Raw genomic sequence first — 131715 nt, 5'->3', positions numbered from 1 at the left:
CATCCTGCAAGATATGTCAGAAAGCTAAATCATCAACAGTGTCACGTATTCCACCACTGTACCCCATCATACCGGTTAAGTTAGACACATGTCAGCAGTAGATCTTTTCGGTCAAATCCCCAGAACAAGTAAAGGTTATAGTTATATTCTAGTAGTCATAGAACTGACATCCAAATTTGTAACATTTTCTCCACTAAGGAAAGCAACAGCTAGAACAGTATCAAGAGCATTTGTAAGAGATTTTCTATCAGTAGTAGGACATATACAGAAGGTTATTTCAGATAACGGACCGCAGTTTAGGTCAGGCATATGGAAACAGATGTTAGAGAGTAAGAACATAACACCAACACACATATCAAGATATCACAGTTCTTCTAACCCGTCAGAAAGAATAATGAGAGATCGGGAAACTATGTAGAATTTATTGCCACAGAAAGCATACAACATGGGACGAATACATTTCACAGTTTCAGGAAGTAATAAATGCAATACCTAATGAGTCAACGATGCTCTCACCAACTGTAATACTGACGAATATACACCCACTGAATAAACTTACTGAAATGATTACTTTTCCAAAGAAGCGTAGACTTCGTCATTGTAAGATAATAGATATGGCACTAGCGAACACTAAACGAGTTGCAGATCGTCGGAAGAGACAGCAGAGGCAGGTAAGTAGATTACACATAAAGGGAAGAACCGATGCAAAAAATTTGAACTTCTATATGCAGGACCGTACAGAATTCGAAATATTCCGCACGCTAATGTAGTACACATTGAGACACGCAGAACCAAAAAATCGAGAGGAAACCATCATATGTCAAACATGAAGAAATTCTTAAAATAGAAAAACCTTCTTACAGGGATACATATAGACAGAGTACAACAATGAGCTTTTTGACACATTCCAGCAAGCCCGAACACAGTTATTGGCCAAATGTATTAGTATCATTCACGACCTGTGAAGTAATATAACAGTATCTTTATGTAATTATTTATATGAGCACCAGATTGTGATTTATTTGCAGGAAAGTCACAGAAAGTCACAGAAAGTGATATAGTTTGTATAAAGGTACTTGTCTATTTTATTTAAAATGTTGATATCTAAATGTACTACTAAATTCCACTTACAGGAATATTTGTTTATGTTATTGACTGTCACGTAATGCTGTATGTACTGTTGGCTGAATTCACTACAGATTAAAAATGTGTTTTGTATGTAATTGTTTAAAACTATAAACTTTTTGTACAGTCACACAGCGTGAAATATTTTGTCCTTTTAAAAGTAAAATAAGAATACGGTAAAGATAGTTTATATGAGCACAGAGGAAATAGATGATGTAAAATGTGGTAATAACGGTATCAACCACATCCGTGAACCTTTTGACAAAATGCTTATACCTGTACCTTAATTGCTGTGCATCCCCATGATTATGGAGCACAAACAAAGTGAATAGTGAACCTAAGATGTTTTCTATGAGGTGTCGGCATACCAAGATGCGCACCACAGTCATGATGTACGTCAGTAGGTGCCTGCATACCAAGATGCACACCATCACTACTAATGGACAATTGGGGTTGGAACTCGTACCTGATGTAGCTGGGGCAACTCAGGCAATTCGACAGTTAACTTAGTGTTTGGATACACTAAAACTATGGATCAAAGAGACGACAGAATCACATGGCGAAGCCTGGTGTTGTGCTATGTGAGGGAAAGAAACGGACTTTTGAGAGAATTCACAGACAGTTGCCAGTGCTTTGACCATGCTACCCAATTCCTTTTTTTTCCTTCCTTGAATATGGTACTAATAGATGCAAATTTTACCAGTGAAACAAATTTATAATGAAAGATAAACTATGTTCTAATTTTTTGCCATTCATTACTATTAGAGATATAAATAGCTTTTACTACCTGATGGACACTTCCAACTTACTGACTCATATTATTTGTATATTTTGCTGTATTATCTTCTGAATATTCTCAATAATGAAAGATAAACAATGTTCTAATTTTTTGCCATTCATTACTATTAGAGATATAAATAGCTTTTACTACCTGATGGACACTTCCAACTTACTGACTCATATTATTTGTATATTTTGATGTATTATCTTTTGAATATTCTCTTTGTTAGACTTAGGAAAACAAATTCTTAGCACACTATATGTATGTGCTTTACTGAAAGAAATATTCTATCATTAACTTACTTATTACTACACATATTTCTATAATCCAATTTTCCCAAATGTCCATGACTTAACGACGTAGGAAAATTTTAAGGAAACCCAGTGGAGGGTTATGTAAGATGCGTATGTTTCTATTGTCAAACCACAATTTATGAAAGATGTTTATATTTTATTAATATGATTAAGTAGGAATAATTAATATTTGTCATTTTGGAAATAATTGTGGTAGCAGGGAATGTCTGCACCAAAGTATTGTTGGCGGGAGAGACCGCACAATGATATAATTTTGAAAAGGGCGGGAGATACCTCGTATGGATACATTTTCAGAAAAGAGTGGGAAAGACCGCGCATTGATACATTTTGTAATGGTAGCAGGGATTGTCTGCACCAGAAAGTATTGTTGGCGGGAGGGACAGCACTTTAGCGTTCGTAGGAAGTCAGTAGCAAGCGAGATGTGAAGCGAGTCGGTAGCAGGTCTGAAGCGAGAAGTTGAGAGGAGCGGTGTGCCTGCCAGCCACCAGCTATGATTTACAAGAGATTGTAAACGGGTGTATAGAGACATCAGCTAACTATTATCATAAGAGGTACTAATATTACTGATTTTTTTTTTGAGAAATTCAAGACTACTGAAGGTATGTTTGTGCAATACTAGTCGTAAGATTATTGTAAAAAGTAAGTCCTGTTTGAACGTTTGTAAAATCATTTCATTACCAACAGTAAATATTTGAAGAATCGTTTTCAGAATATAATTAATTTTTGCCAGCAATATTGCATTACTGATTATAATCCATCCCAAAAACCATCAACCTAAAACTTTGCAAAATTTTATTGTTGTCAAGAAAAAGTATAACTATGAATTACGTAACTTCAGTCAAACTAATTAAAGAATAACGTCAGCTTTGCTATGAAAGAATAACGTCAGCTTTGGTAATAAATACAGCCACTTATTATGGCAGTGCACCAGCAGCTAGTAGAGTATAGTAAAACACAGTAAATTATATTCATGTCGCAGTTCGATGTAGCAGTCACATGGATATCCAGTAACAGTGAAAAAGGTAAGGAACAGTTTTGGGTTATTGCACGTAACTACTGAGGGCCACGCACGACGACGACACATTCTATGTTTCGTCGAAATAATCAGCAAATCACATTTAATAAGCAGCATTTAAATTTGTATGCGAAGATTGCACTTATTATTATTGAGAAAGAGAATTAATTTCAAAGGGAAGATTTCATTTGTTATTATTAAGGAAGAGATAGAAATTCTAAGGGAAGGTTTCATAGGTTATTGTGGAAGGGAGGTTGCGTATCAAAAGAGATATAGAGGAGACGGGAAGGTTTCAGTATCTCACTAAAACACTGATGTTTCACTAACATTTTCTTTGCTTTGTACTTTTGCGCCAGTTATGGTTTAGGGTGGTTTGCACTTCCAGTCAATGGTGGAAAAAATTTTCATTTCTGCGATGTAATTTTCTTTTATTAACGGGTTCCAACTGAACATTACTTAATTTGTTATAACATCTGTCAACGCCTCTGCCCTGTATGGTGTGACAAATAAGATGTACGTCAAAATTTGTGCACCTTAGAGGAGGGATATAGGTATTTAACTATAATGACAAAATGTTCTCTCGATTACTCTTTTATGTTTAAGCTATATAAGACGTCAGGATATCTTGGAAATGCAGAGCGGAAATCGATTGTATTTCAGCTAGTTGCAGACGGTAAATCAGAGTGATAAGGGAGAACAATTTTGCTAACTGTATTAAGTATCAAACTACCTGTACAAACAGACGAACTCACTATACACATGGACAGAAACAGATGTCACATCTAATGGTGAAGCATTTCAAGGGTAGAAAGTCAACTTCTGAACTCTCAGAGTTTTGTTTGAAAAGTGTGGGTACTCAGACGAAATTTCGCAACAGTAAGTTTTTCGCTGTTGTCTGGCTTAGGTTTAAATCAATGTGACACTACAGATGTACTAACCTCTGGAAGTCTGTAGCGGTGCAGCGTGGTGTCCTCGAGTACCCGTCGACATCCACGTATTGGTAAGACATGACACATTCTCATTGATTCCGTCAGCGCTGCTCTGGTGTAAATCAATTTACAAATGGTTAATGTTTTTTAATTATTTTATTGACATGGATTCACAGTCATCCTTTTTATGCGAATTACATAAGAACATATTACAATGGTTGAGGTCTCACTTCTTTATAAATCACATCCAGCTAAATGATTATTACAGAAGCACACGCTGAAACGTTTTTAGATATAATGAGCGAACAAAAATGTCTCAGACTTCTAAACAATTAAATATTGTAGTGCGCATTCTCCTTTGAGCAATACGCCTGAGAATAATAAACTACAGTCAAAATGATTATTGGTCAGAGCATTGAAACAAAAGATGCTAAAATTGAGGTCGAAATATTCCTATCTTTTTCGTAATTTTGATTTATCGATGAAGATTACACACGGCTTGCATTTCGATCGTCGTAAAGATGCAAAAATGACATAATATATTTCGTATGGCTCTGAGCACTGTGGGACTTAACTTCTGAGGTCATCAGTCCCCTAGAACTTAGAACTACTTAAATCTAACTAACCTAAGGACATCACACACATCCATGCCCGAGGCAGGATTCGAACCTGCGACCGTAGCGGTCGCGCGGTTCCAAACTGTAGCGCCTAGAACCGCTCGGCCACCCCGGTTGGCTATTATATTTCATACTGAAATTTCGGAAGGACTGTCTCCTTTTCCCGTTATAGTCCATTGTAGGCCGCTTAAGCAACAGAGTGCTCCACGAAACCGAAGCAAGAACAACACGCAGGATGCTCCAGTCTTCAGAGGATTTCTCCTTCATGAACTGGTCTACAAGGTAATACGTATCTAGTGCCTGCTTACCTATTCAGTTAATTCTCTACATGGTCCTGCCTAGAGCTAAATGTTTTAGGAAACTTTTTCTTAGTTGCGAATATGAAAAACCAACAACTATATAAAGGAACATCGCCAATGAAAATTTGTGCCGCACCGCGACTCGAACCTGAATTTTCCGCTTTGCACGAAAGGAAATCTTAATCACTTCGGCTATTCGTCCACGACTCAAGACCACACGCAAACCTAGATACGGTGCCACTCTTGTGTCACGACCTATACTCGTACACACATTATGTAATTCTCCTACGCGCGAGGACATTTTAATTGAAAGTCACTGCTTGGTATCAGTGGATAAACACTACAGTGCAATGTTTGTGTTGTTAAGAAGAGGGATGCAATATTCCTTTGGTCATGCATGAATGTCCTCATCTCTACGGGAATCATATAATGTGTGTACGAGTACACATTCTCAGGGAGCCACGATGCCTATGGAGTTTAGGATCTGGCCGTGGATCGCGAACGGATAAGTAAAGCAGTTAAGCTTGCGTAAAACTGGAACTCGTTGTTCAGGTCCCTGTCCGGCACAAATTTTCACTGTCGCCAGTTTCTTATACAGCTGATGGTTGTTCATATTAGCAATTGGGAACACATTCCATATATTTCATGACGCCTATAGTCGCCGCAGCCCCTGCTCCTTCGGATATACATGCAGATCCGAAGGAACATTCAGTTGTTCTTCTTAACAACAAAGGCACTGCAATATATCAAATGTTTCAGTTTCGTCATTGATATATGACGCTACTGCCTCATTAACTAGTTTGCTGAAAACGTGAATCTTTCAGTTTGTTTTAATTGTCCTTTGTACTATGGTAATCATTACAAGTGCAACTGCCCTGCGCTCACTAATAGCAGTTTCAGCGTGCATGCCCTTAAAGAGGTCAAGTCTATTTACTAGCATTAGTTGCAATACATTTCCACCCAACCTTGCAGAACATCAGGGAAGACAACCTCTAAGTACACGACACTTACATACGAGGCTTCATGGCAGACATTCGGTTGCTACATTTGATCTACAGGTCAGAGGTCGCTCGATATTACGCTTCTGAGAGCACGAATTGTCAATGCGCCATAGCCGGCGGAAGCTTGCTTACGTCCAGATCTTGCCATAGCTGGAAGGTATGCATCACTCATGATATCTGTACAATTGCATACGATGTCTGCCTGTTCATGATCACACACATCTGACTCTTCTGACAGATAGACCATCGTCTGGTAACACTATCCACTTAAGCACCGCTGTAATAATCTGCCTATGCATGTTTCATTTCCCTCAAATTCACAACGACTGAAACTAGGAGAAATGAGCCTGAGAAAGTTTCATTACAATAATGGGCATATAAGTATTTCGGCACTTTAACTATAGTATGGAAAAATAGAATTTTTTTAGTAATTGTGTCTCGTAGAGGGTACTTAAAATTAACTAGTTACGATTGAAAACAGAAAATTTTATGCAAACAAAACGATTGTAATGTACTCTGTTCACATTCCAGTATGTGGTGCTCCTAGACCATTTATTTATTATTAATTTTTAAATGCTGCACTCTAGTGCCATTGCCTCATAATTAATAAAAACCTCAACCTCAATTATCTTTATCAATGGACCTGAGCTAAATCCATCACTAAACAGCTGGAACCGACGTGAGTAAATCCTTTCTCTACAAACTATTAAACTGCCTCATAGAGAAACTACACATACGTTAAGCGTAACCTCTTAAGGGCTTTGTCGTTATCTAACACATTTTCATTTATGTTACAATTTTTATTTAGTACGTCTATTGTTTATATCGAAACTTTTCTAGTTACATGTTAAACTCACTGTCGTTGCTAAATGTCTTGTTATTAAGCTTTACTTTGCTATAGTTCCATAATTCAGTTCAGGAGATGTGGTCTCATTTCTTCATCATGCTGACTTTTTGAAGGTCGTGTATTTCTTATGTATGAGGTCACTCTTTTGCGACACACAGGTTAGTTTTGATCGTTCACCAAGTAAATATTTTAATTGCAAGTAAAGATGGTAATAAGAAACAAATGTCAATAAGTCACAGCAATTTTTGTGCTCCCTAAGTGCCTAAGATGAACTATCGAGAAAGATTGATCATGATGATGATGTTTGGTTTGTGGGGCGCTCAACTGCGCTGTCATCAGCACCCGGTCAAGAAATAATGGAATGACTGCAACACATATAAGAATTCTAGTAACAGGTTATGATGGAACAAAATGGGGGGACACGCTATTGGTAACTAAAAACACTAAATTGAAATTATGCATGAAAATAAATTTCTGAGACCGATAATTGTACCACAAAAAATTATGGATGTGGAAACAGATGAAGCCTTTGAAAAATTAATTTTGTAAACAGCCGCTGTTGGCTAGTTAACTGTATAGTTAAAACAAAATATGCACTCTAAGGAGAAAAAAAATAAAATAAAAACAAAACAAAATAGAAAAGAAAAGAACAACGCACCAGAAGGAATTATCATGTTGGGACGGAGATCGGTAGCAGTGGATATACTTGTAAAGACCAACAAATGATTACAGTATCATAAAAATTGGTTGATTAATTCAAGACAAAAAAATCACAAATTGAGCTAGTCAATATCACGCTGGTCCACCTCTGGCCCTTATGTAAGCAATTATTTGGCTTGGCACTGAATGATAAAGTTGATGGATGTCCTCCTGAGGGATATGGTGCCAAATTCTGTCCAATTGGCGCGTTAGATTGTCAAAATTCCGAGCTGGTTAGAGGGCTCTACCAATAATGCTCCAAACCTTCTCAACTGGGGAGAGATCCGGTGACCTTGCTGGCCGAGGCAGGGTTTGACAAGCACCAAGACAAGCAGCAGAAACTCTCGCTGTTCGCGAGTGTACGTTGTTCTGCTGAAAGATAAGCCCAGGATGGTTTGCCATGAATGGCAGCAAAATGGGGTATAGAATATTGTGGACATACCGCTCTGCTGTAATAGAGCCATGGTTGATAACCAAAGAAGTCCTGCTATGAAATGAAATGGCGCGCTAGACTATCACTCCTGGTTGTAGGGCTATGTGGAGGGCGACTGTCACATTGGTATCCCACCGCAGGTCTGGGTGTCTGCAGACTATTTCATTGACTGGATTAGAATTGTATCTCTGACGTCGATCTCTTGTAGAATTTTAGAACATGTTTTTTGCTCGCGTATCATGTCGTTTCTGGAAACCCAGAATCTGCTCTGTAGGAATCAACATGGATTCCGGAAACAGCGATCGTGTTAGACCCAACTCGCTTTATTTGAGACCCAGAAAATATCAGACACAGGCTCCCGGGTAGATGCTATTTTCCTTGACTTCCGGAAGGCGTTCGATACAGTTCCGCACTGTCGCCTGATAAACAAAGTAAGAGCCTACGGAATATCAGACCAGCTTGCGGCTGGATTGAAGAGTTTTTAGCAAACAGAACACAGCATGTTATTCTCAATGGAGAGACGTCTACAGACGTTAAAGTAACCTCTGGCGTGCCACAGGGGAGTGTTATGGGAGCATTGCTTTTCACAATATATCTAAATGACCCAGTAGACAGTGTCGGAAGTTCCATGCGGCTTTTCGTGGATGATGCTGTAGTATACAGAGAAGTTGCAGCATTAAAAGATTGTAGCGAAATGCAGGAAGACCTGCAGCGGATAGGCACTTGGTGCAGGAAGTGGCAACTGACCCTTAACATAGACAAATGTAATGTATTGCGAATACTTAGAATGAAGGATCCTTTATTGTATGATTATATGATAGCGGAACAAACACTGGTAGCAGTTACTTCTGTAAAATATCTGGGAGTATGCGGGGGGAACGATTTGAAGTGGAATGATCATATAAAATTAATTGTTGGTAAAGCGGGTACCAGGTTGAGTTTCATTGGGAGACTCCTTAGAAAATGTAGTCCATCAACAAAGGAGGTGGCTTACAAACAGTCGTTCGACCTATACTTGAGTACTGTTCATCAGTGTGGGATCCGTACCAGATCGGGTTGACGGAGGAGATAGAGAAGATCCAAAGAAGAGTGGCGCGTTTCGTCACAGGGTTATTTGGTAAGCGTGATAGGGTTACGGAGATGTTTAGCAAACTCAAATGGCAGACTCTGCAAGAGAGGCGCTCTGCATCGCAGTGTAGCTTGCTCGCCAGGTTTCGAGAGGGTGCGTTTCTGGATGAGGTATCGAATGTGTTGCTTCCACCCCTCTTATACCTCCCGAGGCGATCACGAACGTAAAATTAGAGAGATTCGAGCGCGCACGGAGGCTTTCCGGCAGTCGTTCTTCCCGCGAACCATACACGACTGCAACAGAAAAGGAAGGTAATGACAGTGGCACGTAAAGTGCCCTCCGCCACACACCGTTGGGTAGCTTGCGGAGTATAAATGTAGATGTAGAATTGTCTTCAGGGACGAGTCCCGCTTCGAACTGAGCCGGGATGACCAGCAAAGAAGTGTCTGGAGAAGCCCCAGACAGCGGTGGGATGCTAACCTGACTGTCGGCCACCGAGGTACGACAACCACGAGTGAGGGTCTGGGCGTGCCGTTTCTTCTCATAGCAGGACCCCTCTGGTTGTCACCCACTGCACCTTTACAGCACAGCGAGGATATTACACATCTCATTTTGTTGCCCTTCACGGAATGTGATCCTGGCTTACATTTCAGCAGAATAATGCCTGTCCGCACACGACGAGAGTTTCTACTGCTTGTCTTCAGGCTTGCCAATCCCTACCTTGGCCAACAAGGTCCACAGATATCCCCCCAATTGAGAATAGTTGGGGCTTTGTTGGCAGGGCCCTCCAACCATCTCGTGTTTTTGGCGATCTAACCTGTCAATTGGACAGAATTCGGAATAATATTCATCAGGAGGACATAAGGGGCAGGGGTGGACCAACGGGATATTGACTTGCTCAATTTGTGATCTATTTCTTTTTTTTTTTAAATTGTCATTTGTTGATCTGTATATGTACTCAAAATGGTTCAAGTGGCTCTGAGTACTATGGGACTTAACTTCTGAGGTCATCAGTCTTCTAGCACTTAGAACTACTTAAACCTAACTAACTTAAGGACATCACACGCATCCATGCAGGGTTCGAACCTGCGACCATAGCGGTCACGCGGTTCCAGACTGTAGCGCCTAGAACCGCTCGGCCACTCCGGCCGGCGAACATATACTCACATCTACTGATTTCTGTCACATTTGGGTAATTCCTCCGCAGGGCATCGTTCCTTTTTTTGTCTTTGAATCAGCGTTAACATTAGTGTCTGGTAAACTGTTTGCAAAAATTAAGATTAGTTAGTTAGCTGTATCACTAAATTACAAACATCATCTAGCTGTCAAGTTTTAACAATTGTCTCCCATAAGTTCACCAGTGTAAAATTGATGTAAGTACCTGTCTTTGTCCTCGAGAGTTGGGAGTCTGTCAGCACCAACTGCTTCTTTTATCTCTTTGTGCACTCGTTCCTGGACATCAGGATGTCGTAACATCATAAGGAATGCAAATCTAAGAGAGTTGCTTGTCGTTTCCGCACCAGCAGTAAACATATCGTAGCACAGCATGAGAAGCTGGCTCTCTAGAAAACAAAGAAAAACACTACAAACGGACAGCGAAAATCTCTTTTTCGCCTATGCATACCCATTAATGTGTGTGAGTTTGGATTCAAGGGAAGCAGGGAGTGAAACAACAACAACACTTATGAAAATAAGCTAAATAATTTTACTGCAAAATAAAATCGGGACGGTAAAAAAAAGTAAAGGGAGACTAGTCGAAAGTGAACATCTTCTTTGCAAATCTGCGAAATCAAAATCTGCTTCTGGGTAGCGCTCAGTGTTGCTTCAGCCAACGCACTGCAACATGCTCTGATCTATTTTGAAACGTTACCCACGAAACGCTCGAGACCAGTGATGAATACAGCCGCTTTCCTCCAGGGGAGAGGGAGGGCAGGGGGGGGGGGGGGGGGGGGGATATTACTCTTGACGGGGGAGGGAGGGGGGAAAGTTTACAGCCTTCAGATTTTATTCATAGCATACTAAAAAACTTACAGTGGTACTATATGTAAAGATTTCCTTAATTTCTGATATTTGTTTAAATCATGTGTGAGCAATAAGCAGGTGTAGCCAAAATTAATTATTTATCTTGTAGAATAAAATAATGGTAATCAATAAAACAACACTAATGCACGCAACAAAGTAGGCCTACATTTACAAATGAATGGATCGTTCTTTACGGTATATCTGATCATGACGTCATCAATGAAAATTTCTGTAGGTTTCTCAACCCCAGTACATTTGCTAACATATACTGATGAACCAAAACATTATGACCACCTACTTAAAAGAACGTTGGTCCATTTCTAGAATGAAATTCAGCAGTGATTCTGCGTGCCTTGGATTCTACAAGAACTTCGTAAGTAGGCTGTTTAGGTTTTAATATTGGTGACGCCACGTAGCGCTCTATATGAAAATCACTGGCTGTGCTGTGTGCAGTCTGTGGCTGGTTTGCATTGTTGTTGGCTATTGTAGTGTTGGGCAGTTGGCTGTTAACAGCGCGTAGCGTTGGGCAGTTATATATATATATATAATGACTTTTGAACACTATTAAGGTAAATACATTGTTTGTTCTCTATCAAAATCTTTCATTTGCTATCTATGCCTGTCAGTAGTTAGTGCCTTCAGTAGTTTGAATCTTTTATTTAGCTGGCAGTAGTGGCGCTCGCTGTATTGCAGTAGCTTGAGTAACGAAGATTTTTGTGAGGTAAGTGATTTGTGAAAGGTATAGGTTAATGTTAGTCAGGGCCATTCTTTTGTAGGGATTATTGAAAGTCAGATTCCGTTGCGCTAAAAATATTGTGTGTCAGCTTAAGCACAGTCATGTATAATTTTTCTAAGGGGATGTTTTATATGTCGACCCTTAGCTGAGGATACCCCACTGAAATCTTCTGATTTTTTCTTGTAGTTTGTATAATTAGTGTAGCTTTTGTTTATTGCTAGCGCGTAATTGTAGAGAGAATCTCCTTTTTAGTTGCAGTATTTCATTGTTGTACAGTAAAACAGTTGTGGCATGCAGGTAGATTTGCACCAAGTATTTCGCAGCTGCACTAGCAATTAACGAGATATTATTTTCAATGCTATTTTAATGTGTTTTCTTATTTTGCTCTTCAAATTGTGCTTTTCTGTGCTGTCGTGTGAAATATTGTGACAATAATGGTGTGTGAAAAACGTAATACTAGGCTCCAAAGTAAACTGAGAAATGACAGTGAAGACGAAAGCTGTGTGTTAGCGCCACCGGGTAATGAATTAACTAATGTTCAAAGTAGTAATTTGGTAGCTGTGCGTAGGGAAATGGAGCGGGCTGCAAATAATGGTGTAGGCAGTGAAACAATTAGTGAACAGGGAAGCATCATCGATCGATCGGTCGGCAACAGCTCGCCTCAGGAATCCGAAATGACAGGACACAATCTTGCAAATACCGTAGATTGAGGTTTTGCGTCCTCACCGTTTTCTCAAATAAGTCAAGACATATTTTCTACTTTTCAAAATGCGAATATTACCGGTTAAAATGCAGTGCCAAATAGCACTGAGGAACATTTTTCAGACACCAGTGCATTGTTATTACAGTTAATGCAACAAATGGGACAAAGGCTACCAAAGTTAGACACGATGGAACAAAATCTTCAAAAGTTAGACACAATGGAACAAAATCTTCAAAAGTTAGACACAATGGAACAAAATCTTCGAAAGTTAGACACAATGGAACAACACCAGAGACAAACACAGCAACACTTAGACGCAATGGAATAAAATCTTCAAAAGTTAGACACCACGCTTGAACAAACACGTGAAGATTTAACTACTGAATTACATAACATCGAATCGAAATGTCAAAAAGTCTGTAATGACGTAAAAACACAAATTTGTGAGCATTTCCAACCTATTTTTTTTGCGGCATGAAAATATATTACAGAATCACGAAGCAGCCATAAAAGAACTGCAAACTATTGTCCATGAAAATCATGAGATCTTGCAAGCTACAACTGACTCAGTTGCATCTACCGATTCGGTTACGCAACTTGCAAAAACTCTGGAAAACTTGAAGGACACATTAGATACGATTTCAACACAAATGGACGATTTCAACACAAATGAAACTTGGTTCAGAAAAACACACTGAGGAAATAAGTTCACTATCGGAGAAAGTAGCCGAACTTTCGAACCAGTTTACTAATTTATCTACAAAGGCGGATGATGATCTGAATGACACAGGACCTGTCGCCTTCACTGACACAGAAGAGTATGAACAAATTAAGAAACTCAAACAAAATCAGAATCAAATTAATACGCAACACAAAAGAGAAATCCGAGAAGTACAAGATCAGTTGGCACAAGTAATATAAAAATTACATATTTCAGAGGACACTCGCGCTCCAACACGGGAAGAGGGACTTAGAAACACGGAAAAGCCACAAAATAATAACACAGGGCATTTCGGAAATTATGAAAGAAATTGGCAAGGTGCACCGAATTTTGAGATGGAACCGCCGACACGACGTAACATTGACCAATATGCGACTCGCTGACACGATGATTTTGACTATAAGCTGTTCATTACTACACGTAAATTCAAAACATTTAAGAATTCTGACTACGACATTCATCCACAAGTGTAGCTTCATCAATTTTCTCATTGTTTTCCTCCCAACTGGTCATTAGAGCACAGATTAGAATTTATGTGTGGCTACTTAGAGAATGAACCAGCTGTAAGAATGCGATCGGTCATTCACGATTGCCACAGTGAAGGAGAATTTTATCATGCCTTCCTCTCAACATATTGGTCTCAAGCCACACAAGACCGAGTAAAACATAGCATCATAATGATGAAACATTTCGAACAATCTGAATTGTCCAGTCTTGTGAAATATTTTGAAGACATGTTGCACAAGAATCAGTACCTGTCAAACCCTTACAGCCCCTCACAACTCATCCACATTTGCTTAATCAAATTGCCTGAACATTTACGACATACTATTTTGGCAGGACGTTGCAAAGACGACATTGAAGCTTTTCAGGGACTGTTACAAGAACTGGAAATTGACACTGACAATCACGGAACGCGAAAACAGGAGCACAACAATTACAGGTCACATCCGTCACAATTCCGCGATCACAGAAATAATAAATGGACATGACAAGGCTATTCTTGCAACGTAAATCGTGACCAAAACAGACACCACCCTTATGACAACCGTTGGCAGAGTAGTAATAATTACAGGGAAAGATCACCTCTCTGTGGTAATGACTATCACAGAGTCAATCAGAGAAACAGACAATATGGGTACCAAAATAATTATTATCAAGGGAGACAGAATAACTTCAGATGGAATGGTCCAGCGCGCAGTTAAGATTCAGGGAGAAATTCTCCACCACGTGACCGACAAGAAAGAAACTATGGAAACTACTGACAAAACGACAGACCTGAATTGCATCAGAACTGGCGGGATTCAAACAGGGCAGGACCCTCTCGACAAGGTGAATTTGTGGAAGTTAGGTCTCCTAATCCCAATAACGACGCACGCCAACAAAGAGACAATAGGCAATGACCCATACCGCTGGCAGCCACAAAAAGTACTTATGAAACTGACGACGCAGCTGCCGTAGCTAGTAATTACGTAAAAATGGTAGACATTAGGGACATCTTACTCCAGGAACACGACGTAAAACATAACATCCTGTGATTCACATTACAGTAAATGACGTAAAATTTATGGCAGTACTTGACGAGGGCTAGTAGAAACCCTTGGGTAACAGAAGAAATATTGAATTTAATTGATGAAAGGAGAAAATATAAAAATGCAGTAAATGAAGCAGGCAAAAAGGAATACAAGCGACTCAAAAATAAGATCGACAGGAAGCGCAAAATGGCTAAGCAGGTATGGCTAGAGGACAGATGTAAGGATGTAGAGGCTTATTTCACTAGGGGTAAGATAGATACTGCTTACAGGAAAATTAGAGAGACCTTTGGAGAAAGGAGAACCACATGCATGAATATCAAGAGCTTTGATGGAAACCCAGTTCTAAGCAAAGAAGGGAAAGCAGAAAGGTGGAAGGAGTATATACAGGTCTGTACAAGGGCGACGTACTTGAGGACAATATTACGGAAATGGAAAAGGAGGTAGATGAAGATGAAATGGGAGATACGATACTGCGTGAAGAGTTTGACAAAGCACTGAAAGACCTGAGTCGAAACAAGGCCCCTGGAGTAGACAACTGACAGCCTTGGGAGAGCCAGTCCTGACAAAACTCTACCATCTGGTGAGCAAGATGTATGAGACAGACGAAATACCCTCAGACTTCAAGAAGAAGATAATAATTCCAATCCCAAAGGAAGCAGGTGTTGACAGATGTGAAAATTACCGAACTATCAGTTTAATAAGTCACGGCTGCCAAATACTAACGCGAATTCTTTACAGACGAATGGAAAATCTGATAGAAGCCGACCTCAGGGAAGATCAGTTTGGATTCCATAGAAATGCTGGAACACGTGAGGCAATGCTAACCCTACGACTTACCTTAGAAGAAAGATTAAGGAAAGGAAAACCTACGTTTCTAGCATTTGCAGACTTGGAGAAAGCCTTTGACAATGTTGATTGGAATACTCTCTTTCAAATTCTGAAGGTGGCAGGGGTAAAATACAGGGAGCGAAAGGCTATTTACAATTTGTACAGAAACCGATGGCAGTTATGAGAGTCGAGGGGATTGAAAGGGAAGCAGTGGTTGGGAAGGGAGTGAGACAGGGTTGTAGCCTATCCCCGATGTTATTCAATCTGTATATTGAGCAAGCAGCGGAGGAAATAAAAGAAAAATTCGGAGTAGGTATTAAAATCCATGGAGCAGAAATAAAAACCTTGAGGTTCGCCGATGACATTGTAGTTCTATCAGAGACAGCACAGGACTTGGAAGAGACGTTGAACGGAATGGACAGTGTCTTGATAGGAGGGTATAAGATGAACATCAACAACAGCAAAACGAGGATAATGGAATGTAGTCGAATTAAGTCGGGTGATACTGAGGGAATTAGATTAGGAAATGAGACACTTAAAGTAGTAGATGTGTTTTGCTATTTGGGGAGGAAAATAACTGATGATGGTAGAAGTAGAGAGGATATAAAATGTAGACTCGCAATGGCAAGGAAAGCGTTTCTGAAGAAGAAAAATTTGTTAACATCGAGTATAGATTTAAATGCCAGGAAGTCGTTTCTGGAAGTATTTGTATGGAGTGTAGCCATGTATGGAAGTGAAACGTGGACAATAAATAGTTTCGACAAGAAGAGAATAGAAGCTTTCGAAATGTGGTGCTACAGAAGAATGCTGAAGATTAGATGGGTAGATCACATAACTAATGAGGAGGTATTGAATAGAATTGGGGAGAAGAGGAGCTTGTGGCATAACTTGACTATAAGAAGGGATCGGTTGGTACGACATGTTCTGAGACATCGAGGGATCACCAATTTAGTATTGGAGGGCAGCGTGGAGGGTAAAAATCGTAGAGGGAGACGAAGAGATGAATACACTAAGCAGATTCAGAAGGATGTAGGCTGCAGTAGGTACTGGGAGATGAAGCTTGCACAGGATAGAGTAGCATGGAGAGCTGCATCAAACCAGTCTCTGGACTGAAGACCACAACAACAACAACAACTTGACTCTGGCAGTCCCAGTTCAGTAATTAATGAAACAGCTTTTAGCAAATGCAACAAATCGAACGATTGCCCCACACTTCTTTTACGTAAGATTAAATTACAAGGTGCAATTTTTGGAAAAAGTGTAGATGTACGCAAACAAGCCAACTTAGAATTCTTTTGTCAAAGCCACAGCTTCTCTATGAACTTTCTTATTGTTCCATTATTGTCGACGGAAATTATATTGGGAGTAGCCTTTTTGAATAAATACTAAGCAATCTTAAACTTTCACGATGCTGAAATAAGTTTAGAGAAAGAAGGTAAGTCAATAGCTTTGAAATTTGGCTCTCAAACCATGACGAGGAAATTAATCGGCTTTACTTTCTGTTAGACAACAGTTCGGAATTTTCTACGGAAATAGACACTAACAATCACTCTGCAAGTACTGACAGGGATGATGTCGACGGCATATTTGATACTAATGAGTTAATTCAGAATGAAATTCAAACAATTGAGAATTGTAATGACACTGATAGGCAGGACCTTTTTGAGATTTTACAAGCACATTCCACAGTATTTAATCACAAAACAGGAACAATCAAGTGACTTCAATACCAATTTAGTGTTCGTGAACATACTAAATTTTGTATTAGACCATACGTAATTCCAGCACTTTATAGGGACCATGTTAGAACAGAAAAACAATCTATGCTTGACGAGGGCATTATTGAGCCTGCAGTAAGCTCATACAACAATCCATCACATGTTGTTGAGAAGAAAAATGGATCGATCAGGCTTGTCTTAGATTCGAGACAAATCAATACTATCATCATTCCTGAAACAGACAAGCCGCAAACGATGGAAGAACTTCTTCAAAATTTTAATGGTGTAAAAGTGTTGTCTTCTATTGACCTCAGATCCAGTTTTTATCTGATCTAACTTCATCCAGAATGTAGAAAATACACAGCTTTTCTTTGTTTCGGCGTTTGTTATCAATTTCGGAAACTTCCTTTTGGTTTGAACATTTGTTTGGCAGCGTTCATTCGCGGGCTAAATTCCATATTACCTGATTTCTTAAAACGTCACATCACCTTATATGTGGATGATATTCTAATAGCAGAAGCCTCATGGGAACAACATAATCGCATCCTCAACAGTTTGTTACGTGTTTTTGCAGAATCTGGAATTACAGTTAACTTCGAAAAGTCTGAATTCGGTAGGTCAAAGGTGAGGTTTTTGGGACATATTATTTCTTCTGAAGGCATTCATCCGGATCCTGAAAAGTTAGAAGCAATCAGTCATTCCAGTTTCATCCACAAAAAAACAAGTCCGCAGTTTTCTAGGTCTCGTAAATTTTTACCGTCGTTTTCTGAATATGCAAATTCTAGTTACACCAAAACTTTGTTCTCTCACTGGAAAAAATACTTTTTGGAACTGGGACGAACAAGCACAGTTGGAATTCAATTCTTTGAAAGAATCGCTACTTAATGCGCCAACACTAACTCATCCAGATCTGTCACAATATTTCTGCCTTAGCACGGATTCTTCTAAAGTCGGTCTTGATGCCCATTTATTTCAAGAAGCCATAGAAAATGACACTACTGTTCAGAAAACCATTGCTTTTGCTAGCCGAATGCTAACAAAATCTGAAAAAAATTATTCCGTTACCGAATTAGAAGCTTTAGCTATCGTTTGGGCATTTAACAAATTCCGTTTATTTCTTTCTGGCAAGCACGTAAAAGTATACAGTGATCATCGTGCATTACAATTTCTTATGTCTTCAAAATTAAATCATGACAGGTTAAAACGTTGGGCATTGTTTCTGCAAGAATTCCACTTCGTAATAGTCTACGTTCCCGGCAAGGAGAACATTGTTGCGGACGCACTGTCACGCGCACCGGCTGGGCTTGAGAAAAGTAACAAAGAAGGCAATCTCGAGAAAAATTTCAGTATTCTTTACATTCAGAAAGTCGCATTTGAAAACTTCATCACCACATCTTTAAAGGACATTGCTCATGAACAAGATAAAGATCCGATTTGGAAAGACATCAAAAGTAAATGGCATGAAAAGACGCACACTCAGATTCGGCATTATTATCTGGTTAGAAACAACATACTCTTCAAACGCTGCACTGATGCTGACAAGCTATGGGTACTTTGCATTCCAGACGATTTTGTTAATAAGCTCATTTGGTACATTCATTTCAGCTACGCACATTTTGGTCCACGAAAATGTTATCTAATTCTTCGAACGATTTGTTATTTTAACAATATGGAAAAGAGAATTCGAAGAGTCTTGTCTATTTTTAAACTTTGTCAAAAGGCGAAACCATCTACTATCTCACATCGTGCTCCGTTGTTTCCTATCATTCCTTCTAAATTAAAAGAATTTGCTGCTGTCGATCTCTTGGGTCAGAACATCGAATGGATTTTCGTACGTTCTAGTCGCTGTTGAACTTACTTCAAAATTTGTTTCTTTCACTCCGTTACGTAAAGCCACTGGACGGTCTGTATCCAACGCCTTTGCTAAAAATTTCTTACGTGAAGTTGGACACGTTAGTAAAGTCATTTCAGATAACGGACCGCAATTCAGATCTGGTGTTTGGTCACACATGCTTCGGAACCATAAAATCAAACCCGTTTTAATTTCATTGCACTAACCACATTGTAACCCATCTGAATGGATTATGAAAGAAATCAATAAGCTTTGCAGCCTTTATTGTCACAGAAAGCATCAGCATTGGGACAGATATTTACATTTATTTCAAAACATGTTGAATGAAATGCCTCATGACTCCACTGCTTTACCACCTATTCTTGTACTGAAGAATGAAGAACCACCGAACAGAATCAGAGAGCTGGTACCTTTTCCGAATATACTTAAACTTCGACACAAAGACATAACTGATTTGGCTATTAAAAATATAAATTCTGAGCAGACAAAAGGAGAAAACTACACGACAAAGCAAATGCAAAGAAATTATATATTGGTCAGAAAGTTCTCATTAAAGCTCATTCATTGTCATATAAGAAGAAACACTTGAGTCACAAATTCTTTCTGATTTACAATGGGCCATACAGAATCCGACGTTTACCACGTGATAATTGCGTTGAAGTTGAAACTCTGCGTACTAGGAAGAGTAAAGGTTTACACCACATTTCACATGTAAAACCGTTTATTGAAAGATAATATGCTTTTTAACTTTGTCTTTGCCATAAAACTTTTCACTTCACGTTTCTAGTACTCTTTGTCACACTTAGAAACTGTTAACATGCAACTATGTTTTAAAATAAAGTATCCAGTCTAGAACCTAGGGAACATATTTAGACAGTAATTACGAATGCATTGTTATGTTGAACAGACGACACAGTGTTATTGTGTGTTTACATTCTTGCTTGTTGGTTGCACGATTACGTAACGACTATAAGGCTTACATACTTAGAACATATACAGGTACTGCTAATTAGATTTTAATGCAACATTTTGGTTTACTTGAAAATACACTCTTTATTTGAAGTACTTTCTGTGGGATTAAAGATGACTTAGCATTTGGTTTCTTTGACAGCTACACGATTATATCACGGCGCTACTAATGTGTGACACAATTTACATTGTTGCTTTGGCAGTGTATCTGTTTTTTTGAATTCTTCTGAAAAGTAAAACACGTTTTAGTAATAACTTTTGTGGTATAGCTACAATGTGACAGCCTTTTTCGTAGCGCAAAAATACGTTACAGTAGAGTACTTTCTTGATCACGGTAATGTACATAATAACTACGATATCTATACGCATAGCATTTCACTTTTGTTTATCATGAGGTAAGTACATTGACTTCTGCAGAACTTAGCTTTCGGAGGACGATAACTACGACACTTCAACAGAATTATCTCATAGCAATACGCACATTTAGCGCTAAAGGACACGTGTTTGAGTGATTAATTTTGTACTTAAAACATTTATTTTTATAGATTTTTGAATTACAATGATACAAAGGTTTTCCGTGATACATTTCATTTCATTGCTGTAATCTGTAACACCTGAGGCAGGGGGTACACGCTTACTTTGTGTACCATGTGTGTGGCAAGCACAAGGAGCCCTAGCTAATATGGTATTTGCTTATACAACTTTACACATCGGTACCATATTTCTCCAACACAGAATTACAGAGCTACCTGATTATTTAACAGAGACACAAACATTTTTTTACATCAGTGACAGATGTTTACGCAATTACGGAGTTGGATAACTTCACACTTATGAAACAGTATTTTGTATGTACTTTGTGAACTCTTCATATTTTTTCAGAACCATTGTGATACTATGAGAGTTGTGAATGATGTATTTGTTATGAGATCATGATTTTTAAAGTACATTTGAGGTAGATGACACTATTGAAATGAGCAGAGATTATTTTTTAGGGTTTGGAATTATTGCAGAAAGCTACGACATTTTTGAGATTTGGCTGAGGTTTTATGATGGTACTATTACGATGACAATGTGTATTATGCTGTTGAGGTATATTTATGATCAATAAGCTGATGCTATATGAGGAAATTGATTATGCTATGTATTTGTTATGATGAAATATTGAAGTGTCGACGAATATGTATATAGGTAATAAGGTAAGGAATAATGAGTAGTGGTTAGGCACACTGATTTGATTTGAAAAAAAGGATGTTGGAAACCAAGAATCGTACTTTAAGAGTTATGAAATGTGTGTAAATGCGTGAATGTATCACAATGCCGGCGAAAATTTTTTGGACACTGTTATATGTATAGGATTTTGTTTCTACACATTTCTACTGTAATTTCTCGACTTGTGAAATTTTATTTGTATCAAACTGTCACTGTAGCGGAAACTTCTGTTGTAAATTTCGGTAAGAAAGCTAAGTGACCTCGACGTAATGCGTCGTTGACGCCCAGCTGTGCGTCGCCTGGAGAAGAAGCCATTAAGTGGAGAAAAAAGAGGCCATAAACCTCGATATTGACAGTTCTTTGTAGAAAGCATCGCAAATACGACACACTCAAACTTGAAAACATGATTAAACTGTAGAGTTCTTAATTTATGATATTTACTGAAATGAAATGATGAGAAACATTTCACGTCTATTATCTTGCTAGTCGAAAGATTGTTTACAGCATTATGAAATGCCATATGGCTAGTGAATGACGTTTCACGCCTTGCTTTGCCTATTTTGTTTAATATCTAGTTTCTAGCTGCACTGCAGCATTGGTTAAAATAAAATTTTATAGATGTACTAATATAAATATTTATGCCTACAGATCCAGGAAATAATAAATTTATGATTTACTTAAAAAAAAACAAAAAAAAAAAAACAAAACGAAGGAGCACAAAATGAAATTTCCCTCCACAGGAATTGCATACAGAATTTTCTTTTCAAGTACGTGGTAATTTCTTTTGTAGAATAAGTTGTAGTGCACCACTTTAATTAGATAGACATTAAGATGTGAATATACATTTCCCTTATGTGCATTGTTGTCTTAAGTGTAAGGAGGGCCTGACGGACTGTCAGGCGCACCAGACCGAAGATGGAACACCCAGAAGTGGGACTGGTGGGCGCGGACCGCAGAGGGAACATCCAGAGCCGCAGCGGACGGAAAACGGAGCGGCAACGCTCCAACAGCTCGTGGTGAGCGGGCGCGGACCGCAGGGGGAACGCTTAGTACCCCAGACCGTAGATGAAACCCCCAGGAGCAGGTTTGGTGGGCGCGGACCGCAGAGGGAACACCTAGAACCGCAGCGGACGGAAAACGGAGCAGCAACGCTCAAGCAGGTCGCAGGGAATGGGCGCGGACCACAGAGGAAGCGCCTGCAGCCGTTGGTGGAGGGGGAAGGCCATAGGCATAAATACTGGACCAGGTCCACTCGAGGAGCAGTCTCAGGTCGCACCTGATGAAGTTTACGAGCTACATGACCGAAATATCGTGCAAGTACGACGCTGATATCCGGCAGAACACCCGACAACCCAAGATGTCATTAGATCGCCGGGAAAGCCTGAAGAGTTACACTGATGTACATGTTTATTTCCATTCTTTTGTAAAGCCTGTTTTACTACAAATGTTATCTGTATTGTTATGTTCTTTAATGATGTATTTTGTACCTTTGTTATTGTATTCTTATGTTATAAAACTGTAATTGACACCAGTTCATCAAATTAAGTAACTTGTAAGTTACATTTCACTGCATATGTTTCTGTTGGTCATAGTATGTGGACAATATGTGAGAAGTAGGAACTGTTAGTGTTTGCATGTGTGTTGATAATTCAGCAAGAGACTGGTTAACAGCATTGCTGGTTCTAAGGATAATTCCAAAAACTTTGTGAGTGCATAAGTGGTGGTTTATTGACTTGCTATATAGTACAAGACTCTTCGATGGTGATTGTGCACCTGCACAGTCGCAACACATGGCTGCTGGCCGTCTCTACAAGGACTGAAGTGGGTCTGCACCTTCGATGATCCACCAATAACATTATTTCTACAAGGACTGCAGTGGGTCTACACTTCTGGTGGCCCACCAACACCATAATCTCTACCAGGACTGCAGTGGGCCTGCTCTGTGATGACCTACCTACCAATATTCTTCGAAACTTCGACTGATTCTGCTGTGGGTTTGCTCTGTTGTGGCCCATTACCTGTCTGCTCGACAAGAGTCAGCACTGTCTTTCCGTATGAAGGACAACACTACTTCTTCGAGACTGCATGGAAATCCACTACTTCCGTGTGCATTTTCTTTTACTGCTCCAACTTTGAGAAAAACGCTACAATTTTACTGTGATGAATGATCAGGACTGTCTTTATGGACTGTGAGAAAATTTTACCGTTTGATCAACATTGTATCAATAAGTGTGTGCATTTTATTTCTTTGTTATTGTAATTATAAAAAATTTCTTCAAATCTGTATTGGCCACTGCCCAAAACAATTTGTAAAATTTTTTGTGGGGAGCATGGGGGCTATGCAAGTAGGCTGTTTAGGTTTTTATATTGGTAACGCCACATAGCGCTCTGTATGAAAATCACTGGCTGTGCAGTCTGTGGCTGGTTTGCATTGTTGTTGGCTATTGTAGTGTTGGGCATTTGGCTGTTAACAGCACGTGCCGTTGGGCAGTTGCAGGTGAGCCGTCAGCGGTGGTGGGTGTGGGGAGTGAGATGGCGGAGTTTTGAGAGCGGACGATCTCGACAGAGACAGTAAATTTGTAAGACTGGATATCATGAACTGATATATATATATATATATATATATATATATATATATAATGACTTTTGACACTATTAAGGTAAATACATTGTTTGTTCTCTATCAAAATCTTTCATTTACTAACTACGCCAATCAGTAGTTAGTGACTTCAGTAGTTTGAATCTTTTATTTAGCTGGCAGTAGTGGCGCTCGCTGTATTGCAGTAGCTTGAGTAACGAAGATTTTTGTGAGGTAAGTGATTTGTGAAAGTTATAGGTTAGTGTTAGTCAGGGCCATTCTTTTGTAGGGATTATTGAAAGTCAGATTCCGTTGCACTAAAAATATTGTGTGTCAGTTTAAGCACATTCATGTATAATTTTTCTAAGGGGACGTTTTAACTTTATAGGTTTCTATACTTGATAGGTTTCCAGATGTTTGTGGCTCCAGATGCCTACGAGCAGGTCACACACTTCATGTAATTTACGGGCTGTTGGTTTGTGGGCGTCGAGCTGGCGCCCGATGGCATTCCATTTGGGTTTCATTGGATTCAGATAAGTCGAATTAGATGACAAAGACATCAACGTGAGTTCACTATCATGCTCCTGAAACCATATCAGCATGATTATTGCTTTTTGACACAGATAGTTATCCTGCTGGAAGATCCCATTGCTGTTGAGGAAGACATTAAGGATATGGGGTTAAGGTGGTCACTAATAATGTTCACTTAGTTCACAGCTGTCATGGTGCCTTCGATTACTACCGCAGCGCCCATGGAAGCCCAGATGAATGTCCGCATAACATAATACTGCTCTCAAAGGCCTGCGTCCATGGTGCGCTGCATGTTTCGAGCAACCGTTCGCCTGGATGAAGGCGTATCTGGACTCGACCATCGACCTGGTTTAAAAATAAATGGGACTCATCCGACCAGGCGACACGATTTCATTGATCCACAGTTCAATGTTGATAATCCTGTGCACATTGTAATTATAACTGACTATATTACTGGGTAAACATAGGAACACGTAGGGGTCCTGTGCTGCGGAACACCATGTTCAACACTGTTCACTGAACGGTGTACTCCAAAACACTTGTGCTTGCACCAGCACAATTTTCTGTCATCAGATCTGCCACAGATCACCTCCCGTCCTGCTTTAGAGAGCGGTCAATCTCTGATCCCTATGTTCTGTGATGGAGTACGGATGATGAGGTCTGGACGTCAAACTTCTTGTAGCCTACTCGTGGTTTCAGCATTCTTCAACCACTTTACATAGACACTCACCACAGCAACACGCGCACAGCTTCGCCGTTTCCGAGATGCTCGCTCCCAGGCACTGGGCGACAACACCTGGCTTTTGTTAAAGTCGCTTAAGTCGGCGGGTTTTCGCATTTTCGCTATTTATTGTCGGCAGAATGATTCCCCATTCGTCTCTCCTCCGCTCACATACTTGTCTTGTCGCGTCATGTGCCCTCTACGCGACCAGGCAGCATACAACCTCGCAGTGGGCAGTGGTCATAATGTTTTGGCTCATTAGCGTATGTGGACCTTTCACTCTGCAATTAACCCTGTTTTCAAGATTAATGTAGCTTTTTTTTACTATCTTACGAGTTAGAGATTCCTATTTTGTTGTGTGGGGGTGTTCTTCAATACTAAGGAAATACACACTCGAACTTAGGAAGATATTATTTCGCGATTAAAATTTGGAGCGTTTAATCTCTGTAATTTACAGTTTTAAAGTGCAAAGGCTTTAGCACGCATCTCTGAAATGGCGTGCTTTTATAGCTTTCCGTTACTTCCAGTAGCTTTTCTAAACTGAGTGAAAGGTACAGAAATGAATACTCATCGTGCTTCTTGCAGATTTTCGACACTATTTTTAAATACATATAACACAATTTGCACACCGATAGTGGTCAAAATTGTAACTTCTTTATATGGTAAGATGGCATTATCTTGTATATGTGTATAATCAATTTAAATACAAGATTCTTAAACTTTGTATGTCACTTGATTATTTTTATTACGGTAAAAGGAAAGGTAGCTCAAGATATCTTTAGCCTCCCCTCCTTGAGGTTTTTCTGTATCCGCCACTGGTAAGTAGTAGTAAAACTTTTGTTCGAAAACTGAGGAAGAATAACTGAAGATTCAGTAAGCAATTCACCTTTACATTCTCTAGCATTTCTTTCCATAGACGCACACTCAGCTATGTCTTCTGCAGTACGCCTTCTTTTATTAGGATCGAAACAGTTTTTCGGCACTAACACTCTTTTTATATGAGGATTAATCATGTCACTCTTCCACAGTCTGACTTACTGTTAAAACAGCTGCATACAAGAAACTGAAATTCATTATAACTATGAAAACTTAGTACTGTCGAGCGTGTAGCAGGCGGCAGCCTTTGTATTTAGATGGAGCCTTTTTGCGCGAATCAGTACGTGCAGAGTTACGACGCTTTGTCCATTTTTAGTTCCAAATTTCGTAGACAGCGGCATCCTGCCTGTGCAGTTGAATTTTGAGAAAACAACGCTAGCTTTTAGTTGTTACGCTACAGGAGCCCAGACGATAATTTAAGTTCATTCATTATTTTGACTTTTAATGTTTTATACAATTAGCTATGAATTTCTCAGAGGGAATTTTTATCTTCCAGGAGGTATTTCCCCTTCTTGGAGCACCCCTTCAATTCATCACTGTTTGAGACGGTTGTGCTGTCATACAACAAAGGCTATCACGGCTGGGATCTTAGCTGTTGCTGATTCTTCCGGGTTGTATAATAGTCCAGAGATGCACTGGACATCTCCTGAGGTGCTCCTCGTTCTGCTGTGTCTTGCCAATCGATGAATCAGATAACGAAGAGCGACATAAAAACTGTGGGAAAGTTCGTAGTCGAGGATTACATGCAGTACTATCACACTGTAACACTTTACAGTCGCGACACTCACTAATGTGATAATTTCTACAGTCGGATAGAACCACACTAGCGCCTCTAACGGCAAGAAAGCCAGCCGTGAGATTAATGTCTGTTTCTCATTATTTTCTGCTTAGTTAAAGAAATAGTTACTACTTTTTGCATTCTAAGCGTTGTTAAATTATCAAGAGACTTTGGTCGTGAAATAAGAGTAAAAAGAGCAGTATCTCATTGTTTCGGTGACTTAAGCTACAACTTAATCGTGAAGAAATATTGTGTGTATAATTGCATCTCAGTCAGCTAAAAGCAGAAGAATATAAACACGTATTTTACGCATGAGAAACATATATTTTAGTTGTTGTATGTTCTTACTGTCAAAGGTACTTCCCTTGACACGTACCGATTTTGTACGGCGTCTAATGATTCGCATATTCTTGTACTTCACTTGACTTTCTGATACGCGAATATTTTTGTAAATGTAATTACATTTGCTTCAAAAGCGATTGCGTTGAAGAATCTTGCCGCATGTGAAATTGATTTCTTCTGTGTTGGGAAACAGTTTTGTTAGCTTTGACGTATTATTATCACGTATGTTTGGTTTTCCCCTCAGCTACAGTTGTGGTGGCTTGCTTGATACTTTAAATAAAGAAACAGTTTTATTAGCTTTGACGTATTATTATCACGTATGTTTGGTTTTCCCCTCAGCTACAGTTGTGGTGGCTTGCTTGATACTTTAAATAAAGAAGACATTGTATTCCATACAGTTTTCCTACTTTCCACATTCTCTAACTTGACTGGCAGTCTAGTGAACAAAACTTCTCGTTTTTGAGTAGATACACGACATCTTTCTGAACAAGGTCAAGTCTTATGCTGTTCACTCACTATTTTGTTGTTCTTAAGAGAAAACGACTTTCTTCAATAAATATATGTAGGCTACATGATCATCGTAAATAAACTGGCCTGTTATGAACCGTTTCAAATCTCCCAGGGTCCTTACGAAACCACAGAAAGACAGACGGATGTCATTCTTTAGATATTACCGATTTTCACGGTACTGCGTACGACCGCTATTGTAAAAACCGTGTTACATATCAATGTCAACAATACTATTCGCACTCATCCAATATCGTATTCAGAAGTGCAGCTTACTGTCCACTTGGAGCGCTTTGCGAGAATCTTACGTACGTGTTCTTTTGTTAGGCCATAAACGTGTGCAATGAAAAAGAAGCAAGGCATCCTATTGCCTACTGCGTATGTCAACGAAGTGAACGATTCTTGAAATGCCAGAGAAATGGAACTGCATAGAGGTATATTTCCATGCAGAATAGAGTTCTTGTTTTATTAAATTGTCAGTGCATCAGTCTCATCGTAATTTACACGTATTCATGCTTTGAAATCTTACCTATGATGCGTCATTCAACGTGTGGCCAATAATAGAAATTTACAGAGTAAAAGAGATTTAATTTTTGAAACATCTTCCAGCATTGTAGAATGCTATAAATTTGACTAAAGGAACGGTCTCAAACGCTTAAGACCCCATGAAATGGACATCTGCTTTAACATTTATGTAAGTACCTTTTTTAGTAATAATTGCTTAACCCCTGTGAGATGGAGTCCTACATTTCCAACAGTAGCCTATTTGTTTCTTTTCCCAGAATATTTCTCGCCAGTAATTCTGTCAGTTTTTCAGTAATAACCAAACGCAGGACAAAGGAATCTATGTTTACTTTGATCATCTGCTTGAACTTCTTTGTGAATTTCATTTTGAGATTTTCAAAGTATACAAGTCTGTGCCAAGCAGTGTGATATACTAATACTCAATTACTTAGTTTCATATCCTATGTATCATTTTCATTATAAAACTTAATAATACGGAACGAATCATTATATATTGACATCAATTTTTCTCGTAAATATGCGTCCATTCTGATCATTTTTTAGTTTTTACGTTTTTAAAAAAAATTAAAGACAGACATATGGTAGTCAGTAATTCCTGCCCATCACCATTTACACACCACGGTAGTAGATAGTCTTCTGCGGAATAAGAGGAGTTATCTAAGAGAAACGTTTTTAGTTCAGTTTCAAATTTTACTTTGCTGTGTGTCAGGCAGTAGCTCTGTCCACCATCGACACTCAGCATATTCTCCCCCACTCCTCCTCCCACCGACACGTTGCTCCCTCTTTGGCCTGTGTCCAGGTGCAAGTGCTAGCGGCATCTCTTCTGTTCCTCCACCTGCCACTCGAAATTATATCATTCTGGAATAACTCCTTCCTCTTCATGTTTCAGCTAAACCATGGGCGCTGTTTGGTAGTGTCAGAGACGACCGTCGACTGCGCACATCGAGAGACTATCAGACACCCTGCCAATATGACATCATATACATAGGGCGATGAAACCACTGGTAAAAGAAGAAACACTTCACTGCATCGTAGAAAGAAGGAAGGACGAAAATGTCTCGGAAATTCAGGAATAGAGAAGTACAAGTCATTTAGAAGCGAAATAAATAGGAAGCGCAGGGAAGCTAAGGCGAAAGGCTAAAAGAAAAATGTGAAGAAATTGAAAAATAAATGACTGTCAGGAGGACTGACATAGCATATAGAAAAGTAAAAACAACCATCGGCGAAATCAAAAGCAAGAGCGGTAGAATTAAGAGTGCAATGGGAATTCTACTCTTAAATGCAGAGGAGAGAGCGGATAGATGGAAAGAATACATTGAAGGTCTCTTGGAGAGGGAGGACTCGTTTGATGATGTGACAGAAGAAGAAACAGGAGTTGAGAGGGTAAAAATAGGGAATCCAGTGTTAGAAAGGGGATTTAAATGAGCTCTGGAAGACTTAAAATCAAGTAAGGCAAAAGGGACACTATTCCATCAGAATTTCTAAAATCATTAGGGGAAGTGGCAACAAAATGATTATTCACATTGGTGTGTAGAATCTATGAGTCTGGCGATATATCATCAGACTTTCCGAAAAACATCATCCACACAATTCCGAAGACTGCAGGAGCCGACAAGTGCAAGAATTATCGCACAATCAGTTCAACAGCTCTTGCATTCAAGTTGCTGACAAGAATAATATACACAAGGATGGAAAAGAAAATTGAGGACCTGTCAGCTGACGATCAGTTTGGGTTTAGCAAAGGTAAAGACACCAGAGAGGCATTTCGGGCTCTGCGATTGAAAACGTAAGCAAGACTGAAGAAAAACCAAGAGACGTTCATAGAATTTGTTGACCTGCAAAAAGCGTTCGAAGATGTAAAATAGTGCAAGATCTTAGAAATCTGAGGAAAATACGGGTAAGCTGTAGGGATACACAATATGTATAAGAACCACACGGGAACAATAAGACTGCAAGAACAACAAGGTTCAAAATGGTTCAAATGGCTCTGAGCACAATGGGACTTAACATCTGAGGTCATCAGTCCCCTAGACTTAGAACTAAACAAACCTAACTAACCTAAGGACAGCACACACATCCATGCCCGAGGCAGGATTTGAACCTGCGGCCGTAGCAGCAGCGTGGTTCCGCACTGAAGCCCCTAGAACCGCTCGGCCACAACGGCCGACTAACAAGAAGGAAGTGATCGGATTAAAAGGGTCGTAAGAGAGGGATGTAGTCTTTCGCTACTATTGTTCACCTCATATATCGAAGAAGCAAGGTTCTAGAATGGGATAAAATTTATGTCGAAAGGATATTAATGATAAGATTCGCTGATGACATTACCATCCTCTGTGAAAGAAAAGAAGATTTACACGATCTGCTGAATGCAATGAAGAGTCTGACGAGTACAGAATATGTATTGAGAGGTAAATCGAAGAAAGACGAAAGTAGTGAGAAGTAGCTGAAATTCGAACAGCAAGAAACTTTACATCAGATTTGATGATCACGAAGTAGACAAGGTAAGGAATTCTACTACCTAGACAGCAAAATAACCCATGGTCGGACCAAGGAGGACATAAAAAGCAGACTAGCGCTGAAAAGAAAGGCGTTCCTGGACAAGAGAAGTCTACTAGTATCAATCATCGGCTTTAATTTGAGGAATAAACATCTGAGAATGTCCGTAGGGGGATACCATTGCATGGTAGTGAATCATGGACTGTGGGAAACCGAAAAAAAAAGAATCGATGCATTTGAGATGTGGTGCTACAGAGTGATGTTGAAAATTAGATGGAATGATAAGGTTACGAAAGAGGAGGTTACCTGGAGAATCGGCAAGGAAAACACTACGTGAAAACCACTTACAGAAAGAAGGGATAGGATGACAGGACTTCCCTTACGCCAACAGACAATAACTTCCATGGTACAAGTGGGAGTGGTAGAAGGTAATAATTGGAGAGGAAGACAAATATTGGAATACATTCTGAAAATAATTAAAGGCAAAGGTTGCAACTGCTACTCTGAGTTAAAAAGGTTGGCGCACGAGAGGAATTCGTGGCTGGCCACTGCGTCAAACCAGTCTGATGACTCAAAAAAAAAAAAAAAAAAAAAAAAAAAAAAGAAAGAAAGAAAGCCAGCACTATTTACTGTGATGAGGAACTAACGCAGTAGGTACGCATGTCTGTCACAGCCAGGTGTCCTGTAGTCATGTTTAAATTCTGTGGTGAGGGAGAAAAGGAATGTCTTGGGAACTGTGGTTGGACAATGTGCAACAGGGTACTGGCCGGTGCTTTTTTGGCAGCTCAAATAGGTTGTATCGGGAAGCTAAAAAGAAAAGTACGGCAACACTATTTAGATTACGTTCTGTTAAGGTTCGCAGCCACCTTGACTACGGGATGTCGCCGAAACTGTCTTCTCGGGCCCAGGAAAATTTCACTTCACTAGTGTGACTATCAAACAAACTGAAATTAAGTAGCGATTGCTGAAGACACAGTATTTGTCCTTCACAGCAAAAATGAATTCTTACTTTCTCTAAATTTGTAATGAATTAAAAGTCTGTACTTAAGATTCCAGGAAGTGACAAGGATCTGTCTTGCTTAACACATCCCCGCCTTTCAGATGCCTATGGAAGCAGACAGAAAGTTCGGTTGCAGTGTGCTCCAGCATGGTGACGTAAGCTGAAACAATACTTTCTCCTCATTCTCCTTCCTTCTGGCCCTATTCTGTTTCTCCATGGGATCAGCAGCATGATATATCTAATTTGGTCATCTTAGTGGCAGTGGGTGGTTGGATGCGCTTCCTGATGCCACCTCTTGCCCCCGCCCCCCTCACCCCCTCGCCAACCCCGCACAGCTTCGGATGGAATTTGTGAATCGTGTAACTGAGGCGGGATGTAGATACCAAACCAGTGTTCGCCTAGTTGGATGTGAGAAGCCGCCTTAAAAGCCACTTCAAGGCTGTCCGGCACACAGACCCTTGTCGGTAATCTACCGTGTGGATTCATGTGGAGCCAGCGCGCCTCACCTTGTCCCGGAAGTGGGCAGATTACTTCTTCTCATCGAACACTTTGTAGTTAGAGTACGTTGTAAATCTCATTTTGCAGGACAGATATCACTTACCTTTAAATGTTGTGTAGTTATTTTGTTCCTTTTTTGCTTTTCCCATTTCGTACAAAAATGCGTCTATGAGATCTCTCTTCTTTCCTGGCGTATATGTTGCCTTATGGTTGTTAATAATTTTCTGAAAAATTACAGGAATTTTATTATAACATAAAGAACAAATTATTATCTTCCAGGACACGATATTCATACGAATAAATGTAGGAGAGAAAATGTCGTTCGGAAAAATTGTTGCAATTGTGTAGAAGTGTTTGGCTTTGTCAACAAAATATCTGTGTTTCGTAATTTCTTTGTAAACGTTTTCTAATCGATAAACAGTCGTCTCCTGACTACCAGAACTTCACGCGAAATAATGGTGGGAATCTGTTTTCAACATGTCGATAGGAGTGAGCTGGCGCACTGGTTGCGATACCGGATTCAAATTTGGTAGAGGTGGGGTTCAAAACCTATTGTTTAACTTTTCCGTTGTTTCTCTTAATCACTTCAAGCGAATGTTTGGATAACTGAGCAACGAGGCCACGATCGTTATCTTACTCCACTTTTGTCCATTCGAGATAATGTCCTGTCTCACTGATTCCATTGTCGTTTTCGCTTGGTTAATTGTAAGACTTCAATCTGCAAGTATTCTCTGCTAATCACAATTAAATGTGCGGCATATATCACTTTTAACTCTTGCATTCCAAGATAGAGTATGGGAGGAATGACTGCTAGTATGCCCCTTTTTTTCTTTGTTGTACTTTGTTGCAAGTGAGCTTATCAGGAAGTTTTTCTTTGTTACTAATTGAACAACACAACCAGAAACCCCCTCCAGATATTCGCATTTGTAAACGTTTTTCCCTACTCCCATCTGCCCCCAGCTGGCTAGGATTTGAATGTTGTTTGAACAAGAGTTTGAATAAACGATGAAAGAAAGCTCCCTATGATGATAGAACGAAATATATCTGTATATCGAGCAAATCATGGAGTTTTGACTGTTGCATTTCCCGATGTACACATACATACTGTGCCTTCATATCCTTCATATTTTTGTCTGGAAAATATCATCCCACAAGCAGAATTAAAATTTGCCTCCATTTCAAGCCACCTTTTCAGAAATATGTAAAATCCCTGTGATCAGACCAAGGTTTCCAGGAAGGTTACGTTGGTATAAGGAAGGTACCAGAACTACTAATCTTCCCAAATATTTCGAAATGGGAGCCTCTTTCCCTAAGTACCAGCTTCATATCTTCTGCCGGAAAAGAACGTAGCTCTACAAGAAGTAAGATCTCAGAACACATAAAAACGTGATAGAGAAGAAAGCACATTTATCTCCCTTCATTGCTAGCTAGAACTTGGATGGAGAGAACAGTACTCTAAAACAAGTTGCCATTCTGCTAGTACTATAGCTACCTATTACCTGTCCCACTTTGCACCTTGAAAAGTGCAAGTGCTAGAGTGGGTTGCCTATATGCCAAGGGCAAGAATGTCATCTATGACCTTAAACACATGTCATCAAGATGGGAGTGGTGGGGAATTCAAAGACACAGTGTGACGGAACTAACTCAGATGTGATAGTGGGATATTGAAAAAAAATTAAAAAATTAAGAAATCAAATTTATCAAAAATACCTAAAACTTTTGTCAGTACCGGCTTAAACTGGCGCTAGTGATCTAGTTTGTGGGTTAAACAGCACTTGTTCAATGTCAATAGCTCCATTCTTGTACCACACATGGTGTAAAGCACAATGGACCCTTGAATTAAATATTTCCTCATCTTAATTGTTCCATAAAACACACAATGGTTATCACATGGCGCAACATTAATTGCACATCTAAAATCTCTGCAAAAATGCATAAAATTCATCAGTAAAATAATGTTTATGTCAATGTTATTTCCATATATAAAATATTCATTATAATTGATACCTTTAACATGATTGTGGACTCTCAAATTAGTTGCATTAGTGCCACATCAGTGTGTAAATTGTTCAATAAGAAATGTGGTAAAAATCAAGTAAGGAGTTGGGCATTTTATTTTTAGGTCTAAATGAGGCTGACCAAACCTATAACTGCATAGAGCAAATGTAGGTTAAAACACTCTGATAAGCAGAGAAATGCACAAAGAAACAAATAGGCAGCTGTATTAGTGCCAGCTACTGGAAGAATGCAGTCAATGTGTGACACCTAAACCACTACAATGAACTCTCAAATCAATTGTCACAATGCTAATTCCACATCCAATTTATTGAATACCTACACAAAACACTTTTAGTATGCTACATAGGCAGTTAACATTTCATCCTAGGCATAATTGGAGGTACAAACTAAACAAATCTTACCAAGTACCACTTTGAGGGGAAGAAGGTAACAAAACGCACAAAGTTTAATTCATGTGTCACAATGTTGACTTCACAGTTGAAATGTTCATTAAAATACGTAAATTTACAGTATTTCCATGTCAAAAACGTAAGTCAAAAATTGTTAGAAGTTTTTCACTAGTGTGTCACATCACCAAGCCATCTTTAGGAGTGGGGGAGAACATAATATTGTACATCAAGTTCTACAATATATAAATACAATCGCTGATATCCACTGGCTGATACTGATGTTTATTGCATTTGATCTAAGCCTACCCAAGGTTATGAAAAAAAAAAAAAAACTAGAGCTTCGTAGGAAGGCAGTGACATTTGCTGATAGGATCTATCTCACTAAAACTTTTGCGGACTTTATTTCTATTATCGACTAATAAATAATACTAAAACCTAGTTGTATTGCTCCAGATACGAGATTAAAAACACACAACATATCCAAACACAAATGAACTGACCAAGCACCATTTTATTAAGGTAGAAGGTGATTTGATGAGATCTTTATTGCCTTGTAATACATGAACTATATATTTCCGCGTAATATGCAAATATAAGTTCGTGATGCATCAGATACGAGGTGTAAACCTGACCAAAGACAATGATGGACAAATTCCCACACAGAGAGGTGAAACTTTGATATCTCTTTGCACCACTGATCTCCGACTGGAAACAAAAATCCGATCTTCGTACAAAAATAAAATTATTTTTCAAAATAAGTGAAGATCTAGAGCACAAAAATGCATGAAGAGTGGTTATTGTAATAACAAAGTCCAATTACAGACCTCTGGCTTTGAACAAAAATTTGAACTTAGCACCAGAATAAAAGTGTATTACTTCTCAGAATATGTTCAAATTCGAGTACAACACAGAGGTGGAACTATTATCGTAACTTAATTGTGCTACAGGATTTTAAAAACAACACTATGATTGTGTACAGGCACTAGTGATGACACTCACAGGTCAAGGTACAGAGGCGGTTATCACAGTTGGATATCTGTACAACATGGACCCTCAAATTAAATGTTTACACAGCTAAACTCTATCTCTTACTTATCAAATTACTGCATTTCGTTTATTGGAACTATTGATATGATTTGCAGCTTGGTCAATGAGATTAATTCGATCTTTCCAGTGCACAGTAAAGGAACCAAAACAAATTTAAAAGCTGTTCTGTAACATTACGGAACTCGCTTAGGCACTACTGCTGATGACATGTATTGTAATTAGCGTGCTGTACGATCTGACTGCTTGCCACCAGTTAACAGGTCTTATTGATTCATGAAATGGCGATTGCCCCTACCAGCAACAGATATCGCTTTTGCTTGCGAACTTCAAATACGCTGGAATAGCTGTGGGTCAGCAACTTCTGTTAATCAATACAAGATTTATTCAAGATTTTATGCAAGATTGACAACAATGTGTCATACATAGTTTATTGCAATAAATTATAACAAACGCAACCATAATCGCTGTTACAGCAAGATCGTCACACATTATCCCATCCGTTGCCAAGTTATCGCATCATTTTAACATAATTTGATGATTGTTCTTGGCCTGAAACTAGTCATCGAGTAAGTAAAAAAGTGAAATTTGCAACTTTTTACTGGTTTTCGTTGTACTCTTTTATTTAAGCATTTCGTTTCTCTAAGCACAATTTTAGCTTCAGTTATAGCTTGAATAGGTGGAGGATGGACAGTCTCGCTAAGAAACTGTTCTATTACTCCTAAAGACAATAGTTTTATTGACAAAAACTCGCCTCACTTCAGCTAAAACTGATAGAGAAGTCAACCAAATATCGTAGTGACCCCAGACTAGGATTATCGCTGTCTTGTAATACAAAACTTTTGTCACACAGTGGAGATGAAAACGTTTAATCCCATACATCTACAGTTTACAGGAAAATTGTAAGAAATTGTCCTAAATATCACTATGTTATAGCAAAACTGTAAGAATGTGACTCATACTTTACCATTGCTATACAAGATTGTCGCAAAACACCTCATACACAGTTTATTGCTGCAAATTATAACAGCTTGAAACATAATCGATGTTACAGCAAAATTGTAGCAGATTGTCCTATCCACTGCTAAGGTATAACAAAAGAGTAACAAGTATAATAAATTACACCATCTTTTTCCAGGATGAGGCAATGATGGTAATTTTATGGGGTTGGCCAGTGATAACAGTGTACAGGATGTGTCAATAATGGTCACTTTTCAGGCTTCTTCAATGAAAATTTCTAAATGTACTGCAACACCACTAGCTGACAGTGTGTGGCTGCAGTTGCTGTCAGAGGTGTCAGCTACTAGGGATGGCTGCTACTGGAGGTCTCATAGTGACGTACTGGGGATGTCAGCTACTTGGGGGTTGTCAGGTACTTATTCAGTTACAAATACACATCTAATGAAATTGTAACGAATTGCCTCATACATCGAAACTGTAAAAAACTGCCCATTTTTCAGAAAAAACTGTAACAAATTATTCCTGTTATAGTAAACATTGTAACAAATTACCCAATACACTGCAATATTACAGCAAAAATTGCTCACACATCGCCATTGTTAGACAAAATTGTAACAAACTGCTGCATGTCTACTATGGAAGTTGATACTACTTCTGTCAAGTTGTGAGTTATTCCTGTAATAAAATCGGATCAGTCACCAAGTTGAAACTTACTGATGCCCTAAGTGGAGATTTGTTCCAATAAGAATAAGCGCTTAGGCAGATATATAACATCACATTGCCAGATCAGTACCCAGTCCATGACATCACAAATCACACCTTCTTTACTATTACAGCATCACAACATCAGACATGGATCCTTGATCTTGATCACATGATGCCAGTATCCACAATGGGGGAATCAATGATGTCATAGTGGCGTTCATTGTAAAGGCTAGAGATATGATGCACTGTGATCGGTTTTTTCTTGTTCATAACTGACATAACACCACTGTAATACCATGGATTCTACCACTGGATTGTGTCATCATGCAGTTAAGGTGAATGAAATGCATAATCATAGTAAAGGGAGAGTGGCTTGTGATGTTGTAACATGTGGTGTACCATGCAATTTGTTACAACTTTGCTGTAATATGGTGATGTATGAGGGAAGTTTTTACGATTTTGCTGTAACATTTCGATACACGGGGTAATTTGTTTTACTATTACTGTGATGTGGTGGCGGGAAAATTTGTTGCACTTTTGCTGTAACAATAGAGATATATGGGGCAATTTGTTACAATTTGGTCTAATGTGGGGTACAAACTATTAAAGTTTTAACGTAACATTTGAACGTGTTGTTATATTTTTGGAGCAATTTGTGACATTTATGCTGTAACATAGGCCATTTTGTTACATTTTTATGTAACATAGGCCAGTTTACTACAGTTTTGCTGCAGCATGGTAATGTGTGGAGCTTGTTCTTACACTTTTGATGCAACATGAGGAAATTCATTATATTCTTGGTGTGACATTTTGATATATGGGGAATTCGTTACAATTTTGAAATAACATGTTGGTGTATGAGGCAATTTGTTACATTTTTATGTAAAATGGGGCAGCTTGTTACGATTTTAAAATAACATGACACTCCATATTGCAATTTGTTCTATTTTTTGCTGTTATAGAGTATTTTGTTACATTTGTTTGTTATTGATGTATGGACAAATTTGTATAAATTTTTCTACACCATGAGACAATTTGTTAGAACTCTGTTGTGAAATGGCAGGTTAAGAACATCCAAACTGCATATTCCTGTCGGTCACATGTTTCTTATACTCCACACACTTTCTCATCATTCTTTTATTTATCCAAGCTTCCTCCGAAGCAGCTTCTGAAGCTTTCTCCGTTTCAATTACTTTCAGTCTGGCTACCTAATTTTTTCAGAACATGAATTCTAGAAATTGCATATAACTGAAAAAAGTTATTATTGCATCCATCCAGCAAACTTATAAACTGTCAGCCTGACTAGTACAGTTTTCAGTGCTTGCTCCTCTTTGCAGCTGTTGTAGCTTTTGATGATATCTATGAGAGATCATGGAGATGTCTGCTAAGAAGATTTGTATTTGCCATATCCCTTTAGTTAACCTTAATTGCTTCCATAATAGCCAGAAATGACTGTGAGTGTACTGTATGCTTTTACACCCAATTACTGTAGATGACTGCTGAACCAAACGATGTGTATTATTCGACGTTGCTTTGAACTGGTGGCCTCGACAAATCTGTTCGGTGACTAATTTCTTAACTCTTAGCATTTCTGCCATAGAAAACACATGCAATGAAATAGAACAACTCAGCAGTAACTACGAGAAAAATACGTTTTTCAAATTATAAAAGCGATAAGTAAACAAATAAATAAAAAAATGTTTGTTTACAGCTAAGCCCCAGCCTTCTTTATACACCAGTATTTACTTAAGGAACAGTGAGCCTTTTAGACTACGCCAGTGTTTACGATCCGTACCTAAAATCTGAAAAAGTAAGGAAATGAGGAATACGTCATGTCTTCTGATGCACTTTAAAATGACAGAGGGGCGTTGTACCTATGCAACATTATATTCAAAGTAAATTCACGAACAAACCGAAAATGAAAATGTCTGTAAACTATACATTTTTATAATCGACATGAAATGCTTTTCTATATAGAGCGGAAATATTTTCATCAAATTTTTGGTCATTTTTCACGAGCCGGTCCCCTTAAAGTAACTTAATTACTGTCACCATTTATTAAGCACATAATAATGTTGTATAGAAGAATCGTATTGTAAAGGAAAATTATAACATTCTGAACAGCTAATGCTATCACTGTTATACATGGAAGAGCCAAAGAACTGGTACACCTGCCTAATATCGTGTAGGGCCCCCACGAACACGCAGAAGCGCCGCAACACAACGTGGCATTGACTTGACTAATGTCTGAAGTAGTGCTGGAGAGAATTGACACCATAAATCCTACAAGGGCTGTCCATAAACCTGTAAGAATATGAGGGAGTGGAGATCTCTTCTGAACAGCACGTTGCAAGGCATCCCAGATATGCTCAATAATGTTAATGACTGGGGAACTTGGCGGCCAGTAGAAGTGGTTATACTCAGAAGAGTGTTCCTGGAGCCATTCTGTAGCACTTCTGGTCATGTAGGGTGTCGCATTGTCCTGCTGGAATTGTCCAAGTCCGTCGGAATGCACAATGGACATAAACGGATGCAGGTGATCAGACTGAATGCATACGTACGTGTCACGTATAAGAGTCGTATCTAGAAGTATCAGGTATCACATATCACTCCATCTGCACAAGCCTCACACCATTACAAAATCTCCACCAGCTTGAACAATTCGTTGCTGACACGCAGAGTCCATGGATTCATGAGGTTGTGTCCATCCAGCAAACTTCAAAACTGTCAGCCTGACTAGTACAGTTTTCACGTCCATCCGCTCGATACAATTTGAAACGAGACTCGTTCGACCATGCAAAATGTATCCAGTCATCAACAGTCCAGTGTCGGTGTTGACGGGTAAAGGTGAGGTGTAAAGCTTTGTGTCGTGCAGTCATCAAGGGTACATGAGTGGGCTTTCGGCTCCAAAAGCCCATATCGATGATGTTTCGTTGAATGGTTCGCACGCTGACACTTGTTGATGGCCCATAATTGAAATCTGCAGCAATTTATGGATGGGTAGCACTTCTGTCACGTTGAACGATTCTCTTCAGTCGTCGTTGGTCCCGTTCTTGCAGGATCTATTTCCGGCCGCAGCGATGTTGGAGATATGATGTTTTACCGGATGCTTGATATTCACGGTACACTCGTGAAATAGTCGTACGGGAAAATCCCCACTTCATCGTTACCTCGGAGATGCTGTGCCCTATCGCTCGTGAACCAACTATAACAGCATATTCAAACTTACTTAAATCTTGATAACCTGTCATTGTAGCAGCGGCAACCAATCTAACAACTGCGCCATACACTTGTCTTATACAGACGTTGCCGACCGCAGTGCCGTATTCTGCCTGTTTGCATATCTCTGTATTTGAATACGCCTGCCTATACCAGTTTCTTTGGCGCTTCAGTGAATTACACATTAATGTAACAGTAAAATTCTGAGAAGCTAATGTCAGAATCTGTCACTGGACTCGCATTCGGGAGGACGACGGTTCAATCCCGCGTCCGGCCATTCAGATTTAGGTTTTCCGTGATTTCTCTAAATCGCTCCAGGCAAATGCTGGGATGGCTCCTTTGAAAGGGCACGGACGACTTCCTTCCCCATCATTCCCCTTCCCTAATCCGAGACACCAATGACGTCGCTGTCTGGTCTCCTCCCTCCAAGCAACCCAACCCCAACCTCAGAATGTGGCATGTCAAAAAACTATTTTAAATTGTGAAATTTTTTGTTTGGTAGACTGTTACATCACTTTGTACTAAAAATTGTGATAGGCAGACACTGATCAGAGAGTGGCAATTTGTGAAATGATATGGTTGTGTTTATTTTGTGTGTGGTTCCCATGTCGCTTTTGTTATATGGAATTTTGCTTTAGCTTTGTTAACATAATGGTGAATTTCTCTATTACTGAACAGCACCTGTACAAACATGAATGCACAGACTGAAAATTATCAGTAACCTCAAATTTATAAGGAGTTTAGAAATATATATAAAATGTAACATGTTCATTCATTATTTTCATACTTAAGATTTGTGGACTTTGTCGTTCCTTTTGAGGGTTGAAAATTAATTTGTGTGTTGTGTGTATGTATAAAGATACAGACACTGCTTGCGTATGAACATTTTGTCAAAATATATAAGAAACTATCAGCCTCGATTACGGTAATGAAACTAACCTTTACCTAGGTTTCAGCCCAAGTAATTGAGCCTTCTTCAGAAGATATGCCTGAATCTATAATTTGTCTAAGTGGGCATGGTCTAGAAATAAAACTAAAAGAGCCTGAATAGGCGTAATCACATTTTAAAAATGCTGTACGTAAGTACTAAGTCAACACTAAGACTTAACTTAAGCTCTGGCGTGTGCCTCGTCTCCATGGACGCCGTGCACCTAGGCAGTGCATCTAGGTTGGTTTCATTACCGGAATCGAGACTGATAGTTTCTTATATATTAGATTATCACGATTGCTGACTGTGCTGCGATGTTGAAAATACAAAAATTTTGTCAAAAAATATATAGCTTTTGTACAACCGGCAGCCTTTGCACTTCGTGATTGAAAGCTGGCAACACAAGTTCTCTCGTCATATGAAGAACACTTTCACAAAAAAAAAAAATCATATCGCTGCACCTACCAGCAACGATGTTCTGATAGTGGGAAAACTAAAGGATTCGAAGTAACCAACTCTATCCCTTTTCTCAAATCGCAGCCTCTATTGCCTTCTACTCTCATATCTAAATAAATTTAGCTGGAGGCTGTAGACGTACAGTTTACAGTCATTCAGAGGAGGCATATACTGACTGACACACTGTGTGGTAAAATGTGTGAAGTCCTCAAAAGGAATAACTTAAAAAATAGCCTTTTTCAACTTAAAAAACCCAAAATGGATGCACATATATAAGTTTAGTGACACTTGAGTAGTAGTGTACTTACTAAAAAATAGGCGCGCACTATCTCATTGAACTTTGTGATTGCATTGTAACCCGATGTCTCGGGCTGCATGAAGCGCAACCATGGCATGGCACTGAGTTTACCTCCAGCCATGTCGAAGGCGCGCGAACGCGTGTGAAAGAGGTCAAGTAGCGTCTGCAGGTGCTGGTCACCGTGGGAGAACCGGTATCCTGCACAGTGCGATAGTCAAACCTTAGTCTACCATGTACTCAGCAATTTGGTTCTATTGTCATACCATGTTTGTAGTACTGAAAATATCCTCCTTACATGCTCTTCACCAAACTCTTTTTAACATGTTGTTTCGAGCTTTATGGTTTGTAACTTATTTATTAGTTTATTATTGAGGTAGGCTGACACTGCATGTGACTTCTTGGCTCAAAGGGTAAGTGTCAGACAGTAAATGCCTGGTCTGGGTTCCTATAGGAGGTAATAGGTTACTAACCTCACAGTGCTGATACTTTTGAAGTTTGTTGTTTGTGTGAAAAATGTGGCTGAAAGCGATCCAGCGGAGTGAGAGGAGATCCTGGGCATTCAGCAAGGTTATAACTAAATTTTGCTACTTGAGCCAATGTAAACAGAAAGTTATTTATCAATGCTACAGGATTGACGTCCACACTGTGAGCTACAGGATTTGCATTGTTAGTAGTTTTAATAGAATGACTTGCCATCAGACACTGCCATTGGTGCAGTAACGTATGGTTGAAACACAAGCATCAGTGTGAATTACAGTTGGAGACAGTCAAGTCGGCTCTGGACAAGGAGAGCACAGAGCTGTTTTATTAAAACAACAGCTATAGTGCTTCAAGTACCTACCGACGCGGAAGTCGAACACGCGCCAGAGCAAATGGACGTGGTCAGCCCATAGAGGGCTCCGCCTCCGCGGCGGCCATTCCGCGCAGCGGCTCTCGCGCAGCGAGGGCGCCACCGCTACACCACGTGCAGACCGCAGCCAATAGCCACTCCCTCCGGTTTCGTATATAGGGACCCACTCTACCCTAGTCCAGGGGATCTCCGGCGGTACACCGCAATGTTACCGCCCTTCGATTGTGCCATTCCAGCACTAATCGAAGTGCTAGGTGTTCCAGGTGCTAGCCAGCCAGCCAGCCAGCCAGCCAGCCAGCCAGCCTGCCTGCCCAGCCGAGCAGAACCGCAGCGGTCCAGCAGCAGCAGCAGCAGCAGCAGCAGCGGTCCCGGTCCCGGCCTGCAGCAGCGGTCCCGCCGGCATCAGCCAGCCAGTCCTCATGCAGCAGCAGCAGCAGCAGCAGCAGCAACAGCAACAGCAGCGGTCCAGCCAACAGCAGCAGCAGCAGCAGCAGCCCAGGCCCCGGCCCCATCTGCGGCAGCAGCAGCAGCAGCAGCTGCGGCGTTCTTGCCCGTCGCCGTCGCCGTCGCCGTCGCCGTCGCCGTCCCCGTCGCCGTCGCCGTCGCCGTCGCCGTCCAACCCTGGTCTTCGGCCGTCTTCGTCTTCCTCCGTCATTGTCTTCGTCTGTCCCCAGTTTGTGTTCTTTCCTTTTCGTTCTGTGCGTTATTGTTTCTCCCTGTCGTCATGTCCGCCCTCACCAGCACCACCACCACCACCACCACCACCACCACCACCGCCACCACTACCACCACCGCCATAGTTTATACTTCCCCTTCCGCCGCCTGCACCACTATAACATGGTGTGCCCAGTCCCACCCCCCTCCTTCCATCCCACCTCTTCTCACTCTCCCTTCGCCCTCGCTCTTTGTCGCCCCCTCTCCAGCTTCTTCCTCCCGCTCCTCTCGATCTGATCCTTTCCCCCCACTCCCCCAGACTGTCACTGCAGCTCCGGCTAGGGTGGTGGCCCGTCGGGCCACTGTCCATGCCCAGCTCTCCCCGTCGCCTTCGCCATCACCGCCGCCACCGTCATCGTCGCCGTCGCCTTCACCGTCGCCATCGCCGTCACCATCTCCGGCGCTGACTGCTGCGTCCACGCCGGGACCTGTCCCTTCCCACCACCTCCCTATAGCTCCCGTCCCTCATATCACCACCCGCCCTTCTGCCACCATTAAACGCTCTAGTGGCACCACCACCTCCTCTGCTCCCAAAAAGGCCCTGCCCCGTCCTCCTTCCCCCGCCCCAAGATGCCATGGATGTCTCCCCACCTGGCCCTGCTCCCTCCACCTCCTCCTCCTCCTCCTCCTCCCCCCCCTCTTTATACAAATACCTCCTCTCCCGTCCCGATCCTGCCCTTCTCGAGGCCCGGAATCTCTCCCTCCTCCTCTGCCAACACTTCCCTGGTGCCCCCATCTCTCTCCTCACTCCCAGACGGGATTCTGTTCTCATCTCCTCCCCCAGCCCCACCCTCCATACTGACATCCTCTCCCGCCTCCCCATCACCCGTTTTGGCCCCAACGCCTCCCTCGCCCCTGCTCCTTCTCCATCTCCTACCCGCCAACCCCAACCCCCGCGTCGCCTGCCAACCCTCACTGCCGTGATCACTCGGCTCAGTCCGTCAATCATGGAGGAGGAGGTGTTGGCGGAGCTCAAGGCACATCCCACGCTGGAGGTGCGGGCGGTCCGCCGCATTTTCAACTCGGCCGGCCCCACTCGCTTTATGCGGGTTTTCTCCGAGGACGCCCCCTCCATTGACCGTCTCCTGAAGGAGGGTGCCCTCCTCTTCCACCAGCGCTACAAGGTCGACCCCTCCCGTTCCTCTCCTCAATCCCTGCGCTGCCAGAGGTGTCTGTGCTATAATGCACACCCAACAGCTGAGTGCTGCGAGGCCCCCACCTGCCCGCATTGTAGGCAAGCGCACTTCCTCCGGCAGTACCCTAACCTTCAATCCCCTCCCTCCTGCAATACCTGCAATCTCCCCCATCCCACCTACTCCCAAAAGTGTAAAGCCCGACCCCCTCCGACCACTCCTGAACTCACCAACCCTGTCCGTCCCCTGGACGCCCCCACCCCTACTGGCAATTCCCTTCGTCCCCCTCCCACCGCTGAGGACATCATCAGGTTCCTCACCATCGTCCTTCAAAATGTTCATCCCTTTCAGCGCCCCCACACCCTCCAGCGGATCTCCCTCGCTGCCTGTTCCATATTCCAACTCAAGATGTACGCCACCTACTCCAACAACCAGGCCCATTTCACTTTCTCCCGTCTTGACACCCTCATCTAAATCCCTGTCATGGTGCGACAGCAACCTATCCTTTTCAACAATATCCGCTCCCTTCCCGCCAACAAGAACCTCTTCCTGCACACCCTTGCCACCCACCACGTGGATGCCTTCCTCCTCAATGAAACCTTCCTCCAACCCCACCACTCCATCCACACCTCACCCTATCTCCTACACCGCTCCGATAATCCCCTCCCAATTGCGCGTGGCGGAGTTGCCATTGGTCACCACCGCTAGATCCCCGTTCGGCTTCAACCTCTCCTTCCCGACCCCACCGAACACCTGATCCTTAGTCTCTTCTTCCCTGGCCTTACCGTTACCTGCGCCACCATCTATGTCCGCCCTAACGCCCCTATTCCCTTCGACTTCCTCTCCCACATTGACCGTACCGTCTCCTCCTACGTGATCGCCGCCGGCCTCATCATCCGTAGTCGTTCTGCCGCCCAGTTACGGCGGTGGCATCGGTTCCTCTCCTCCCTTCAAGGCGACCTCATCCCCATCCCCCAGCACACCCATACGGAATCCAACTCCACTCCTGATGTTATCCTCGCCTCCCCCAACCTCCTTGGCCGCATAACGGTGGATGTCCTGGAGCCTATTGGTTGCGACCATCTCCCTGTCCTCCTCACCATTTCAGATGGTCCTCGCCCCTGCCCCGACCCTCGTAATGACCCTCCCCCTAAGTACGTCCATGACTATTCCCGTGCCAACTGGAATGCCTACCGGGATACCCTTTCCACCCAGGTCGATAGCCACCCCTTCACTTACCACCACCCTGACGATGTCACCCATGCCACCTCCTTTCTCCAGCAGACCTTGTTTGAGGCCGTGGAGGCCCACGTCCCTACTGTCGCCGTCCACCCCCACCATCCTACCTTACCCCCACGGGCCGTCCTCCTCCTCCGTGAATCCCATTGTCTCTACCGTGCCTTCCTCTGCACACGTGACCCGGACACACTACGACGCCACCGGCAACTCCAGACACACATTCGTAATTTGCTCGCGGCTAAGAAACGCCGGGACTGGCGACAGACATGCACCCATTTAAATGCTACCCTACCAATCAACTCGTCCAAGTTCTGGGGCGCCTTCCGTCGCCTTACCGGAACTAAACCCTCCCCCTGTTATCCTCTTCTCCATGATGATCACCCTTTCCCTGACACCCTTAGTAAAGCCAATCACTTTGCCTCCTACCTCTCCAATGTATTTTCCATCCCCGATGATCCCCAGTTCGATTACTCCCTCTTCCCGGATATCCGCGATCAAACTGACACCTCTGTCCCTCCCCTCGCTCCTGGTTTCCAGTACTTGGGCAACATTGCACCCACAGAACTCAATGCCCCTATCACTACACAGGATCGCATTGATACACTCCGCACAAAATGCAACACCGCTCCTGGTCACGATCGTGTCACCTACCGTCACCTTCGTGAAGCTCCTGTCTCTTTCCTCTCCACCCTGGCCAGGCTCTACAATGTAGTCCTGTCCACCGGTTACTACCCCGACCTGTGGAAAACCTCCCGTATCCTCATGTTCCTTAAACCTGGCAAGCCGCCGTCCGCCGTCTCCTCCTACCATCCCATCAGCCTTACCTCGGTCTTCAGCAAGGTCCTGGAATCTATCCTCACCCGACGCATCCACCGGCATCTCCGCCAGCACAGCCTCCTTCCCGTAACCCAGTGTGGCTTTCGGCCGTCCTTCTCTTCCGACGCCCTTCTCCTTCACCTCACTCATCTCCTTTCTGAACAGCTTAATTCCCGTCGCTCCGCAATCTTCCTCTCCCTGGACCTCGAACGTGCTTATGACCGCGTATGGCATTCCGGTCTCCTCTTCAAGCTCCAAACCTTCGCCCTTCCCATTAACTACGTCCGTCTGATCGGCTCCTTTCTCTCCCGCCGTCCTTCCTATGTCACCATCCATAGCACAAGATTCCTACACCTCTTTCCCCTCTGCCGGTGTGCCCAAAGGCTCCGTCCTCTCCCCCCTTCTGTACCTTTTGTACACAGCGGACATGCCGCCGCCGTCTACCCCCGTCCACCTTCTCCAGTTTGCCGATGACACTGCCTTCCTTGCCCTTGCCCCCACCCTGCAGCGCTCCCAACACCTTTTCCAATCCCATCTTGACCGGTTCGCCTATCACATCCATCTCCCCTCCCCCATGCGGATTCTGTACGACCTCATTCCGTTCCCCCACCTCCTCCTTTTCCTTGAACGGATACGGATCCTGTACACCTCCTGAAAACTCGATCCTCCTCACCCACTTGTCTCCCCCATCCTCTCCCACCTCCGCCCGCTGCCGCACCTGTATTCCCACGTCGCACCCGGTCTCCATCTCTACCCTCCTTACCCTCTCCCAAGGTGACTTCCGCCAGCTCCCCCTCCCTGATGATGCCCTCCTGCCCTCCATCTACCCCTCCTACCCACTTTGATCCTCCCTCCCTCTTCCTGTGTTTGCTCCTTTGTGCACCCTCCCTCCCTTCTCTATCCCTTCCCTCCCTCCTCCATTTCTCCCAACTCCTCCCTCGGGCTTCCCCTCCCCTGTCCCTCTACTCCTCCTCCCATCTCCTCAGTCATTGGCATCTTTGTTCTCCCCTCTCCCCCCCCCCCTCGCCCTTCTTCCCCTCTTGGCAGGTCCCCGGACTCGCACACGCTAGGTGGACATTCGCGCGCCGGAGATCATCACCATCAGTGTCTCATGTGTGCCGTCGTGTTCAGTGTTCACCGTCGCGCTCTATCGTTCACCTGTGCCATCGACATCTTCAGTGTTTGTGCGTCGTGCCAACAGTTTGTAGTGTGGATTATCGTCGAGTGTGAACGGCTCCGTGTTTGTCTTTATGTGTCTACTGTTTTATTCCCCACCGTTATGTAACTTAATGTATTCTTTCTGTTGCTTCTTTGTTTCTTCTATGGCTGAAGAGCAGCGTAACAAGCTGCTGACAACCTGCCTGTTTGTACGGGTTTAAAAAGAACAATAAGGGAAAAAAAACCCTAGTCCAGCCAGTCTGGTACTCGCTCTGGATTGCGTCTCTATCTCGGCGGCACTGCGTTCTGGTCGTTGCTCGTTGTTGACATTTGCCTGGCTCTGGTTCCGAGTGGATTTACTGTTGGTTTTGGTGTTGTGGTTTCTACAAGCCTCCGTTGTTTATCTGTTCCTTGTTGTGTCGGTCATAGTCGGTCGTTGTCGGTTGTTGTCGGTTGTCGTTGGTCTGTCACCCGACTCGTCCTTGTGTTTACCCGATGGTGCGTGCTCCACCGCCGGCGGCTTCCCCCCCTAGCGGCTCCGATCCGCAGCCCAAGGCGTTCCCGCGTTGGGTTTTGGTTACTACAGTGCTGCTACTCTTAATGGATGTCAATGCATAAAAGAAATACGGATGGGTTCCCTTTCCACACCGGGGTTGAAGAAAATGACTCAGAAGTTCAAATTAACAGGAGATTTGTGAATTGTGTGGCGACCGAGATCACCAAATTCGGACCTGTGTGATTTCTGGCCGTGGGGTTAGTCGAAGGACAGGGTTTATCAATGTGACACTAAAACATCAAGAGACTGAAGATGACCATAGCGAAGGAGGTGGGGAACATCCCACTTGAGATGTTTTATGCAGCAATAGAACAGTCTCTGATCTTTAGTTTGTCAGTCATGGATGCAAATGATCAGCCCATTGAGCAACGTTTGTAACCTAGAGCCGCGTGGGATTAGCCGAGCGGTCTGGGCGCTGCGGTCATGGACTGTGCGGCTGGTCCCGGCGGAGGTTCGAGTCCTCCCTGGAGCATGGTTGTGTGTGTTTGTTCTTAGGATAATTTAGGTTAAGTAGTGTGTAAGCTTAGGGACTGATGACCTTAGCAGTTGAGTCCCATAGGATTTCACACACATTTGAACACTTGTAACCTAGAGCGTAAACATGGTACACAACTAACAAGTATTACCCTTTCATGTGGAAATCGAAATGTGTTTCCTTCAATGGTTTATTAGTTATTTCTCTTCTGTATGTCCTTAAAAACGTTTCCGTAAAGTTTTGTTGTCCTACAATCGCACGTTTTTCATGGGGGCCCTCTCAAGTAGCGAAAGTTTAATTATAACCACCCTATAAATACATGAGAGAGAGAGAGAGAGATTTAGTAATGTTTTTGAGTCCCTCCATGTGTGTGTACCTAGTCATTTTTTATTACCATTATATTATACAACGGGGAAGGGATGTCTAGCACATCTGTGGGGTATCCAGCATTATTTATTGTTACCATTGCAGACAGGGTTTTGAACAAGGATAAACAGGATGGAGGATCTAGCGTATTTCCTTGAGAATGGGACTTTTTTAAACAAAATACACTCTTTCTACATAACAGCTATTCTGTCGACATGCTGGGACTCATTTTTTAAACAAAGAACACTCTTGCTACAAAGAATTCCACTGTGAAGGAGTTGGGGTAATTCTTCAAACATCCTTGCTACGAAAAAAGTTACACTATGGAGGTGCAAGATCATTTTTAAACAAATTACGATCATAGACATCTGGTTATAGGTTTATCGATTACTGCAATACCCCATTTGAAAATATTTGTCGCAGTATTTAATTATCACTGACTGTTTAAGAGATGCTAGAACAGTCATATATTATGTGGCCAAGACCGCACAGCTCACTGGCCAGACCAGTACTTCAAGCACACCACTTGAGGACAGGCAGCTGCTATCTGGTTATGAAAGTGAATATTTGCAGTCGGCACAATATAGAAATGTTTGTTTTTGTACATAATGCTTTTAAATTTGCATTCCGAAGTGTAGTGATCTTCATGATAATGGGGTCTACATGTGGAATGTTAGCCGGCCGAGCGGTTCTAGGCGCTACAGTCTGGAACCGCGCGACCACTACGGTCGCAGGTTCGAATCCTGCCTCGGGCATGGATGTGTGTGATGTCCTTAGGTTAATTAGGTTTAAGTAGTTCTAAGTTCTAGGGGACTGATGACCTCAGATGTTAAGTTCCATAGTGCTCAGAGCCATTTGAACCATTTTTGTGGACTGTGAGACTACTTGTAACACTGATGAATAACACGTTGTAAAAGTTCAAAACCATAAGATCCGATGATAACAGCATAGCTCGACCTAAACGGGTCATCGAATAAAATGCTTTTCAGCTATCTATGCTTGTGAATTTTCTTCAGTTACCATACATTGCAGTTCGCCCACAGACTAACCCATGTCAGGAATGTTTAACCAACATAATAACGAAGTCTGTTCCCAGCAACAGGAAGCTCGGGAAACCATAATAAAAACCGCTTCACGCTTAAAGGAAGGAAGACTTTGATTTAGTTTCCCGTCGACGACGAGGTCGTTAGAAACAGAGGACAAGCTCGTTTGGAGGAAGAATGGAGAGGGAAATCAGCCATTTCCTGTCAAAGCAACCATTCCTGATATTTGCATTCAGTGATTTAGAGAAACCGTGGAAACTCTAAAGCTGAATAACTGGATGAGGATTTGGAGTGCTGCCCTCTCGAATGCGAGTCCAGGGTGATAACGACTGAACCCAGAGCTATCCCGTAATTATCAGTGCACGTTATAACTGAAAAACAATGGTTTGCGGGGCGATCGCCAGTTATACAAACAACAGCAGACAAGTAATTCAGGAATTAAGTTTCACACAGTTCCCAAAAGCATTGGGACGAAACGAAAATAGATAAATGCTTGTAAACGTGTAGGTTCGTTTTCGGTTGCACATACTCGTGTATGCTCAATATATTTTACTGATTTGGATTATGAAAGGGATTTGAAATCTAAGCAACTGAATATTCCTTCGAAACGCAAAATGAAGACTCTTGCTGTTGCAGCTCTAAATCTACCATCCTCTGGTGGTGATTTAGGGCATAATAATGAGGGTAATAATGAGAGAAATATTCGGGCACAAAAGCGAAGGTACTGTAATGATGTATATATGTATCTATATATAATGAAGAAAATCCTACTAGACAAAACATTAACCGTGAAAACAAACACTGCTGGGAATGGGACAATGTTTGTCTTCACCAACAATTAGAAATTATGGGAACAGAAATAAGATACCACAGGGAAAAGAATTAGGGGTGATCGCAGGATATGTCGTTTATGGTTCAAATGGCTCTGAGCACTATGGGACTTCACATCTGAGGTCAGAAGTCCCCTAGAACTTATAACTACTAAAACCTAACGAACCTAAGGACATCACACACATCCATGCCCGTGGCAGGATTCAAACATGCGACCAAGCAGTCGCGCGGTTCCGGACTGAAGTGGCTAGAACCGCTCGGCCACTGCCGCCGGCTTTATGTTGTTTATAAAGTTAAAGGAAACACCCCGAATTAGCGCATTTATAAGGTAAACTATCTGATCATGTAAATGTTTCAAGAAAGAACTGACTTCAGGCAATGTCCTTAGAATCTTTAAGGAAGTCAATAGCAAGTTTTATCGAAGTCACTTTCAAAATCCAAGAGAACTTCATGCAGTTTCATTAACCGTAACCGAAAAGTTTTGTACGGTAAAAGGGCATTATAAATGAGAAGTATCCAAGAGTGGAGGCCTTTGTCGTAATTTGTTTCTTACGGGCACGCAGTTTCAACGGAATGAAAGCTATCAACAAGAAACAAAAATGCAAAGGTAGTAAGCGAATTGAGAATGAACATAGACAAAAACTGAAAATAATGAAAAAGTCGCAACATAACTTTACAAAACCTACAGGTCAGTGTGGTCTCAGCCTTTGCGAGCCTCACCCCCCAGGAAAAAGTAGTGTTTTTGCGAGATGGTGAAAGAGGTTGACGTCCTTTGGAGGCTATACGCTAGCATTTCACTATCCATAAAAAAATATTCTAATATAAAGATTAATAATAATAACACTAATGATATTTCACTAAAGCATGGAAAGTCTCGCTTTCATTCATACCTGCCTGTGAGTTACACAAGTGTGCGCCATGTGCCTATAAGCTTCAATGCAGTGCAGCGTGGCAGGAGGGTTTACTGTGACGCCTAGAGTGCATGACTATCCTACGTCACTCGGTGTTTCGTGTCGGAAGATTTATGCTGAAGACCAAGTGCCAATCCCTGCACCAAGCGGCAGTCCTCTGCAGGTCTTCCAGCATTTCGCTACAATTTTACGAAGAAGGACTTCTCCGTGTACAACAGCATTATCTGCGAACTGCAGTGGCCATGTAACACTCGCTTCGGTCATGGCCCAAAGTTATTTTTATGTCTCAAGATCTTGCTAAAATTCTTGAGTCCAGTAACAATGCTGATATGGTAATCAGTAAACTTCCTTTTCCCATAGACAGTACGTAGCAGTATCAAAAGAGCTCCTGAAAGTCAAGGATGACGTCATCAACCTAGGCAGTGGTATCCGTTGCCTCTTGGATCTCGCGGACGTACATGTGTTTCACACGACTGTTGTTTGCGAAATCCGTGTAAATTACTACAGAGAAGAATTTAGCTCAATTATGTGAAAAGGAGAGGAAGTACCGGCACTTATGAGATGTTACTGCCGGCCGGTGTGGTCGAGCGGTTCTAGGCGCTTCAGTCTGGAACCGCGCGAGCGCTACGGCCGATGTTCGAATCGTGCCTCAAGCATGGATGTGTGTGATGTCCTTAGGTTAGTTAGGTATAAGTAGTTCTAAGTTCTAGAGGACTGATGACCTCAGATGTTAAGTCCCATAGTGCTCAGAGCCATTTGAACCATTTTTGAGATGTTACCCAACATTTCTGATAGTTTTAATATTGCGCCCATACAATCAGTAGCAAAATCTTCTGCCGCTAGGCGCCTCTACTTATATCTTTCAATTGCCGTTCTTCCACGTGACGTCATTGTGAGTACATTGCAGTGTACGTTGTTGCTGATTTATTTACAGTGCGTTCTACTGTGTCGGCGAATTTCGAAATGACTGACATGGAAGAACAAAGAAGGATCTCCATTAAGTTTTGTTTTAAGCTCCGCAAAACTGCAGCTGAAACCCTCCGCAGCTAAAGGAGGCTTTTCGTGTGGAAGCTTTAAGCCAAGCAAGAACATCTGAGTGATTTAAGTGAATAAAGATTGCCGGGAGCCCACCCTCGGACGAACTGTCATTAGACCCGACTCCAGAAACGATCGCGAAAGTACCAGGCGGTTACAGGTAAAGTGCAGCTGCTCGCAGAGGTCCAGTGTGAGCTGGAATTGTCGAATGACAGCAAAATTTGGTAGATATGCTAATGAGTTAATGTGGAATCGATTTACTGTGGAAACGTTAGTTACAATTTTGGCCACCAGGTGCAAACATGGCGCTGAAGCAAAACAGCAGTGGAAGATACCATCCTTTCCACAACCCAAAAAGTCGCGCCAAGTTAGCAGTAACACCAAGTCGATGCTAATGCTTTCTTTTTAACTTTTTTTTACGTCCGTGGAATTGTACGTAAGGAATTTTTTCCATATGGTCAGACAGTCACATAGATGTTTTGAGATGATTGAGGGAAGAGGGCTGCGCGGGATTAGCCGAGCGGTCCAAGGCGCTGCAGTCATGGACTGTGCGTCTGGTCCCGGCGGAGGTTCGAGTCTTCCCTCTGACATGGATGTCTGTGTTTGTCCTTAGGATAATTTAGGTTAAATAGTGTGTAAGCTTAGGGACTGATGACCTTAGCAGTTAAGCCCCATAAGATTTCACACACATTTGAGCTTTTTTTTTAAAGGGAAGAGGTAAAATGCAAACGTGCAATGGGAGAACAAAGACTGGTTGCTACTTCACGCATGCACGTCGCTCACTGTGACGGAATTCCTGGCAAAATACAACATGGCAACTGTCTCCCATTTTCACTACTCACCTGACCTAGCCCCTTGCGTTTCTTCCTCTTCCCGAAAATGACAATGAAGTTGAAAGGGCAACTTTTTGATTACACAAAACAGATTCCAATGGAATAGCAACAGATGAGTACAATTCATCGAGCACACTTCCAGCACTGCTTCCAAAACGGGGAAAATACCAGGAAGTGTTACATACAAGCGAATGGAGACTATTTTGAAGGTGACAGTGGACATTAAAATTTGATGCATGTTTTCTAATTATTAGTGTGCGTTCTTGAAACTTTTAGGTAGCACCTCGCAGACACTACCTAGCAGTACATGAATGGACAGGTGTACTCACCAGCACAGAATTGGAGTATGACGTTGAGCACGGAGGGCGCCAACACCTTCTTGAGCTGTGTTGGCCTTCCACGGCTGTTGCTCAGTACGTCCAGCAGGGCACGCGCCTCCTTCCCCACCTGAGCCTGCATGGCAGCCCCACTGAAGCCCAGCGAGCGCAGCTGACGCATCACGAAGGCGCGTTGCTCCTGCCACAGCTTGCCGTCCACCACTGATACACCTGAGCATCCGATACACATTACCAACAGTAAAATTTTTGACGGCCAGTCAGACCAGAAATTCGGTATCAAGGCAAAAGGGTAAAAAGGCTTGGACGGGTGGACGGGGGGGGGGGGGGGGGGGGAGGGGGTAGTTGGACGTCATCTGGCCTTACACTTTACATTCTTTACATTGATTGATAGAGTTGTTTGATGTCCTTTTAAGGGATATCATGCCAAAATCTGTTCAATTTACGCATTGGATAGTCAAAATCACAAGCTTGTTGGAGGGCTCTGCCATAATGCTCCAAACGTTCTCAGTTGGGGAAAGATCCAGTGACATTGTTGACCAACACAGGATTTGGGAAGCACGGAGACAAGTTGTACAACCTCTCGCCATGTGCGGGTGGGCTTTATCTTGCTGAAATGTAAGCCCAGGATGGTTTGCCATGAAGATTAACAAAATGGGACATGGGATATCGTCGACATACCGCACTGCTGTAAGGGCGCCGTGGATAACAACCAACGTGGTTATGGTCCAACTGAAATGGCACCCCAGAGTATCAGTCCTAGCTGTCAGGCCTCATGGTATGCGACAGTCAGGTTGGTATCCCACAGCTGTCCAGGGCGTCTTCAAACACGTCTTCACTGGTCATCGGGGCTCAGTTCAAAGGGGGACTCATCACTGAAGACAATTCTACTCCAATCAGATTTGAGGGCAAACGTGCCCAACACCATTGGAAACAGGCTTTTTGGTGTACAGAGGTCAACGGTAGTCTCTCTATTAAATGCCGTTGTGCTCACTGCTGCACCAGTTGCACGTGAATTGATGATAATGATGAATCAAGGGCTCTGAGGCCCTCTTTGGCGATTGCTCAGTCCTCATGTTCTGTTTTCTCTGCACGTTGACCGCTTTCTTCTCAACAATGTGTTCGACCAAGATTCACCCACTCCTGCCAACATCGTCAGATAGTGGTATCGCTCCTATTCAAACGTCGAGCGATTCTCCAGTTGCTCTAAGCAGCTTCTTTGAACTCAGCTACGCATCCTATCACAGATGCTGACATCTGAATATATTATTCACGTGCTTGTGTGCGAGACACAGTTACTGTCCAACTGAGTTCATGGAATGAAATTCGCAATAACCTAATGTCCTGGTATCGACATCTTACCTGTTCACTACCCTTGTCAGCTGTGCGGTGAAATTGCACTGCAAAGTCACATATTCATCCACTGGGTGGCAAATTTTACCGTTTTGTATTTTGTTCTATAACTGTACGAATATTAGTTTGTGACCAATTTGCATAACTTCTTTGTGATGCGTTGTTCTTTTTTTTGTCGTACATTGTATGCAGAAAGAAAAAAATTGGCTCTGGTCAGCTATATTAAAAGAAAATGTCTGAGTGAAACTGAACTTTCAGTGACTCATGAATAGTTTTCATATCCACACAAAGGAGAAATCTATTTTCTTGCGCACTTTTTAAAACAGCTGCTACACATATGATTTCCGTTTTGACATAAAAAGTAAATCTTGAAAGTTGTCTGTTATAATTTGCGAACTTCGATATACTATGTTCTTACACCGAGCGAGATGGTACAGTGGTTAATGGACTGCACTTGCATTCTGGGGGACAACAGTTCAAATCTGTGTTCAGCCATCTTTATGTTTTCTATGATTTCCCTACATAGCTCCAGGGAAATCCTGGGATACTTCCTTTGATAGGGCATGGCCAATTTCCTTTGAAACGGCATGGTCATTTTCCTTCCACATCATTGAAACATTTTGAGATTGTGCTCCAATGTCCTCGATGTCGACAGAACGTTAAACCCTAATATTCTTTCCTTCCTCCTAAGTTCTTGCACGTTAACTACGCATGAATAATCTGCACCCAGTGGCTGATTTTCCGTGTATTCACTCCCACATCTGTCATGCTAGTTTATCTTGCCTAAGAGCTTTGAGAGGGGAAAGGCATCGGCCAATGACAACTGAGGGCGCTGAGACGCTCCACACGGCTTGCACGTTTGAAGGAGAGCAAAACCTTGTTTTTCGTGTGTGTTCCATTTGAGCTGTTCTGGTGTTTAGGTGTTTGTATTACTTATTTGTGATGGTAGGTGCTTTTGAGCGTGACTGCGTTGAATCTTACTGAGAAAATTGGAGAGCGAAATCTGAAAGCAGCTTACAACTCATATTCACGACGTCATACTGGGAACTCTATTCAGTATTTCTCCACACGTCTACTCTGGAATACAAGGTAATGTCTATCTCTTACTTATGATTTGGTGGGCCATATCAGAAAAGTAATATTCCATGCTTAGGAAGGAATAATGAATAACAGAGTAATATTCGAGGTTACGATTAACATGGGGCAGCTTCAATCCTGCTCACGTGCTGTATTTGTTCATAATTGAGTTTAGCAAGCCAGTATTTTGTTCACCAAAGCGTTTTTGCAGATTTTATATTTCATGACTATCCAGAAGAGTAAGGCTTTGTATGATAGCGGCCTGTATATCACATAATTCATGTAATGTTAATCATATTGTTATATGTGAAAACAGATATATTCATTGGGAGCTAATAATCACAAGTCAAAAGACAATGTCATATCCTTATTAATATTTTGTTCCTTCCATCAGTTTGAAAGAGTAACCATAGGGCCCTGCACTAGTGCCTCACACAGGATTAATAAGAGAAATAGCCTCGTGCTCTCAGCTTAATTATTAGTTTGATAATAACCACTTCTCATGTTGTACAAATTGCATAGCCAGCAAGAATTTCAATTACTTTATTAATACATCGTTTATAGACTGCAGAATGTATAAGACATTTGTAAACGCAAAACGTTGAACTACTGTTGTCATTTCTTTGCTTTCTGTTCATACGTCTAGGTCTCATGTGTTAAAGCTGATGGGACCTGATGGGTCTCTTGCTTTATCAAGTATATTTGTTATAAATATCTGTCAGAGATATCTACTCACAGGTTTGTGCATCAGAAATGGAAAGCCTTGATCCTGGGGGGCATCAGGAGGAAGTCTGTGTAATTGTCGCTATGTAAATAAATATATCCAAAAAAACTTTTTTGTGCTATTATTTTCAACCCAGTCATCAGCCTTGCTAATGAATATGTTAATATGGGACATATTCATTGACAGATATGCCTAATGATAGCATAGCCTAGCAGCTGAAAGATTACTTGGTGACCATATGCAGAGGTGGAACACCGCTCGGCAGACTCTCCTTATAGTATTTGATTGTAAGAGCCCTTTGCACACCCATCTTTGGGTGATATCCGCGTCTATACAGTAAGTGTACATTTTTGATCTGAGCCCCACGAACTGCACAATCTGCAAGCCATTCATCTCATCGTTTATCAGTCCGATAACTTTCTTATTCTAAGACGTTATACTGTAAGGAATATTAGCCGTACGTCCAGACAGGTCGAATTGTTCAGGATTTTACCTAATTACTGCATATGAATCACGGCCTTTAGCTTAGTTCGTGAAAGTGCCTACATCCTTATAAATAACTAGACATCAGCAAAGTTTGCAAACTCGTCCTGGAATATGTACATGTGGAGTTTGGAGAGGTCTAGAATACAATTACTCATATAGATAGGCTTCGTGAACTCTACTGAAACCTTAGCCATCTCCACAGTGAGCAGTAGTCATTCATTGAAGGTTGTGGCCCACTTAAAATTTGGCCTGGAAAAGTAATCTTTGGTTCCATAACGCCAGTCCTAAAAGTGAACTAAATGAATCTCACGACTGAATTATTCACTAATTTATAAAAATGTTTCTCAAAATCACACAATACGACAACACTCCGTTCGGCATTAATATTAACGTACTACTTCAACCAGGCATGCTGGTCAAAGGAGGTAATGTAAGTGATTCTAACAAGATGCATCCCCATCCTGAGACATTGCTGGAGGTTTCTGTAGTGTAGAATGTATTTCTGTTTATTCCGCAGCATTGTCTTAGGGACAGAAGCATTTCGTGAAACTAGGCACTTCAGACACAATGTTAAGTCGCTGTGTACATCTTGCAAATTGGTGAGGTACTCCAGGTCTTCCTCCTGGACATATCCGTTACCAGCATCAGCAGCCACAGGTTCGATCTCATCTTTCAATCTGACGATTTGATATCTGGAAGACCATCAGACCTCTTCAAAAAGTATGTGAAGCCCATACAGATTGTTTACATCTAAGTAAAATAAATACTTTAAATCCTCATATGGTCTGTACTGATCCTCATTCATTCGTGGATTGTTCCCTTGGCATACCTCTGGATGCACTGGCCAAGTCCCTCGAGGATCCTCCATTTGAAAAAAGCGACATATCAACCTTAATCAACAGTTCGATGTTGATCTCTGTTTCTTTTTTAGCAGTACATCACACGAAAATCCTGGCGCAGTTTAATAGAAGGCAGGATCCAGAGTGTATGCTCCCAGGCAGTGGCGGCTCGTGACCAAAGAAGATGGTGGTGCACTTTACTCACGAAGGAAAACATCAACAAAAGAGAGAAAATCAGTACACTGCTCAATGTTTTTGTGATGCCTGATATAAACAGGCAGCTCGCTTGTGTCACTCCTGCTTCTACTCATAATAAAACCAAAAGATGTACACAGAAAAAAGTATTACTTTTGCAGAATAAAAGGAATTAAAATCAACTGCACCTCTATGTACTCAAACAGCGGTAGGCATGCCTAACTAACCTTTTTCAGCAGGACTGATGCTAACGCCGTTCGATTATATCTCTGACTTTGAATGTGGGGGAGATCACTTGTACTGGAACTCTAGTCTTCTTTCCTTCAGATTTGCATATCTTTCAATCACTCTTTGACTGAAGTCCGCAATTCCTAAAATGAGCTCTCCTCCAATACACAGCATCGCGAGTGCTCATAGTCTTTCTTGGTCCATAGTATTCCGCAAGAAGGTTTTGATGCAGTTCAGCGAAGAAAAACAATGTTCTGCTTCTGATGTGGTCATTGTAATTGTAATTTCAGGAGCTTCACAGATTCGCTCAGTGTATCACCAAGATTATTGTCTGTTATGTAATCCAGAAAGCTCAAAGCTCCACGCATGCTTTTGAACTCCTCTCTTCCATAAGTAACAGAGAGTTCCGTTCGAAGTTTCTTTGCTTCCAAAAAGAGTAGCATTCAATAGCAGCTCTGAAAGAAGTTTCTGGAAAAGTGGAAGAGTAAGTAGCGAATTTCTCTGCTAGAAAGAGAGGGGCTGTAACTAGCTGTCCAGTGAACTTGCATCTTTCTTTTGCCTCTTAACTTACGACATCACATACTTTTTTTGCCTCCTGCAATAGATTACACATCGCTGAGCCATCTCCAGTTCTCCTTCTTTTATGGTACTCGTGTAAACCTGTTGAATTTTCAATCACTCCTTCCCTAATGTTTGCAATTTCACGCTCAAAAGCTGTCAGCTGACTTTGTGCGTTAGTTGGGTCAATATCCCTTTTTGTAGCTGGTTATACAAAATATCCACATGGATTATAATTTTATGAAAAAATGAAAGCCAAAAAATGAACTTTTCATCCTTCAAAATTGTTACTAAGCCACAGGCTTGCACGATCGTGTTCTCATTAAACAGTTTTTTTCCCCTGGCTCATATTATTCATACTCGTGATAATATCTTCCCTATATTCCAAAACGGTATTGACGCTACTTGACTGAAAATTCCAACGAGTAGGTACTGAACATGGCAGTTGTTTTCGTACTATTTCGTCGAGAACTGCTGTTCTTTGAGTAGGTGCTGAAAAGTAGCTGTTAAAGTCCCTGAAGTTTAGTGAAGAATATTCGCAAATTTTTATTAATGGAAGCGGCTTTAAGCATAATGAGATTCAACTGGTGGGCATAACAATGAATGTATCAAGCGTTGGGAAACTTTTCCTTAACAAGAGCCTGCACCCCATGTGACGAACCACTCATGACTGCTGCACCATCATATGTTTGCGCTATTAGCTTATGTCGACAATTCCCCAAATGATTATTTATCTGTTCGATGATGGACGTTGCCAAAGACTGGGCACCATGCTTTTCTTGTGTTCTAAAGTTACAAAATCTTTCAACTGGTTTTCCGTTGCGATGTACCTATATACTATAACCACCTGGAAAACACAGGCTACATCGCTGCTTTCGTCAGCTATTATGGCCAAAAACTCAGCATCCTTAATCTCCTTTCTAATTTCCGCTTGGCAGACTTGAAGCATGCACTGGAAGAGTTCATCCTGGATGGTTTCTGAGGTTTCTTTGAAAACTGTAGATTCCTCTAAATGCGATTTTAATACAGAGTCAAATGCTACACTAAAATTAATTAAGGAACGAAAAATACCAGGATTGGAATTAGATTCAATATGTACCTATTATCGGTAATATTTTGGTTGTGTAATGCCACGGACCTTCTGTACCCACTGTCTAATTGGGTAGCTATATTTACATTGTCTAGACCTGCCATATTCAAAACGTTATTTACATGGACTGAAGAAAGTTCGTGTTCTCCAATTTTGTCATGGAAGTGTTGAATGTCACAGACTCTGTGTTTAGACCATGAAAGATCTCCTCCAAATAATAAACAAGGAAAACAAAATAAGGCATTTTTCATGTCACAACCACACAGCCATCCATGCTTGTTGTACAAATCAGAGTTAAATTTCCTATTGAATTGGCGACTTTTTGTTTTAACAGTTTGAGCAATTGTTAAAGCACGAGTTGGCCTACCTAGCTTCTTGATTTCTTTCTTCAAACTTCTGTCAACTGAAGGGTTCAAAGAGCAATGAAATTACCTGATTCATTATTTCACTTATTCACTTGTCACTTGAGCCTCAAAATTCACTGTAGCACACGCTAAAATAACTAACACAACGCACAGGAAATAGTTACTTCGCTCGCAGCTGCACCTGAACCGGTACGGTGGTGCGAGAATCCCGTTTTGTTCGAAGATCCGATAGTTTCGTTTCCCTTCGGAAGAGTTCGGGCCCTCTTCCTGCGGCTGACAGGGTGGCCCGGGTGAGGTGTTTGTATACACAAGGCCGCATACGAGTACAGTGTTGCCAAGCGTTGCCCCCGCACCCCCTCTGAGACACCCAAGTCCGCGTTTGCAGCCACAGTGCAACCTGCTGTCGCCGTCGGCACATTCCGTCTAACTCCGCTGTGTTCGGCGTTTGGAGCCCGGGCATTTCAAAAGAGATAAACAGAGCACTACTTCTCCACTAGTATAGAAAGCGCAGAACGCAAACACAGTTGCACAAAATTATTCCTTGGGGGTAGCGCAAACCTGCAAACCTATACAGGAGCCGCCCCTGCTCCTAGGGATACACTCTGGAATTTTTCAGAAACGTGTGTGAACAAGTAAATTCCTGCCAAAAATTCTACGCGTCCCAGCCCTCTGGATCCATTATGGCCGTTTCTTTGAGTTTCATAGGGACTGTGGGTATCCTGGGTAATGTTTTATTCTGGAGTCTCTCCATCGAATACAGGTATTTGTATCAGAAGACTTCCTCCTTCATCACAAGCTGAAATTTTGTGTCAATGGGATATGCAGTTCTGGTGACACGCATTTTCTCCCAACTTATTATTTCAGCCTGTTACTGAAGAGGTGTGCGCATCTTTCGTAAGGAAACCAGGAAGCAGAGTGATATTGTAGACATGATTCATTTGGAGAATTAAAATGTACATTGTCGTCCACGACGCTGCTGTCTTCAACATAAAATTACGTAAGTGTTCAACAATAAAGTGAGCAACATACCTACTCAAATTACGGAAAAAACGGGCGTGTGTGGTGACAATTGGTACTTGAAGCTGCATGCGTTGTAGCTGCACTACGGAACTTTCCCATTAGATGACAATGTGGTGCTTCAGCTGTTAAATTCAATGGCAGCCCACAAACATAAAATTCAACTGTCTGACTGTATAAGGTGTCATTCTCTCATGGTCATTGGAATGTTTTTGTCATAAAGAACATCAACACTCAACGAAAGTTTTTCGAGCTCAGAGAGAAACTATCTTGCAGGATTATCCACAATGTATGATTCAAATGTGTTTGGACTGGAATCATTTGAGCATACTACTTGATATGAGGTTGCACATGGTATGTGTCGTTCTTTGAAAGTGGTAGGAGAGGCTTTGGGATCACATTTACAGCACGCCACAGGAACCAGTAAACTCAAAGTCAGCGTAGACAACGAAGGGGCATTGTTATTGAAAGTGGACGTTCTTCAACTTTAAGACCTTTTATCCTCAATAGAAATTTCCACACTTTCCTCCCTCAAGCAGTCAGATGTCTTTCTAAAATATCATAGTAAACGAAGTGAGGCATCTACAGCAAAAATTCCCTATGATGTTTTGAGAATTAGGAGAAAAGTGGGTGGGACATGCACTTGATCCAGATGTGTGATGCTTCTCACCTTTGAAGAATAGAAATCACCAATCGCTTTGGAAAAGTAGAGGGGCCCAACTACTTTATGCTTCACATTTCCTTGTTTGCTTCTTCTAATTTACACCCAGACCATAAGTATGAACAAATAATTAGGGTTCTCCCTCTCGAATTTTGGCAGGTCTGAGATTGCGATGAGGATCGAAGTGCTTTTGAAGTTATAATGCTTACAGATGTTAGCTGCTTCATATGTACCTGTAGCTACTGCATAACTCGAGTAATTTCTAAGAGAAACCAGACGTGACCATGTAAAGAAATATTCATCTCCCTTGTTGGTATTGTGCACATTACAACATGCTTTTTTAGCGGAAATATCTTTCGGAAAAAGAATGATATTAGACCATGCAACTTTACTTATATGCAACAAAAATCACAGTCTGACGAAAACATTTCAGACTTGAATTTAAGTGTTGGTTGCCTTGGAGGAGCTTTGTACCTAGGGTGGCATCTGAGAATTACTCTGGCAAGGCTCTATGATCAACAACATAAGGATGATTAACGCAGATACTCAGCAGGTTTCACCCTAATAGTAGAAAATATGCTGGCAGCTCATCTGTTCTTAAGTAAGTAAATCAGGAACTGGCAAGAGTTTAATACTTATCAAAGATAGACATTCTTGAATTCGTTAATAATATGTAATTATTAAAGAAAGAATAGTAAGGCAAATCCAAGCATGTCAAAATGATCACCACAAGGTGATGCTAGTAATAAAATGCCAGCTACAATAAAACAATAAAAAAGAGAAGTTAGAAATTTCACAAGTGAAATTTTGTGCTCTAGGTCCTTAAAGCATTATAGGCAGTTCTGTGTGGGGGCTCTGAGCTTAGAATTTGCAGCAGTTTCGTACGTACTGATGTGTAGTAGTAGTAGTAGTAGTTAAGCATATGGAAAGGAGACATGGAAGAATCGTAAGAAGGAAGAAGGAGGCAATGCAGAGGCGTGCTGTACTCGAGACTTTGGCAGCTGCCAGTGGAATTCAGTGAGTGGAGCAGGCAATGGCAGTGACTAATTGAGATTAAGCTGAAAGATATCAGAGCAGAAGTGGGCAAAATTTTAGATAATATTGGCCTTGTTACCATTAGACTCGATAAGTACACTCCTGGAAATGGAAAAAAGAACACATTGACACCGGTGTGTCAGACCCACCATACTTGCTCCGGACACTGCGAGAGGGCTGTACAAGCAATGATCACACGCACGGCACAGCGGACACACCAGGAACCGCGGTGTTGGCCGTCGAATGGCGCTAGCTGCGCAGCATTTGTGCACCGCCGCCGTCAGTGTCAGCCAGTTTGCCGTGGCATACGGAGCTCCATCGCAGTCTTTAACACTGGTAGCATGCCGCGACAGCGTGGACGTGAACCGTATGTGCAGTTGACGGACTTTGAGCGAGGGCGTACAGTGGGCATGCGGGAGGCCGGGTGGACGTACCGCCGAATTGCTCAACACGTGGGGCGTGAGGTCTCCACAGTACATCGATGTTGTCGCCAGTGGTCGGCGGAAGGTGCACGTGCCCGTCGACCTGGGACCGGACCGCAGCGACGCACGGATGCACGCCAAGACCGTAGGATCCTACGCAGTGCCGTAGGGGACCGCACCGCCACTTCCCAGCAAATTAGGGACACTGTTGCTCCTGGGGTATCGGCGAGGACCATTCGCAACTGTCTCCATGAAGCTGGGCTACGGTCCCGCACACCGTTAGGCCGTCTTCCGCTCATGCCCCAACATCGTGCAGCCCGCCTCCAGTGGTGTCGCGACAGGTGTGAATGGAGGGACGAATGGAGACGTGTCGTCTTCAGCGATGAGAGTCGCTTCTGCCTTGGTGCCAATGATGGTCGTATGCGTGTTTGGCGCCGTGCAGGTGAGCGCCACAATCAGGACTGCATACGACCGAGGCACACAGGGCCAACACCCGGCATCATGGTGTGGGGAGCGATCTCCTACACTGGCCGTACACCACTGGTGATCGTCGAGGGGACACTGAATAGTGCACGGTACATCCAAACCGTCATCGAACCCATCGTTCTACCATTCCTAGACCGGCAAGGGAACTTGCTGTTCCAACAGGACAATGCACGTCCGCATGTATCCCGTGCCACCCAACGTGCTCTAGAAGGTGTAAGTCAACTACCCTGGCCAGCAAGATCTCCGGATCTGTCCCCCATTGAGCATGTTTGGGACTGGATGAAGCGTCGTCTCACGCGGTCTGCACGTCCAGCACGAACGCTGGTCCAACTGAGGCGCCAGGTGGAAATGGCATGGCAAGCCGTTCCACAGGACTACATCCAGCATCTCTACGATCGTCTCCATGGGAGAATAGCAGCCTGCATTGCTGCGAAAGGTGGATATACACTGTACTAGTGCCGACATTGTGCATGCTCTGTTGCCTGTGTCTATGTGCCTGTGGTTCTGTCAGTGTGATCATGTGATGTATCTGACCCCAGGAATGTGTCAATAAAGTTTCCCCTTCCTGGGACAATGAATTCACGGTGTTCTTATTTCAATTTCCAGGAGTGTATAAGTTTGAAGGACCAGTGATTCATGGACTGCAAACCCAAGTGAGCAGCTCGGAAAACCAATTTTCGTCACAACTCAGATCGAGGGGTGGAAAGGTAAACCAGCATGGAAACGGACAAATAATGGACTGAACTTGGTTATCTGTGTCAAAGTTACGGTTGAGGCTCAAATATCGGAGATGGTTATTGTTATGAAAGCAGACAAATTTTGCAGCAGTCTGAAGTGCACAGCAGAAAAATTTACGCAAGTCATTGCATTAGCAGCCTGTATTGCTGCCAAGAACTGCATACCAGAGTACTGTGTTTTGCAACTGTGGTCTATGTTTTAAATAGGTTTTTGTTATAGTTAGGAGAGAGGGGGGGGGGATTGGAAGGGCAATGGAGTGAGGCTGACTGGGGAGAGGAAAGGAAGCAGTGAGAGAATGGTGAGGATGGGATGAGTTTAATAGAAGGGGGTATGCTAAAATAATAGGCCATGCATTTACATAAAAATCGTCATTAAAATACTAATAGCATCAAACAATGTTTATGTAAAATGTATAGGGAATCAAATATAAAATGAGGCAAGGTGGACTGAGAGCGGGCAAAGAAGGCAAGGGAATGGGGAGGAAGGGATATTGGCAGGGACGCTATGGGTTTTAACAAAAGAGGATTTTGTACTAAAATTTTGAGACATCTGTTAAGTAGAAATCCTTGTATAAAATAGCAGTATGGATGTGTAAAACAGAAAAGGGGATAAAATAATAGGTTAAAAAAGTGTAAATAAAGTAGCGAAATCTGAATTAGTATCTTAAGATATTCAAAGTGTGAAAGTTTGACAGTATAAAATCATAGAGTCTTAATCTGAAAATATAAAAAATAAAGTTGTATAAAAATTTTATTTTCAAAATATTAAAAGTATAGGCCTACAAAAATGAATGTATTAATAGTAGAAAACAAAAAGATAGTAGAATTATGTAAGTGGAATTATGTAGAGGACCTAGAACTGCATGAAGTGTCATCAAAACTTTTTAAAAACATTAAAAGTAAGAAACCATAAAAGGCGTAAAACAATAAATTATGAAAGTGAAACTATGTGCGGCAACTGAAGTTACATTGGGGTGTTTTGAAATTCTGAATAGATGCATTTGTTTCAGCGTGGTGGCGTTGTTTGGCATGGGTTTGCAGTATGTATGGAAGCCAAGCTGCATGCTGGCTAGGACAGTGGCTGAGTCAATGCGTTGCCACTTCTCTTCTTGTTGGTGAGTGGGGCTGTTGATCACACCTACTCTGCGGTGAGGTGGGCGACTGAAAGACGCTTTCAAAGGTTCTAACAAATACACTGTTAACAAAATGTTATGCTGGCTTAATGTGTTGTCAGGCTGTTGCACATGGTGTGTAAAGATCTTTGTTTCTTACAGTATTGTCAGGAGATACCTCTTAAACTCACTTTTCAGTACTTCCAAATGCATATAAATAGTTCAAACAGCGTTCTTTGATGTTATAATATTCTCACCAAATAGAGTTTTATTATTCTGAAGTGCGATCTTTGAAGAGTATTTCAAAGTCCTGGCTGTTTGATTTACATAAACTTTTGGACAGTTTCCACACTTAAGTTCATGTACACCTGCGGCCGTGAATTTCAAGGCTTTTCTATTCACAAGGTGCCACAGTCTGAAGCGAGTAATTTAATTAGTCTTAAAACCTACACACAAATTGATATTGTGAAATAGTCTATCAATAATTTCTGACACCTGTCCTTCATAACACATGGGCATGTGCAAGGTTATCCTGCCTTTCTGTTCATCTGTTAGTGTGATGACCAGGAACCACTTCCATCGGGGTATTTTTGTGGAAATTTCTGTGCAGTTCTTCTGACAAATGTTGTGTTAAATTTTTTCCACTTGCGTGTCATCGATTCTGGTGTGACAAAGAGATTTCACGCATTTCCATGACTTTGTAGAAAGCGATCTTGGTAAAACAATTATGTCATTCATTTTTTGTGATCATGTGTACACATCTGGAAAATGGGGACCAGTTCGAAAGAGCCTGTGATGTTGTAAGACGACATACTTGCTGGTAATGCGGAGTTTGTTGCAAACACGCGCGTTGCAGAAACTGTGATATGTGATGCATGTGGATGACTCAGCAAGTTTCTTCCAGCTCTCGGCCAAGACCGCTTGAAACACAGATGAACCACGCGAATTTGAGCCTGCTGGCCCAGGAGCAAGGAGGCTAGGAGGAGGACAAACAATATGTTTTAAATACTCATCTGAAGCCCATAAGTGAGGAGGAGAAACAATATGAAGTGAATAATTAAATACAAAGCTTTTCAGAAAAATTGTTTAATTATTGGCCAATCAATTTAATAGTAATTGGACATTCTTTGAAACGTTCATAAACTCGTCCACATTTCAGCTGAGTGAGGTCTGGATATTGGGGTGTTTTGAAATTCTGGATAGATGCATTTTTATAATTGTCTTGGAACCAGGTCATCTTCTCATGACCTTTGACATAAACTATGCTGAAGCTATGATAATTGGTCCGGAGCCATGACACTATATGTTCATACACCACTCCATCATCAACCCAGCGTTTTGCATGTTAAAATCGTGCCAACCACACCTCTGTTTTCTGAGCTTTAGCACACTACACTGAACTAAACGATCTGGGCGAGTGTTGATTGCAGAATACCTTGTTAATACTTGTCTGGATCGGAGAATGTGATGAATGCAACACCTTCAATACAAATTACTGTAACTCTTCATAAAACCCTCGTGAATTTGTGATGATGTTTGGAAACCTTAAACTGAGCGTGTTCTGAGTGTGAATCCAAAACCTTCATCAGACTTGCAGTAAGATGAGGAAAACTTTGCTTACATGTCATACAATAAGCCATACACGTTTTCGTCCCAGTAAAACTGTAAGTTACTGCGTGGGAAAAAAACTGGGAGTTTAAGTAAAATCTATCACTAATTAGTTTACTGTTATCAAATACGCTCTAATCCTTTCCCAGATATCCCTTCCTGCCTATCTGCAGTGCTAGAATAATGAAGTGAAGCGTCTCTAGCCGAACAGATGTCTTAGTCACCCACACTTGGCGATGTTATTCTGGAAGGAGTGAGTATTCAAACAACTACAATGAACGGAAAGTTAATAGCAGCTAAACTCCACAATTTGGTACTCATAAAACTTTCAAGTTTTCTTCGTCTGATAGAGATATATGAAGCACTTTCCACACAAATTTATCCAGCACAGTTTCATGTCCTTCTTCTCCTTCTCGTAGAATATACGAGTTGTTACCAGTAGCACTTCGAACTAGAATGTTCGTTTAATGTTCTTAATGACGTGTTTACTATCCTCAATGAGGCCCATTAACATTTTTAGCGGGGAAACCCACTATAAAAAGGCCATCAATCGATCCATCTATGAACTGTCCAGCGTTTTGTAATGCATTCAGAGCTGATGGTGATGAAGACACATAATGTTTGAGAGCAGATGTGATTCCAGCATTTCTGCTGCTGTCCATTTTCACGCCATTAAGTTCGTATCATGTTTCTTGTAACAGAAAGTCAAGTGCATTATATGTAAGGTGCAATGTCAACGCTTCTGCTGCTGGAATGTTCTTAGGTGTAATTACGACTTCCAAATATATGAAGCTCTTGTTTCGAACTGTTAAACCATCTTGGTGTAGAGTAATTCATATCTAGTTACTATTATTAAACGTCGCTGACACAAAAGGTTTGTGGAAAAAATATTTCTGACTAATAATACGCGCATCATATTCAGCTGGAGTTGTTATATCGAGTGACCTCACTGCGAGGTTTCAATCCTATCGATTTAAGAAACTCTTAATTCTCACGTGTTTTCACATTACGCTTTCGTTGCAAAATGGTATTCTGACGGTTACGTGCGCTGAATTCACTCTTTATACTCACGATGCTACTTCAGAAGTAGATGTATTATAATTTCCTCACTGCCAAACCCAACTAGATTTGCGTTCTGATTTATGATAATCAGCTTGAGATCGTCTAATGTATTAATACTGGGAGGTATATTGGATTGTTATGAGTAACCAAAATTTTGTAACCTGGGCTTACCATAGGAATTAATCCGTATACAGTATGGATTATTCTGTCATTAAGGTATGAATTCATCGTCATATTACACTCAACACAAATCGTACTGACTGGCAGTATATCCACTTGTTCATTCAACCAGTAAATACTATCGGTACTTTTTCTCCAGCACTTGATCCCTTGAGAAATCTAATAGCGATCTTACTGAACCTTCATGGCTAATGTCCACTGTATTAATGTTTGCACATAACTCAAACCTTTTTACAAATCGTTTTATAAACACATTTAAATCGTAAATATCGTAGGAGCCAGGAGATATTACAACTTCACCAACTCCTACATGCATGTTTATTGTTTGCCTCAGTGACATTAGCTAAGCTATTGCATATTTCCAGATCAAACAATGCAATCCTCCACTCCGGCTTGCTTAGATTTATTGAAGGAAAATAGTTTGATTTCGATGCAGACGAACATTCTTCTAAAGTTAGGGTGTACAACACCCATATAAACCTCAATTAATGCAGTGGAGTGCATGCTGCTTGTTTTTATGCAATCGTCATGAGGACCATTAGACGTAGATGTCGATAGATATATGAATTGAAGCCTTGGTAGCGTCGAAAATTGTAGAACACATGGTTCGTGTCAGTAAAGTAATGACAAGAGTCTTCTGGTAGTCTGAAGGGATCAGAGCAGTAGATGGTATTCTGTGTGCAATCCAGTGAGTCCTATATTCTCCTGCAACATCTAAACTGACAATGCCGCATTCTTTGGATTTTCACTTAGTCTTTGGCAACGTATCCCACACAAACAAATCGCGAAATCTTGGAATCTTGAATTTTCTGATCAGTTGAAGCAGGTCTATGTTTTTAAGTGGTCCGTTTGGTAGTATCTCTATGAGCTTTTTTTCTTTATGAACAGCGTAAGTCCTTTCCTGTTCAGTTTTAAATATGATCCCTGACCAATAGTCATGGCCTTCACTGTCATATTATGTCTATTAAGCCTCCTGCAGTAGCGGCTCCTCCACCCAGTGGCCAGAAACCTACCAAATGCAGAAATCACAAACAAATTATTCCACTAGATGTTTTAGGTACTGGCAGAACCCTTGGCGTTTTAACTTGTCTTCCCCCCCCCCCCCCCCTTAATACCTGGATACCTTTCGCTACTGGCGCTGCTGCTGATTCAGTGGAATTTGTTGAACATCGCATAAGTTTTTTCTTACTCTTCAGCATACAATGAGCTGCATTCATAATTTGTCTGAAACTTATTCCTATACTCAGTTGAAGTTTTGCACACATTGTTTTACTTACTGTGAATTGTGACGGTACGTCACAGAAATAGACATTTTTATCGGTTGTAAACCGTAGTTAACGTATTTTGTGAATATAATTAGTATAAAAGATGCACTTAATGTTCTTGAAACAACTGATATGCAGCGATAATTTAGGAGTAGCATCTTTATTTAATGTCTATGAAAATAAAAAAGGATCGAAAGAGACGCGATTGTACAGCCGAGGAGGAAGGACGTACTTATGGTACACACACTGTTTTGTTTCTCGATACAGAAGGCAGCCATTGAGTGGCTACACATATTTTATGTAAGTTATTCGTTATTCTCCTAAAATAAACTAATTATTACTATCACAAAATGAATTTCTTTGTAATAGTTGTCACTTCAAATGCGCGCTGTAGCTAATTATTTCTAATAAGCATTTTTTCAATAATTTGCGTTGCGGGAAGCTCATCTTCCGATGCGGCCTCTGTTCGGCCATTACGCGCCGAACTATTAATTTATTTTTCAGTGTTAACAGTAACTGTAAATGCGAGAGACTTCGTTATAAGAACCTTTCTAAATTGCAAAAGATAATTGATTTACGTTAAAATCATTTTTTTTAATTTATACAGATTCCATGAGTTCAGTAAGTTTTATCTTGGCCGCTCCAAGGCAACAATCCAAATTCTCTCGAGCCTCGCTTTGCAATCAATAAATAGAAATTAACAAAATTACATTCAATTCAGTTAACGGCAACTATATTTTAGTCATAACGTTCAAAATCTAAAGTTGGTACATGAATAACAACGGCCCTTCAAGAACCCGTTTTATATTTGCTTATGCACGTAAGTAAAAGTGATGAGAAGAGATAATATCCCTGAGAGAAAGAGTCATGCTCTAATAAAAGAAAAATTCATGGTGATAAATTAAGAATAAAAATAAAATACATGTATAATTCTTTATATATATACACAACGTAAGCCGGCCGTACTGGCCGAGAGGTTCTAGGCGCTACACTCTGGAACCGCGCTACCGCTACGGTCGCAGGTTCGAATCCTGCCTCGGGCATGGATGTGTGTGTTGTCCTTAGGTTAGTTAGGTTTAAGTAGTTCTAAGTTCTAGGGGACTGATGACCTCCGAAGTTAAGTGCCATAGTGCTCAGAGCCATTTGAACCATTTTTGAACATAACTTAACAAATGGCGCCGACGTCACAGAATGCAGTAATATGTTGTCCTATACCAATGTCCATTCTTCAACATATTTGCTTGGATTTATCAGATAATATTTGGTCTGCAATTCAGTGATCTTTATTTGTGGTATACGGAATTATGTGCCTCTTGCATGCATCATTTAGAGTATTAATTACTTTATTACCATGAGCTAGATGTTTTTTGGGCTTAGTACCAGGTCCACAGATGATATCCAGGGGTATGAACTTCAACACGTACTTTATTGAGAATACCAATGCATCTCTGCTGAAACATTTCCTAGCACTCCTGTCATGTTACTGTGTGAGATGAGGTATGCTTGTCCTATTATGTAGCAAATTGAAGCGTTCGCCCAGCTGTCAGAACTTTTCTACAATTCCTCTATGTAAAAACTCCGTTGCGAATTCTTCAACATCGCTGTTTATTAACATGTCAGTGCGTGGAAACTGTATACATCTCTAGTGACCAGTTTCGCAGGTAATACTTCTCAAATGCAGCTTTGTATTTCGAAATACACACCAATTATTCTCGTCAATAATTTGTGGTAGAATGTCTAGCCATATGTATGACCCTTGAAGATTAAAGTGTATCCACATCTGGTTTCTCATTGTGCTATTCAACTGTTCAAAAATACTAGCTTTCAAATGGGAGAACGTTGACTAGTAGTTTATTACACATAATAAATACCGATTTGAAATGCTATTGTAAAATTCATCCCTATGACCGGTTCAAAGTTTGTCAGGTCACAGAGCTTTTCCAGTCTGCAACAGTTGTTCAAACAGCTATGTAACATCCTTCTCTGGCTTTACCTTCACAGGCAGAGCCCACACGAATTTTGAATGTGTGTCAACTGAATGAGCATTAAAATTTACTTGCAACCTTTATTTGATAATGAGTATTCTCACATATCTATGAGATCAGCCTGTGATGAATCACCCAGTCCTTGTACTATTACATGTGTGCTGGAGAATGTCTTGTGCACTGGCCTGTAGAGTTCAGTAACAACTGTCTCCATAAGTACTAAATGCTAGATCTTTCTTGGAGGCCTGAGACGACTGATATGATTTCGTTCATCTGAACTGTATTCCCTGCAGTAGAAGAACACCAGGTGTTCTTTCAAATTCATCATTCCGAACTTGCATTGCTTTCTTGGTTAAATGTGTAGGGTGATTACCAAACATATATGATTTCCTTTTGGTGACCCTGCACATTTTGACTTACGCACAATCACTGTGATGGATGGTGAAATGGTAATAGCACATCCTCCCTCTTCTTCTTCTTTCCTACCTCCATCCATAGTGTTACTGGTTTAAACGTTTCCGAGAAAGACTGCTCTCGTTACAGCTGTCCTAATTTTAACAACTGCAAGTTCTGTTGAATAGCATTATGTTCTTCAATAACTTAACACTGTATCACTGACATCCTGTTATATGATATACAACGTACATGCTCTCTGAGTCTTCTGGGGGCTATTGCAGTGCAACTTCCTTGGATATTGGCTGGATAAAACTAACGGCAGCGATTGTTTCCATGGAACAACTTTGAAATCTCCGTTGACACATAGCGTATTCGATGTCAGTCACCTTGGATAATATTACCTTGATGTCATTAAATGGAGGATTTTCAAATGCCACCACTGGGTAGAATTCCTGGATTGATATCATGCTGACACTGAGATGCTAACTGCCACTGGTGTTTAAACTGTAGGTTTGATTGAAGAGCATTATTTCCATGCAAGGTGGTTGTTGACTGCAACCTCGTCTACAAATAAAAGAATTATTGGTTAAGCATATTTGTTTTTGCGCCTACATAACCTATTCATCACAATCGGTGCTAATGCTTAAAATGTCTCATGGCAGGGAGCCTTGATGTATGTCTCTACATCTTTACACTTTGATGATCCCCACACAAGTGGGTGAACTACTTATCAATTGCTGTGAGTATATACTATTTGCTAATTTTTTTAAAGAAAACGAATACTCTTCCTATACTATCGGCTCATCATGATTAAAATGCATATGGTTAAAATTATATTTGATGTTAAATGCAGAGCGATCATGCTCATTGTCAATTTATTTATCGCTAGTACAATTGTTGATGTTACAGAGCTAATTACTCATAGTATGCACGAGTAGCTATTTTTTTAAGACACTGAAGTGTCCTAGCCAGTGTGTGTATACTGTGAAGTGGCTTCCTGAGGACACAGTGGCATCTGTTACCTCGAAGTGATGATGACATGTGCTGAGTGCTGAATATTGCAACATGTGGTTGACAAGCATATCAGACTGAAAGCTAGCACATTCACACTGCATGCAGTGCATGCCATATGCTTAGCGCCACATGGGCATAACATTCAAAGTTGTTATTATTATTACATTATCACAAGCATTTCACTGTGTGACGACAGTCAGTCATATCTATCAGTTAGCACATCCTATATCAGTGTGTTCATCAATAAGTCTTTCAGACATTTAGAGACAGTTCAAATGTTGACATTTTATAAATTGCAAGTGTGTCTATGCTGTTATTAATTGATTGGGTTGAAAATGAAAGATAAATAAATAAAAACATATTTGTAGGACTTATCTATTTCCAGTGACAATTTTACAGCATTCCTTCTGATTACTATAAACACCTGTGGACTGTTTCTACTCCTGTCATTTGTGGATTACCTGCATTTCCTGTTCCAGTTGCAGATCTACTTTCACTGTAATAATAGCACAAGAACCAAAAGTATGATGTCATATGCACCTCATAATAATTATTACAGATGGATGAATATTTACTCTAATTGCCATGAGGGTCTTTTTACGTAATGTATTTCTGTTGTATTGTCATTACCGCTTCTTGTGTGGAGAAAGAGTGCACAGACATTTTGAAAAGGGTATACATTTCCAGCACATAAAGAATGTTGTGCTGGTAGACCCATTAAGGCAATCCATCGACTTACCAATCTGCTGAAATGCCGTTATTTGTTGAACAATATACCTTTTGTCTACAGTCAAACACTCCTCCATTATCATGCACTTCAATTCTTGATGCAGACAGCTATGACTACATTTATCTGATAGATATTTACAACAAATAGACTTGTTAAGGCCTTCCTTGCCCAAAACAAGTGTCTCATCAATTCAACAAATCAGATCTAGACTTACATACAGAAAATGAAGAAATGACAGTGCTAGGATATGTGTTTATAAATGTCATACTTATTAAGTCATTCTTGTGATAGCACAATCACAAGAATGACTTTGTCAGCTCACAGCTTCTCTACAGTAGAACAGCAGCAAAACAACATTACATGCACATTAATTCTGCAATCAATGAATGGGGGAGCGGGGGGATGAGGTTGCAGGTCGTGGAGATGCTGTGGCTGGGGATTGGGGCAGTTGCCTTGACAGGGCAGTAATACAATGATGTCAGAATTCCAGAAGTGATTATATCATGGTCTAGGGGATATGGTTATGCCAGAATTCCTGGGGCAATAATGAAACAGTCCTGGTGAATGTGTATGGATACGATGATGTCAGCATTCCAGGAATGTTGATGCCTGAAAAGTGCAGACCTCAGCCTTTGTGACCACAGTGCTCAGTGATGCTCTACTATCTGGATTATGCCTTTGAGATCAAAGGTTCAATTCAGTATTGCAGTGGCCTGGATGGAGACCCTTTCGTTTGGGATGCTAGAGTTTGGAGTGTGGTGAAGCAGGTTGATCAACATGCTGGGCACTAATGGTACAACATTAACAAAACACGAATTTATTACTTTAACGTCTACAATCGTGTATTCCTCTGTGGTGACGTCCAAACCAACAGCAGTGCATTACATGGCCTTGGGACGTGCTTACACTGTCTCATCAGTCTTTGAAGGACGTCACCCCAGCAACATCCATTACTTGAACTTGGTGTCTGGCAGGGGCAGGTCTCACTGACGGCCAGTGTACACCGTAGAATACGTGTTTCTGCCCATGACAGCGACTGTGTATTAGCAGAGCACTCTCATTGACATTGAAGGGGTGTGTTGGATAACCTCTCGGCAATTCTGCACGGTGTGGAGACGGACAACAGCGTCACCCTCCCACCAAGGAAGGCCAGGGATGTCAGTGACAGCTTACAGCTACTAGTTTGGGGCAGCAGGGATTACTCCCAAATACTGGGACAAGTGGATGAGGCATCAAATACCATCAGTTTGGCCCAGAAAGCCAGAGGCAGAAGTATCCAAGTCTTCTCATTGGTGGTTGCAACGTCTGCAGCTCACAGCGACCAATTACGGCAGATCAAACAAGCAGCAGCCGTTTCGAAGTGGGAAGTCATCTTGGTGAATGGTGGCACCATATCACAGGCTCAGCCTCATTGCTGGTGTATTGCAGCGTAATTTCTTGGAAGGCTCGAAGGCACGAGAGCCTGGTATTTGTTACTGTTCATCTGAGACAATGGCGCTCTGCTTGGTTGGCGATGACCAAATATGGTTTATTTCGCAAGAATTGCTTTTAGGGCTTCAGCCATATCAGCACGCTGATAGGTGTCCTTGTGAAACTTTTGCTGTCTCTTATGAAATCAAGCTGTGCAGTTAGAATAACATGAAGTCTTCTCCTCACTGAGGTCATGTCGTCGAGTCAACGATTCAGGTCTCTCGCTCACATGCAATGAGACAATATCATCCAGGTTTGCTACGCTGTTCTCAATGTCAGGTCTCTGGCTACTTGCCATTCTGATTGCATGGGCACTGGACTGGCTTGCCCTGGCTTGGTGCTGGATGTAGGGGACTTCGAGAAAATTTTGCACTTGTCCTTAGTACATTCCTGCAGTGTAACGCTTCCATCTCCTTTCAAAAATTCGTTCCAATTATTTTTAGTTTGCTCTGAAGCGATCTCATGATATGCATATTTCATAATTACACTCTTCACAATTTTATGTTACTTAAATGTTTGAAAAATTTATTCAAAAAGTTTTTTCTTCTATTCACTATCTTATATTTTGTCTGTTGAGTCCTATTTCTTAACACAAATTTATTTTTTTGCCTTATGTTACGCTATTTTACTATGTTACTATATTTTTGGGCAAGTATTTGGTGGATCGATGATTCCAGTGGAGTATTAACTTTACGTCTAAAGCAAAAGCAGAATGCACAAACCGTTAGTAGAATCGTGAGAACACTGTTGGTGGAACTGCTTATTGTCATGACATACTGTTCTTTAACTGTATAGTTCAGAATATTTTGGAACATTTGTTCAGCCAAACTTCATGCTGTTTGTGATGCTATCAGCTCATCTAGTGAGTGCAATAGGTCGGAATTTATGGTGTTGTTGAGGAATAGGCGAGTTACACTTCTGGCGGTTTTTTCGCCCAATATAAAGTACATTATGAGAACTGGATCCTGGTTGAGCCCATGGTAGAAGCTGGAAGATGAAATTTTCTCTTGCTACATCACATGCTGTGCCATTTATTATTACCCTGCTGTTTTGTAGTTCTATTTTGGTCATGCCAATGGCTTTTCCATTTTCCAATTTCTAGTGAGAAAACTAACTAAATCCAGTGTGATAACACTGTCTGGAATTTGGTTGTGAGGCAAGCACTTCCCATTGACTCTTTGGTATTGCTGTTTTCCTTAATAATAATTCTACCTCAGATGCCTGTGTGTTAGTCTGTATAGCTCTGGCTGGACAAATCATCATGCTTTCTCTTGTACATCCTTGCAACTTTGCCAATGATGGAGGTTGTAAACTTCCCTAGTAGTTTTTGAGTTTCTTCTAGTATACCGTCAAGGTTTAATACGTCTTCACTGTCTGCTACGCCAAATACGGTTTTCAGTAACTTCCCTCTTGCATACAACCATCCTCTTTTCCTTCGTGATGACCGTCTATGTTACTATTTCCGTCAACTGGTTTGGATGTGTCCTCTCCCTCTCTCTCATATGAGAGTCTTAGCTCGTGATACTCGTTTTCCATTTCCTTCAAACATTCTCTTCCTGCACTTCCTCATGTAATATCATAAATATCTCCCATAACCTGCACAGGTCACTTCGTATTTCCCATATTTGAAAGCTTTATCTTAATATTCGCCAATGACAACTAATCTATCCAGAATTGGGCAGCTGCTTCCAAACTGTACTGGATACTCCTCCCTTGACTAAGTGAAGTGTTATCAGGATTACAATATCCTTGCTGTATGTCCGTGGAGGTATGGCAGCAAAGACAAATTAAAGTTTCACCAGTTCTTTCCCTTTTGAGAAAATGTGTGTACATGTAAAGAAAAAGAAAATTAACTGTATCCTACTCAATACAGTTTCTGGACTCTGTCATACATTATACATCAATAAATACATGGCAATACTTAAAGATAACGAATTTACAACAAACTCTAAACCAATATAAAAAAATTGACCAAAATTACTTATCTCGCGATCTGAGTGCTTAAGGCATACTGCACGATCCCGATAGTCATTAGATACCGTTTTCCTAACGTTTTTGGACGCCTTTTTCGGGACTGTTGCAATTGATGGAACGTATTGTAAAGCATTAGTGGTTTAACTATAATAATGTCAACAACAGAGCTTGCACTTGGCAACTACAAATTAATATTTGCAGTTAGATCATTTCAATGAATTGTTACAAGCTGTAATACACAGTTAAACATTGTTTGGTTTTGTCTTTTGGTTTATATGAGTTGGCTAATGATAACCACTGATCACCTCTGTATTATGGTAGTTTTCCTATATGTTTCTCTGTCTGTTTCTGGCCCTCTAAAACTTCTGTATTGGCCCTTTTTACTTTTGACCACATTCATTTGCAAACTCATTCACTGACACACAGTTAACTTCAAGCATGGATTTTGTCATTTCGAAAGAAGATGGCGTTTTTCTGCTGTATACCAGTTCGTATGGTGATAGATTGGTACTGGAGTGAACTTTAGAATTGTTTGCTGAGTTTGTGAATCCTAGGTATTTGTCCCAATTATCATATTGGCTGTCAGCGTAGTGGTTCAACATTTTGGAAATCGTCCTGTGAACCATTTCTGTTTATCCATTTGCTTGTGCATGAAGAGATTTGTTCTTGCAAATGCAAAGCATTAGATCTAAGACGAAATTTGTACCCTTGGTCTGTTATTGTGGTCTCCAGTACTCCAGACTTGAGGATCCAATGATTTATTATGGCTTGTATTACTGTGTTAATTTCTTTGTATGGGATTGCTATCATTTCAGTGTATCCGAAAAAGTGATCTATTATTGTTAATGTGTAGACATTCCCTGCAGGAATTCTATAAAATAGTCATAAGACATCCAGTCCAATAATTTCAAATGGTTTTTCGCCTTGGTAGTTTTTGCAATGAAACTTTTTGGTGGCTAAGATCAGATCTTTGTGCACATGGTACATAGCTTTTCACGTGCTCATCCTTTTACCGTTTCCTAGTTTTCCACAGGTTTTTCAGCAACTTTCCTATCCACATTTTTGCGACTGCCATGACTTGCTAACATGTGGTCGCATATTTGTTGCAAAGCTTCATCCCTGGACACTATTGGAACTACAATCTATTTACCACGAATTTTCTTGACCTGCACAGTCAACCATCATGCATCACGAACTGCAGTTTGAATGCTTGATATCTTATGTCATTTGCTTCTGCCATTCAGTTACATTTTTACCTACTGTTTACAGTACTCTAATTTTTCTGTTCATTATGCCCATATTTGTGTGGTTCTTTCCTGGTTTATGAACTACTTTATAGTAACATTCACTGAGTTGAGTGCCCATCACGTTAATCTGCCAGAAAGATTCTTTAATCTTAACAACAATTTTAGTGATGGGTGATCTGCTACCACTTTGAACTTTTGGCCATACACACAACAGCAAAAGTGTGTAATACCATAAATCACTGCTAGCATATTCTTTTCTGTCTTGTTGAGTTGTCTACATGCATAGGCCACAGGATATTCTTTGAAATCTGAATTCTGACTGAGATTACACCCAAGTGTGCTATTACTAGTATCATAAAAAAGATGAATTCTTTTTCGAAATCTGTGAATATCAGTATTGGATCTGATGTCAATCTTTTGTTCAGCATCTCAAATGCTGTTTGCAATCTGTTGCCCACTCGAATTTTAGACCTTTTGCAACAACTGGTTCAATGGTACAGTAAATTTTTCAAAATCTTTATTGAACTTCCTGTAATGACAGTATAGAGCTAAGAATGACTGAAGCTGTTTGGTTGTTTGTTGTGTTATGAAGTTACAGACCTCCAAAATTAATTAGGTATTAGTTTTTAAGTCTTCTGCACTAACTATAGGGCCAATGTACTTATCTGTTGTTTGTGCAAAATCTCATTTATACAAACTGAGCATCAAATATGCTGACTGTAGCCTGTTGCATACTTCTTCCAAATGCTTGACATGTTCTTCTAACTATCGTAAAAGGTGATGATGTCATCTAAGTACATCATACTTTTTTTGAGCACTATCCTGTAGTCTCTGAAATGTTGCTGGTGTATTTTTAAGTGCACATGATATTCTGCAATAATGGCAATGACCTAATGGTGTTGCAAAGACAGTTTTTAGCCTATGTTCTGGAATTACTTGCAGTTGATTATACCCACTGCTTAGATCCATTGTTGAAAAGTATATGCATTGACCCAGATTGTCTAATGGCTCCATAACACTGGAAATAAGATATGTGTCAGTGATAACTTTGGTATTCAAGTATTTATAATCGTAACAGAATCTGTAGTTCTTAGTATAATCCAGAAATTTCTTTTGGAAAATGACAGTATTTGAACTCCATGAAATAACGCTACGTTCTATTATTCCTTGTGCCAGTTGCTGGTCAACGTATTCTTCCATCAATAGCTATAGACACTTGTGTACTGTACCTTGTATGGTTTCCTAAAGACTGGAGCATTGTTACCTATGGGTATATGATGTTGTGTAACAGACACCGCCAGTAAAGGACCATTTGTGCTAAACAAATCTACAAACCGTATTAACAAAACTTCCATCACTTGTCAATTACTTCCCTGCAAATAGTTCACTTTCTTACATAATGCAGGTGCACTCATTGTTTGCTTGTGGATCTATTTTTCACATAATGTATTAATATCTTTTTCATTTTCAACATCTATACAGGCAGTTATCAAGCGCTTTGGAAGACTGACCTCATCCCTAGACTAACAGGAATCATAAACTCTCTATTTCTGTTACTCATCTCTGCCACACATCTGCACACAAAACAATGCATTTTATCTAACTCTTCGTTACTTTGTAGTCTTTCTGCCACAAACAAAACTTCTTGTAACGCATCAGTATCTACAGGAATCGAAATCAACATTCCTATACCTGGTGGGATGTTAACATGGAAATCAATATTTAGCTTGCATGTGCACAGTTTAGTTGGCGACATCTTCGTGATAGGTGTCCCTTGAAACATTCTTTCTCTTGCAGTTGTTGTTTCTAGAGAAAAAAATGTCCAGTGATTTCAGTTATACACCATGAAAGATCAATTTTGGTATAATGTTTATCAATAATGTCTAGTACGAGTATTGCAGAACAACTTCCACCAACATTCTTCAGTACTTACATGTATCCTCGAAAACGCTTAGCTGCAATGCTAAAGTCAAGTAGTGTTGTTCCTAATGACTTCACGTTGTTGTCATTTACGACACATAACCTGTTTCATGGAAACAAGTCTCTTCTTGCCTAAGACATCCACAGATATTACTGTGTGTACCTGTGCCTACTAAAAACTTATGTCCCTTGTCCTGTACTAAGCCTAACAAACAGCATTCCGTCTCTGCGTATGTGTGTGCAGTGCTCCTTTCTACTGGGAATGCCTTCTGACAGGTGATTAATTCCCGTTTGTGTGTAAAAGATTAATTTTTTGGTGATGTTTCCCTCGTTTCCTTTTCTTACTCTTTTGTGCCTTATGATCAACTCGACCACGGTCATAACAATCCCGTTGGTGACATCGCTGCTGCAGATGACTCTTACATCCACATCTGTAACACCTTAGTTCAGAAGTAAAGCCGGTAGGAGTCAGGATGGAGAATCTGAGTCATGTTTTCAACTTCACACAAGGTAACTGCATCACCTTATGTCATTTGTATCAGATAATATGTCTATGCATCAATCATCCAGATCCTATCCGAAAAAGATTCCATTTACTCATTGGGCTTCTGCAATAAACTACTCAGTTTTTCTCTAAAAAGTCTCGCACTGTTTTCCTTCAGGTAGTGCTGATACAAAACATAATCGGCTCTTGGAACGTTCTTGCCTTGCTAAATATCTCATGATACTTACCTATGCTTTACCTTGACCCATTAACTATAAGTGAGCCATATACAAACATGTTTCATTCAGCCAACTGCTCAATTCGGCAGTAGCTAATACACCTTTATTGAATACGGTAATCTATTCATTGGTTTTACAGAAAAAGGTGTTATTTAATTTACTGTTGACGGATCTAGAGGAGTGGAGCGTGCACTTAATACGATCTTCGCTTCTCCTGACTAATTGCAACTACTGTACCGCAGCTTGTCAGGTTTCAATTTGCTTATGTAGGTCTTCAGTTTCCTGCTCATACGCTTTTACTCGCTCTATCAAAGTGGTGAAAGTTGCAACCATAATAGCAGCATGCGCATACACCACTTTTCGGATTCTACTGCTGCTGTTACACAAGAAAGATATGGGAAAACTACGCTTACAGTGCACTCGGCAATACAATAAATGAATCCTTATGGGTAGTCCAAAGTTACTGTGAGCAGTCCTGCGCCAAGAGTCTAAACTTTCTACAACTGTCACATGTAGCTGGTACTGATTTAGTGGGTGGAAATTCAAGATCTGATAAGTTACAAAAGTTGCACCTCACTGGCTCTAAATACATTTCTCTGGCATTTCATCTAAATAAAGAGAAATCTGCAGGTTCCTGAGATTTAGCAAACGACATTTTGAGCGCAAAATTAATGTTCCTACGATTCTACATGGACACAAACAACAACACAGTCAGAAAGATCAACAGAAATATGCTTCACTCACTGCACAGCATTGCGTAGGGATGGAGGTCCAAACGGTGATGATGCTGTAGACGTCGTTCTGGTATGGTAGCAGCAGCCGACTTAAACACATCTGACGCTAATTTGTAGGGTGCTGGATTGAGATTCCTACTGCTGTCGAGATGACGGAGCATATAGTGTCGTGGAGCAAGACGGTTGGCGCGCTGGTCGGTACTGATACAACATTAATGACACAAGAATTTAGTACTTTAAAGTTATAATCGTATATTCTTCTCTGTGGCGGCGAGCAGGCCAGTGAAAAGGGAGCGTATGGCCTCAGAAAGTGTTTACACTGTCTCAAAAATCTCTGGAGGTCGTCATCCCGGTGCCACCCATTCGTGTAAACATGGTGCTGGGCGGAAGGCAGTGTAGCCCGCACAGCAGGCTTTACTGTCCAGATCAGCGTCGGCATATTACAAGAGCGCTCTCGTAGACGTCGAAGGGATGTGTTCGAGTACTTTCTCAGCAACGCGGATTGCGACATTGGGCGTTAACTTGGCTTGTCTTGGCTTGATGTTGGCTAAGAGGACTCTGAGAAAATTTTACATTTAGCCATCACACATTTCTGCTGTCTAACAGTATTGCGAAATTTCCTCAGTTAACAATAGCAAATTATTTCAGAAAGTGTATATGTGTCTGCATTGAATCATGTCTCAAGAGCAGACAGATCGCAATCTTATATTATCGTTCTTGGGCTTTATTTAATTGCAAAGAGGGATCTTTAATCAGGGAAAATTTATGTGGAACCTAATGGCCATTACTGCTGGATATGGGAGTTTAAACTTCGCAGACTTCATACAGTCTCTCAGTACCCTGAAGATTGGTTTGATCAGTTCATTGCTTTATTTCACGTGGTCCTGTTGCCTCTTGTATGCCTTTGCCTCTTCTGACTACAGAAATGATTTACCAAGTTTAATGGTGATGAAAAGATCCATTTCGTCCTATGCAACGTATTGTTCCACGGAGTTTCTAGGAACCATTTATTGGCAGACCAGATTAATTATCTTCACTTTAACACGTGTGATATCGGCTAACAGCATCGATTTTGCCAGCGAAACACGGCTAATCTTGTCATTGCTCATACAACATCAATCAGTGCTCTGCAGCAAACCAGCTATACGGTTCCGCAGAACTTACGGACGAAACATATAAAGTAACATACCATATCAAATACGCGAGTGTGATGTCAGAGACTTCATCGTGGCAGAGAGCTCACGTTGGCCATAGCGTCAAATTAGGCTGTTCCCGGAACACGAGGCAAGTTGCAGGTACCGGAAAAGATAGTGTATATAAATCAGCGAGCAGTTACGGTGGACTGTGGCCGTACTCTTCATTACAACATGGCCTGGCGCAAGATCTGGACGATTTCACACGGAGAGAAAACATCTGGAAACTGGAAGAAGGACGAAGCATGACGAGTGTAGCCCAGGAGTTCGGTACTGCTCACAGAATTGTTTCACGTGCATAGGGAACGTTCCGGACCACAGGCACTGTTGCCCCATGGAGAGGAATTCATCAGCCACAAATTACAAGAGCAGATGACCACTGCATTATGTAACTGGGAAGAATGAACTCACTCAAAGAGCGGGTGCAATTGCAATCACATTTAACAGGACTGCAAGGCACGCAGTCTCGTGGTTTACAGTGCCCGACGACCAATATGTCGTTTTCAATTGACACCCGCATAACAGCGGCACGGTCTGCGACGGTGCCACGAGCATAGGAACTAGATCAACGGGAAGTTTGGTCACGTGCCCTTCTCGGATGAGAAGAGATTCACTGTGAGCAGAGATTCTGGGCGCACCTTCGTCTGGTGAGAGGTGGGACCACATAATTCACCCAAGAACATTATCGAACATGATCGTTCTGGTGTTTTGGCTTGGAGAGACATAATAATTCAAGGGCGTGCTGACATCGAGATCTTTAAAAACGGTAAGCTTACAGGTCAGCGTTATCGTGACCTCCCCCCCCCCCCCCCCCCCCCCATGAGCGTATTTCCAGGGATGCATTCGGCACCGACTTCCTTTCCTTTTATGGGTGACAGTGGGCGATCGTATCGAACTGCAGAGGTGGAGTAATTCTTGGAAGGAGAGGATTTTCGACGAATGGACTGGCATGCCCGTTCCCCCGGCTTAAAGAGTCAGTTGCGGTGCGGAGGCGTTTTGCGGCACTTCCACATCATGCACCGACGACTGTCCAGCAGCTGTCAACCAATCAGGTGAAGGAACTCCTTACTAACCTTATGACTAACAGGTGAGCAGGTTCTAGAGCATACATTTTGATCCGTTGTGTTCACACAGCATATTAAGAATAATGTCTCGCCTTTAAGGGGGTAGGACGTAAAACGGGACGACTTGGAGCAGGAGAGACACCACAGGAATTTTCAGTTTCCACTGTCTATACTTTTAAAAATAAATTCATAAAACTTTGTCAGAATGACCAGAAAGGATTCAGGATTTACCCCTGTAGTGGTGGAAGTTCAATAATATAAGAAAATAATTAATTTTTTTACATTTGTATTTCACCTTTTGTTCACTTACCATTGGCTGCATTTGTTGCTGTAGGTACACTTTTCTTCATAAGAAAGGGAGATTCTTCGATGAATTTTGCACAGCATACAAACCATACTTACAGGTGTATGAAACTCTAGAATTTTCCAAATATATTAAAAACTGTGGTAAAATTGAGATAATTAACTATAAAATTTGAGTTTTTTCTGAACATGAAGTTTAAAATGTAACAGCGCATTTTTTTTCATAAATCAAATAATTTCTAATAGTTTCATACACCTGTAAGTATGGTTTGTATGCTGTGCAAAATTCATCGAAGAATCTCTCTTACTTATGAAGAAACGTGTACCTATAGCAACAAACGCAGCCAATAGAAGTGAAAAAATGATGGACTTTCACATGGAAAAAAAAAGTATTTTGTAATTTTTTGGAACTTCCACTGCTATGATTGTGAATCCTGAATCCTTCCTGGTGTAATTGTTGGCTGTGAATAAAAGTGTTCATCTCGCTGAGTATTTCTTTCGTTAGCTACTGTACTATACCAAGCAGTCCTTTCTACGTATGGTTCAAGTTCCATCAAGCTATGTTACCTGGTAGTGACACATCATGCGAAAGTGACTTTCGTCCTTAAGACTTGCAGACCAGCGTACTTTCAAAACACTCTCACCCCCGACCACTGTATTGCTAAACCGGCACCCCAGTCATTACACGGTCACCAACTGCTTTCTGACATCTCCTCTATAAATATCACCGTCTAAAGTCGAAACTGAGGACACACACAAAACCCACACACTTCAGGCTTCCATTGGAACAAATGGAATTTATTGCTTTTTATAAAACCTGGACAAGTCTGTCTCGTCGTTGTCAAATAGTACTTCCACATAGCTGGTTTCACAACGTACTGATATAAGCCTGCCGCTCACTCATTAACTCACACCACGAAGCCTTTCAACATATGCACTGGAAGCACACTTTCCAATTCTTCCAGTTTTCTATAGCAGAACAACTATTTGATCGCTGAGTATCCCTCACTCCAAGCAAATGGAAACATATGGTTTCACAGACCTTTCAAAGTCTCATACATCTGTGATGTATATACGCATACTGAAGCGACGAATGAAAAATTGTACCGAGGCCGGGATTCAAACCTGGTTTTCTGCTCACTAGGCAGATGCGCTAACCACTACGCCACACTGGTACAATGGCTTTGCACGGCCGCACGGACTACCATAGCGTCAATCTGCATATATACTTCATAGATGTTTGGCGCTTGAACAGGTCTCTCGAACCACATAGTTTCATTTCATTAAAGCACCTGTGCTTGGGTTTCACACAGAATCCTCCGTTTCGTTCGATTCAGAGGTGATATTCCAATACAGTAGGAATGTTGTTCGATTTTAGGGGGAAATATCACTGGGCTGAGGCAAGAATAGGAATTTGGATTGAGAAGTTACCCGTGCTAGGGTAGTCCCAGCACTTATGCAAAGCTACTGTGCCAGGGTGATGTAGTGATTATCGCATCTGCCTATTGAGCAGGAAACACAGGTTCGAATCCTGGCTTTTGCATAAATTTTCATTTGTCGTTTCAGTCTGCATATATACACTTACTCCTAGCTTCATAATGCAACACTTTTAAAACCTCTGCTCGAGCCCGCAGCGACCACAGCTACCGTCCTACGCTCACTAGGGTTTCTGCCTGACACGTGATTTCTCGAGCTCCAAAACAACACTACGAAATTGTTTCAACAATCAGGCTCGAGAGAAAATTGTAGATATTTCAGTTGGCTATTTCCCGATGATGCTTTAGTACTTGCTGTAAGGTGCTGCTTCCTGTCAAGACACTTGCTAAAAGGCCGTTCGGAAATACTGGCCGTCCGGCGGAAACCACTCGCCTTTTAAAACAGCATGGTCGGTCCAGATTACCACCCAGTTAGCTGGATTAAGAGAAGGCCGGTCCAAATTATTTCCAGACTGGTGTGCAGAAGTCATTCCCTGTAAATCGGGAAACCGCTGCTAGCATACACAGTGGCGAACAACACTAACCAATGGGCACTGCCTGAAAATGATATAGTACAGTGGCTACAGAGTAAGTTGGTATTTTCATATTAATAAATCATTGCAAGACTTGAAAAAATAGGTAAATAGAAAAAATACACTATAAGAATAAAAACTATGCACCATGAAGGAATTATCTCAATTGGGCGGATATCAGTGGATGTGATGTGCGTATACAGACAAATAAATGATTACAACTTTAGAAAAAAATTTTGATTTGTTCAAGGGAAAGAGCTTCACAAACTCAGTAAATCAATAACGCATTGGTCCTCCTCTGGCCTTTATGCAAGCACTTTTTCGGCTTGGCATTGACTGACAGGGTCCTTCGATGTCTTCCTGAGCGATATCGTTCCACATTCTAACTGGCGTGTTAGATCATCAAAATGCCGAGCTGTTTGGAAGGCCGTGCCCATAAAGCTCCAAACATTCTCTACTGGGGAAAGATCTGTGCACATGGCTGTCCAAGGTACGGTTTGGCAAGCATGAAGATAACCAGTATAAACTGTCGCCATATGGTCAGACAACCAGGAGTGATAACCTGGGGTGCCATTTCTTTTCACAGCTGGACGTCTTTTTCATCCGGTACATCCTTACAGCACAGCGGTAGGTCACGATATTCTAATCTCCGTTCATGACAAGCCATCTTCGGCTTACATTTCAGCAAGGTAGTGTCCACCTGCACATGATGAGAGTTTCTCTAACTTGTCTTCGTGCTTGCCAAATCCTACTTTGGCCAGCAAGGTCTTCGGATCTCTCTCCAACTGAGAACGTTTGGAAACAACAAATCTGTCAGTCAGTGCCAAGCTGAATAACTGCTTGCATAAGGACCAGAGGTGGACCAACACATTAGTAACTTCGTCAACTTGTGAAACTCTTACTGTTAAATAAATCATCCAAATTTTCTGAAAAAAAATTGGAAATTTGTGGTAAGATCTTATGGGATCAAACTGCTGAGGTCATCGGTCCCTAAGCCTACACGCTACTTGTTGTTTGTTGTTGTGGTCTGCAGCCCTGAGACTGGTTTGATGCAGCTCTCCATGCTACTCTATCCTGTGCAAGCCTCTTCATCTCCCAGTACCTACTGCAACCTACATCCTTCTGAATCTGTTTAGTGTATTCATCTCTTGGTCTCCCTCTACGATTTTTACCCTCCACGCTGCCCTCCAATAGTAAACTGGTGATCCCTTAAAGCCTCAGAATATGTCCTACCAACCGATCCCTTCTTCTAGTCAAGTTGTGCCACAAACTTCCCTTCTCCCCAATCCTATTCAATACTTCCTCATTAGTTATGTGATCTACCCATCTAATCTTCAGCATTCTTCTGTAACACCACATTTCGAAAGCTTCTATTCTCTTCTTGTCCAAACTATTTATCGTCCATGTTTCACTTCCATACATGGCTACACTCCATACAAATACTTTCAGAAACGACTTCCTGACACTTAAATCTATACTCGATGTTAACACATTTCTCTTCCTCAGAAGTGCTTTCCTTGCCATTGCCAGTCTACATTTTATATCCTCTCTACTTCGACCATCATCACTTATTTTGCTCCCCAAAAGCAAAACCCCTTTACTACTTTAAGTGTCTCGTTTCCTAATCTAATTCCCTCAGCATCACCCGACTTAATTCGACTACATTCCATTATCCTCGTTTTGCTTATGTTGATGTTCATCTTATATCCTCCTTTCAAGACCCCGTCCATTCCGTTCAACTGCTCTTCCAAGTCCTTTGCTGTCTCTGACAGAATTACAAGTTCATCAGCAAACCTCAAGGTTTTTATTTTTTCTCCATGGATTTTAATACCTACTCCGAATTTTTCTTTTATTTCTTCCACTGCTTGCTCAATATACAGATTGAATAACATCGGGGAGAGGCTACAACCCTTGTCTCACTCCCTTCCCAACCACTGCTTCCCTTCGATGTCCCTTGACTCTTATAACTGCCATCTGGTTTCTGTACAAATTATAAATAGCTTTTCGCTCCCTGTATTGTACCCCCGCCACCTTCAGAATTTGAAAGAGAGTATTCTAGTTAACATTGTCAAAAGCTTTCTCTAAGTCTACAAATGCTAGAAACGTAGGTATGCCTTTCCTTAATCTAGCTTCTAAGATAAGTCGTAGGGTCAGTATTGCCTCACGTGTTCCGATATTTCTACGGAATCCAAACTTCCCCGAGGTCGGCTTCTACTAGTTTTTCCATTCGTCTGTAAAGAATTCGCGTTAGTATTTTGCAGCCGTGACTTATTAAACTGATAATTCAGTAATTTTCACATCTGTCAACACCTGGTTTCTTTGGAATTGGAATTATTATATTCTTCTTGAAGTCTGAGGGTATTTCGCCTGTCTCGTACATCTTGCTCACCAGATGGTAGAGTTTTGTTAGGACTGGCTCTCCCAAGGCTGTCAAGTAGTTCTAATGGAATGTTGTCTACTCCCGGGGCTTTGTTTTGGCTCAGGTCTTTCATTGCTTTGTCAAAATCTTCACGTAGTATCATATCTCCCATTTCATCCTGATCTACATCCTCTTCCATTTCCAAAATATTCTCCTCAAGTACATCGCCCGTGTAATAGACCCTCTATATACTCCTTCCAACTTTCTGCTTTCCCTTCTTTGCTTAGAACTGGGTTTCCATCTGAGCTCTTGATATTCATGCAAGTGGTTCTCTTTTCTCCAAAGGTCTCTTTAATTTTCCTGTAGGCAGTATCTATCTTACTCCTAGTGAGATAAGCCTCTACACCCTTACATTTGTTCTCTAGCCAGCCCTGCTTAGCCATTTTGCACTTCCTGACAGTCTCATTTTTGAGACGTTTGTATTCCTTTTTGTCTGCTTCATTTACTGCATTTTTATATTTTCTCCTTTCATCAATTAAATTCAATATTTCTTCTGTTACCCAAGGATTTCTATTAGCCCTCGTCTTTTTACCTAATTGATCCTCTGCTGCCTTCACTACTTCATCCCTCAAAGCTACCCATTCTTCTTCTGCTGTATTTCTTTCCCCCATTCTTGTCAATTGTTCCCTTATGCTCTCCCTGAAACTCTCTACAACCTCTGGTTCTTTCAGTTTATCCAGGTCCCATATCCTTAAATTCCCACCTTTTTGCAATTTCTTCAGTTTTAATCTACAGTTCATAACCAATAGATTGTGGTCAGAGTCCACATCTGCCCCTGGAAATGTCTTACAATTTAAAACCTGGTTCCTAAATCTCTGTCTCACCATTATATAATCTATCTGAAACATGTCAGTATCTCCAGGCTTCTTCCATGTATACAATCTTCTTTTATGATTCTTGAACCAAGTGTTAGCTATGATTAAGTTGTGCTCTGTGCAATATTCTACCAGGCGGCTTCCTCTTTCGTTTCTTACCCCCAATCCATATTCACCTACTACGTTTCCTTCTTTCCCTTTTCCTACTGACGAATTCCAGTCACCCATGACTATTAAATTTTCGTCTCCCTTCACTATCTGAATAATTTCTTTTATTTCATCATACATTTCTTCAATTTCTTCGTCATCTTCAGAGCTAGTTGGCACATAAACTTGTACTACTGTACTAGGCGTGGGCTTCGTATCTATCTTGGCCACAATAATGCGTTCACTATGCTGTTTGTAGTAGCTTACCCGCATTCCTATTTTCCTATTCATTATTAAACCTACTCCTGCATTACCCCTATTTGATTTTGTATTTATAACCCTGTACTCACCTGACCATAAGTCTTGTTCCTCCTGCCACCGAACTTCAATAATTCCTACTATATCTAACTTTAACCTGTCCATTTCCCTTTTTAAATTTTCTAACCTACCTGCCCGATTAAGGGGTCTGACATTCCACGCTCCGATCCGTAGAACGCCAGTTTTCTTTCTCCTGATAACGACATCCTCTTGAGTAGTCCCCGCCCGGACATCCGAATGGGGGACTACTTTACCTCCGGAATATTTTACCCAAGAGGACGCCATCATCATGTAATCATACAGTAAAGCTGCATGCCCTCGGGAAAAATTACGGCTGTAGTTTCCCCTTGCTTTCAGCCGTTCGCAGTACCAGCATAGCAAGCCCGTTTTGTTTAGTGTTACGACGCCAGATCAGTCAATCATCCAGACTGTTGCCCCTGCAGCTACTGAAAACGCTGCTGCCCCTCTTCAGGAACCACACGTTTGTCAGGCCTCTCAACAGATACCCCTCTGTTGAGGTTGCACCTACGGTTCGGCTATCTGTATCGCTGAGGCACGCAAGCCTCCCCACCAACGGTAAGGTCCATGGTTTAAGGGGTGGGGGGGGGGGGGGGGACTGGAACACGCTACTTAATCCAACTACTTAATTTAACTTAAACTAACTTACGCTATGGACAACACACACACTCACGCCCGAGAGAGGACTCGAACCTCCGACGGGGGAAAAATTTTCTGGAATTGTAATCATTTGTTTGTCTGTACATGTAAGTCAGATCTACGAATTTCCGTCTAATTCGGATAATTCCTTCATTGTACGTCGTTTTTTTTGTCATTGAATATAATAGTATAGATTGGGATCTAGAGCCACTGCAGGCGCGTATCCACTGAGCTACTTCATTTCCGATTTGTTTTTTAAATCGCCGCCACTAGGAGAGAGTGCTATGTTATTTCCGTATCCCAGGTTGCTCTTTGGTTGGCGCCAGCTTTAGTCTCGGTTTGTTGTTTGTAATCACAGTGAAACAGACCACCTCACTGATCGCTTTACTTGTGACTGCTTATGGTAATGATACATTAAATGTAAAGCAGTGCGACTCACCTTTTCTCAGCCCCAGGTTGCGCAGATATGCGAAGAAGTTCTGGGGCCGTCCTTCAAATTCTGGTCGCGTGAGCACCTCGCATATGAGGCTCCTGGTGGAAACGATGACGGTCAGGTTGCCGCCTAGACGAAGGCCCACCACGGGCGATTTGTACTTCTGGGCGAGGTATGTGAACGCCTGGTGCTGCGATCCAAGTTTCTTGTTCAGCTGGCGGACGCCCTGGTGGTTGCCCACCAGTGGAAACCACGTCGGACCTAAGGAGGCCCCAGTAATACGTCTATAAAGGTGTCCAATAGAAAGCAATGTTAGTGCCTCAGTGAAATGTTTGCTGAATCGTTCATCAATTAATACTTTCTAATACTACAGTTATTTTGTAGAAAGTACGTGTACCCATGCACATTCAAGCCAAAATACACATGAAACCACAGATGTCACTAACGCCTATGTTCGACGTCAACATGCAATAACCACACTCGGACGGCAGGTGGCAGCACTAACAATCGAGGGTATATACCCTGAACAGCCAAAGACACTGTTACACCTCCCTAATACACTACTGGCCATTAAAACTGCTACACCCGAAGATGACGTGCTACAGACGCGAAATTTAACCGACAGGAAGAAGATGGTGTGATATGCAAAATGATTAGCTTTTCAGAGCATTCACACAAGGTTGGCGCCGGTGGCGACACCTACAACCTGTTGACATGTGGAAAGTTTCCAACCGATTTCTCATACACAAACAGCAGTTGACCGGCGTTGCCTGGTGAAGCGTTGTTGTGATGCCTCGTGTAAGGAGAAGAAATGCGTACCATCACGTTTCCGACTTTGATAAAGGTCGGATTGTAGCCTACCGCGATTGTGGTTTATCGTATCGCAACATTGCTGGTAGCGTTGGTCGAGATCCAATGATTGTTAGCAGAATATGGAGTCGGTGTGTTCAGGAGCGTAATACGGAACGCCGTGCTGGATCCCAAAGGCCTCCTATCACTAGCAGTCGAGATGACAGGCATCTTATCCGCATGGCTGTGACGGATCGTGCAGCCTTGTCTCGATCCCTAAGTCAACAGATGAGGACGTCTGCAAGACAACAACCATCTACACGAACAGTTCGACGACGTTTGCAGCAGCATGGACTATCAGCTCGGAGACCGTGGTAGCGCTTACTCTTGACGCTGCATCACAGACAGGAGCGCCAGCGATAGTGTAGTCAACGACGAACCTAGGTGCATGAATGGCAAAACGTCATTTTTTCGGATGAATCCAGGTTCTGTTTACAGCATCATGATGGTCGCATCCGTGTTTGGCGACATCGAGGTGAACGCACTTTGGAAGCGTGTATTCGTCATCGCCATACTGGCGTATCACCCAACATTATGGTATGGGGTGCCATTGGTTACACGTCTCGGTCACCTCTTGTTCGCATTGACAGCACTTTGAACAGTGGACGTTACATTTCTGATGTCTTACGACCCGTGGCTCTACCCTTCATTCGATCCCTGCGAAACCCTACATTTCAGCAGGATAATGCACGACCGCATGTTTCAGGTCCTGTACGGGCCTTTCTGGATACAGAAAATGTTCGACTGCTGCCCTGGCCAGCACATTCTCCAGATCTCTCACCAATTGAAAACGTCTGGTCAATGGTGGCCAAGCAACTGGCTCGTCACAATACGCCAGTCACTACTCTTGATGAATTGTGGTATCGTGTTGAAGCTGCATGGGCAGCAGTACCTGTACACGCCATCCAAGCTCTGTTTGACTCAATGCCCAGGCGTATCAAGGCCTTTATTACGGCCAGAGGTAGTTATTCTGGGTACTTATTTCTCAGGATCTATGCACCAAATTGCGTGAAAATGTAATCGCATGTCAGTTCTAGTATAATATATTTGTCCAATGAATACCCGTTTATCATCTGCATTTCTTTTTAGTGTAGCAATTTTAATGGCCAGTAGTGTAGCTTTTAGAGCCCCTGTGAGCAGCCAGAAGTGCCGCAACACGACGTGGCATGGACTCGACTAATATCTGAAGTAGTGCTGGAGGGAACGGATGCCTTGAATCCTGCAGGGCTGTCCATAAATCCGTAAGAGAACGATGGGGTGGAGAGTTTTTCTGAACAAAACAGAGCAAGGCACCCCATATACTCTCAATAATATTTATGTCTGGGGAGTTAGGTGGCTAGCGGAAGTGTTTAAACTCAGAAGAGTGTTCCTGGAGCCACTCTGTAGCAAATCTGGACATGTGATTGGCATTGTCCTGCTGTAATTGCACAAGTCTGTCGGAGTGCATGATGCACATGAATGGATGCAAGTGATCAGACAGGAGTAGTGGAACAATGTATGTTTCTGTGAATTTAGTTTGTGTGGGTTACCTACATCAGGGGCAGGTATGCAGTCAGGGTCAAACTTACTGTTCTCTCCTGATGGACAGGTACTTAACCTATTATTATCCTTTGGTGGACATGTACATAACCTATTGTTCTGTTAAGTGGTTTTCCATGTCACCCCTGTTTCCTTTTGATTGAGAGGCAGCTATCCTATTGTGCCCCACCTCCACCTCCCCCAACTCCCCTCTCCCCCTCGCTGCTACAGGTTCACTTTCAGGTCTGATTTATTGGAATTGCTCCTCTCATTCTTATCATTTTTGATTAACTACTTAAATAAAGTGATCAATTAATTAACCTCTCACCCACAGTAAACCCCCTTCCCTCCCACCTCCCCAAAAATGGTGGTAAGTTCAAATTTCGTAATGACAATGCAACACACCACAGCTGCCTCTAATAACCTGAGAAAATGGCAGGAAAGAAAGAGCAGTTAGGCTACCTCCACTAACCTAAGTCATCCGACTATGACCTCGTCCTAGCAACTGGAGGGCAAAAGAACTCGATCTGTGCTGGACATAAGTCTTTATTTTCAGTCTTTATTGAAGCAATTAGAGGCAGTGCCACCACCAAGTGTGTTCACCCCAAGGTCCAGAGCCCAACTGACCAAGTACACAGTACTGCCACCAGAGGGTGATGTCATCCCTCCCATGATGTAATCAAAGATGGCGGTCTGGTGGTGGTGGAGAGGAAGGATCTCATGACAGGAAATTCAAGGGTATATTGTTTATTTATAAAAAAATTCTGTTTGTGGGGTTGGGTTTCTCTTGCTCATTATTCTCTGCTGTTTGGAAACATGTAGGTCTTGTAAGAAGCAATTACATGGGGCAAACATGTTGCGTAACCTAATATTTGGCACTGTACTCTGGGTGTCTTAACCTAATGTCTGGGTCTTTGTCGGTACTTAACCTATTGTTCTGTTAAGTGGTTTTCCATGTCACTTCCATTTCCTTAAACTATTGTACCACCTTTGATAACAAATTAAGTTATTAGTTACGTTTTCCCACCATTTTCTGGTACACTTTTCAAATTTCACATGCTTTTGAACACCATTTCTGGCGCATTCTTCTTTGTCATCTACCCCCTGAAACTATTACACTGCGTTTTACATAAAAATTATGCAAATTAATCTATTGTTGTGCACTTAACCTGTTGTTCTGCTCCACGTCACCCGCTCACACACATCCTTCCCTCAACTATTGTACCGCTAACACCACGATAATATAAAAAAAATCATGCAGATTAATTAAATTGGTATTCTTCACATGTATGCGGTAGTTCTTCTTAATTTTCAGCATTCTATTGGTCGGTGAAATAGGTGGAATACTGTTTAAACAAAAGATCGCTAGTAAAATACACATCTGGCCACACGACATCTGACGCCGATGCCAGAGTCCAGGTGCATCGGCTGGCCCCGTGAAGTGGCAACGGGGCAATCAGCTGCCCAGTGACGCAAAGGTGTCTGTTCGGGACCCGCAAGCATGAGGCACGTTATCCCTTTCATTCTTGACACCTGAGGAATTCTTGTCAGAAGACGTGTTCATCTAAGTACCATTGCTGGCATGATGAGACATAGCTGAGGTGCTTGTACAGTGCCGTGAGATGTTGCAATGCTTCCCAGAATAGCACAGCACATAGCAATCCTAATGGAATGGCCTGTCCATCACTGAATTTACCCATCAAACTGCTACTGCTGCCGGTGTGAGAGCACTGTCTGCCTGTTTTTTTTCTGCAGACGAGACTTTCAGCAGCAAAAAACTATTTTCTACAGATCGCCATATTGCACTGGCAGTTAAACCCCGCAAAAGTTGTCTACAGATCATCAAATACACACAAGACTCACAAGAATATTGGGCGCCAGGAACATATTTACCATTGTAACTACAATTAAATATTACGATTGCTGTTACAGTCTGCCACCGATCGATGTACAGGTAATGTCTCCTCTTGACGGCTGTGTTTCTAGAATCAATCTCAGTATCTATAGAGCACATAATTTTCCACGTAAAAATCTCTTTCATACCTTCGTGGTTATCGATGTGCTGAATCTATACATCCCTCACGATAGGACACATAATCAGCTTCTCTAGTCATGCCACAACATAAGCCACAGTAACATTACACTGCAATATATACAGATTTTAGACAAACAGTGCAGTGCAGTTATCTCTTATATCTGTACAGCGTCCAACAAAATTATGGTATGCCTACACTCACACCAGCTTTATGTCTCGATTCTCATCAGTCCTAGGAAATTATTTAACAAAGTCTTCGAATCAGCTTTTCTGGAAGGTGCTATATCCTGACAAGATTCTCTCAAATATGTGTTATGAGGGACAGGCATCTGGCAATATGTGTGATAATGAATACCGCATCCGCGGACATAATCCTTGGAAAGACATCACCGACACGGGTTGGTGTACTGTAATCAACACCATTATCGATAGAACAACAAGGAAAATACGAGGGTACGCTTTGGGGTGCCCATGAGGGGACGTATTGTTACAGCCGTATTGCCCGTCGTGTTTTTACACTATAGCAGGTCCAGTTGAACACTTGCATTGCTATATTATGGAGAGGTTTACGAAATGAATCTATCACCACTTACGTTTGGATATACTTCACAGTGCGTTGAAATCGCAATTCACCATGTCCAATCTATCCTTCTATTTCGACTAGACATACTCAATCTTTTTTGTTTTTACGTGAGTAGTAGTTTGATTACTTCCCACAAACGTATGTCGGAACATAAGTCACGGTACCTTGACTTTCAAGCAGCAGCAAAACATTACTGACTATAAATGACAGGTGTATATATAAAAATATGATACATCCACACTTGGACTAGCTGGGTGTCGTTTTCGCACTGCAAAAAAGCCTCCCGCTATTACGTATTTGTCGATGAATAAAGGATGTAAGCACAATTCACGAAAGCTCTAGGGTCTTTTCGGTTTATCGATTTCACCACTTCCACGAAACCTTTTCGTATTTTCGGTACTTGTAAATCCAGCCAACTCACAGTGGCATCTTTTTATAGTCAGACCGCCAAGTCGAGGTTGTGTCAGTGCGTTCCAAGCATAGCTTCCACCATACACAATTTTCCTCTGACTGAGTAATCACTGTGAGTGCGAAATATACTAGAGGACGCTCATTCAGAGTTAATTTTCGCGGGCGGAGCAGGTGGGTGGAGAAACCGCAAAACTGCTGTAGTCTAAGCGCATTTTTAAGTTCATGTTGCTAAGCACCGTACCTGTTTTATCACTTTGGAGCAGGAGGAGGATCACGGCGAGACGGATCTGTTGTTTCAACTGGCATGTGTATGGGAGCTGAAGTTTCAAAAAGGAGTATCATGTTAAGTAGAAACCTCCTATAAGCCTGAACGCAAAGAATGCCTTATTACAAGCGTGCAATAGACTTTTGTTTGTTTCTTTCAGCTCACCAGCTTTATGTTACTGTATAATCACTATGAATCCATCGTCATTCAGTTATTCAACTTCAAGTGTGTGCTGGATGTCTGTGAATAAGGTAATGTCGTAGTTCTGAGGAGCGGTAGGGAGTTTAGTGTGCAAAGTATGGTCATACTTTAGTTATCGCTATTAAAGGGGGATAGTGAGTGCGCGACTCTGTCTGTTCAACAACAGAGCTGTAGCTACAAATTCGAAAAAAATATTCCATAGCTCTTACTTCCTTAGTATGTTACGACAATTAACCGTGAGAACTACAGATTCAAGGGAAAAGAGAATTTTACTGCTTATAGCGTGTTTGAGCTGGTGAAATCAAGAAATGCGTGTAATGTCTCTTGGATATTTATCTGAAACTGATAAAGCGTCGTCGCCACGTGAACGCTTTTGATTATCACATGTTCCCCACACAGCTTCTACCATTACTACGTGATATATATTTTATTTGCCACCTGACTTATTTCCAAAGTGTGAGCAACGCTTTAAGCACTATGACTCGAATGCATGATGCCACACTGATGAGTCACCATCATTTAAAATTTGTTGCATTGGGTGTACAGCTGAAAAGATCAATAATGATAATAATGTATGTTTTATAGCCAAGTAAGATGATATTACTTTTTTAATGACCTATTTCTTCACTTAAAGGTCTCTATGATAACGAGTGTAGACAGATAATACGAGGGCTGTCCAGAAAGTAAGTTACGATTGATCGCGAAATGAAAATCACAGTGAAAATCAGAAGTGTTTCATTTGTAACAGTTAGCTACACCTTTCAGCTATTTCTCTACGTAGTCGCCATTCTGACTCAGACATTCGTCGTAGCATTGTACCAACTTTCCAATACCCTCATCATAGAAGGCAGCCGCAGTGCTTTCCGCCAATTCTCTACGCTGGCCTAAAGCTCGTTGTCTGTACCAACATGTTGTCTTCATAGCCAGCGGTTCGTATGAGCAGAGATGAAACTCAGTGGGAGACAATTACGGGCTGTATTGTGGATAACCAAACATTTCCATTTGAAACGATGCAGGAACATCTTCATTGCCCCTGTAGAATGAGGCTGAGAATTGTCTTGAAGAAGAAACCGCACGACAGTTATGTAATGTTGGTTGCATAGCTTTAGGGGAAAATTCTCACCAGGCCCTCGTACTTGGCGGGAGACACTATTTTCTATAACATCTTTACGCGCTCACTAAGAGCTCAGGAATGAAAAGAGCGACATAATTCTACCTAGAGTCATACTAGAGACACTGCCCAACACATCTTTGCAAAGCTTTATCGGATTTTCATAGTCGTTTTCATTTCGCGACCGGTCGTAACTTACTTTCTGGACAGCCCTCGTATTTAAAGATATGACGTACACAGAAGATGCAGGAATGACAGAGGCATTATAAGCAAACATTGCATCACCGAGGTCTTTCAAGTATGTGAAGTGTGCTAAGACACGGAAAAGTGCAAAGTAGTTAACACATTTCTACCATGGAATTCACTAGGATGATCCTGGCATACCCTATAAAGATATGGTGACAGTGCTTAAATTATTCGATCACACGGATACCATAATCTACGTGAAGGGGAAGGAGAAGATTTCATGGATGTGTTGCATCTTCAAGTTTGCTGCTATTCAATACCTGGAATTCTACGGGTGTCCCTCTCTCCAACGACTCAAGAAGAAGAAGAAGATGTGTGAAAGTAGTGTTACTGTGTCTGCTTATGAAAATGTAAAATTACATTGAGAAATAAACGAAATTTTACCTCACACACTCTGTGTTCTTTTTTTCAATCCTGTTTCCGCTCTGACAGTGTACAGTTTTTTTAACCACATGCTATGTCTGTGGTTTTCTTCAAGCACAGCAGGTATAATTTTAGACATGTCTGCTATATACCTTTGGAAGCGGACACGGTCACATGCCTCCTGCTCCCATAACCCAATTTGTGCTTCATGATAGGCGTAATTCCATGTAAACGTTCTATATATTTTGTTGTCTTCCATCTTAAGCTTCACCTCCTTAATAGCACTCATCTTCAACAAAACTAATGTCATTTGGGGCATGCATAGCCATTATGGACATATACATATATAATACAATAGGGGATAGGATTTTTTGTAAATAAAAACAAAGACGTATGGTGACTAATTTTTTTCTTGGTTTACTCAGCTCAGACAAATACAATATAGTTCTTGAGGTACAATATAACACTTGAGGTACAATGTAGTTTTTGAGGTACAATTTAGTATTCTTGAGGTATAAATTGAGTCTGCTATTCCGATGTGGAAATACTTTTAACTTACACGCTACAACAATAACACTGGTAGGAAACTTTTCTTTTATAAATCTTCACTAAAAAATTATGCAGAGATGCTTTCTTTATTACTACGATTAAATTCCAGAGCCCCAGTAGCATAGCTTTTACAATAATTCTGATGGACTGCGCACACTTAGAATCTAATTTCAGTGCAATAGAAAAGGTTTTTACAATAACAATTTTGACGGACTGTGAACTATACACTTAAAAACTATTCTGACTTGGATGGCTAGAGACAGGTGAAAAACTTGAAAGCTATTCTCTTTACCTCACGCACATGGCGCGTAGATATATATTTATACTGCCTACACATACGTCGTCTTTCAACAAATAAATGAATACATTCGTGACTTACCAGAGTGCTAGCAGTTCGATCAATCAGACAAAATGAAACTGTGTTTATGAGCTGGAGGGTCACACAAGGATGCATGGATGGCAGAATCACTTTTGTATTTTGAAAAATATCATACTTAATGCGCCCTTCTACTAATTGAAGGTTTAAACCTAAATAATTTCGGCATTTCCATCCCTGTTAAATAGGAGGAGAGGACCACTGCCGATAGGAAGATTACAATACTCAAGGCTTCTGTCACTTGTAGTTTCATAATAAATTTATTGGTAACCGGTTTCGACGATACACTTCGTCATGATTAAAACCTAAAACTAATACGAAAACGCTACATAAGTAACTGTGTAATCTCAAAAACAAAATTGTACCTAGAGTTAAAACATACGGAGGTGACGAAATTCTTAGGACAGCAATATGCATATATATATATATATATAGATGGAGATAGTATTGCTTCCACAAGACATAAAAGGGCAATGCATTGACGGAGCTGCCATTTGTACTTAGGTGATTCACATAAAACGGTGTCTGACGTGATTGTGGCCACAAGACGAGAATTAACAGACTTTGAACGCTGAGTGCTAGTGGAAACTGTAAGCATGGGACATTCCATTTCGTAAATCAATTTTCCGAGGCCCACCGCGTTAAGAGTGTGCCAATAATACAAAATTTCAGGTATTATCTCTCACCACGGACAATGCAGTGACCTACGGCCTTCACTCAAAGACCGAGAGCAGAGGTGTATGTCAGTGCTAACAGACAAGCAACAATGCATGAAATAACTACAGAAGTCAATGCGGAACCTACAACAAACGCATCCCTTAGGACAGTGCGGCGAAATTTGACGTTAATGGGTTATGGCAACAGACGACCTAAGAGAGTGTCTTTGCTAACTGCACGACATCGCCTTCAGCACCTCTCCTGGGCTCGTCATCATAACGTTTGGACCCAAGACAGCTGGAAAACCGTGGCTTGGTCAGCTGAGTCCCGATTTCAAAGTTGGTAAGAGCTGACAGGATTCCAATGTGGCGCAGGCCCTACGAAGCCATGGACCCCAGTTGTCAACACGGTGCAGTACAAGCTGGTGTGGCTCCATAATGGTGTATGCTGTGTTTGCGTGGAATGGCCTGGATCTTCCGTTCCGTCGGCTATTTAGAGATCATTCGCAGCCGTTCATGGACGGCAAGTTCCCAAACAACAAAGAAATGTTTATGGATGACAGTGCGCCATTTCGCCATTCGTTTGAAGAACATTTCGGACAATTCGAAGAAATGGTTTGGCCATCCCGATCGCCCGACGTGAATCCCATCGAACAATTATGGGACGTAATCGAGAGGTCAATTCGTGCACAGAATCCTGCAATGGCAACACTTCGGTAATTATGGTCAGCTACAGGGGCAGCATGGCTCAATGTTCCTGCATTAGACTTCCAACGACTTGTTGAGTCCACTTCACTACGCTGGGCAAAAGGAGATCGGACGCGATATTTAGGAGGTATCCCATACATTTTGTTATCTCATTGTATGTAGAGTTCATACGTTACTGTGTTCCATTAGAGTTGATGCTTTAGTAATTTGGTTATGCTTACATGATCCACTTATCTCTCATGACCCAAAAGAATGACAGTTTTGATTTGGACTGTGTGGCTGGTCCCGGCGGAGGTTCGTGTCCTCCCTCGGGCATAGGTGTGTGTGTTTGTCCTTAGGATAATTTATGTTCAACAGTGTGTAAGAAGCTTAGGCACTGATGACCTTAGCAGTTAAGTCCCATAAGATTTCACACACACAGTTTTGATGATTGGTTCTTTTTCTATTAACTGGTACTCGTCTCCCTATCTTGTCTTCATGTAAACTTTTATAGGCTCATGATTGGTTCTATCGTCTATATTTTTTAGGTCTTTCGGTGCTTTATTTTAGCTTTTATATTGTATATGGACATGCATTTTCATTTTTATTGTTGATTACGATATAGACCATTTGCAAATGTATATGTACCTCGTATCACATGATTACGTTTGTAGCTATGTTGTATGCTCGATCACGTCCAAGATTAGTGATTATTTATTTGTGTGATGTTATTAACCCCATATCTTAAACTATGTCCATATATACTAGTTTCGATTGTTTTAGATTTCTAAGCACGTACATGATTGGTTGTATAATGGGTTTTAATTGTATATAGGTACTCAATTCTGCTTTCACATTACACTGTTTGTACACTGATTGAGTTTTAGTATAGGCGACCGTGTGCATATCAGTACCGGCAGAGTACAATATGATGATTATATCCCTATAAATAACAATACATTTATTAAGTTCGTGTACAGATTGTTATTAAATAACAGACTAACTACGTGTTACTTATTTTAACTGTAGGTACAATTTGGCTTTTGATGCCCACTGTTGCTCATATAGCTGTTTTCATATTACTTTTAGGGCCTGAAAATGACAATATGTGTCATCGACACCTGTTGGCAATAAATTGATTATGAAATTACAGCTGATGGTAGTGTTGAAAATCGTAATAAATCCAAGTAGTTCAGTGATTGATTGGGCGTCATTAGTTCCTGTGTAAAATATAGTTTAGGGTTATTACGCTTCTGTAGTTACATTTTCATACGGTTCGTTAAAAATGATAAAAATATCATCGACATATCTACAGTAGTAGAACATGTTCTGTCTAATAACTCCCAGTTAGGTTCTTCATGCCCACAGGTACAGAAAATTCGTGCTAGTAGTTATCTGTATAATAAGAGATTTTTATAAAAATGTAATTAGCTTTTTAGGCTTCCAGTTTTGTATTTGACTATTGCAGTTACGATTCATTCAATGGTTGCTTTTTGACTAGTGTGGTTTACGCCGTCTAAGGCAAATTCTTTCGATCAGTAGTTACTTAGCGGGGGCTGGAGAGCTTCGTGATCATAACTTTATGTAATATATACTACGGAATTATGACGATGCACCCCCAGTGTGAAATGCTTCAATTTAAAACTAAGTACCTGCAATAGAGACTGCCTTTTATTTGAAATTTGGATTACTGTTGCTGAACGAGGCAGAAATGGAGTGGAGAAACATATTTAACAGTTTACCTTGTCGGTAATCGAATATGGCTGCTATTCTTCAGGCAACTAAATTTAAAATAACGAAAAAAACTTTAGATGTTGCTTTTAGTAAACCATGTAACGATGATAAATTAATACCAGTATATTTACATCAGTTCTTGATATTACGGAAAGGTTAGTTTCCACCATAATCAGCATTCAAGTGTACAAAGACGCTGCTAAACTGTGAAATTAAGCACCTTTATTCCAAAAAGGATTCACCAAATAAAACTGCTTATGATGCGTACCTTGGTTTGTCCTGAAAACTCTCAATTTGACGGATTCCTGATGTTGCTGTTGTTGTGGTCTTCAGTCCTGAGACTGGTTTGATGCAGCTCTCCATGCTACTCTATCCTGTGCAAGCTTCTTCATCTCCCAGTACTTACTGCAACCTACATCCTTATGAATATGCTTAGTGTATTCATCTCTTGGTCTCCCCCTATGATTTTTACCCTTCACGCTGCCCTCAAATACTAAATTGGTGATCCCTTGATGCCTCAGAACATGTCCTACCAAACCGATCCCTTCTTCTGGTCAAGTTGTGCCACAAACTTCTCTTCTCCCCAATCCTATTCAATACTTCGTCATTAGTTATGTGAACTACCCATCTAATCTTCAGCATTCTTCTGTAGCACCACATTTCAAAAGCTTCTATTCTCTTCTTGTCCAAACTATTTATCGTCTATGTTTCACTTCCATACATGGCTACACCCCATACAAATACTTTCAGAAATAACTTCCTGACACTTAAATCTATACTCGGTGTTAACAAATTTCTCTTCTTCAGAAACGCTTTCCTTGCCATTGCCAGTCTACATTTTATATCCTCTCTACTTCGTCCATCATCAGTTATTTTGCTCCCCAAATAGCAAAACTACTTTACTACTTTAAGTGTCTCATTTCCTAATCTAATACCCTCAGCATCACCCGACTTAACTCGACTACATTCCATTATCCTCGTTTTGCTTTTGTTGATGTTCATCTTATATCCTCCTTTCAAGACACTGTCCATTCCATTCAACTGCTCTTCCAAGTCCTTTGCTGTCTCTGACAGAATTACAATGTCATCTGCGAACCTCAAAGTTTTTATTTCTTCTCCATGAATTTTAATACCTACTCCGAATTTTTCTTTTGTTTCCTTTACTGCTTGCTCAATATACAGATTGAACAACATCGGGGACAGGCTACAACCCTGTCTCACTCCCTTCCCAACCACTGCTTCCCTTTCATGTCCCTCGACTCTTATAACTGCCATCTGGTTTCTGTTTCTAAATGATAAGGGATGTATCTTTCTATGTATTCGCAGCACATTACACTTGTCCGTCTATCTTTCGACCTACGACCTTCTTCGCCAGTCTTTGATGGGGCATTTGAAGATGACTGGCAGATGTCCAATCGAAATATCGTGGAAGTTTACGACGATTGGCTGCAATCCTGAAATCTCTTCGAACACAGAAAACGTACGATAGCAACAATTTTTAAAACCATCAAACAAATATATTGTCAGATTCTATAGCTAAGGTCTGCCCTCTTGCCAGCCAACATAACAGGAGATGAAAGTTCCTGGCACATTAAAACTGTGTACCGAATCGAGAATCGAACTCGGGACCTTTGCCTTTCACGGGCAAGTGCTCATATTAGCGCACACTCCGCTGCACAGTGAAAATCTTCATTCTGATAATATGAGATCTACAGATAGGATATTCTTGCAAGCATTATGCGTTTTTGCATGATCTTCTTTACGAATTTGAGTTTGATTAATGGGTCAGTGGCCTGTTCTGAATCTAGTGAGAATCTATTAACTCCATTGCTTTATTTGGCAGACGTACACCATGGTCGTGTGGAATGATTCACAAGTATCCGCTTGTTGTCTGTTACTTGCGACAATTCTTCCCCCACTCACTGAGCGCGATGATGCAGTGATAAGACACTGGACTCACATTGTAGAGAACAGTGGTTCGAATCCTCTCCAAGCCATACAGATGTAGGCTCTCCATAGTTTCCATAAATCAGTTAAGGCAAATGGCAGAATGTTTCCTTTCAGAGGGACATGGTCGATTTCCTTCTCCATGCTTTTGCAATCAAGGTTTTATTTAATTTTTGTTTACATTTCTAGTTCTGTAGGGCGAAATTAAGTAGTAAATTTGCATGGTCATAAGGCGAATCAGTGCCTGAAATTAACAACAGATCAAATTTACACGAACCCTATGCAAACGATAAGCTCCTGAGTAGATGCTAGCATAATCAACAATGTAACGCAGGAATATGATTAATTTTTTCCAGAAACTCTCATGCAGAGTAGAATGAGTGACTCCTATGGAAATTCCTCAGTTTGGACTTCAAAGTGCGTAAATTACTGCTAAGACTGTTTAATTCTGGTAATAGGTTAGATAAATGGAAGCAGCATAATACTGTGCGCTTTGTCACGAGAGTCAAGGAGATTCGATCCACATGCAGACTGACTTTCTCGTTAGTATTAACGGATTGAAAGCTGCTAATGCTTGGAAATAAGTTCATGCTGCTAACAACAAACGGTACGAAAGAAAATATATGTATTTATAGGCTAATGTCAGAATTCCCAGCCTCCTGGTCGGGGGTCGACGTGAGGTTCGCAAACTTACACCACGCATAACTCGAACTGTCCGCTTCTCAGCCAAAAATTTGGAGAGTTACTCCAGAATATAGCGCTGTATGTCATAAGGGAATGACAATAACCAAAGTACACTAATTTCTGTGTTGGACTATCACTTATTGCAGACATTTCTCTCATTCAGTTTTCTGATAATGGATATGGTCGTTCCATGACAGATTGCCATCCATCTGAACATGTAGGATTTCGGATTGTTCAGGCTCACTAGTCATAGGCCCATTTTGTGTAATCCAAATCTCAGTTTCAGTTGAACTGTGCGTTAGAAACTGAGTCTTACTGTGATTTAGCATCAACTTCGTTTATATTATCCATGAACTTATGTCTCAAGTTGCACTATTTGATACAGTCCCTGTGTTGGACTCAATGACTTTCACTACCAAGCTAGTGACAGAAGCAAACAGAAATACAGGGTTACGCTAAATGATGGACCCATACTCAAAACTTCGTATTTATTCAAGTACAAATCCAAAATGAACAAGCTTTATACAAAAGAAAAGAGGCAACTTCAAAGCTTTTTTCATAATGTTTGATATCAATTTAATGAATTTAATAATTTATAATAAATTGTAATTAATTAGTTTTAATTATTATTTAATAAATATAAATGTGATAAATGTTCAATGAGGGCACCATTGGCTGCACAGCAAACATCGAAGCGGTAGCCACACACGCGAGAGCATATCTGCTGTTACTGAGAGCACAGCAGCAGTCATCTAGCCCGTAGCTCATTCGGAGTGGTTGGTAGAGGCGGGATGTAAACAGCCTTCTTCACATAACCCCATAAAAAATAATTGCAGGGTATGAGATCAGGAGGTCACAGTGGGCAGAAGTGCAGAGCCAGGTCCTCAAGTCCCCGGCGACCGATCCAGCACTGCGGAGTGGAGTCATTCAAAAAGCCTCATACATCACAGTGCCAATGGGGCGGAGCTCCATACTGTTGGAAAATGAAGTCCTGGGAATCTTCCATAACTTGTGGGAACAGCCATGGTTCCAACATGTCCAAGTACGTGAGTCCTGTTACAGTTCTTTCCGCCAAGAAAAATGGTCCATAAACCTTTGTACGGAATACGGCACAGAACACATTGATCTTCGGTGAGTTTCTTTCGTGTTGCAATGGTGAATGTGGATTTCCCAACCCCCATATGCTAACATTGTGTCTGTTGATTTTTCCACTAAAATTACACGCCGTAGAAATGCGTCATCCTCCGTCTTTCCTAGCACATAACCACAAAATATGAGGCGTTTCTCTTTGTCATTGTAGTTGAGAGCCTGTGCAAGCTGTAATCGGTAGGGCTTGTACATCAACGCCATCTCAGAACTTTCCACACCGCTGGTTGGAGTGTTCCAAGTTCTCGACTGGCTCTATTGGTAGTCTTACTAGGACTGTGCACAAATCTTTCTTGAATCCGTCGGACATCGCCCTGTGACACACGCGGTAGGCCTGTGCTTCGTCCTTTGCACACACTCCTAGTTTGTTTAAATTGCTTAAACCAAAGGCTAATGCTTTTGCGAGTTGGTGGTTGAGTACTGAATTTGGTACGAAATGCCCACTGCACTGCAATTTACGACTTACTTTTCGCGAACTCAAGGCCGCAGAAAACCTTGTGCTCCACAGTCGCCATCTCACTCAAGACTGACAGTGAAACTGAATGACGGCCCTATTGCCGCGCGAATTCTAGCGGCCGCTTCTGAAATCATCACCGCCTACCGCCAAAAACTTTGAAACTTCTCCTTTTCATTGGTATAAAGCTTGTTCATTTTGGATTTGTACTTGAATACATAAGAATTTTTAAAAACGGACCCATCATTTACAATAACTCTTTATTTTAGAATCGACTGTCACACTAGAAGGCATATCATTTATAAACGTAAAATACAGTAGTGATCCCAGCACCGACCCCTGAGGAACCCTTCACTTAACTGTACCCCAATCAGACTCCGCGTCAAAGGCATTATTGTTATTGTGGATAATCCACCTGTGCTGTCTGTTCTCCTAGTATCAAACAAGCTACTCCTCTCATTCCATAATGGTCCAACTTCTGCAGTAATATTTTGTGAATAACATAAATAAAACGCGTTAGTTAAATCGTGGAAGACGCCTAGTGTTCGCAACTTTTTGTTTAATCTATCTAGCAACTCACAGAGAAAAGAGAACATAGCAGTTTCAGTTGTTAAACCACTTCTAGAACCAAACTGAATGTCTGACAGACATACACAGCGTTTTCGGTAACGTAAGCAAACAGCGATGGCTCATAAATAGATCTCCAAATGTCTTCATTATCCTTTGATACATTTTAGGGTTTCGTAGGTCAATTAGTTAACACGGAACCATTATAGAATCACTTTGTTGTACATCTGTTCGTCTATGTATCTGACTGTCTGTTTGTCCAACTGAACCCTTTTTTGCTGGAATGGGTAGGCGTATCAAGTTGAAATTTATATCACATCATAAGGTCTATTGTCTCTTGGCCGTGTAAAACTTTAAGCTTCTATAACAAAGCAACAAAAAGATACTCCCATTTGGGTTTCATATTTTGACTTCTTGCCAATATTGATATCGATAACAGGCAAGAAAACTTAGAAATTCTTGATTCCTGGGATGCATGAACTCTATGTATATATAATTAAGTTTGTACTGAAGCCTCGGTGCTCAAGTCCTATTCGCACGTATACGGATTTTTCTTTTTAAGGTGGTTTCACTTGAGTACTTTAATCGTGGGGGAAACTGACCATTCCCTAGTTTTCATCAATTTAATTATTGATCCAATCTCACCCTCGTTAGTAACAAGGAGGTGCATTTCAGATAGCAGTCTTGGAAAACAATTTTCTGAGAGTGTTATATGATTACCTGGAGAAATTATGTTTTTATTTAATCATCAGTAAAAAGCATTTTACTGCATGCTGACTTTACTTTGTGCTGCTAGAGAGATACTTCCTTCGTGACAGGCCGTACAGTTTTAATATTACCCTGCCAATTAACTATTCTATTTGGATATCACATGCTTTTTCCTTCTAATGACATTTTTAAAAAAACTTTACAGTGCTGTTTGCAATTAGCTACTGCAGCTCCATTGTGACAATTTATAACGTTTTGTAATAACTGCCAATTTTTCAGCCATTCAGGTCGCATTTTAGTGCCATTACCCTATTTTAAACCTCCTAACGGGAAGCCGCTTTCAAAGAGAATGAGAAAAGTGTTGAAAAAAACATATTTATTGACTATGTTATCAGCATTGAAAACATATTGGCATTTTAATTTTTTATTGAAGTTTAAAAAGTCTCTGGATTAAGATTTATAAATAATCTGTGATCGTCATTTACCATTTGACTATGTCCGAGGAGAGCTCGGTCGAAAGCTCGTGGGATTTTAACCACTTGACGCGGCTGGAAGCCAGGAAAGATTTTATTAGTTTGTAACTGTATTAAACTGAGCAAAAACTCCTTTTAGTATTAAGGGCTTTGCACTACGACCTGAAAGGCCATTTACCCTTTTACTAACGCAATGCTCCTCCAGTAGTGAAGAAACAACAAAAATTTTATCTATAGTTTTCTACCGTTTTCCTGCGTTTTGGATGGATAGAATGGATTCTGCATCAGATGATATCAATTTAGGTGATCTTCTGACATCCTTTTCCTTTGGCCAGCATTTATTTATAGCTCTCTTTGCTTGGACGAATCAGTTTTGAACGCACAGCAGACCTCAAAATTATAGCACTTTCTTCAGCTTTCCGCTTACATCTCGAAAACTATACGTTTTTCGAAGATGACCACTCAGTCGAAATTTAAAGTAGACAAAATGTTCTAGTCAGGATTGATTTTGACGGACGGTATCGGTGCTGGAGCGCTCTGGAAAGCAGTGATTTCTTGGCTCTTCTGCGGAGACGTCAAAAACACCCACTCCCACCGCCTGCAACTCTAAGAATATACAAGTTGTCAACAAATCCCCTACATCACATGAAAGCACATTAAATTTTCCAACAAGAAACGTTTGTAACTATCAGTTGTCTCATAAGGAGGAAGGCAACAAAGCGAAAATTACGAAGAACGCCTTCTGCGTCCTACATCCAAATGACCACTCCCACCTCGTTTTGTGCGGAGTAGTCATTTTCGAAAAATGCATAGTTTCCGAGATACACGCGAAAAGCCTAATAAAAAGCTAAAATTTGGCGGTTTTTTGCGTTTTTCACTGCGATGCCGTCGTTCGGCAAGGCAGCAAACTTGAAATTCGGCTTCAGCATGCTAAAGAATCGCTGAGAAAAAACTTCCACAGTTTTGTTACGAAATCGACTGTTCTGAATATCAATTGACTGGACTAAAAGACCGCTCCCTCTCTTCAGGATCCACATATTTGTCTGACCTCTCAACAGGTGGTTGCACTTATGGTACGGCTATCTGTATCTTCAGCAAGATTCGTTATTCAATATCCATTATATTCTGGCACCACTAAACTTTAATTTGATATTCTGCAAGGCTTTTAGTATTCATTACGATATGTACTTGATGATCTGTTGTCTCGACAAATGGGGTGACGACATTTTTTCCGTTAATAAAAAACCAAACCTCCGCCCGAGTAGGCTCAACGGTATCGACCAACTGTTGTGTCATTCTCTGCCGATAGTCGTCACTGGATGCGGATGTGTAGGGGCACGTAGTCAGCACACCGCTCTCTCGGCCGCTGTCAGTTTTCGTGACTGGAGCCATTACTGCTCAATCAAGTAGCGCCTCAGTTAGTCTCACAAAGGCTGAGTGCAGCCTGCTTGCCAACAGCGCTCGGCAGACCCGAGTGGTCACCCAGCCAACTGCTTACCCTGACAGCGCTTGGTAGTTTCGGTGATATAACGGGAACCGGTTTTACCCTTGCGGAAAGGCTGTTGGCTCTTCCTGTTAATAGATCTCAATTTATCAGCCTGTCACTGTGAGCTATTGACTGCATAGAATGGAAGTACTTTTTCGAATAAACCTTGTTTACGTTTCATAACTGTAAACACGTTCATCAGTACGGGACAATTTCTGTCTCTAAGGGAAGTGTGATAGTGAATACTAGCTTCCCTAGCTCTCGGGCTCATTGGGGTGTTTATGCTCCCTGACGGCACACCCATATCACTGGGAATGTTAGTGTTAACACTAACGTACACTGCCACGGACAAAAAGATGTAGATGTTAACAAAATTTGTCGCAATAGTGATTATTATTAACATCGGCTGAAATAGGCATGGAAATCATACCTAATGGTGACACAGGAAAATTTTTGCCGTACCGGGACTCGAACCCAGATTTCTCGTTTATCTCGAGCGGTCGCCTTAATTTCGGCTATCCGTCCTTATCCTGGTTTTCGAGGTCACCTGTTTACATTTCTATTAAGCGCCGTCAGATGCTCGTCTTCGACATCGCTATGACAAGCACGGTGTGGTATGTACAGCGTTCGATAGCCAAGGATCACCTTACTACCCAAACTTTTCGGTTGCCTTCAGAATCCGCACGCGGCGAAACGCTACCGTGTTCGTGGCAAAAGGGATGTGCTCCTTTTAACTACAATTCGACTGCTCATTAATGTCATTATGAGTCCAGAAAAAAAGACACTGAATAATTATATCCAAGAACTTGTATCAAAGTTGCATGGTAATGTTGTCATCTGATATTGTATACGTCAGTCAGTATGAACCTCTGCTCTCTTATTATCCGAAGGAATCACGGAGGTGGGTCTTTAAGAATCCGGTAGAGACCATGATTTGTAAGTTGATTATTCACTGCCGATGCAGCATTTTCGTAGTTCATGCAGGCATTATGTTCGACAACAACCACTACTCGCATATAATTTGGGTTCAAGACTGAACTGCGAGAAAAATCGAATAGTTGACAACTACCTCAGTGACTCACAGTGACTGAGGCATCCCCAGTGGGTCAGGCGCCAGCGTCGTCATCCAGATGGTGCAAACTCTGGTGATGGTCCGTAACTAAAAGGCCGAAACCTGTCAGAATTTAACATCGGCTGCGATATCAAGACCGCTTTTAAATAATTTTATCACAATTAGATCGCTGTTCTCCGATAATGTATTATATAATTTTGACTCCTACTGTATGTCATGTACGAAACTGCATGTTCTAGCGAATAAAAGAATACGGGAGTGGGCGTACACAATTATGCACTTATAGCAACCCTGCATGATGGAAAGCACTTCACATCAGCATGGAATCAAGTTGTTTGCAGTATTGCTAATCCGTATGTTCTGAAACAGGTGTTCGATTGCGAAGATTATTAGAAAAGTTTTCACGAAAAATTCAAGTCTCTCTTCCAACCTGATTCACGAGAAATCATTGAACGTCAGTGTAATATCTCAAAGTACTTAGTCCCATCATAACTTGTCTTCTCTTCCCTCACCTATGTAACAAATTCATGCTTCCTAATTTTCTTTATTTATAGTTCAAAATACCGAAATAAACGTCGATATAAGGACGTTCTGGGTAAGCAGTCTAGTCTGCAGATTAAGTAGACTTCGAAGTACAAATCCAAGAAATAATTTAATCTGTTATTTCCCGTTCCCAATACGTGCAACGTAATCTTCCACCCGACATCGTTTCCTGCAGTTTGCTTCAAATACTAGTTACACAATGTCGCTAATTACTGCGTAATAATACACTTCTCATTGTCCGGGTTCACAGTCATGCCGAAACTTTTAAAGGACACTATATTCACCGTTGACTGTAGAAACTATTTATTTCACAACTGAAATTTCGACTTCTCTGCCATTTTCTTGTGGTTCTGCAAAATATTTTGTTTCAGGTCATGTCATCTTCAAAACTAATCTTTTTCACTGTTCTGACGATGGGATGATACTTGTAGGAGGATTTTAAAGTCTGACATGAGCTGAAGCAAAACTTTTTTCCTTACCACTTTAAAAAGGGCCAAAAGTCGAAATTGCAATTGTGATATAAATAATTTTTACGGGCAACGACAAATATGATACCCCAAAAAAATCCACGTACATTATATTACTTTTATTTTATTTGGAACAGTATGAATTAATTCAGTTCCGCCATGTCGTTGGCCTGCTTTTGCAAGAACTCGATCGAGATTTAGACTTATTTGGAAAGATGTTTCCTACAAGATCATTCTTGTACATCAGGACTGGGATGCAGAAGCACGAATGAAGACGGTCAAACACAGCCTGAGATACCAAATGGCGTTAGTGTGTCCCCAAAGGCCATTAAACGACTGTGGACTCGCGTACAAACAATGATATATACGAAGATACGACCAAGGACATTCATCAGTCCAACCAGCCGTACGCCAGTACACAGTTTCAGGTAAATCAAGAGGGCTGGAACACGGCAAACCTATAAATGCATCGATCTGCCACAGAATACCAGTGACTTATTTAGCAGCAATATGTAAGAAGTACCGCACACATTAAGTGCTTAGTTCAACTGATTAGAACGATTTTTCCATCACCGTTTCGCCACAGTGAATGGTCATATTTGAAATTGTTCCAGACACAACTTTCTTCCCGGCACATGAGAGGGCAACCTTACTGCTTTCGTAATTGTTTTCAATGGTCTCCCCTTCAATTTTAGAAAGACTCAACATATTCAGTTCCGCACATGTACAGGTACTACACCAGTGATAAGTATAACACACGATAAGGAAACAATAAATAGGATGCAAATTTCAAAATTCTTAGGGGTTCATAATGATGAGAATTTAAATTGGAGAAAACACATTTTCGAACTCCTAAAACAACTTAGTTCAACCGAATTAGCGCTTAGAATCGTTGCAAACCTAGGGGAGAGACAAGTCAGTAAGTTGACACATTATGCATATCTTCATTCATTAATGTCATATGGAATAATGTTCTGGAATAACTCATCTTTAGGAAAGTAAGTCTTCATTGCGCAAAAAGGTGCTGTGACAATAACATGTGTTGCTCACCACTGATCATCTTGTAGATATTTCTTTAAGGAGTTGGGAATTCTGACTACTACTTCGCAGTATATTTATTCCCTCATGAAGTTTGTTGCAAATAATCCATTACAGTCCAAGAGGAACAGTGGGGTACATATTTAGAATAAAAGAAGGAAAGTGATATTCATTACTACACATTAAGGTCGTCTTTAGAACAAAAAGGGGTGCACAGTGCTGCAACAAAACTTTTTGATATTGACTCAGTGATATAAAATGTATAACAGAGGGCGATGCAAACTCTGATAACAAACTGAGAACGTTTATCCTTGACAACTCCTTCTATTCCACAGAAAAATTTCTATTACTGCAAAGTGTTGAAGGTGTTGGGTAGGAATTACTAACTTACTTCTGTATATCATTTGTTTTCCTTTTTGAAAAAAATCGAATGTTCAGAAAGTAACCGTATGTAGAAACTAATTTGCGATGTGAATGTACAACGACTCCTTCCACACCGTTAGGATCTGTCTTGCAAAATGATCCATGGAACATGTCACTAACTAAGCAACCAACTAACGGCCCTGCCCACTGTTTTACGTGCACAAATCTTTTCGCTTAGCAATAACTGCAATCAGAGGCAATCGTTACGTCTTATTCACAGCACGACGGAATGCAAAGACTACTTGACATTGGTTCTGCGTTAACACATATATTGCTCTTGATACTGATATTACACCTTAGTCTCCAATGTAGTATAAATGTAAGTGTTAGGAAGTCTTTTCTGAATGTATATGTGTAGATTGTAGCCTTGTACGGAAGTGAATCGAGAGCGATAAGCAGTTCCCACAAGAAAATAATAGATGCGTTTGAAATGTGATGCTACAGGAAAATGCCGAAGATCAGATGAGCAGATCGAGTACTTAATGAGAAAGGTATTGAATTGCTGTAAAAATAAATCGATGGCACACTTTGTCGATCTGTGTCGCGAAAAAGCTTAGACAGGAAGAATACCGTTTGCAGCCAATACTTTTTAGATTGAGCTTACAAAGGAACAGTTGGCTTGAAAATTTCCATAAAACCTGTCTTCGAACTGTAGACCACAACTACTACAGCCTACAAACAATATTGGATGGTGCACAGAACACATGACTGGAACAGCGTTTTGTTCTCACGTTAGAAGAGCTGGAGAGCTGGTCAGACCTAAACAACAACGCTGTCCGAATGGCAGTCACTAATGTACTACATTACTGACAGGGAACCAAGGTACTACGAGTCACAGTGTCTTCGCAAACGTGTGTTTTGATTAAGAGATTTTTAACTGAAAGAACTGTCAGTAGTAAACAGAATCTAAAGTCACATTTCATGTCTAATGATTCGTCATCGAGTAAATTTCACAGATTCTCTAGTGGATTAATATCTAAGGATTATGGTGGTGTAGGAATCCAGTGGAGAGTGTTAAACAACAGCCACAGTCTTGCATCTAGAGCTGTATATTTTGTACCATTACCTTGTGTGAAAATAAAATTCTTAGAAAGACGTGTATTATTTGCACTTGTAAATGGATGTATTTAGGATGTTTATGTAAACCTTTCGGTTCATAATCCCATCAATAAAATAAAAATCACGGCACCATTTTCACTCATGCAGCCCCAGACAAGTATTGAACTTCCTCCATGTTTACCTGAGGGTGTCCTGCTTCTCTCTTCAGGTTCACAATTCTTTTTTCTCCATGCTGTTACTCGCCCATTTTCCTTAAGCAGCTTAATTCGACTCTCGTCGGTACACACAACCTTCTTTCAGAAATCAAACCTGTCGGTTTTATGTTGCAAATGCAACTCGTTTTCTTTTGTTGATTTCACTGATGTATGGTTTACTACGGGCAGTTCAGCATCATAAAGCACATTTCTTATATTTTGCGCTGAAACAGACTTCCCTGGGAGCATCTGTGCGCTTACTTTCGGATTATTCTTGACTTGTCTAAGAAGCTGTCGTTTTTCCATCTCGGATAGAACTGAAGGGTGATCGCTTCGTGATTGCTTCAAAAAGGAGAACAAACAGTCTCGACCACAAAAAGCGGTTTCAAACCGGTTACCACATCACATCGCCGTTCACGAGAAATTTTCTCAAAAATTTCTTCGTGATTGATTTTCACACTGCTCTGTTTTGATTAAATCGGTATATAAAAGTCTTCACTGTACTGGAATGCCTGCCAATGGTTTCTAAAATTTGTTGGAAAGATCTTCCCTTTCGAAACAACTTTATTCAGGTTTCTCTCTCATCTTTTGTAACTCAGTGTGGTTTTCGACCCGTATTACCTAAATATCGCGCAACGGCTTTGAAAACGGAGGAGTAACTATTCACAAGAGTGGATGAAACACAACTGCAAGGGAGAGAGGAGTGTGCCAGTACAGCACTATACCTAGGATCTTGTTTACTAGACGGACACTTATTCGACATTTATTAGGAAACGATTTTGAATGTCGTAGATTTGTTCATAAATGAAGCAACATATGAAACCAAATAGCATAGTATTTCTAAATATAGACATAAAGTGACGTAAGGAACTAATTATTGTTCGTTTCTTAGCTATATTTTTATGATTGTGCTTTTATATTCTACGCGCTAAGGTCGGACGAGTAGTTTTAGAAGTATGTAATATTGTTACCCTCTAGGTATAGAAGTGCTCTACCTGGAAAAAATTATTGAGTGGATTACTGTCTTTAGAGATACTATTAGTTTTGTGCACCTCCCGTCAAACTGAGTTCTTGCAGGCCGAAACACCACATTCACCGATTCAGTTATATCAAAATATGATATTTTAGCCGGTCGAAGCGGTCGAGCGGTTCTAGGCGCTACAGTCTGGAGCCGCGCGACCGCTACGGTCAAGGTTCGAATCCTGCTTCTGGCATGGGTGTGTGTGATCTCCTTAGGTTAGTTAGATTTAATTAGTTCTAAATTCTAGGGGACTGATGACCTCAGAAGTTAAGTCCCATAGTGCTCAGAGCCATTTAACCATTTTTTGATATTTTAGAATTTTTCCGCCTCTTGGATAAATATGCACATCATAAATCTTACGCGGCGACAAGCCGACTTGTCAGCAACTGTTAAGGAGTAGCTTTTGGGCGACCATGTACGAGTGTTAGCAGGTGGTGTCTCACCTGGCGGGAAGCCCGGAGGGCGCCTCAGAAGCCCCCAGATCCATGCGGCCAGGGCGAGCGCGGCGAGCAGCAGGGGTAGCGGCAGCGGAGGCATGTCTTCCCGTGTCTGGCGGCTGGCCCGGCAGGCACTGAGCAACACCGAATCCAGCGACAGACCGCCTCTCTGCCTACAGCAGAAGTGCAGGGGAGGGGAGCTCAGACCAGGTCAGCCCAATACCGCTGCTGCTCTGCACGCCGACGCTGGTGGCGCGAGGACGAACAGCTCGTTCGCTCTACCTGCCCATATTTTGCAAGGTGCGTTCAACAAGTAATGCACCATATTATTCTCGACTCTTTTGGCTACAAAACCCTATTCTTCAACATAGCCGGCCGGGGTGGCCGAGCGGTTCTAGGCGCTACAGTCTGAAAACGTGAGACCGCTGCGGTCGCAGGTTCGAATCCTGTGTGTGATGTCCTTAGGTTAGTTAGGTTTAAGTAGTTCTAAGTTCTAGGGGACTGATGACCTCAGAAGTTAAGTCCCATAGTGCTCAGAGCCATTTGAACCATCTTCAACATAATCTCCGTTCAATGCGGACGGCCTCACACTGCCTTACTGGGAGGACCTGTATGCCAGCATGGTACCACTTTCCTCGTCGACGTCGGAGCAAACGTCTTGCCGCATCAATAACTTCCGCATTATCCACGTACTGCTTCCCGCGGAGTGCATCCTTCATTGGGCCCAACAGTCGGAAGCCGGAAGAGGAAGAAAAGTCCAGTGAAGATCTGCGAGCTCCTCACGGGTGCGCTGACTTTTGTGAGACCTTGCTCCGTCATGGACTTTGTTTTCATTTTTGTGGCAACGATGACGCTGAAGTTGTTTCTTCTGTTTCCTGAGAATAGCACAATACACTTCAGAGTTGATCGTTGCACCATGAAGAAGGACATTAAACAGGAAAACCTCTTCACATCCCAAAAGCAAGTCGCAATGACTACCGGCTAATGATACGGCTTTAAACTTTTTCTTCGGAGGGGAGGGGATGTGGCACCACTCCAACGATTGCCGTTTATTTCCAATTCGAAGTGATGAGCCGATGTTTTATCGTCTGTGACGATGTTCGACAAAAAGTTGTCACGATCAGATTCGTAACGCACAAGCAATACCGAACAGATGGTCCGACATTGCTCTTTTTGTTCTTCTGTTAGGCGGCGAGGAACCCAGCGGCCACACACCTATGAGTACCCCAACTGGTGGACGAGTATGCCAGCGCTATCAAAAGAGACGCCCAGTTGTGCAGCGATGTGTTGGATTGTGATATGTCGACCACCTCCAATCAGAGTTCCGCGCGTTCCAACACGTGCAGCCGGCTGGCAGTCGGGAGATCAGATAACTCCTTGAATTTTATCTCAGCTACCTTGAGGTTTCAAAGAGTGTATTCCAGTCAACATTTTCAAAATGTCTCTGCAAGGCCACCTTCATACAGATAGTTGCGGGACCTCTCCTATTTTTTGTCAGATTGTTGTGCCTCCCGGTGTTCTGCCGAGTTTTGGTTTCCAATTTGTGCACAGTATTTCGACGACTGTCTTCCTAGGGTGCTGCGAGTTTTGCTGTTATACGCACTTCCTTCCTGAGCTCTAACTAGACTGTGAACTATTGTTAGTTTCGCGAAGTTACATACAGGGTGAACATTAATGAAACCGACAAACTGTAGGGACGGATTCCTGACTGGAAACTAAAGGAAAAAAAGTCCTGTGAACATGTGTCCGTAAACGCATCTTTGCCACAGTAGATGGTGTTGACGAATGAAAATTCCTCTGGCCCCGTGCATGTCTGACGCCTACAGATGACAATTAAGCAGACTGATGAAGCCAGTTCTGGTAAAGGTTGCTTCGTCGATAAAGAGGACTGACGACAAAATACCCTTAATTGTGATCGTCTGGTGCAAAAACCATCGACAGAATCGTTCCCGCAGAGGGAAATCCGCCGCTGATAATCCTTGATCTCGTTTCAGGTGATAGGGATAGTAGCGGTTGTCATGCAGAATACACATGATCGTATAATCATACTCTGGCTTACACCATGTTTGCTGGCAACTTGCCTGGATCTTGTACTAGGGTTCGTGTCAATATCCTGTAGAATCCAGTCTTCTAAATTTGGAGTACGCACAGTCCGACTTCTCCCTGCACATTCGTCTATCTGAAAGGACTGACGCTCACACAAACGCCCAAATAGCGCTTGAAATGTTGTGTGGTGTGTTTGGTGTCTGTGAGGGTACCTGTTTTGATATAGCCGTGCCACCTCTCGACCGTTTCCAACTGCTTGGTAGTACACAAACACCATCTCGGCCTATTCCAGATATGATTACCGGACCATTCTGGTGCTTTCAACACGCTGCGTCAATAACACAGCGTGCAAAACACAAGGAACACTCTGCACTTGCTCACAGGAGCTTTCATTCGTCAGTGCCATCTACTGTGGCAACGATGCATTTCTGGACACATTTTCACAGGACCTTTTTTTGCTTCATTTCCAATTAGGCACCCGTACCCTGAAGTTTGTCGATTTTATAAATGTTCACCCTGTATAGCCAAGTTCTCGTAACGTTCCTTGTGCTCTTTGATGCTCTTTTGCTTTTCATAGCTCGCACTTTCTCTCTGCGTTTTCCTGCTCTGTCAGACGCGATGGCTAGCGAGGCATTAATGTAAGGAAATTACAATGAAATAAATACCCCTCGCTGCATACAGGCGTTGATGTAAGTCAACGGTGACAGTTGAAAAAGTGCTCTCCGACTGGGACTCGAAATCGGGATTTCTTGCTTACATGGGAGACGCTCTATCCATCTGAGGCACCGAGAACAATGAGCAGAGCGCGACTGCAGGGACTTATCTCTGACACGTCTCCCGTAAGACCCACATTCGCAACTTATTGTGCTGCTTTATATTCATAGTGTCCCTGTCCATTATACTCATTACTCGCGGCTTTACTCCAACTCCCGTAACAGTTCGGGCACTGTTTGTGCATTCGCACAGAAGAAGGTGGTCAAATGGCCGGTATATATATATGCCCCTGCAGTTACGCTATCCTCTGTGTCCTCAGTGGCCCAGATCGATAGAGCGTCTGCCATGTAAGCAGGAGATCCCGGGCTCGAGTCCCAGTCAGGGCACACATTTTCAACTGCCCACAGTGACTTACATGAACGCCTGTATGGAGCGAGGGGTATTCATTTCATTGTAATTTCGTTATAACTGGCTGCAGGATCACTGATGGTATCTGTTCTTTCCGACATGTCCGAAAGAACAGATACTGAAAGGTATGTGCTGAGGACTGATCAGGCTAGCTTCAGAAAATAAAGTCGGTAGTTGCCAACCGCAAGGTGGGACGAGTATAATATCTTTGAGTAGGATAATCTTAGATGGTTAAGAGAGCCGGGCGCGTGCAGTAAAAAACCGGGGAGTCGCAGGTAGGTGCTCGGAGGAAGCAGACGTGTGCAGAGAGCTTTAAGGTAGGAGTCGCGCTCGCTGTGCAGTTACCGTAAGAGAACTTTAGCACATACATGAGAGAAGTTATATAATGATTTCAAATTGGTTTTTGCTAGATAATGTTCAGAGTTAGGTTTCGTATGTCCAAGGAGGAGGAGGAGGATATTAGTGTTTAACGTCCCGTCGACAACGAGGTCATTAGAGACGGAGCGCAAGCTCGGGTGAGGGAAGGATGGGGAAGGAAATCGGCCGTGCCCTTTCAAAGGAACCATCCCGGCATTTGCCTGAAGCGATTTAGGGAAATCACGGAAAACCTAAATCAGGATGGCCGGAGACGGGATTGAACCGTCGTCCTCCCAAATGCGAGTCCAGTGTGCTAACCACTGCGCCACCTCGCTCGGTTATGTCCAAGGTTCGACACAGTAAGCGTTTTGTAAAATTTTTGAAAGAGTGATTTGTGCTACTTGTGTATGACTTAAAATTTTAACAATATATATATATATATATATATATATATATATATATATATATATATATATATACTGAGATCAACATTGTCTTTAAATCTTATAGCCTGAATCATAATCCACATCCTTTGCTTGTATTGAATATGAAAATAAGTAGTAAAGTAAAGTTAGCCACCAATGAAAGAATGTAAAGAAAATGAGGCCTATGTGCAATATATATGTGCAAATCATGGTTTGAAATCGATTTTGGTCGAACTAACGTTACGAGAGCAAAGTTATTTCAAATAACTAATTTAATGCCATCTCAGAACTGGAGTTATTCATGTCAAGATATAATTTCATTAAGTAAACATTAGGGCCAAAAGTTAATTCTTCAGCATCATCTTAATGCCATTGCACAAACAGCATTATTCTCTTAAACTTGATTGCTGAGTGAAATACATGTTGCATTTCTGGCAAAATGGAGGAGTGCAAGAAACAAGTTCACAGACACAGTCAGATGCAGGTTTGTTGAAAAATTAATTTAGAACGATCTTATCATTGATACTTTCACAACTAAAAAAGATACAATTTTGGTTAGATACTTTCAATACCATCTTCATATATTAATATAAATGGTGAACAGAAGGTTTCCGTTCGAAACCGTACAGAGGAAAATCGGTATGCTAATCAGGCAAAATCGCCGTTAGCACTGAGGTAATCATACGACCGATGTACTAGGTTGGAGATAAACGTTTGGTAAGTGCTGCTGTGTAGAGAAGTCTATAATCACCTGTTGCACGTCCCCGTATGACAGGCGTCGTCGACTCTTCAAAGCCTTTTGTAAGAGACGCAAGGCGTGATAATCGCTTGGGGGGGGGGGGGGGGGGGGAAGATCAGGACTATAGGGCGAGAGCTCGAGTGTCTCCTGCTTGAGCTGGCATTAACTTCTGCGTTATGACATTTATGGTATGGCGACGTGCGTTATCATGAAGCAGCACCACAAGTTGTCTTAGTTTTCCACAGTGGTGGATTTCGACAGATGTACAGTCCCACACACATTCATCATTCTCCGATGGATCTCTATCGGTGTTTATCCTTCGGTAGCCAAGAAAAGAATAACAGCACGTTGATACCGCCTGGACACGTTTGGTAATAACGTCTTCATATTTCACGTTGCCACATTCATGTACGCACATTGGAAAGAAACGAATACTACAAAAATCCCTTGCCTACATGTCGGTGTTCACATAACAGCTTCGGAGTCGCACTACGTTGCATATATGCAACAGCAATGCACTCAGACGAAAACTTTTTCAACATCCCCTCATAAACTGAGATCCGGGCACCAAGTGTTATTTAAACTGAAACCTCCATCGCTGTTTATTTGTTTTTCTGACTTCTTCATTTCGATACACTCCTTAGTCATGCCATTCGAGGCGATGCTCGGCAATAGCTGACTTGCTTGGTTGTTTGAGTCGGGTGTAAGACTGAACTGTGGCGAAAGAGAGTTTTAAATACTTGCAACAGTGCTTACCTATTGGCGATCTCAAATCTCAATATTTATAGTTTTTTGCAGTCTGTTAACGTAGCCTGTCCGCAGCTTATGGTCTCACGGTAGCGTTCTCGCTTCCCGAGCACGGGGTGCCGGGTTCGATTCCGGCGGTGTCAGGGATTTTCACCTGCCTCCAGATAGGTGGGTGTTTTTGTGTCGTCTTCATCATCATCATTCATCCTCATTATGGTCGGAGGAAGACAACGGCAAATCACCTCCGCTAGGACATTGCCTGATACAGCGATGCAGGTCTCCCGTATTGTTCCCTACGCTCTGTCAAGGAGTATGGGACTTCATCATCATCATCTAGCGTACCTTACTGAATTAGTATATTAAAGTGTAGTAGTGGAATTACACTAATATCCTGGTAGTTCTCTGCGATATTTTTATGGACGGCTAGAGCATCCTCTTAATTATAGGCAAAAGACTGCTTATGCTTTTCAGTTTAAGGGGCGCCAAAAACCAATTCAAAAGCCCCCAAAAGTGTTAGTGATGTTCAATGAGAATACTGACTTTCGCGCTAACGCTGAATCACTTCTTACACAGTAAATTAAAAATTTAAGATGTAATGTAATCTCTTGTTAATTTTTTGAAGATTTGACCTCCTTGTAAAATTACTTGAAACTGAATACATTTCTAAGCATTTTAGAAATTAATGACATTTTTTCCGGAAAGATATAAATAAATTTCGTGTACGAAATTTTATCAGAAAAGCGTTTAATTAGTGATGGTATGTGAGGCTTTATTTAGAAATATGGATCTGTGATGTGCTTACATTATTGCATATTGTATGAACTCTTCTGCATTCGTGGTATACTTCCTAACTCTGCGACATTTATCTCCACAACTGTGCTCAGCAGCTTCAGAACGTAGGTTACGTCTCAGTACACTAACACTGTTAAATTTGAAATTCCCTTCTGTTTCTGTACCCTAAGATCGCGAGATGAATGGATGCCTGTGTGCACCTGGAAATACCACGATTGGGTTTCCTTACATTAAGTTACTGCCAGAACTCGGAGTTATCCACAAAAGTTCTTATCACGACCTTCGCTTTCAGATGACAAGTTATGCATCGGTAGACAAGACAAAGGTCTTCTTTGAATTGCTGGAGACAAGGCCCAAGTGAAAAATGACTTACATTTTACACCCTCTAATCACAATAGGCGCATGGAGCACTCCAGAAAATTTGTTCAGGTTGTTCCGACTCATCTCTGTAAACTTCTAAACATGTAGTATGTTGCATACTTGACTGCCTCACAAGAATAGCTCAGAAAACATTTTCAGAAATGCACTGCCCGACAAAAAAAGTAGAGTTACCCAAGTGGAGCGGAGGCAACGAAATGAAACTTCACGGGTAGAGAGGGTATGTGCTGTTATTTTTGTGATTACAATATTGATTCAAATTTATAAAGAATTTGGCACTGTAAGCTCACTTATCAGTATCATGTTGCAACCCTCTCTGTCATGGCTGCGGAAGGCGTCATAACCCTTTTGTATCATCTCCTGAGGTGCGATAGCCCACAAGTCTTGTAACTGGTCCTTGATACCCTGGATATTGATTTTGGGACAGAGTTGAAGTACGATTCTACACTTGTTCTACTGGAGACAGATGTGGGGATCTTTATGGTCACTCAAGTACCTTAACATCACCCAGAAAGTTTATAGAAACTAGTGCCATATGCAGATGAGCATTGTCCTGTTAAAAAGTGACACCATGGAACTGTTGCACGAGAGGTAACACAGGAGGACACAGAATGTTTATGACTTACCACTGTGCCACCAGAGTTCTCTCATACCAACCCTAACCTTAAGTCATACCCAATGGTTCCCACAGCAGGACGTCAGGAGTACCACCGCAGTGCCCCTCCAAAGCAATGGAGGAATGAGAGCTCTCAACAGGGCGCCGCCATACCTGCCGAAAGGAGGACATCTGGGGTGGTGCAAAATCGTGATTCATCGCTGAATACGATGCGACACCATTCAGCAGGAGTCCATGATTCCCAGTCATGGCACCATTCAAAACACAACCGTTTGTGTTGTGATGTTAATGGCAACCAACACATGGAAAGTAATTTCTTAGTCAAATGGTTCAAATGGCTCTGAGCACTATGGGACTTAACATCTATGGTCATCAGTCCCCTAGAACTTAGAACTACTTAAACCTAACTAACCTAAGGACATCACACAACACCCAGCCATCACGAGGCAGAGAAAATCCTTGACCCCGCCGGGAATCGAACCCGGTAACCCGGGCGTGGGAAGCGAGAACGCTACCGCACGACCACGAGATGCGGGCTATTTCTTAGTCCACCTGCTGCTAGTCTCTGGTTAATGGTGCGAAATTATACAGAATGTTTCAGGGAATCTATTACTTGTTGTTGTTCTCGGATGGTGAATGAAGATGTGAAGGGGTTACGTTGTGCTTTATGCACAGTACGGTGATGCTCCCCTGTGGTGGTCAGGCGTGGTCGGCTGGAACCTTGACGACGAGTATGCCTATCCTCATGTTCCCATGCTGTTTAACAATGGACTACTGTCATACTGGAATGCCCCACAGATTTGGATGTTGCATGAGTCAACCGACTGGCCAAATGGAAACCCACAATGACGCTCCTTTGACACTCTGTCAGGTACTGATAACGCTGAATCATCTGAGTACACTGCATCTCCATCTTCTTCTCAGTGATTGCTGAACGTCTGACGCTGTTCACAATGCTTATATACTGTACCACGCCTGGTAACAACACAAATCGTGGACAACATTAGTGCACTCTGGTGGCCGTTATACCTCTCACAGAGAATTGCAGCTCTAAATATTTACATACCCAGAGATGCTGTGTGCATCTACAGTGTTACGCTGATACCCGACTATATCTTCAGGGTGTTTCACTTGTTTTTGTTAGGCAGCGTAACTTCAATCTGTCACTTTTCTGATGGTTCAATTTTTATTTCAAAATGACCGATTTCAAATTGGCTAGCGAATCATCATCTAATGATGCACAGTATATAGTGGTTGTTTCTAGGCCATGTTGTGGCAATGAAGAAAAAAATGAAATACACTGACGGAAAAAAAAACGCAAAAGCAAGGAGGAGTTGTGCGACACAAACGAAAGTTGGTAGGTGTGTTTCTACATCTGAAAGATGATGCCTATTCAAATTTCGCGCCAGTCGCATAACAGTGGAGCTAGTAGCGCCTCTGTGAGAATGAAAATCAGGTTTGCTTTGAATACACGATGTAGCGGTCTTGATCTTGAGTTACGTTTGAGATTGAACGTGAGTGAGTTGATGTTGTTCAAAAATGAAAGGTGACAGACGACATTATCAACACTCACTGACTGTAAACGAGGTCATGTAACAGGGCTAGGAGAAGCTGGATGTTCCTTCTGCGGTACAGCATAAATAAATGCCAGAAATGTAGCCACTATACATGATTGTTGACGGCGATGGTCACGAGAATGTACATTGCCGAGAAGATCCTGCCACTTGGCGCATTTCACTGCGTCTGCAGCAGCAATTTGAGCAGCAGTTAGCACTACAATGAAACAATGAACGGTTAAGAATCGGTTACTTCTTGGACAGCTCCAAACCAAACACTCTGTAGTGTGCATTCTAGTGACACCAAACCACCGCCATTTGCGACTTCAGCGGTGTCAAGCCAAAGGTCGTTCCGGAATGGGTTGGAGGTCTTTTGTGTTTCCTGATGAAAGCAGGCGCTGCCTCTGTGCCAGTGATTGCCGTGTGATACTTAGGAGGCGGCCAGTTGAGGGCCTGCAACCAACCTGTCTGTATGGTAGACCCACTGCACCTACACCTGGAGTTATGGCCTAGGGTGCGATTTCGTATGACAGCAGGAGCGCTCTCGTAGTTATCCCACGCAACTGAGTGCAGTTTTGTACGTCAGTCTGGTGATTTCACCTGTTGGCTGTCAGTCATGAATAGCACTCCCAGGTTTATTTTCCAACACGGTAACGCTCGCCCACATACCGCTGTTTGCCGCGCGGGGTAGCCGTGCGGTCTTAGGCCCCTTGCCACTCTTCGCTCGGCTACCCCCCGTCGGAGTTTCGAGTCCTCCCTCGGGCATGGATGTGTTGTTCTTTATATAAGTTAGCTTAAGTTATCTTAAGTAGTTTGTAAGCCTAGGGACCGATGACCACAAATTTCCAAAATTCCACACCGCTGTTGTAACCCAACATGCTCTACAGAGTGTCTACATGTTGCCTTGGCCTGCTTTATTCCAAGGTCTGACTCCATTCGAGCACACGTGGCACATCATTGGACAACTCCTACGTCATTCGCAAACCCCATTAAGCGTCCCAGTAATGACCGACCAAGTGATATAGGTGTGGGACTCCATCCCACACACTGATTTCCAGCACGTGTCCAACATAATGAATGCAATTTTGCATGCTTTCATTTAATATTCTGATCGTTAAACAGTTTATTAATGTAACAGCATTTCACATTTGCAGTGCCTTATCTCACGCTTACATTAAACTGTGATCTTGCAATGTTAATCAATCAAATATGTTACCAAGACACATGTATTCCCAAAATTTCATAAATATATATTAATTATTGTTTGCTGTTGCGATTTTTTTCTGTTAGAATATGTAAACAATGAATGTATCGAGGTATAACGGATTAGTCAGACAATAAGGTCAAATTGAAGACATTACTTACCGTTATTAACATCTGTCGGTTTGATCCTGGTGCACAAATCACTTTGGGAAACAGTCCCATGTGCTTTAAAAGATGTAATTACCACCGTCACACTTTAGCAAAAGATCTGGCAGAGAATCCGGGAAAATTCTGGTCGTGTGTCACATCGCTAAGCGGGTCTAAGGCTTTTATTCAGTCCCTTATTAACCAGCCTGGTGTGGCAGTTGAAGATACCAAAACGAATGCTGAAGTTTTAAATTTCACGTTCAAGAAATCGTGCACAAAGGAGAATCGTACAAACATACCGTCATTTGACCATCAGATCGGAAGGTCCCGTATGGACGACATACTAATATAAATAAGCATCCCTTGCGCAGAGAAACGGCAGAAAGATTTGAAAGCAAATAAATTACCAGGTCCGGATGGAATGCCAATTTGGTTTTGCAAAGAGTACTCTACGGCATTGGCCCCTTACCCAGCTTGCATTAGTTGTGAATCTGTCGCCCAACACAAAGTTACAGGCGACTGGGAAAAAGCGCAGGTGACTCCTCTTTGTAAGAAGGGTAAAAGAACGGACCTACAAAATTACAGACCAATATCCCTAACTTTAGTTTGCTGCAGAATCCTTGAACATATTCTCATTTCGCCGGCGGGAGTGGCCGAGCGGTTCTAAGCGCTACAGTCTTGAGCCGCGCGACCGCTACGGTCGCAGGTTCGAATCCTGCCTCGGGCGTGGATGTGTGTGATGTCCTTAGGTTAGTTAGGTTTAAGTAGTTCTAAGTTCTAGGGGACTGATGACCTCAGTGCTCAGATCCATTTGAACCATTTTGAACCATATTCTCATTTCGAATATAATAAACCGTCTTGATACTGAGAATTTTACGTCAACGAATCAGTATGGTTTTAGAAAACATCGCTCGTCGGAAACTCGGCTTGCCTTTTCTCGAATGATATACTTCGAATTATAGATGAAGTGCAACAGCCTGAGTCCATATTTCTAGATTTCCAAAAAGCATCTGACTCGATGCCCTATTTCAGGCTGTTAACGAAGGTACGAGCATATGGAGTGAGTTCGCAGATATGTGAGTGGATCAAAGACTTCTTAAGTAACAGAATCGAGTATGTTGTCCTCGACGGCGAGTGTTCATCAGAGACAAGTGTCTCATCAGGAGTGCACCAGGGAAGAATGACAGAACCGCTGTTGTTCTCTGAATACATAAATGATTTGGTGGACAGGATGGGCAGCAATCTGCAGTTATTTGATGATGATGCTGTGGTTAGCACACTGGACTCGCATTCTGGAGAACGACGGTTCAAACCTGCATCCGGCCATACTGATTTAGGTTTTCCGTGATTTTCGTAAGTCACTTGAGGCAATCGCCAGGATAGTTCCTTTCAAAGGGCACGGCCCCTACCTTCTTCATCCTTCACTAATCCGATGGGACCAATGACCTCACTGTTTGATCCCCTCCCAGAAATCAACTAACCAACCAACCAGAAGAAGAAATCAATGATTGTAATTGCTTTCATACTGTGCTGTGGCAGAAATAGCAGAGAATTATTGAAGCTGGCATCCCTAAAATTTACTTGAAGTATTCATTACTGAAGTCATGCTCCTCACTGCCCTACGATTTTCACGTAACAGTACTCTGACGTCTCGCTGAGTCAATGAGGTCACTGAGGTCACTACCTGGTGCCGTCAACTGCTGCAAAATGGACATCACCTGTAGAGGACGCCGCGTAGGAGACCTCTATATGTCTACAGTTGGCGACGTTTTGTCGCATCTGCACATCTCCAAACGAAACTTATAACACTACCATCTGCTACAGATATACCATTACCTCTAAGATGGAGGTAGTTCGTATAATGAAATTATTTTTGTTAAACCTGTTATGGTATAAAGTAATAGTGCCGTGTTACCCTCTGAAAGGAATTTTGTTGAGTTGACCGTGATATATCTAACGGAGGTGGCTTATCGGAAGTGAAAGTCAGAATTACGTAAATATTTAAACAGTAACAAACATAATTTACCTATCTACACTGTCCAAATAATAATAAAAACGGTCGCTAGCCTAATTAGGCATAAGAATGAGTAAGATTCCTGTTCAAGAAATTGGACATGAGTAACTTTAATGGATAAACACAACCTATACTTTGCCACCCCAGAGTGCAATGAACTCAAGCGCAAGTATATGTTAACGTTAAGGTTGGAGGTGATAGTCAGAGCAGAACAAACTATTTGCCTAAGTACAACAGATACTGACACACACTATTGTCTTCAGTGCTTAGTCAAACAGGATGGTCTCACAATATTAGAATTAATATTCACCATAGAATCATAAATTGGACATAGGTTCAGTATTACTTTTCAAACTTTTTCCTATCTGCCAAAAAAATTGTAAATGTAGTTCACTGCAAATTTATGAACTGGGCATAGGTTAAGTCTCTCTCAGCTAAATACTTTTCTGTTTAGAATGAAAGTTAAATGTATTTCACTAACAAACACTTTCTCACTGACCTTTGAATAAAAGAAGTTACTGTTTTCATAGATAGTGGTCTTTCTATTAATCGTTATTAAGCTTGAACACAATAGACAAACTGTGGGTCCTGTTACACTATTAATAAACACTTTCAATACACCAGAGGAACCCAATACTGTACAGAACTTGACAGGAGTAGCAAGAGTAATTGAAACTTCCTATAATTAAGTAACTTTGTGCATTTGTAAAACTTTCAATTGGGGGGGGGGGGGGGGGTAGTAGAGCAAACTAAACGCACTTTCACTACACTAGTGAAACAAGCACTTAGCAAGCATGAACATGTAACTCTCAACAGCTGCAGTTACGAACTTTTACTGCAGTGAAACACGAAATTGAGATATTTGTAATATCCTTTCTACAAACAATATTAGTTTTAGCACACTCTTTTGACACATTAACTTTAATATGCTTTCAATAAAGGACACTCAGTAAGCACTGTAGCATGGAAGGGACCCTAAGTGGATATGTGACTGAGGATAAATCACGGTAGGTACAAGAGTTCAGATATAATTTACCTTATATTTGAGCACACTATAACATCCAATAAGCTGATCCTTCACTGTGCACTACTATAGTTATTCTGTTCCATTACAGTGACTGCGCAATGTGGTGGCGAGTGAATGTTGGTAGGTGGATTTGCGGGTAAAATTACTGGACTCAGTCATTTCTTGGTGGCGATGATAGATATCAATTCCAACATAATTCCAGCTAGTTACTGCATCCATTCGAGGCTTTGGCACATTGGAAAACGGCACAAAAAAGCCCCTCTCGGCACCAATATAATACACAACCTTTTCGTGAGCTGCTGGTGGTTCAGTAGCTGATTCCTGACTGACTCTTTGTTCCACCTTTCTATCCATGCCAAGTACATTTTGCGCGCGCTACACTGTTCCGTTCCCGAGGGGAACCACAACACCTTTTATACATATAAAGAACTAATAACCCTAAATGAGGATCAGCAATTACATAAAAGCAACCAAAAATATTAAATCAAACGAACATTTGCACATATTCACATTTCTACAAAAATATTATTTAAAAAATTATTCAATTTTAAAGATAACCAAAGAGATTGTATAAGGAAGACAAAACATATCATTTGCTCATAT

At 41.5% G+C, this 131715-nt stretch overlaps 1 protein-coding gene across 1 annotated transcript; it reads right to left on the bottom strand.

Annotated features, from left to right (window-relative positions):
• Positions 1 to 10461: 10461 nt before the first annotated feature.
• Positions 10462 to 118043, bottom strand: LOC124613498 (methyl farnesoate epoxidase-like). Its single transcript, XM_047142205.1, has 6 exons — positions 117950 to 118043; positions 92647 to 92901; positions 54585 to 54803; positions 42306 to 42493; positions 32381 to 32501; positions 10462 to 10691 (listed from the first exon to the last, which is right to left on the bottom strand). The coding sequence occupies exons 1-6, from the start codon at positions 118041 to 118043 to the stop codon at positions 10462 to 10464; spliced, it is 1107 nt and encodes a 368-aa protein (XP_046998161.1).
• Between the last annotated feature and the right edge of the window lie 13672 nt (positions 118044 to 131715).

The sequence above is a fragment of the Schistocerca americana genome, chromosome 4, assembly GCF_021461395.2.
Source record: "Schistocerca americana isolate TAMUIC-IGC-003095 chromosome 4, iqSchAmer2.1, whole genome shotgun sequence".
Classification (NCBI taxonomy): domain Eukaryota; kingdom Metazoa; phylum Arthropoda; class Insecta; order Orthoptera; family Acrididae; genus Schistocerca; species Schistocerca americana.
The sequence above is the reverse complement of the archived record's forward strand: the minus strand, read 5'-3'. Positions and strand labels throughout refer to the sequence as shown.

Coding starts and splice junctions, on each gene's coding strand:
- LOC124613498 (XM_047142205.1), bottom strand. CDS start 118,043: ATGCCTCCGCTGCCGCTACCCCTGCTGCTCGCCGCGCTCGCCCTGGCC. Junction 92,902..117,949: donor CCCTCCGGGCTTCCCGCCAG/GTGAGACACCAC, acceptor GGGCCTCCTTAG/GTCCGACGTGGTTTCCACTG. Junction 10,692..32,380: donor TAACTACACAACATTTAAAG/GTAAGTGATATC, acceptor TTTGTTTTCTAG/AGAGCCAGCTTCTCATGCTG.